This window comes from Dermacentor variabilis, chromosome 11 (assembly GCF_050947875.1).
Source record: "Dermacentor variabilis isolate Ectoservices chromosome 11, ASM5094787v1, whole genome shotgun sequence".
NCBI classification, from domain to species: domain Eukaryota; kingdom Metazoa; phylum Arthropoda; class Arachnida; order Ixodida; family Ixodidae; genus Dermacentor; species Dermacentor variabilis.
Window position 1 is genome coordinate 47,396,013 of NC_134578.1, and position 144,179 is coordinate 47,540,191.

A 144,179-nucleotide genomic window follows, 5' to 3' on the forward strand; every position below is an offset into this window, starting at 1 on the left:
TTAGAAGGCTTTAGCAAAGTTCATGAATATGCTATCGACGTCCAGGCTTTCATCGATATAGATAAATAAATTGTTTGGAATGCGATGATTTGGGAGTCACAATAAAATCTTGTTCTAAAGCCATGCCGGTTAGGGTGGAAAACGTGAGTGTCTTCTTGGTGCTGACAAATATTAGAGGCAATGACACGTTCAGGAATTTCGCATACAACGCTGATTGACAATATAGAGCGGTATTTCCTAGCGATACATTTATTGCCAGTTTTAAAGATGGGTATCACCTTTCCGATTTTCCATTCGCGCGGTATTGCACCGGTTGATAAAGTCTGCTTGAAAAGCTGACAGAAAATGACGCTAGAAACACAACTATTGTTTTGGAAAATTTCTCTGCTATTGCGCCGTCTATTCCCGCACATTCCGATGTCTTAAGGTTTATTGATTGGCGATTAACTTCCTACGGAACTAATGACGATTTGACTCATGTACAAATAGTTTACATCCTTTATGGATGGTTTCCTCGAAATGTGTTTTGTTGTGAAGACGTCAGAGAACTATTTCGTATTTAAAGGAGATGGGGACATTTTTAACTCTGTTAACATGCAGATAACGCGTGAATCGTATCGAGATTTGTGGTACATGCCCCCCCCCCCCCCCCGCCCGCCCGGTTCCTCGCCAGTTATTCAGCGCGAGGTGTTGCGGGTGGCGCTCATAACAGGAAAACGGCAGTGGCGGACCGGAAGTGACGCAATCTTGTGGGAAACACGGCGTTTAGAGACGCGCCCCGAACGTGACATGGCGTCTCATTCGCGAACGACAAGTCGTTGCACTTTGGGTGCTCGACAGGTAAATAATAACGACAAATCATGTCCCCGAACCGCGCCTCCGCGTTAGTTCCTATGGACCTGCGGCTGCACCGCAAATTTTTGTTTCGAAACTAACACCCCTCGTTTCCGCTGCACTTAGTATAAAATATGAGCCAGGGCTACACTGAGAACGAGACCCGACCCGACACTGTTCTTCACTGCGAAGAATCCCGAAAACTCCAGAGAAGGCCTCAGCGCTGTACTCGGACAAAGACAGTTATGAAGGTAAGAGTCAGTCAGTCAGTCAGTCAGAACCGTTTTTGTTAATGAGCGGGGCGGATGCGCATCTTAGTGTAATTAGCACCAAATATTGATCTAACAAGATTGATACATGCAACACTGGGGGCACTCGCGCATTTAAGCTTCAGTGGAGAGTTTTTATTGGCATGGATAAATAAGATGTGGGCACTAATGGATAATGCCAGTTCCTTCTTTTCCGATGAGGGGCATCGAAGTGTCTCAGAATGTCGCACAGATAAAGAAAACATTATAAAATGGCACATTATAAATGTCATAAACACTGCATGTACAATACAGTACACAAAGTGTCATAAGAGCGAAAAGTGAATGATAAAACTACGCATTATTAAGCGGCGGAAACACTTCAAGGCTAATAATACAAATACGTACAATGTCACATGAAAGAAGAGTGTGTGCAGTGCCTACATACATATATATTACGCATACATACAGTGGTGTTTTACAATGGCAACTGACCAAAATATCAGTCGCTGTTTATTATGTTCAGTTGTGTCCTGCTTCCGAAACAACTGGAAGGAAAATATTTGGACTCGTCGCAGCAGACATCCATTAGAAGTTTTTTTTAGCCGTCTATTTCGTTTATGCAACCGTTGCTTGCGATGGCTTTAGTGTCGGAAGACAGAAAATACAGATCTGAAAATTTTCGCGAAATGTGCCTACCAATCATACGTATACCTCCATCTCTCCACAAAACCGTAGTTCTTCCCCGTCACCACGGTCTTTGCCCTTGTGGCCTGCGGCGTCCTTGCTGAGGACGCCCCCAAGAAGGAGAAGGACAAGGACATCACAGGGCGTGGAGGACTGTTGGGCGGTGGTCTCGCAGTCGGCGGCTACGGTGCCGGTGTCGGCGGCTATGGCGGAGCTGGTCTCGGTGGCCCTGCACTTATTGGCACTAAACTCATCGGAGCCGGTGGCCACGGATATGGAACAGGTGTCGGCCACGCTGGTCACGGCTACGGCAGCGGCGTCGGCTACGGCGGCGGTCATGGCTACGGCGGCGGTCACGGCTACGGCGGCGGCTACCAGTCCGGCTACGGCTCTTCGGGTGGCGGTTATCAGGGAGGATACCAGGCTGGCGCTGGCGGCTACAATCAGGGATCATCGGGTTTCGCGGGCGGTTCTTCGAACAAGCAGGTCAACGCATACAACACCAACCAGGGTTACAGCCACAACTCGGGGTTCTCGTCCAGCAGCAGCAACACATTCGGCAGCGGACACAAGCAGGGCTCGTCCGGATTCGGGGTCGGTGCGGCCGGCCACAAGGGCGGCTACGGGCAGTCGTCGTTCGGTCACAACGCTGGTGCCGGCTACGGCGGAGGATACCACGGCTAAAGGTGGGCGGTGCACCAGTTTTCGCATCGCTCAAAGGAACGCTTCTGCGCTGTTAACTACAAGATGAGTACTTATTGGAATAGTAGGAGAATTTTATTATTAAATGGCACGATCAGTTTTATTCACCTCCTCTCCTTCTTTTTATATACGAGAACTACCATCTTCATGTTGGAGAGGCTGCTTGCTGTTACAGTTACAAACAAAAGCGTGCAATGAGGAGAAGTATTGAATTGCAGAAGGCTTGAAAAATTTAGCTCGTTGGTACATTTGAAACTTATAAATGGGCTTATAAATAAGTTTTAAAGGAGAATTAACACTGGAGGCTTCACTGAATATTAGCGCGCACAGTTGCATCCTGGCAGTGAACACGCTAAACCCATTAGAAATGCATAACTCCAAGTCAAATATACACAAATAATTTGAAGTGCGACACGTCTCCATTAGCCTCCTCCAGCTCCTTCTACTTGCTTCATGATTAAACACCATGTGGTGATTACTCCAAACTCAAATAAATGCGGGAAGTTCTGCATAAAACTTGCACGAAACGTTGGACTGCAAAAAAAGCCCGACAACGATGTTCAGACGCATCGTTATACATCGCATGTTTTCGCTATATGTATACATGCTATGACAGAATTTTACGCGGCCGCGTGTGTGAAAAGAAGAAAAAAAAAGAATACTTTTCGATGCTGAGCACGCAACGTGGATTTCATATTTGTTACCTGTAGTAGTGTACGCGATCGGCATACTACTGTTTGTTACAAAGTAATGCGGCTAAGCAATCGCTCACTCAAGGAAGACGAGAGTGATCTTGGGCGCAGTGTGTGTGTGCGGGGGGGGGGGGGAGGGGGGAATCTCGAATGTTCTGTCAGCCGTATTGGTTTTGTTTGTCATAGAGTGCGTAAATACGCCATATATATGCTTCCTGCGTCCCCGTTAAAATATTATATTGTACCGTTTTACCCGCTACTAGCCGAAACTGGGCTGAGCTTCTACTCTTCTTTAAACCCGCATCCCTCAATCTTATGAGGCCAACTGTACTCGTATAAACCTAAACTAAGCGTGTACGCATAAACTGGGAAAAGTATAGCGTTACTTACACACTGTTGTCTAGGTATTAACAACAGCTCACCGCCAATTTTTATCTGACACCGACATTCGTCGAGCAAGCGGACTATTCAAGTCGATTCAACTAATGAGCTATAGGGATTGAACGTCTTTACAAAAAACTACAGCAATTAAAACCAAAAAAATTGAAAAAGAAAGAAATTTAGCGGGGCCTCTGAGCTTAGGGTTAAACGAATTCTTAAAGCTCATTGTTCCTCATAAAACCAAGGAGGCTTTTGTAGACGAGCTTGCTAGTCCATGTGCACCATTTCTTATATAGACCTCGCCGTCTACCCCACGGAGAGACATGAAGAGCCTGCGACTTCAAGAAGGCCAACGCATGCCACTTCCACAAAATGCGCTTCAAAACTGATGCGGTCTGGAGGTCACATACTCATATTGAGCACTTGGGACGTTCCCTCGTTGGTCCGAGCGCGTCAGCCCAAGCTGTACGACTGCTTTGTCTTTGTCGACATCGATGGGTCACATCTGAGGTTATTGTTGTCCCCGTTGTTACTCTAGCAAGTGCCATGGAATCTCGCCGTGTAAGGTCCGGAGGAAGCAGGGCTCGACAGGATGGGATACGATATTCCTTTGCCTGCGCCTTTCTTTCTCTTCCTTTAGCTTCAACCAGTAGTTGGTGGCGCACCTCTTCCTCCGTTTCTTCTTAAACTTATAGCGTTGTGACCAGGAAATGGGGAGGGACGGGAGGAGGATGGTCTTTTTGATTTCCTGGAATGGGAGCAAAGAATCAAAGCTGCACGTGCTAATACTTCTTTTTTTTTCTTTTCAGTGTCTTCCTCATTCTTTAACCACTCCGTCATCGGCGTGACCTGCCATCATTTGATTTCTTGGAGGCACCTAAATAGCCAATAAAACCTATCTCCTTAACACACACTGGTCATATGTCCTTCAATAATAATTAAAGCACCGCAATCAAGTTATGATTGATCTGAGCACAGAGTTTACCGCTCGCAGGTAATTAAGGGTCGGAAGTAGATAGAATAACGTTAAGAAAGGACCAAAAGAAAGGCTTCCACGACAATGGCGAACGGCCTTCCTTTCACTGGAAATGAGTCTTTAAAGCATATCGTTCGTCCTGTGGCTGAAATATGTAATGCGCAGCTTATGACAGCCCCATTTTAACCCAAGTGGGACATATAATGCCCAGCGTGACGCATAAGTTTCCGAACGGACATTCTTTCGAAGGCTGAACCGATCCAACTCAGACTCAGAATTATACACATACTCAAAAGTGGTACATGAGGAACATGGTCCCTGATATTTGCATTCCTTTTTTTAAAATCATGAGATTTGCCGCGGGGCATATGATTGCGATAAATTTCATGGACTTAAGAAAAAGAATGCAAATATCAGCGACCATATTCTCGACAGACCACTTTTGAGTATACACACACACACACACACACACACACACACACAGACACAGACACACACACACACACATATATATATATATATATATATATATATATATATATATATACATACACACACATGTTGGAGTCCGTATATCAAATAAAGATTTCAGCTAGATGCATGTAGCCGGCTGTGAAGAAAGTATGGTAATAACAGTTTTACTAAGTTATTGCCATTGTCCTTCACCATCGGGTCGAATTCTTTGGCATACAAACCCTCCGATTTGTCTTCCGTGGGCATACTGCCCTTGAGAGTCCAAGTTGCAGAGCTCATTTATAGCAGGTGATCAGTATCTGCTTGCGGCTTTGGTGCCAACAATATGAGAGGTGCTAATTCGACGTTTCCTTTAACTGTGAGCTACACTGTGCCTTTAACATCGGAAAGTCTCCATAAGTTTGTTTATCTTTACATTCGCAAGGCACTCAATTATGTCCCATGTTTGTCCATTCTCGTAATGTTTTTTTTTCAGTTAAGGAGCGGATAATTATCCACCTCATCTAGGCACCTCGCCAGAAGCGCCACAGGGGTCGCCTTTTATATTTATTTTAGTGAGCGTTTGTCTATCTTTTTCTCTTTCTCGCTCTCTATTCCAAAAATTGTGCTAATCCTTGCACGGACAGTACAGACATCGGCCTCAGGTTCGCTCTCTCAGAAGGCCAAATCTCTAATGAGTGACGAGTGGACACCACACGCCTGGAAGATCACAAGTGGCTACTACACTACGGCGCCACTGACATTTGGTGAGGAACACGAATAAGTGCTTATACTCAGCCACAGCGAAGACGAAAGTTGCCTCAGCGACAAGGTAAATAGTAAACGTTGTTTATGCGCACATAGATGCTGACATAAAATGAAGTACCTCTTGGATTAATACTAACGCGCCGGCATCCGGGTCGGTATAATGCACGTATTTGTTTTGCTTGAATCTATTCCTTTCTGGTCACCCACCTTTCGCTGCCAACCTATACCGGCGATACCGTGGGCCGGGCGCCACTCGGACCACCGACGAAGAGCGAAAAGGAATAGCACGTACGAAAAGGAATAGCATCATACCAAACCTGACTTTTCTTGGTCATGAGTCTAACTTATACTGCAGAACTTCATCGTATTGGCTGACCTAGAGGGAATGAGACAAATGTCAGTCTTTTTCGGAGATCCTTTACAATCCTGATAACCATAGAGGTAGCACTATTATATACATTGGATAGATTTGCCCATCAACAAAAAGCGACGATGAAGAAACAAATATAGATTAGCCAATGGTAAATATTCAGTGCTGGAGCGCTTAGAATATCAGGAATCGTTCAAACCGGAAAATTTAGCTTATGATGGCAGGTAAGCTTGAAGAATATCTCGTAAAACGACTCCGCGCATCTCCAATTGCATGCATAGCTAATGCCAATGGCATGAAGCCATGCTCGGTTGTCGTGGGATAACTCTGGTGACGTCAGTTCCATTCTTGGGAAACATAAAAGCAATGTCACTTCCTTTAAAGAGGCGCCTCAAAGCGACAACAACTTAGTCTTGCCCAGGAAAGTACTTTTTCAAGATTCGGCGTGCACACGTTCGATGAGAAAGAGAGGTTGTTTATTAGCGGAGATACTGCAGAGCAAGTTTTTCCTTTCTGTGTTTTAGCGTAGAACCGTGGTGTGTTGGCACATTTGATGGGGTCACGGATTACAAAGTATAGTCGCATGGATGGGCTAGTTTTGGCACACGAAAAAATTGAAAAAAGAAACTCATGAGGATTAGTCTCTTGTTCTTGTACGATGCGGCATAGTCCTCTTTTATCAATAATCCATCAACTGTAATGTCTTAGTACATGAAGTTCTCTAGTTCAAATCACATGAAGGACTATAGTGCCGAAACCTTATGTTAACGTTTGGGGAATTTTTTTTTCTTGCACCTCCTCAATTGCCCTACCAAACAACGTTAGTGGTAAGGCTGACGTTTCTGGTATTGACAAAGTATAACTTATTATCCTCCTCAGTGCCCCGTTAATTTAGTTGCAACACATTCCTATGTGTGATTGGTAGTCTTAACGATAGCAAACAAAGAAAACAGGTAGAGAGAGGAGCCTTGTCTGGGGCAAACGCTTCGACTACACAGGGAAAGAGACGAAAAACAAGAAAAAACACACATTTTATCAGTAGGCTTCGTGAAAGTGAACAAATACTCCTAAATTCACCGTACCAGAACGTCTAAAGCAGTGGTCAGCCAAGTCGAGGCTTTACATCGCTTTAAAAAAAGTGCTTTCAGCCCCATTCGTTTTCTTGTTGTTGATGTTGATGACTTGTTGATGTCAACGTTCACAACGAAAACGAATGGGGCTGAAGGCACTTTTTTTTAAAGCGATGTAAAGGCTCGACCTGGCGGAACACTGCTTCAGACGTTCTGGTACGGTGAATTTACGAGTATTTGTTGACTTTCACGAAGCCTACTGATAAAATCTGTGTTTTTTCTTGTTTTTCGTCTCTTTCCCTGTGTAGTCTAGCGCTCTAAATATATTCAGGCTGACTCACCAACTGTCCCAAACTATTAACTTACTAGGTCACATTTCATAAAGCGTTCGCGTCACCAAAGTCGGGAACTGCCGCACTATAATGTGCTAGGCAAGGTCATCGTTCCTTGAGCGGGAAAGATTTATCGGACATGATGCAGCGAACGGGCTGTGAATGTTAATGCGCGGGTAGCTCAGGTCGATGCCATCCAGTTTCCTGTCTTTTCGCGAAGAAGGCGTGTCGCAGACCGCAGACACACGGGTATGCCTGGAGTTGAGCTCGCCTTTCTTCTCACGCGCAGCGTTTATTGCTAGAGAACGCCGCAAGGTCTGCTTTAACTACATCGGAATTGCAGGCGGTCTCTTCAGTTCAGTTTTTCGTGTTCAGCAGCAACACTGTGCGCGAGAGAAAGAAAGGGGAAAAATTATTTGTGATCATTTCCAAAGAAACACGGCGCAGTCGGAGTGACCAAGCCCCCAGGGTTACTGCCTTCGTTTGAACATCAGGGAAATTCCTCCTCTTGCTCGGTCACCCGTATTAAATATCAAACGACAGTCGCTGAGCAATTACGTGAAATTAAGTGCCAATAATAAGATCAAACTCAACATACATCTACTTTTAATTGCGTTGTGCCAAAAGTAAACCATCAAAATCAGAGCCTGAACCCACTGTGTGGTTTATAGGTCTAAAGAAACATTGAGAAGTTGTTAAAAACATAACAAATGATGCTGAAATTATAAGCCCCTTAAGTGGTTAGGAAATACTAAAGAGCAGAACACTCATTATTGTTCTATAAACCACCCAAGTTGCTCCTGTTGACGGTCAGTACTCTGTTTAAAGTAGCAGTTCTCTACGCATAACATCACATCCTCTATGCATCAAACACCCAGTGATCTCTCGTAGAACCATTGTCTCCAAAACGTTGCTTAACGAAACAGCAGACTTGTAAAACTTTGTGGAATCCCAGATAAATTCCTAGCAAAGCCCTTCTTTTCTAACAGTGGCATAGAGAATTTGAGTTGCCTGTAATTAAACCACACAATTTAAAACATCACTTGCGTGACTCACCATTTTTAAATGTTTCTGCCATATAAAACTTTCGACCGCTTGTTTTAGCAAAGGCCATACTTCACCCACATTTAACTTTTCACCCATATCATCCATATCTAAGTTTCACCCATTTGCATCACATTTGAGTTTAGTCGCTCTTACACTTCCACTGCAGCTATAGCTAAATTCTACGTCGCTCTCGAAACACGCTGATATTGATCTGATTAGCGATCGAATAAGTGATTTACTGCGAAGGCCGTAGTGAATCCACATGTTTAAGTGCACAGGCACACTAGCCATTATGTTTCCCCAATTTTCGCTAATATTACTCTTGGTAGAAGATGAGGTTCAAACACTGCAAGCTCAGTTCTGCACCCTTCGTAAAATACGGCTATAACTCTCCGGCTATGACTTTGCTTACACATAATACAAAACATTTCCTATACTTTCGCCCAATGTAACCAAAATGCCTCGCCTAGTTCACTGAAGACACTGTGTAAACCTACTGCGGACTTCGTACACTCTATTAAAATACGCAGAAAATGAATAATAATTTTGTCTTCATTCATTCCTTCATTTTCATGAATATATTGCCTAAAATGTATCCTTTGATTCTAATTTACCTATCCTCAAACTTCGTTTGAATCCCTTTCTATTTCTTGTTTTATTTTGAACTGCACCGTTCTTGACCTATGCGCCAGATTGGGCAGTGTCACTATCTACTATCTACTGCGATTGATGTCCCGTGAGTGTACTTTGCCCCTGTGGGACTCAAATGTTTTCACGATGTGTCGGTTGCGTTCATTGTCTCCGGACATACGGATGCACCTCCCACCTGGATTACTACGACGTGAACAGACCATGCTCTACCATCTGTGGCTAGGCGTTGCCTTTACAAACACCTATGCTTTCCTCATAGGAATGGCCAACAGCCCCACGTGCGACACATGTAACACCGACGAGACGCTCGCACACATTATCTGTGCCTGCCCGCGATACAATGATGAGAGACAAGTGATGTGCAGAGTACTGGACCAGTTGGACAATCGTCCACTTTCAGACCTTAAAGCTTTAGGCCAATGCTCCGAAAGAACATCCGCGTTGAAGGCCTTACTCGCGCTAGTAAGGTTCTTGCGGTCTACGGGGCTTCACGGCAGACTCTAAGAATGCCGCCCCCTACCGCTCTGTAGTGTACGCGCTTTGTTCGTGCTTGTCTCCCTTTCTTTCTATCTCCCCCTTCTACTCTGTTTCTCTTTTTATCCCTCTTAACCCTTCCCCCTGCGCAGGGTAGCCAACCGGAACTACCTCTGGTTAACCTCGCTGCCTTTCTTTGCATTATTTTCTCTCTCTCTCTACTATGTTGTGCATCTACATCAAAAGCTTGTCACACTCAATTTGATGTACGCCAACCTAAAGGTTCAATTTTGATTCGCTGACAAGAGGCGAAAATTAATATAGGTTAATTGTTCCTGGTGTATCATTTCAAATTCTTATACTACGTCAAAATACTCAAGGAGGCGAATATTCAAGCCGCTATTAGATACAAAGTCATATAAAGAAATACGACAAGACTCAGAAACCTGCGCCACTAAGAGCGAATGGAGAAAACGAAAAGCGTAATATCTGCTGCGGTGTGTGTTGTGTTGTTGGTCGTATTTGACAAATATTTAGTGCACAAACGGGAACTTTGAGCTCACTGTGAATTCGCTCACTTGAACATCATAGCTGTCACACATCAACAATCTGTGCTAGACCCTCCCCCTCTCAGAAGAAATAAATAAATAAATAGGCAGTCCAAAAAACTACTAAGTATAGCAAGGCAACACTTCTATCTTGTATCAGCTTATATTTACTCTTATGAACTCACTTCCGTCAAACTGCCATATGTTTGACCTATTGTCCGTAACCTTGCTCTTGAAAAGTAAAGAAGCGCTATCTCAATCACTGACAGTCATAGTAGAAACGTCAATTATTTTCAAAATATAAATTTTCTACAACGTAAGAATGATTTCCATTCTCAACGAGTCTGATTGAATAAGCAAGTAAGCGTATCATACTTCAAAATAGCGGCTGTCATAATAAGTTATCTGCTCTTCCTCTCATTTTGCTTGAAAAACAAACGTGGTTTCCAACCGTTTTAAGATTTCGAAAAAAAAAAGATTCCGGACCCATGCCGATATATAGGTGTAGCACTCTAACGTTCATGCATATCCGATGAAAGCGACAAACCCCGCGCCCTCTATCACGAGTGCAACGGTGACTGAAAAAAAACAATGAAAAGTTAGTGAAAGAAAGGGCGACAACCTGGGAACGGGGATGCGCGGAAGTGGCGCAAACCTCTGGGAAAGCCACTCCTGGTTCAAACTTTAAAGCGAGCTTCGCGGCCTACTCTCGTTCCTGCTTAAGAGTGCAACAGGTAAGTAACCGCGATGACGGACTCTCAGAACCGTTGCCACGTGACTTCCTTTAAGTCTGCGAAGTCGAGTGGCATTTTTATTTTGAGTTGAAGGCTCGACGCTTCCCCCGAGTCCGGTATAAAAGGATACCCACTCTGGAACGAGGAATCACATCTTCAAAAGATCTTGTCAGAAGACACCAACCTCCGCCAACATGAAGGTGAGTTTGCGTTCGGTCAGTTGTTTACAGTATCATTGTCGGTTCTCTTTCACCCGATGCATAAAACCGTGAACAGCTTGATATTTAAGATCCTTAAACTCTGCAGTTTTGTTACGGTGCATTCTTATTTGCAATGTTATAACAGTAGATCCATTATTATTGCCTTAATATAGTTCTCAGTCACGGTATAATATTTCTATATATCTTTCTATCTAATGATTTATGTTAGCGACAACTAATGACAATACACAAGTTATTACTGGAGCTTTACCCTGCAACTAGGCTTTTCAACTCCCGAGTGGCATAATAGGAAAGAGGGGGTCGGCTGGAGACGACCGTCTTTATCAGGGCCAGGAGCCGCTAGTATGTGCGTGCCTAAAGTTACATAACTTTTTTAGTCCTACCATGTCGCGATTCACAACAAGAATGGTCCACTAGTTGCCCAGCTAACTCGGCTACCATTAGAAATAGAACATAAGGCCAAGGTCCTGAACAAAACTGAAGCATCAACCTACCCAAATGCCTGGTATTACATTAGAGAAAGCGTACATGCACAACTTGCTGCAAAACCAGAACATGAAATTTAATTTTAATTTCAATATCATAGTTCGTCTAAATGTAGTATACAAAAAATAGTATATAATAAGGGTAGTGTGGTTAGGGTGTCTATATTCTAGCCATCCTTAGTGCGGCGTTATGACATATACTTCATATGGGCCAAAATAGTTGTAGCGGCACGACTATCGCCTCCAGAGCCGGTGAAGACCAAGATGGCTCACGAGCAAGAAGCGCGAAAAAGGAGGGGCAGTGGTATCGGCTGCTCCCGAGATGCCGCAGCACCATGGCTGGCCGGTGTCAGTAAATCGCGCCGTTGTCAGGGGCAAAACACTGTCAAAATGGTGCGAAGTCCAAATGACCACCCAAGTGACAATGCCGTGGGCAGCAACGATGAGGCTTATGGTAGAAGTTGCTCCACAAGAACGCTTACTGTCTAAGATTGTAGGAGTCGCGAGCGTTGCCATCCTTTAAGGAAAGTGTGCTGCACAGCGTAATCTCATCGTGCAATCGTGAATACAGGCTAAAAATATTTAAAAAACCTCGCGGTGCCGTGGCGAACAGTGATTAAATTTTTTGTTTGTGGGATTGCTTTTTCGCTACTCTAAAGTGTATCTTACGTCAAACTAATTGTTAGTTAAACGCTTCAGTAGGCAATTTGAATCCGAATAATGTTAACGGCGGATTCGTCTTTCAAAACGCAGACCTTCGCCGCCACTCTCTGCGCCCTCCTAGTCGGCAGCGTTTACGCTGAGGAAGCTACAAAGACGGAAAAGGTAGAGGCGCGCGGTGGCTTTCTGGGCGCTGGTCTCGGAGTCGGCGGCTACGGTGCCGGTATAGGACACGGTCTTGGCGGCGTTGGTCTCGGAGGCGTTGGTTTGGGACATGTTGGTCTCGGAGGATACGGCGGAGGCTTCCAGTCCGGCTACGGCTCTCAGGCCGGCGGCCACCAGGCTGGATTCCAGAAAGGCGCTGCTGGACACAACCAGGGTTCCGCGGGTTTCGCCGGCGGTGCTTCCAACAGGAACGTGAACGCCTACAATGACAACAAGGGCTACAGCCACAGCTCGGGCTTTTCGGCCTCGGACAGCAAGAACTTCGGTACCGGACACAACCAGGGATCGTCCGGGTTCCAGGGTGGCGCTGCCGGACACCAGGGCGGCTACGGACAATCTTCTCACGGACATCAGGCTGGTGGCGGCTACGGTGGTGGATACCTCGGCTAAATGTGGGTACCTTGCAGAAAAGACGTTGCCATATCCGACGAGCCCCACAGTCCATAACTGTTACTAAAGATGGGTACGTGTAGGTTAAAGGGCTATGTTGTGTGTGTGAGATAGAGAGAAAGAGAGATAATGTTTAATGACAAAAAGGTGGAGAGGTCTGTCTGAGTGAAGTGTCTCTAGCCTGCTACTCCACGCTGGGGAAAGGGTTTGGGTAATATCAGAGGCGGGATGGGTATAGGAAGGACGGTGGTGGTATGGCAAATACGATGAGGGCTGCACATCATACTGTTTCTGTGCATTGTGTACGTGTGCACTTCACACCACAGCACAGTCATCTTAGCGAGCAGACGTAGAAGTTACTGCAATGTAGCCAGGAGACTCTCAATGGCGTTCATAATTTTTGCCGCTGTTAGCGCCACTGGCGTATTTAAACCGGACAGTAGCAGCTGCAGGGCATCGATTATTTGTCGCACGATTATTTGTCGCAGCGTGGTTTTGATGACAGAGTCCAATGGTGCCGCTGCGTGTGTGAGAACGCGTTGGCGGGTGCTACCTGGTTCTCTGTGTCAACAGTCCTATTTGCTCAGGGAGAATGCTCTCCCGAACGTGTACTGCATACCCATTGTGGTTTCCCATTAGGTTGGGTATATATATATATATATATATATATATATATATACAACTTTGTTTATGTGATGACGTCACTATAACACATACGCTAGCGAAGCATAAAATGCACAGCATTTAATGAACCCCGTTTAATGCTACTGAACCAGCAGAATGCCAATTAAAGGTCAAAGCGCAGACGAAACTAGGTATTTGATGTTGGAAGACGGTTGAGGATAAGGATAAGCTAATATACCGTTTGTAAAGATTCGAGGCCAAATGAGATATACTAACAAAAATATCGGCAGAGATTGATATGGCGGTGTTTAGGAACGCCTATACTGCAACATATGAAAAAGAATACGTACAATTCTATTGTTGTTAATGGGGGCCATATTGCATAATGGTGCTCTAACAATCAATCTTTCATTTGAGAAAGCAGTGAAAGTAAGCAGGAAATATTTGTTGTCTCTGATTTTATTCACAACGCGCAACAATATTTTTGTTTTATTGCAGAGTCTGTGCATTATTGCCAGAAGAACATCAATGCTCAGCCTTGCTGCAATTGCACCTGTGGAGAGAATAAACTGTGGTCTTCCTTATTGAAGCAAAAACGGCTTTTGTGTTTGACGGTTCCTTCGCCAGAAGCAAGATTAGCTTGCAATGGCTTGCTTCCATCACGCTGAGGACACCGTGTGATGACAAATTTGGAGGACGCTTAAGCTTCGCCTTTAAGAGTGGAACTCGATAGCCTTCAAAGATCCCCGACTGCTTCTCACACTTCCCGGAAACTGCAGCTTATGTAACGGTAATGTTTACCGGGAAACGCTGACGGCGAACGCTATGCACGAAGGCGAGCTCTGTGGTAGAAACGCGGCCTCTTGAGTTGGCAGATGCCGGAGATAGTGTACAGGGGTGCCAAAAAATTACTTCACTTTCAGGTTTCAGTCATTTTTTTGGCACTTTTATTATTTCAATATGAGAGGATTTAACATGAAAGGCGTGTGCTGTCGCTGTTTTTTTTCATGATATTTGTTTCTGGGCTATCATTCTCGAAATCGTGAGGAATACCTTTGTCAAGAATGTAAGACATGGCATGAGTAACTTTAATGAAAAGGTGGCGTAAAACATGACCCGTATATACAGCGTGTCATGTAGCAAGGCGTGGCACATACACATGCCTAAATGTAAACGGTAATTTTCGCTCAAGGAGAGCTCCGTCAATGCCGACACCGACGCCGTATTTTCTGGGACACGGTGTGCCTAACGCTGTCACTTTAACAGTTGTTGAATGGCGTTAACACTGAGAATACTACTGGCTATGGAGTCGCGAAGGAAATATATATTTCTAGCCCACTATTGCTGAGAATGGGCCTGTCCACCCAGAGGGGGCAAACAGTGATACATCTGAGCATTTTTACCAATGATCAGTGGCGTCACTTCGCTTACCGGCACCCGGTAACGTTGCTCGGCATGCCATTCCCCCTCTGCCAGCCCTCTGCTCTTTCATTTTTGAACTTCATCGTATTTCTTAACGCACGTATTGTATAGCGAATGTGAAATAATTTAACAATGCCACGTTCCTATTCAGCCATGTACTGGGCTTTTATTCCTGTAACAAAGGAGACAATATGATGGTAGTGTTGACATATCACGTTTTGTAAACGTTATAGAAATTGCGCCGCTAGGCGCTCCCAACTCTCAGCCCACAGAAAGCAGCTGGAATATTGTACATTAATATGACAAAAAGTAAACACTAGCATTGCACGATACAAGCAATCCTTACAGCAAAATGCTTTTCTCTGCACCCGGAAACCGTTACTTAGTGGCAACCACAGCACAGCCGCCCCTCAGGGCTTGAGCGGGCTGCTCGTGAAGTGGTGAGCCCCGCCAACAAATTAGGCCCTACGACAACGACAGCCGCGCCAGAAAACACAGCATTGGGAGTGGTACAAGTAAACTGGGAACGTTGTGATAATGATTCGCCCTCAAACATTAGATATGTTATCACAGGTCAAGGAGAGTTCACTCGTTAAAACCCTTTGCGACGTATCTTGTCCGCAAACAACAATAATCTATATTGCTTGCGTTTCCTTTCTTAAAAAAACTTTGCGCTCACTATACACTCTCCTGTCAAGAATGCTGTGTCATGCTGACAATGCGTATCGCGTTCGTGACCTGTATGCACCGGCTTCGCAGTGTTAGGAAGGGGGGGAAAACTCGCAAGATACGTGCCGATTAATGTTGAGGGACAAGATAAGGTCCAGAGGGTGCAAAGCTTTCTTTAGTACGTGTTGGACAAGTGAAAACGTCGGAGTGGGCATGCTCTGCGTGCGAATGGACAAGTTTGCTATCAAGATCAGAAGCGTTAAGATTGGCGAGCAAAGCTCGACAGACGTCAATGCGCAAAGCCCAGCAACGAAGCTCAGAGGCTACGGAGTAATGCTACTGCGTCAAGCCCGTGCGTTTGACCCTGGTCCCGGAGGCCACATTTCAATGGACCGTTTATTTGTCGATTTAGGTGCACACTGTAAATAACCTCAGCTAGTCAAAGTTAACTTGGAGTACCACACTGCGGTGGAGGAGTGGGAGGGGGGGGGGGGGAAGGGTGCTCATAATGAGATCGTGATTCTGGCACGTTATACCCCAAATTTTTTATTTCAGCGTTGAAGCGTCAATCATGGTTGTTTGGAGTATCGCATATAGTCTCCCTATATACGCTACAGTCCCCGCATTCGTTAAAAACCCTAGCGTCACTGACAGCGGCCGCTAGGGATGCAAATACCAAGAGACTGGTAGCCTGTGCAAGTTTATGACTAGACTGGATTCACACGAAAGACGTACGATATCAAAGATTTCGACCGAGGAACACGTTTGCCACGTGACACACTTCTGATGTCGCTGATGGATACTGCGATACTCGCTGGGCCGGCAGTACGGATAGAAACGAAAATCGGGCATACTCTATCAAGGAGGCAACCGTCTCGTGCGTAGAGGGCGTATCGGCATCAAATGCACAAGTTACATTTATTCAAGCGTTACAAAAGGCTTGTACACTTAACTTATGATATACAGCTAGCAGGGGTCTTACGACGTAATTTGGCAATCGTGCTCACTCCCTATTCGTAGTGAGTAATTTTGTGCGACGTTTTTTTTTTCTTTTGGTAGAAAGTATTTGGGCACTAAGGCATAGAGCCAAGACATGAAACACTAATTACCACTACGCATGTTAAGTAAACGTAACTTCAGGAATATGGTGTGTCGATACATTGTTCGATTGCTATTCGCATTACCCTCGACAGCCATCCTGAGATGAAATATCTGGCAGTAATTTTTTTTAGTTAACATTTCTTCCCAAGTCACTCGTACAATTATCCAACTGGAGAGCTCTACGAGTGACTTAGGAAAGCGAAAGGTGTTAAATCTCTGTATACTAAGCTAATTTGTACTTCGTACGACGATTTTTGCCGCATTGATAAATCCTTACTGCGGGAACTGGGACGTTGAGTTCCCTGTGAAGGCGTCTTAGTGCAAACCCGCCATATCTGTTCAAAAGACAGCTAGGATTTATAATAAGGCAACACGTTTATTACTTATCAACTCCTACTACTACTTATATATCAACCAGTCTGGCCAAACCGCCTTATGTTTGACTTCTTGCCTGTAAGTTTTATCATTAATATTAAGATACTCAAAGCGAAAACACCAATTCTTTTGAAAGTATACCTTTTCTACAACGTAGCGACGACCCTACCGTTCTCAATAACCTGACTGAATATATTAATGTACGCGGATCATACTTGCTGATGTGCGTAATACGTTGCCTGCTCTTTCCCATTTTATGTTTGCGAAAGAGAAGATTTGGTGACAGTTTAGGCTTTCGAACAAGATCTGAACGCACGGCAACACATAGGTGCGGCCCTCGAATCCTCTCGGATATCCGATGAAAACGACAAACCACCCGTCCCATATCACCAGTTCGACAGAGACAAAAAAAAAGAAATAAACAATGACGGAAAGTTACAGATATAAAGGGCGACAACCGGGGAACAAGGATGGCGGAAGTGACGCAAGCCTCTGAACAAGCCACTCCTGGGGTGCTATGCAGGAAAACCCGAGTTCTGGCAAAGTTCGGGATCTGCGCGAGCTCTGGCAAGCGCCTCGAATTAATGAGCTAATGGTATCGAGACATACAACGAACCCTCGGTGTACCTCTAGCTACATTGGCTCTTGAGTTAAACCTCGTCCCTCAACTAGCCTTTGGCAATGGGGCCACGCAGTGTGTGGACACAATTGCACTCATTTCATCAGTTTTGTGAAATAAACTTCAACTTCGACCGCAGTTTGGCGAGACTCCACAAGTGGCCAAAAAAGAATGAGCCGCGTGGTCAAACCATTGGTGCCTTCTTTCATACGTTTATAGTTCCAATCAGTGCATTACCTGTACGAGTGACTGATAGGAAAAGATGTTATCTTTTAACGTATTGAAAACAAAGGAAAGGGTTTGCGTGAGAATGCGCTTGTCTGCACTCTTCGCATTCGACGGTGCATTTAAAAACAGACAAGGTCCAAAAGACACGCCCGTAGCGCGCCCTATCTTTTGTGCCCTTATACTGCTGTCGAGAAAACTCAGGTGAGTGAGAAGCTCGGGCCATCCTGCATAGCACCCCTGGTTCAAACTTTAGAGCGAGCTGATAACGACGCCTTCGTCTTGGGGCCTGCATCCGTTCATTCTTTTGAGTGCACAGGGCAAGTAACTGCTACAGAGCCCCCTCCCCCTCACTTCCTCTACGCCGGCAGATTCAAGTTGGTTTTTTTTTTAGAATCGAAGGCTCGACGCTTCCCTCCAGCACAGTATAAAAGGAGAGCCACTTTGGAACGGGGAATTATCTCTTCCAAAGATCCCTGCAGAAGACGCCAACCTCCGCCAAGATGAAGGTGAGTACGAATTCGGCCGCTTGTTTGCCATTGCATTGTCTGTTCTGTCCACACGATGCGTGTAACCGTTGACAGCCTAGTATTTAGAGCGCTTTAAGTTCTGCAGTGTAGTGGGGTGCATTCTCATTTGCGTTGTCATTACGGCAGAATCATTGTTTCAGTCTTTAGTTATAAGTTAGCGTATGGTATTTCTTTATTTCTAATGATTTATGTCAGCGCCAGGTAACGTAGCAGAAATTATACAAGTTTATACGGGAGCCTTACACTTTAGCTGATGTTCAGAAACAATGTCTTAAGCGAAGAAGAAGCTGAAACACCTGGTAAAATTACGCAGATTCCATGCACTGTAGGGAATCAATGATATGCGAAGCATTTGCCAAGTACCTGAATATCCAGCATCAGCATCAGGGGTGTATTATTTTTTTTGAAGAATGCTCAGGGCGATACGTAACGTGTTACATTAGCCAAACTAAAAATTCATTTATAATTTTAATACCTTCATTTTCCTAAATGCAGCATAACACAGTGCCCGATTATGGGTAGTGCGGGAGGTGTGGTTATTCTAGCCACCCTGGCCGAGGTGATGGCTTATGCATAATAAAATTTATTTACGCTGAAGTAGCCTTAATGCAAAGCACTGCCCAATTGGCGCTGAATTTGACTGAGCATAATAACGCCGGTCAAATCTACTGGGTTTGCAATAGAAATTGCCCTGCATGATCACCTGTATCAATCATGAGCATTGTCATCCTATACAAAGGATACACTGCACAGCATAATCACGTCCTGCAATCGTGTATACAAGCGAAACAGTCTTCAATAAGTCGCGATTCCATGGCGAGCACTCACTCAGCTTTCTAGCGTATGGGTTCTTTCTTTCCCTATATATAAAATGCGTTTTTTGTATACTTAACATTTATTTGCTATTTCGTCACGTGACGTGGCACCGAATAATGTTAACGGTGGATTTACCTCTGGAAGCGCAGATCTTCCTCGCCGCTGTCTGCGCCCTCCTAGTCTGCAGCGTTTACGCTGCGAAGGAAAAGGTCGAGGCGCGTGGTGGCCTTGTGGGCGCTGGTCTCGGGGGCTACGGCGCCGGTGTAGGACCCGGTCTCGGAGGCGTTGGTCTCGGAGGCGTCGGTCTGGGACATGGTGGTCTCGGAGGAGGCTTCCAGTCCGGCTACGGCTCTCAAGCCGGTGGCCACCAGTCTGGATTCCGGGGTGGCGCTGCTGGACACAACCAGGGGTCAGGCAGTTTCGCCGGCGGTGCCTCCAACAGGAACGTGAACGCCTACAAAGACAACAAGGGCTACAGCCACAGCTCGGGCTTCTCGTCCTCGGACAGCAATGCCTTCGGTTCCGGACACAAGCAGGGCTCGTCCGGTTTCCAGGGTGGAGCTGCCGGACAGCAGGGAGGCTACGGACAATCTTCTCACGGACACCAGGCTGGTGGCGGCTACGGCGGTGGATACCTCGGCTAAATGTGGGTACTTTGCATGAGAAAGCTTTTCAGTGTCAGACGACCACCACAATATATACCAGTGGTCGACACACAACAGACAACGTATTGCTCAAAGTGCTGCGCACGTGTGTGACTTTGCAACACTACTGTGGCAGGTACTCCAAGGCTTTGCTTCTTAACAGAGAGCCTTATTGAGTGAGGGAAAACGAACTTTCGAGCATTCTTTGAATTCCTATTGCGAACGCGTCCCATTGTCGCATAAATACATAAATTATATATATATATATATATATATATATATATATATATATATATATATATATATTATCCGATAACATCAGCATATGAATCAGGTGCCTAGAATTTGTAACTAATTCACCAACATAAAATCAAAGAACCAGTGAAACTAAGTGTTTGATGCAAGTATAGTGTTATGTATATAAAAAAGATTTTATTAAACCGTTTGTAAGGTACAGGATCAAATAAGCATTTTAATATTATGACCAGCACAAATCGACTAAGCGGCGTTTAAGAATCACAAGCGCAAGATATGAACAAAGGAATACCAGCGATTTTTTTTGTGTTTGCGCACGGCACATTGCATAACTACACTGTATTAATTAGTATTTTATATCAGAACCCAGTGAAAGTAAATGTTAAATATTAGTTGTCTCACATTTTTCATCGCAGCACGTAACGATATTTTCGTTTTCTTGCAGATTCTGTGCTTCATCACCGGAGCAACATCGGTGGTCTGCTTCGCTGCAATAAACATGTGAATAAACATATGGGAATAAACATGTGGTCTTCCTTATTTGAGCAAAACAGTATCATTTTGTTTTTGAAGGTTCATATGGCGTCAAGAAAGAATATAGCTTAGAGAACAACACGCCTCTATCACGCCGTGGAAAACCTAACATGGAATAGTTGAACAATTACGCCCCCATCGAAGGGCTGTGGTATTGCCAGATTCGGTCATGAAGGCAGTTCGTCGTGCTTCTTCCCCACTATCACTGAGAACAGGCCTGCCCCTCCAGAGGTGACAAGCAGTAGTACACCTGAACATTTTTGACCAGTTATAAGGTATACTTCCTTGCGTTAGGGGCCCGACTAGAATGCCACGTAAGTAAAGCCTAGCGAGCGGTGAAAGTAAAATGTAAAAGCTGTGATACCGATTCGCAGTGAAACCCCAGATTGGCTGTGACCAAGTGAAGAGTATACACTCTAAAAACAACCTAGCGCCCATTGCGGCGTAGTCTCCCCTCCACACTATACACAGATGCCGCGCAGTACCCCCAAAGAGCAGCCATGATGGCCAGCGTTGTCGTCTATAACCTTCAAGAGGTGGTCTCGATGACGGTCCGCACAGCCATCGGCTTGGCCATCACCACTAGTCTGATCAACGAATACGTCACAATTATTTCTGACTCCCAGGCAGCTTGCCGTAGCTACGCGAGAGGCAGAATATCTTCAATCGCTCACCGACTCCTCAAACAAGCCTCCCAATTCCCGGACGTTGAAATATTGTGGACTCCAGGACACGAGTCCCTCCGTGGAAATCAGCATTCGCACGCTGTAGCCCGAGCTCATGCCTCCCGGGCGCCACAAGAGAGGGATACGGCTGCGTCTACGGAGCCCGTACCTCTACAATACAACGCCGTACTACAACACCACAGATTGAGCAGAGGACAATACCCACCACCATACACCACCCTCTCACGTGAAGACGTCGTAACATGGTGACAACTACAAACCAATACATACCCCCTTTTAAGCAGACTACACGCAATACACCCTACACCCTACACTATATTCATACAAATGTCCCCTGTGTAACGACTACGCCTCCCTATATCACCCCACATGGGCGTGCCCCAACGTCAAGGCAGCCCCGCAAATACCCAACCCCACATCCGAGCAGTGGGAGGCCGTGCTGACTAGTTCGAACCTTCGTAACCAGCAACAACTGGTGCGGCGGGCCCGGGAGACAGCTGTCTTCCTTGAAAACTTTGGGCTCGCTACTTTCCTGTCAAGACTGCTATGTCATGCTAATTACGCACATGGCACTCACCACTTGGAAGTACCGTGCGCGCCGCGTTAAAGAGAAGAAAGGTACCCTATGCAGATAACGGATATTTTTTGGGTGCACGTTACGCTCCAAAGGGTGCAAACCGTTTCAGAGCGTGTCCGAGATATGAAAATGTCGAAAAGCTCAAGCTATCCATGCGAGTGCACAGTGCAGTCCACTGTTAAAGGGAACACATGAACGTCAATCTCGCGCGAATTTTTTTTTGTCTGACAAATGTAGAATTATCCCGCTTTGCAGCAGATGACTACTGGTGTGCGCCGCTGGTACCTTTCTACACATTGGTGCAGGGCATTGACGTAGCTTCAGCATGTACAGTCACCCGCAAAAATTTACGGGGCACGGGTTTCACGACAAATGCGGATTTCTGCTCTGTTAAAGCGTAGCAGTTCTAATTTAATTGATTACAGTGCAGTTCCCAAGAACTGCTACTGATCAACACCTTTAATTAGAGGCTACGTGCACAGGCTTCACGGGAATTTGGCTCTTTCGCAAATCCCGCGTCTCGTAAGCTTTTGTGGCTGTCTGTACATGAAGCTGCAGCTCCAACAGAGTGAGAGCCGCGCATTGGAGTGCTCCCTTTAACAGTGGATCGCACTGTACATGTTTGCGATCGAGATTAGAAGCGCGAATATTGGTGAGCAGGAGCTCGGCAGACCAGTGCTCAACTAACGAAGCTTAGTTGCTATGAAGTTGCGCCACTGAGTTCTTGGTCGAGGGTTCGATCCCGGCCGCACCAAACGCATTTTCGTGGGGACCTAGTGCAGAAACGGTCGTTAAAGCACTCTCGGGTGGAAACTCGTCCCTCAACTAGCCTTTGGCTATCGGTCCACATAATGTGCGCATACAATTGCATTCATTTCACCAGTTTTGTGAAATAAACTTCAACTTCGACCTCACTTGTGCTAGACTTCACAAGTGGCCGAAAAATAAAGAGCCACGTGGTCAAACCGTTGGTACCGTCTTTCATACGTTTATAGTTCCACTCAGTGCATCAAGTAACTGATAGAAGACAAAAACGTTATCCTTTAACGTATTAAAAACAAAGGAAAGGGCTTGCGTGACTATGCGCCACGTCTGCACTCTTCGCATTGGACGGTGCATATACCGACAAGGTCCGAACGAAGAGACACGCCCACAACGTGCCCTATCTTTTGTGCATTTCTACTGCGCTCGATCAAACTCCGGTGAGTGAGAAGCTCGGGCCATCCTGCACAGCGCCCCCGGTTCAAACTCTCGAGCGAGCTGATAACGACGCCTTCGTCTTGGGGCTTACGTCCGTTCATACTTTTGAGCGCACAGAGTAACTGCGCAAGGAAATCGCCGGAGTGCTCTCCCCCTCACTTCCTCTACGCCGGCGGATTCAAGTTGGGTTTTTGTTTGGAATCGAAGGCTTGACGCTTCCCTCCAGCACGGTATAAAAGGAGAGCCACTCTGGAACGGGGAATAATCTCCTCCAAAGATCCCTGAAGAAGACACCAACCTCCGCCAAAATGAAGGTGAGTTCGAGTTCGGCCGCTTTTTTGCCGTTGCATTGTCGGTTCTGTTCACACGGCGCGTGTAACCGTTGACAGCTTAGTATTTAAAGCGCTTTAAGTTCTGCAGTGTAGTGCGGTGCCTTCTCATTTGCGTTGTTATTACCGCAGAATCAAAGTTTTATTCTTTAGTTATAAGTTAACGAATAGTATTTCTTTATTTCTAATTATTTTTGTCAGCACCAGCTAATGTGGTAGAAATTATACATGTTTCTACGGGAGCCGCACACATAAGTGATGTTCAGAAACAACGTATTAAGCGAAGAAGCTGAAACACCTGGTAAAAGAATTACGCAGATTCCACGCACTGTACAGGAATCAATGATATGCGAAGCATTTGCCATGTACCTGAATTTCCAGCATCAGCATCAGGGATGTATTTTTTTATTGAAGAATTCCCGGGGCGATACGTAACGTGTTACGTCAACCAAACTAAAGATTCATTTATAATTTTAATACCCCCATTTTTATAAATGTAGCATAAGACAATGTCAAATTTAGGGTAGTGCGTATAGTGTGGTTATTCTAGCCACCCGCGCCGGGGTGATGGCTTGTACATAACAAACTTCATTTACGCCGAAGAAGCCTTAATGCAAAGCGCTATCCAAATGGCGCTAAATTTGAGCCAGCATAATGACGCCTGCAACATCGACAGGGTTTGCAATAGAAATTGCCCTGCAAGATCACCTGTATCACAATCATGAGCATTGTTATCCTATAGAAATGATACGCTGCACAGCATAATCACGCCCTGGAATTGTGAATACAAGTGCAGAAGTTTTAAATAAGTCGTACCTCCATAGCGAACACTCACTGAACTTTCTTGCGTATGGCTTCTTTCTTTCGCTATACACTAAAATGTATTTGGTGTATACTTAACCTTTACTTTACTCTTTCATTACGTGACGTGGCACCGAATAATGTTAACGGTGGATCCATCTTTGGAAGCGCAGACCTTCGCCGCCGCTGTCTGCGCCCTCCTAATCTGCAGCGTTTACGCTGAGGAGGAGAAGGTCGAGGCGCGCGGTGGCCTTGTGGGCGCTGGTCTCGGGGGCTACGGCGCCGGTGTAGGACCGGGTCTTGGCGGCGTTGGTCTCGGAGGCGTCGGTCTGGGACATGGTGGTCTCGGAGGATACGGAGGAGGCTTCCAGTCCGGATACGGCTCTCAGGCCGGTGGCCACCAGGCTGGATTCCAGGGCGGCGCTGCCGGACACAGCCAGGGGTCAGGCGGTTTCGCCGGCGGATCTTCTAACAGGAACGTGAACGCCTACAATGACAACAAGGGCTACAGCCACAGCTCGGGTTTCTCTTCCTCGGACAGCAATGCCTTCGGTTCCGGACAAAAGCAGGGCTCGTCCGGATTCCAGGGTGGCGCTGCCGGACAGCAGGGAGGCTACGGACAATCTTCTTACGGACACCAGGCTGGTGGATACCTCGGCTAAATGTGGGTACTTTGCATGAGAAAACTTTCCAGTGTCAGACGACTACCACAATACATACCAGTGGTCGAAACACAACAGACAACGTATTGCTCAAAGTGCTGCGCACGTGTTTGACTTTGCAACACTACTGTGGCAGGTACTCCAAGGCTTTGCTTCTTAAAAGAGAGCCTTATTGAGTGAGGGAAAACGAACTTTCGAGCATGCTTTGAAGTCTTATTGCGGGTTACCATTAAAGTTACTGGAAACGCGTCCCATTGTCGCATAGATATATATATATTATCCGATAACATCAGCATATGAATGAGGGGCCTAGAATTTGTAACTAATTCACCAATAAAAAAATCAAAGAACCAGTGCAACTAAGTGTTTGATGCAAGAATAGTGTTATGTATATAAAAAAGATTTTATTAAACAGTTTGTAAGGATACAGGATCAAATGAGCATTTTAATATTATGACCAGCACAAATCGACTAAGCGGCGTTTAAGAATCACAAGCGCAAGATAAGAACAAAAAAATACCAATGATTTTTTTGTGTTTGCGCACGGCACATTGCATAACTACACTGTATTAATTAGTATTTCATATCAGAATCCAGTGAACGTAAATGTTAATATTAGTTGTCTCGCATTTTTCATCGCAGCACGTAACGATATTTTTGTTTTCTTGCAGATTCTGTGCTCGATAACCAGAGGAACATCGGTGGTGTGCCTCGCTGCAGTAAACATGTGAACAGACATATTGGAATAAACATGTTGTCTTCCTTATTTGGAGCACAAATGTATCACTTTGTTTTTGTCGGTTCATATGGCGTCAAGAAAGAATATAGCTTAGAACAGCACGCCTCTATCACGCCGTAGAAAACCTAAGATAGAATACTCGAATAATTGCGCCCGCATGGAAGGGCTGTGGTATTGCCAGATTCGGTCATGAAGGTAGTACGTCGTGTTTCTTCCCCACTATCACTGAGAACGGGCCTGCCCATCCAGAGGCGACAGAGAGTGGTACATCTGAACCCTTTTGACCAGTTGTAAAGCATGCTTCCTTGCTCCAGGGGTCCGAATAGAATACCATGTAAGCAAAGCCTACAGCGAGCGGTGAAAGTTACATGCGAAAACGGTGATACCGATTCGCAGGGAAACCCCAGATTGGCTGTGACCAAGTGAAGAGCAAATGAAGAGTATACACTCTAAACACAACCTAACGCCCATTGGGATGTATGTTGTCCCAAACTAGCCATCATCTTCCTCGCATGAGCTGTCTCCCTTGAAAACTTTGGGCCCGCTACTTTCCTGTCAAGACAGCTGTAGGTGACGCTAATTACGCACATGGCACTCACCACTTGGAAGTACCATGCGCACCGCGTTAAAGAGAAGAAAGGTACCCAATACAGGTAACGGATATTATTTGGGTGCAATTAGCTACGCTCCAAAGGGTGCAAACCGTTTTTAGAGCGTGTCCGAGATTTGAAAATGTCGAAGAGCTCAAGCTATGCATGCGACTGTACAGTGCGATCCGCGGTTAAAAGGAACATATGAATCTCAATCTCGTGCAATTTTTTTCCTCTGACAAATGTAGAATTACCCCGCTTCGCAGCAGATAGCTTCTGGTTGGTGCCGCTGGCACCTTTCTGCACATTGGCGCAGGGCACTGACGTAGCTTCAGCATGTACATGCAGCTGCGGCACCAACAGAGTGAGAGCCACACATTAGGGTGTTCCTTTTAGCAGTGGACAGCACTGTACATGTTTGCGATCGAGATAAGAAGCGCGAAGATTAGTGAGCAGGATCTCGGAAGACCAGTGCGTAACTAACGAAGCTTATACCCCTGTCACACTGGATGTATTGACGTAATTCCAATCAAATGGCGTTAGCATTGAATGACATTATTCGGTTGCTACACAGCGATATTTAATGCCATCAGAATCGAATGACTTTCGCAATCAAAGCGAACGCATGCTCTCCACCCCAAAGAGAAGGCAAAATATGACACTGAGGGTTGGTAGTTTCAGAATCATTCATGTAAAGAGGTAATCAATTTTGCGCAGTTTAAGGAATCTGGGATTTTACCTAAAGAAAAACTGTACGGCAGGCTGTCACAAAATATTCTTACTCTGCCCCTCAATGGCGTCTGCCAGCCGTTGCTCTACTAGTCGGCCATACTGCACACAATCGGGTGTTTCTATGCAAATGTTTTCAGCGCCTCGAATGGTATCTGCATCTACGTGACAATCGGGCCTCTTCCTCTAATTAGGATGCATTGCCCGCAATGCAAAGCACGCATCAACTAACCGCTTCACCTACTGCAACTGAGCATTGTTCAGCGCTGCCCTCGCAGTCATATTCTTTGTCTGCAATGTATCGGCTATGGCTACTGAGCTGCTTGAGCCATGTTTTGGATTATAGAGGCCTGCCATTCCGTAATTAAAAGTTTTGCATGTGTGTTAGTTCAGTGGAGCGACTCCCCATATTTGTATTAAAATAAATGGATTGATTTTTCAGACATTCTACACAGTGCTTGTTCCACTTTTATCACCGTTTTTTTGCAGTGATCGCCATTGATACCATGACCGAATGACATTGAATTCATGACATTGATATCATGACCGAATGAATTTTTCCTGTGTAGCACCTCCACGAATCGCATGGAATTCCCTGCATCGAATGCCATTCGAATCTAATGACATTAGAATGTCTAGTGTGACAGGGGTATTAGTGGCTATGAAGTTGCGCCACTGAGTTTTCGGACGAGGATTCCATCCCAGCAGCAGCAAACGCATTCTCTTGCGGGCCTAATGCAGGAACAGTCGTGTAACTATATATATAGGTACACGTTAAAGAACCCGAGATGGCCAAAATTAATTCGGAGTCCCCCACTACGGCGTGCCTCATAATCAGATCGTGCTTTTGGCACTTTATGATCTGCAATTTTAATATCAGTAATGAAGCGTAGGTCCGGGTTGTTTAGTGGTTTTTACCGTGTACCTCTATGCACTCAAGATACCGTATTCATTTATCACACCAGCGTCGCCGATACCTACTGCTACGGATGCAAATAGCTCGAAAGGCCCCTGGCTTGTGCAAGCATACAGCTACAGAGTAGGGTAGCTGCGGCTTGTAGGAAACTATTACTCGAAATTGACCGTATACCAAGTATGCCTTGCCGCAAGCAGTTACCCGTCGGGGGATTCACACGAAAGACATACAGAATCAACTATTTGGACCGAGGAACATGTGTCACGTTGCACGCGCTTCTGATGTCGCCCATGTACTGGCGTCCGCGCTGGTCAGCCATTATTGACAAAAAATAATAATTGGGTAGGCTGCATTAGAGATGCAGGTGCAGTGGAGTATGTGAAACGTCTTGAGCGTACTGTCCTACCAAATACACAAGTTACACTTACGCGTTAGAAAGCTTGCATGCATAACTTATGATGCAGCTAGTGGTATCTTGTGGTCTAATTTTGCAATCGTGCTCGCCCCGTATTGTAGTGAACCCGGATTTCGTTTTCGTTTTTTTTTTCTTTTTGAGAGTAGTTAGGTATTAAGGGCCCGGAAATGACCCCTTTCCCTCTACTAGTGGCGCCAAAACTTTCCTGCGCTAAGATGCTTCACTGCTTTCCCTCTCCCCCCGCTTCGTGCTGGGTGGAGAAAAGCATGTCATCCGCTACAGTACCCCCCATTTTCATAATCCGTCGGCGGCGACCCACGCCAAGCGTATGGCTTTGAAATGAGTTTTTCCCCCCGAAATAGATGCATTTAGAAGCATTCTACCCACCATCAGGGTAGACGGGAAAGCAGAGCACGCAATATACAGAAGAAATTCGGTAGCAGCAAGGACTCCACATTTGTAGACGCAGCTAGATACAGACACAAGCGCGCCTACACAGCAGTGGTGATAAATTACGAGGGAAAATGCATGACCAGCACTACAGTCAACACGCTACATGCAGAAACCGCAGAGGAAATAGCTATTGCGCTAGCCATAGCACAAACACAAGCGGCCATAACCATCAGTGATTCCCAGACGGCCATACGAAAGTTCGCCAACGGTCGAATCTCCCTAGAGGCACTACGACTACTAAACTCCTAAAATTAGCTAATAACCGCGTCAAAAGTGTCGATCTCATCTGGACACCCGCTCACACACTACCAGACGGTATAGCAATGAGGCGGCGCACCGCATGACTCGAGAGCTTACGGATCGAACCTCGGTTTAAATCAGGTGATCGCTCTGTCCCACTTAACTATCGTCCTATCTCATTAACTAGCAACATATGTAAACTTCTCGAGCACGTCATACACACACAAGTCATCAACTACCTAAAAGACCATGATATCATCTTCAAGTACCAGCACGGTTTTCGCAGGGGTTATTCATGCGACACTCAGCTCGCCGGATTTACTAACGATATATTTTCCGCATTTAACGAAGGATTCCAAGTTGACGCAGTGTTTCTTGACTTCTCTAAAGCTTTTGATCGCGTTCCTCATCACAGGCTTCTAATCAAATTAACACACTTAAATATTCACCCAAACGTTCTTGCATGGATTAAAGATTTTCTCTCCAACAGACAACAGTTTACCTGTGCTAATGGCTGTAACTCTTCTTCTGTTCCTTTAACATCTGGAGTCCCCCAGGGCAGCGTCCTTGGTCCCCTACTTTTCTTAATTTTCATTAATGATCTACCCAAATGTGTCTCATCTCGAATTCGATTATTCGCAGATGATTGTGTTATATATCGTAATATTAGTAATGACGCTGACCGACTTTCCTTACAAACTGATCTTGATGCTGTCACCGCTTGGTGCTCTTCGTGGTTAATGTCTTTAAATACATTTAAAACCAAGCTCATGTCATTTACCAACCATTCCACTCGACTTCCTACCACCTACTTTCTCAATAATGCTAGAGTAGAACTTGCGCCAACTTACAAGTATCTTGGCCTTCATCTTCAGTCTGACTTAACTTGGCATTACCATATTAACACCGTCTTAGCATCAGCTAACCGAGCACTCGGTCTTCTTAAACGTAACCTCAAGCACGCACCTTCTCACTTAAAAAAACTTGCTTATATCACGCTGATCCGCCGAAAAATTGAATATGCTTCTGCCATATGGGATCCCGATCAAGCATACATAATCAACAACATTGAATCTTTGCAAAACCGTGCTGTTCGCTTCATCTTTTCCGATTATTCACGCTTCACCAGCGTCACATCGTTAAAACAACGTGCCGAGTTGGAATCACTATCACGTCGACGCCAGTTTGCTCGCCTAACCTTATTTCATAAACTTTATCACCATTCCACGCTTCACGAAGACTTCTTTTCACCACCCCCTGCAGTTTTCCCGCGCCGTGACCACGCTAACAAAGTAAAACGCATAATGTGTCGCTCGTCGCTCTACGCAAAATCATTTATTCCTCGCACAATAATAGAATGGAATAACCTACCATCACGCATAGCTACTGAAGTTAGCCTACCATCTTTCCAAACTTTGTTGCAAGAAAACGGTTAGTGGTAGCAGATTAGATATTACTTATGCCTATATGCACATATTAACATATTATGTAAAATGTTCTTGTGTTTTGATGACTAAGTGCATTTACCCCTTGTTCATATCTATATATTTTATGTTCCTTGTGTGTATGTTTATTTTATGTAGTTTTATTTCTTGTGTATATTTCATGTTTGTACCCCCCCCCCCTATGTAATACCCTCATGTGAGGGCCCTTAGGGGTAATGTAAATAAATAATAAATAAAAATAAATGACTCGAGAGCTTACGGATCGAACCTCGGTTAGCGCCTCACCGACTACCGATGAGTGGGAGTGGGAAGACCGAATGTCCAGATTTCCCGACATTACACAACACCATAGATTGAAGAGGCGTACTTACCCGCCGCCGCACCCAAAATTAAGCAAAAGCCAGTCTGTCGAAAGGCGGCAGTTAAAGACCCAGATACACCCAGATTTATACACGACGGACAAGTGCCAACATTGCGACTCTATTGCCGCCCTGGAGCATATCCTATGGGAACGTACGGATGTAATACAGGATAACGGTGATGCAGCCTCAAACAGCGACAGCCTCCGCGGGCGCGGGGAGTCTGCGTTGCTCAGCTCGGACCTGCAGCACCAACTCTGGGCCATCCAGCGAGCCCAGGAAGCCGCGAAGGGCCAATAACTCTTGGCTGAAACCTAGGCGGGGTCCAGGCCCACCCCACCAAATCACAGGGCACTGAATAAAGTTATTTGAATGAATGAATGAATGAATGAATGAATGAATGAATGAATGAATGAATGAATGAATGAATGAATGAGTACGCTACTTGTGTGGGTAGCAGTGGCATGAAAGCGTGAGTGCTCGACATGATTCTAATGCACGTTTTTGCAAGATGGTCTTTTCTGCGAAGCACTCGAATTGTCTAACTATAGAATTCTGCGAGTGACTTGGGGAAAGCGATAGGCGCGAAATCTCCTTATCGTAAGCTAATTTGTGGTTGGAGCGACGGATGTTGCCGTATTTGATAGATTCCTAGTGCGCAGACTTGGACTTTGAGTTCTCTGAGAAGGCGCTCTCGTGCGAACCTGCCACAGCAACTCAAATGACGAAGAAAAAAACAAGCCGCTAGGAAGTATAGTAAGGCAACACTTCTGTTACATATCTGCACCTAGTGTGAGTTATATCCTACATAAGTCGGGCGAAACTTCCTTATGTTTCACCTGTTATCTGTAACTTTGCTCTTTAAAAGTAAAGCACCGCTGTCTGAACCTTTGAAAGTCAAAACGAGAATGCCAATTTCTTTTTTTCAAAATGTACCTTTTCTACAAAGTAGGAATGGCTATAGCGTTCTTAATAGCCAGACTGAATATGCAAGCACTCAGGTGATACTTCTAAACCGGCCTTGCGCATAATACGGGATCTGCTCTTTCCCACTTCCTGCTCATTAAAGAGATGGTTTGCTAACGAATTAGGCTTTAGAAGAGAATACAACCAGACGCTTGACCTTATGGGTGCAGCCCTCGAACACTTTCGGATATCCGAAAAGAGCGACAAACCGCGCCGTTCTATATCACTAGTTCAACGAGAAAAGAAAAGCACAAGGAAAGTTAGAGATAGAGAGTGCAGCAACCGGAGAACAGGGATGGGCGGAAGTGGTGCAAGCCACTGGAAAAGCCACTCCCGGTTCAAACTTTAGAGCCAGCTGATAACGACGCCCCCGTCTTGCTGCCTACTTTCGCTTATACGTTAGAGTGCGACAGGTAAATAACCGCGACCAGGGACTCGCAGAACTGTTTCCACGTCACTTCCTCCTGCGGCGGCGGATTCAAGTTGTCTTTTTTGTTTTGAGTTGAAGGCACCACGCTTCCTTCGAATCCGGTATAAAAGAGCAGCCACTCTCGAACGGGGAATCACCATTTCCAAAGATCTCGCCAGAAGACACCCATCTCCGTCGACATGAAGGTGAGTTTGCTTTCGGCCGGTTGTTTGCAGCAGCGCTGTCGGTTCTATTCGCACGATGCTTATAACCGTCGAAACCATGATATATACAGAGAGCACTGAATTCTGTAGATTTATTAAGGTCTATTCGCATTTGCAGTATTATTTACGCAGTTTATATGCCGTAATTTTACTACAGATCTCCGTTGCCCTATAGTATTTCAATAGTTTCAAAATATTTGTGCTATAGGCCAGCTAATTCAGTAGAAAAGTTCTCATGATGTATTTCCTCTACAACAGGTCTGCAGAACCAATGTCTTAGAAGAAGCACGTTCTGATATTGCGTGAAATAATAAGAAACGTGCAGATCACATGCACTGTGGAGAATTAATACTGTGCGAAGCGTTTTGAAAGTATACTAACATGTCTATCGTGTATACGACGTCTGGCTTTTGTGCCGGGTGAACCTGGTTGGATACTACTATCGGACATGTAATTATTTTTCTTTGACGCGCTACAGAAACCTACCTACGTGCGTGGCATCGCTTATCGAATTAGAAAAACAGTAATGTTAAGCATAACATATTGTATTAGCTAAATATAACATTTCCTTTACAATTTCAGCATCTTCAGTTGTCTAAATGCAATATAAAGCAATTGTAAAGTATGGTTAGTGCGGATAGTGTCGTTATCCTAGACATACTAGTGAGGAGCTTACACTTCACATGCGCCTAAGTAGCCATACGTCAGAGTACTGTTCAAATGGCGTTATAAATTTGAACGATCACTAAATTGACGCCGGTAACATCGACGGGGTAATACCATAGAGGTTGCTCTGCGAGAGCGTGTACTGTGTCACCATCATGAGCATCGTTATCCTGTAAAGAAGAAACGCTGCAGATCGAAACCACGCCGTGCAATCGTGAATACAGACGAAGAAATTTTGCAGAAGTCGGGGCGCCATGATCAACAGTCATTGAGCTTTTCGGCGTACGTCTTCGTCATTTCGCTATACCTAACACTGCACTGTGTGTATGCACTAAAATGTACTTTATGTATACGTAGCATCTACTTTACTCTTTCGTTGCACTACATGACACGGAATAATGCTAACGATGGATCCATCTTTCCAAGTGCAGACCTTCACGGCCGTTGTCTGCGCCCTCCTAGTCTGCAGCGTTTACGCTGAGGAGGAGAAGGTCGAAGCGCGCGGTGGCCTTGTGGGCGCTGGTCTCGGTGGCTACGGCGCCGGTGTTGGACCTGGTCTTGGTGGCGTTGGTCTCGGAGGCGTTGGTCTGGGACATGGTGGCCTCGGTGGATACGGAGGAGGCTTCCAGTCCGGATACGGCGCTCAGGCCGGCGGCCACCAGGGTGGATTCCAGAGAGGCGCTGCTGGACACAACCAGGGTTCCACGGGTTTCGCCGGCGGTGCTTCCAACAGGAACGTGAACGCCTACAATGACAACAAGGGTTACAGCCACAGCTCGGGCTTTTCGGCCTCGGACAGCAAGAACTTCGGTACCGGACACAACCAGGGATCGTCCGGGTTCCAGGGTGGCGCTGCCGGACAGCAGGGAGGCTACGGACAATCTTCTCAGGGACACCAGGCCGGCTACGGCGGTGGATACCTCGGCTAAATGTGGGTACCTTTCAGGAGAAAACTTTCCAGTGTCAGACGACCACCACAATACGTAACTGTCGTCGAAGAAAGGCGAAGTATTGATTTAAGTGCTGCGTGTGTGGCTTGCGACTACACACTGGCAGGCACTACAAGGCTTTCCGTGCTAACAAGAAATCTCATTTGGCGAGAAAAAAAAAGACAGCCGCCGCAACGTGGAACGTGCACTGTATACTCCATTTCGTACTCCTATTCAGGGCGCAGGAAACTGGCAACACTGTCAGTTCAATGTATAAGACTTCGTTTCTCCAAGGACGTCGGGTCAGGAGGCCCTGTCCTTCTTATGGTCACTGTCCAACTCTAGGAGAGACTTATTCTTCACATCACCCCGGAAGCAAAGAACCATACAAACAGTAAAGTGTCTGCTGGTGCAAGAAAAAAATCAAAGGTCAAAGAAAAGCTGGAACTACGCATTTGCCTCTGGACTTAAGTTGCGTTAAACAAATCTAGCTTGTTAAACCATTTATAATGAGGATGAAATAATACATAGGAAAACGAACAGCACAGATGAGTAATATTTCGATATGTTTAGAAATACCCACCAGAATATATAGAAGGAAAGATTCGCATACTTCGCATACCACATTGCACAGTTGCGCTGAATAATCAGTTTTATTGCTTATAACAAAGTGAAAGTTAGGAAAAAATGTAATTACATTAATTGCAGCCCGTAACCGTGTTTTATTTTTTGTATGCAGAGACGGTGCTTTACCCGCAGACTCGAGGGTCTACTTCGCTACAAGGTCATCTCAGGAGAAAATAAACGGCGCCCAATATTATTTATGAGTACAAATGTCTGATGTTTTCCTCGTTTCACGTGTCACAGGCGAGTCTACAGCTTGCATCTATCACATCATAGACAAATTGAGCTATAACAGGGTAGTTGACAATTAAATGGCGCCCTCAACCACCGAGTCCCAAATTGAACAGGAGGCAGGCCATCGCCTGGCGACAACTCCAGACGAACACCTTCCCTAATCCATTCCGTCTGAAACGTATCTTCCCAGATAAGCATCCGGACGACACGTGCAAATTGTGCCAGGGAGGACCAGCAACACTCAAACACATGCTGTGGGAGCGCAATGTAGATATAGGAGGGATGGCAGTTACTCCGGAGACCCTGTCGTCGAGGTGGGCTGCCGCTCTGCGCAGCTCAGACCTCGGAATCCAGACGTGGGCAGTCCAGCAAGCCCGTGAGGCGGCGTTGTGGCAGGGCCTTGACGTTCCCCCGTGGGAGACCTGAGCCCGGGTCGCGTTAAACCTTGCCCGACGTACAAGAAAGTTGTATCCATCCATCCATCCATCCATCCATCCATACATACATACATACATCCATCCATCCATCCATCCATCCATCAGTTAACGACTGTCGTATTGCCAGATGGGACCAGGAAAACAATACATCCTTCTGCTTTCGCAATATTAGAGAGTTTTACGTGTCCGGTATTCCGGTGTATGCAATGGCGTTTGCGTAATACCGGCTTACCGGGCGTTGGTAGCGACATCTTGTGATGCTTTGTCTAACCACAATGACTATTAGGCACGTTTTCGTGTTCTATGAGTGTTCTTGCCTAAAAAAAAACAGGTGGGATCGCCATTCCGGCCGCTCTCGTTGGCGCCTGCGCTAAGCCGCTAATACGCAAACGCCATTGCTAATGCGGGAATACCGGACACGCTAAAACTCCCTATTGCTGAGAACGGGCCCATGCATACCGAGGTTGGAAACAGAGGTACGTTCCGTGACCCACGAAAAAATACACTCACTCGTGCCAGGGATTCGATAAGCATGTGCAACACGCGAACTTAAAGCATAACTACGGCCGATTGCAGGTGCAGTTTGCAGTGCACATATGGCCGGCAGTTAAATACCACAAGTACGCCATGACATAAGCGGTCCGCCCTCCGGGGATTTCACAAAACAGACCGAATAACCGGTTTCTATTGGCAAACACGTGTCGCATGACCGGTTGTCGCAGACGCGCTTGAATTTGCCTGGGCAGCCAATACGGACAGCGGGTGGCCCGAAGTGACAAATGGCGTGGCATTACAAAATGAATTCTTGATTATTCACTCACCGCGCCCTGCGGTTTCAGACCCAATGAAGCTTGTGGATCTCGGCGCGGAAAGGTGGACGAGCAGTTAATGACTTAGCAGAGTAGACAGAAGGAAGAGGAATTAATGTGCATGGTTTCATGAACACAGCCAGACACGCTGGCATGTAATTCTCGCTGGCCGGACAAGGTGAAGTAGAGTCGAATGCCTCTACAACGAACGCCTCTACCGCGATATGACCTTTATAACGAATGATTGAAGATGTCCCTGCCCGAATCCTTTCATATGTATCGTGAATGCAGAACAACGAAGATTATACTCTAATAAATTTTTCTGTACAACGAAGAAATTTAGGCATCCAGCACGGTTGGCTTTTTGCTTTAGAAAGAACGCCGCGTAGTGGTACCGGCACTGCCCTCCGCAGACGTCACCGCTAGCGACGTCACCACGCTAGCGATATGTACTTGACGAACGTGTCGACGCAGTAGTAGCGCTGCCGCATGCTCCTGAAATCGTTCACGTCGTCGCAACCGCTGATGCGTGGTGAAGACTTGCGAATACGTCACAGTTGATGACGACGGGATGACACATATATATATATATATATATATATATATATATATATTCATAACTTACGATGATATGACGTCTTCAATATCATCTAAGGCGGAAATGACGCAGATGTTAACGAAGGCAACAGTGATAAAGGTGCGGCAAATGAACCAAGAATGTTAACTGACAGCTGACAGGAGATAGCGGCATTCAACGATTTGCCACTTTGTGTATCTCCTGTATGTCACCACGGATCATGCTGGGAAGTGAACCTTGATTAAATAAGGTTGGCTGCAGTCGCACATTCTCTCAAATGGACACAAGAAAATTAGCTACTGATTTCACTAAGTATCAATCAAATTCATATCAGAGGCTTTCTTCTGTTGAGCATGCTTATAGCCTGCTCTATTGTGAGCGGTATGCTGCACGGCCTTTACAACGAGGTGGCCTGCATAACGAAAGCTTTTTGAAGGTGCCGAGCACTTCGCTATAAAGGCGTTCGATTGTAATCACCTTTTCGCTGTGCATACCGCCAGTGGCCCCATTAGGCTTAGTCACGCTGACTTGATCAGAAGTTTTTAAACTAGTACGAATGCTCATACATCGAAAATTCCGATTCTAATCGAATAGGAATATTTGAGAAAATTACATCCAAATATCGAAACGAATATTTATATGTCTAAACAAACAGAAACACAATAAAGTGTTCGGGGTGTTGGTATGACAGCAACAACAATAAGGACAACACATGCAAAAAAGAATACAGGATTATTTACAATGTTTGGCACAGCATGTAATGGATGTCGTTCCCGGTAAGCTGAGGAACTTGCAAATGAGAAACAGCTGCTTGCACTCATTTGGTACAGTACGATAACGCAAATAATGAAACAAGCAAACATCACGTCACCAGATGCACGTGGAGTGTTGTCTTCGCTGAAGGAAGGAATGCGATATACTACGGCACAGTGCAATGACTCTTTTAAAGAGATGCAAACATGATAACACTATCCGAATAATAAACTGACTTGGCTAAATCGTGACAAGCAGAATATCATACATAGGCTGACTAAAGGAAGCCATTCTCATTGAATGATGGAAAATAATGAGCAGGAGAGCAACCTTTCATTGAAACATCGCCCAACTGTTTGCCCGATGCAGTCGCTGAGGAACTGGTGCCTCTCCGCAATAACCATGCACGGCTTTCCAGTTGCAGAATCAGTTGGAACAGTCCTCACTCTTTCTCTTGAGACTAATCTTCCTCTTTATTCGCCCTAATGGAATCTAATAAGTGTTAATTGTTATTGCTTATATTCGAAAAGAAGCAAATATTTGATCATTTTAAATAATGAATTCACAAGTCGAAAAGCGCAGAATATTTCATTATTGTATTCGAAATTTTGTATATTCGCAAAACACCAATGGTTGGCGGATGGCTGAGTTAACGTTGTACAAAAGGTACGGCATAGTAGGCTATGGACAGAATAAGACGATGAGAACTTAGAATGGCCGTTGTGAAAACAAACAAGAACAAAAAACAAGCTTGCAGTTTCGCCCCCATTGTGGTGCAGTGGCGCGATAACTGGAGCAATATTACAAACAGTAAGTCTGATTCACTCAGTAGTGTTAGAGCAAGCATTCACACATTCGGGTGAGCAAGCTCCTTTTCAAGATGAAGAAGAGTGAAATATGGCAGAACAGAATGAGCGTTAAATATCTTCTCAGTATTCACGCCATTGGTAACTTAAAGGGGCACCAAAGCGAAACAATAAATCAGTTTAGACTAATGAAGCATTGTTTGAGAACCCTGCAGGCAGTCATTTAAAAAAATAGTTTATTAAATAAGAAAATGAAAGTCCAAGTATCACTATTTGAATTTGGCGCCGAACCCCAGCGCCGGTATATCAGCGTGACGTCAGGGATTCCAAAGTATGTTTTCGCATTTGGGCCGCGTTGGCTGAATAAGGGTTCCCGAAACTTGCCATGTTGAATATTTGATTCCTTTAGAACACAATGCAATCAATCTGTACCGCTATATATAGTTAGTGAACCCTAGAAGATGCCCTCAAAATCCAAGACGTCACAGCCTCCAGGTGCGGGAACTTAAGTAGGCGTCGCCACCCGTATTTCATTCATGCGCTTTTTCTGGCTTACCAAACGTCTTATCGTTGTAAGAGTGGTGTTTTTGCTGTTGTATAACGGTAATTTTCTGATGCAGAAGCAATCATTTTTAACTTTAGTGTCCCTTTAAAGCTTGGTTTAGTTCCAGAAGCCAATTTGAATGTTAAGTTACTCTGTGTAAACACGACTCGTCTTTAACTTAATGCTCGCAATGAGTTGATTGGAGGGAGGTGTGTTCATCACGCCAAATACAATTGCAACCATGGAAGAACGAAAGCTCTCAGAGGGAGCGTTACGTAACAAATTTGGAGGCAGGGCAATCAGCCCTAAACGAGGCCCCGTAAATTAAAGGTAAGTATAGTATCTTCTGCTTCCGTGTTCGACGGAAACTCTAGCGCTCATTGAATCAAAATCGCAAGAATTCGAGGATCACGAGCTTCGATTTCCATTAGAAGCCCGCATGTCTTGGAGGAGGAGGGGATAAACTTTATTAAAGAAGAGGTCTTAGGCGGGGTTGGGGTGACGTTCCCCTCCCCGCGGTGGGCTCCTCTTCTAGGCCGGACGCCAGGTGGCCAACCGACGATGTCGTTCGGCGACCTCTTCGGCCCGCTCCGTGACTCGGAGTTGAACCTCCGGGTCCGAGCTGAGCAGCGCGGCCTCCCACTGCGATTGGGTAGAGAGCTGCAGACTGTTCGACGGCTTGTCGTGATTACATGAGTATAGGATGTGTGGTGTGTCTGCCTTATGGTGCCCACAGAGATAACAGACGGGGCTGAACTGCTCTGGGAACCATATGGAGCATATGTACGGATTAAAGAAAGTGTCTGTTTGGAGCTGCCGCCAACTGACTTGTTGTGTTTTACTTGGAGATCTATGTGGTTCTGGGAAGATTTGTCTTTCTTTCTTGAAGTGGGTAGTAATTTCTTTGTAGGTCGTCATTCGCTCCTTGGCCGACCTGAGCTCGGGGTAACGCACCTCCCGGTTAACTACGAATCCTCGGGCAAATTGGTGCGCCGCCTCATTTCCAAGATGGCCTGAATGGGCGGGAACCCAGTTCAATGTGATCTGGCGGGTATAGGAGATTTTTCGTAATATTTTGATGGCTGCAGAGTGGGCCCCTCCTTTGCAAAAATTTCGAATTGCGCTTTTAGAGTCGCTGATGATGTATTTGGCAGTGGTGGAGGTAATGGCTAAAGCTATGGCAGCTTCTGAAAGATTTGCATTTTAGCTTTTCAAAATTTCGCGCTCTCCGCCTGGAATTCAGTGAATTGGCCTTGTCTGCAGTGTGTTCGAGCAACACTGAAAAGTGCAAAACGGCGAACAAGCCAACTTCGCTCCATTCCAATCCAGTCCGTTGTCAGCTGTCATGGCACCTCTCGCCGAGCTGTTGAGGTTGCTCAGGGGGTTCAGCTGTGTTTACACTGCGTGATTCTCGGCACTCGCGCTGGCCGTCGTGTTTGGTGCAAAGCCGGTGAAAGCGTCGACGCTTCGACGATGCCCGAACAACAGAATGTCACCGGCTGGCGCGTCACGCACGTCGTCGCGTACTTGTTAGCGATGGCGACTTCCATCGCTGCGCTCGTCTGTTATCGCAACATGAACGCCCGGCTTCATACCACGGTGGACAAGTGCCTACTCTTCACGAAGCCCTGGATCGACGTTGACGCGACGGGCAAGTGCCAGATCGACTACACTCGCATCGAGTGGAGTAGTGACAAGCTGTGCAACTACGTGACCTTCGCGCTGCTCGCTTCGTTCGTGTACAGCATCGTCGCCGTGTGGTTTTTCGTCATGTGTGCTCCAAGCCGCGGGTCACAGCTGAATGACAGGTGAGTTACGCACGAGGCGGTAAGCGCGTGCGTGGACCCGACGCGAGTGAAACAAGCAACGCACAAACATGGTCAAGGACGTAGCAAGAAAACTCGGGCGCTGGGTCGCACTGAGGGGCAGAATAAGTAGGTTACCGATTACATAAAAAAATAAAAAACACACATCGAAGAAAGAACACGGGATGCAACGGTACAAAGAGCAAATGTACCTTAGTTGCGATTATGGACTGGGTTGGGCTTGCCGAGGTATAAGCTTTGACCAAACTTCCGGCGTTGTCGCAATCTGCCGTCGTTGTATCTACGTTTTGTTCCGACAGGGCGTTTTTGGTGCAGTGTTAGAATGCTTGATTGCTCACTCGGTTTACGAGAACGCTGTACTGAATTCTCTTGTAGCGCGTTACAGAAACAAATAATAATTCCCTCACTACGGTACATTTGTCATGTATTGCACGACGCACAGCATAGACGTGTTACAATATTACGGAATAGTTTGGCCTCCGTGTGCCGTTGTAGAACCGCGGGTATACGCGTACAACCGCATAAATATGGCGCATCTGTCATTGCAACGGATGTGTCGTTTAGTGGAAAGTGCGACTCGAGTGGTGAACATGTGTTACAGCTGTAGTAGGCACATCAAAGGTCCCGTCTTTCTTCATACCTCTCGGCTGTGGGAGTTGACTTCACTTCGGTGCCTTCGTCGTTTCTTATGTTAGACCGGAGAAAAAGTGTTTGCATTCTGTCACGCTGTTTCCAAACCGTCCAATGCGATCGCAATATAAATGTCGCTTTAAATATCACAAAATTCAAAAGACCAGTTCTCATTTAACTTATGACGGTACTGAATTAGGGGGGCCACTGTTCTCTTCTTTTTGGTCATGATTTACACGCACCGTGTTTTACATTGTTTTGTGTAATGCTTTGCTAGAGGACCCTGGTCAGCTTTGCAGATAGATGCGACCAAGTTAGCCTTCTCTAGCTGTCAGCAGCTTCCTTTTGATAAATGCTACATTGAATCAGAGCTGATTCAGATGGTCTACCGAGTTCTCCTCTAGTGTCACATCAAAGTTTGGTGACAACAACAAAAATAATGTATTGGAAGCAACTGGCACTATGTATGTTATTACATGGATGTGAGACTAGAAACAGAAAATTGTGATATAGTAATATTTTTTCAAATAATAAATGTGCCATGCATTATTGATGGGGCATAACATATTGTTTGGAAACACAAAGTGCTGCTTAATAGTAAATGCCATATCCCTGTGTGAAGCAGGATAGCCACACTGTACTCTGATCTGCATTTTTAGTCTAACCATTTCACAAGGCTATTTTGCAGTGAGGTTATTTCTGTTGGCACTTCTTGCTGGGAAACAGCGTGGCCGGTACTGAATTCTTTTAAATATTTTGTAGATATCTTGGAAAAGGTTCCTAAAGTTACTTACACCTGAATGCAATGTAATCAATTATAAGTGACAAGCAATTAATCAGCCCTGAGCCGACACTGTGAAAGCCATAATGACATCTGTGGAAAGTGGTTCAGGAGTTTTAGGGTGATGTCCTCGGTCGTTTTTGTGTCCTTTATTCTCACTGAACTCCAAGTCTCGGTGAGACTACTTGGAATGCAAGAAGCGTTATCTGACAATCTAGCTCAACTTTATATTTCTTGTGTCCCTTTAATGCTATGGTCACAGAGCAAGGAGTACTTGGAAGGAACAACTGCATATGAGAGGCTCACCTGATGTACAAAGAAAAACATTAATTAAAGTCAAGGTATGGGGTTTAAAGTCCCAAAACTATACAGCGGGCTATAACTTACGTGGGATGCGAGTGGAGGGCACCAGATTGGTTATTTCAACCAGCTGGGTTTCTTTAACGTGCACTCAAAGCATCGTACATGAGTGCTTTTCCATTTTGCATCCACATAATGTGGCTGCTGCAGTTGGGATTCGAACCCACAACTTCTGGCTCAGCAGGAGAACACCATAGCCACCAGGCCAAAGCAGCCGGTATGAAGAACAAAGAAAAAACATGCAGAAGGACATGGTAGGCTGAGACACTGATTTTGGTGAGGCAGCACACTTGGGGGAAAAAAGACATTCATGCAAACACGAATGATAAGGACATGCACATCTATGTGGAGTACACATACCTTTGTATGTGTGTATTCGTATACACAGGTATGTGTGTGTCCTCATTATTCATGTTCGCATGAACGTCTTTCTTTCCAAGTGCACTGCTTCACCTAAGTATGAGTCATCAACTAGCCTGTCAATACGTATTTACTGAGACACTCTTGGGATGGCACAGAATGTGCATTTGCTTAGTAGTGTAGCAAGCCACGTGAATTGGATGTGGCAGTCACTCGCTCCAGTAGTTCATGACAGTTAAAGGGGCTACAAAAGGGTAATCTCGACTATTTTGAGTGTATCATTGTAACTGAGAGTTGAGGGCCCGATATGGTCATCCATACACCAAAAGAGCTAGGCCCTGCATGCACATTTTAACTTGAAATTTAACTCTGAAATCACTGCCTCTATGTCCCTTCCACTGACAGCACCCATCATTTTGGCTCGGGCCGTGGGATGTCGGAAGATGTCTGGCCACTGCTGTGTCATCTGCTCTGAAACAGTTTCGAGATCACACACGTCATTTTTCTCCTTACACACTGGCACCCAATGGCTAAGCAAGGGTGTTGCTGTTGAATTTTGCTCTCAGTTCTTTTACTCATGGGATAAAAAGAAGCGACAGACCACTGAGATGCCCATGCAAAAACAAAACAATGCATGGCGGCTATGAAGGATTTCCAGCTCCTGCAATCGCTTACAGTGCTTGCAGAACGCAAAAGACCTTCGAGATTGGGTTCCCTTACTCTGAAGAAGTCGTTTCTGTGGGGCAGGTTCATTTTGTCGCCACTCTTCATTGCCAGACTGTTGTACAGTTCTGGTGCGAGATAAAAAATTAAATACAAATTTTCTACTGCACTGAATGCATTCAAATTTGGCAAGCTTGCTGTGGCACTTTTGCATGGTTTAACATGCAGTGTACAAGTCAAGCTCGAAAATTTGGTGTCATGGCCCCTTTAATGTGACAGCTGCTGATGGGCAGTATTTGCTGCTGCTTTCACAGCCACCAGAGCACGTGCATTTGATTACTTACATTCATCTGCACTTTTAGTTTTTTCGTGACGTAATGTGAGTCGCTATGCCTCGTTGACATGATACATGATAAGCATTCCATCAGTGCGCTTGAGAACAGCGAGAAGTGGCAGTAATGCTGTAGGAAGCTGTGCCTCAACTTTTGTCACATCTTCTGCTAGTTGATCAGCATGCAGTGATAGGTACCTCCACAGTGTGGATCGACGTAGGGTATCACTACAAATGATGTTACATAAAGCCTGTACCGAGCTCTTATAAATGTTTGCAGCTGTGAAAGAGATCCGAGTTTTACTCATATGTGTTTGCTTGTATTGTAGGGGTTTAACATTCTAAAGCAAAGGCAATATTTTCATTCGAAGACTTTGACAGATGCTGATTGGATGAGCCAGCGGGAAAAATGCTCATCGCTCCAGCGAGGTGTTGTGCCAGACACCACGTTGCACAAACAGAATATCCCCAAATGTGATTGGACTGAAGATACGGTCTCAGCTAGTGGGCTGCTAGAGACACCACAGCGGGAGGTTGCAGTTCATTTTTGACAGTCCAGGTTTTCGTAACGCGCATTCATGAGCATTTTTGCCTTCTGCCCTCACTGATTTGTAGCTTGCCTTTGGGAATCAAACCCCTGACCTCAGGGTCACCAGCAGAATGCCTTAGCCACTCAACTACTGGCGCGTTGTTTCCTTTCAAGTGTTCCTTGCTCCGTAGCCACTGTGAAGTCATTAATGCTGCTGCCATTTGGTGAAACAAAATCAGATCTTTAAATGTCCCCCTTCCCTTTCAGTGACACTTACGCAGTAAATGGCCACAAGATGATGAGGTAAACCGGAAACCGGAATGTTCACTTATTGCCTGCTTTCTTTGAAGTCACATGGGGAAAAGCTTGCTGCATCGAGCCTCCCTCACTTGTGCCATCCCTAATTTTTCTTTTGTTGCCTGTTTTGCTTCATCTAACTTTCTCCGCACTTCTCTCTCTTTCTTTTTATTAAACAGTTCACGTTTTTTGTCCTCTGTTCCTGCTTTTTGTCGGTCTACTGACATTATTGTTTTAAGAAGCAGCACACCTTTATTTACTGCAAACGTGCAACTTGCATCCGTTTTGATTTGTGTCCATCTGTCTTTATCCTTGTTTTGCACACCCAAGCACAACCACCCTTATTTATTGTAGCTCACTTCATAGGAGTCAGGATATCACATATTTATTTTGTGAGGTCCTCCTGCTTTTTTGTTCCCGTGACCCATAGCAATGCCCAGCCACTCAGTTTTGCAGTCTTTTTCTTTTTTTATAGAGGCACCTAAAAACACAATGCAGCTGTATTGTGACAAATGAGCAGACAATTGTGATCATTGCAGTTTCTTGCAGGCCTGGATTTATTTCTACAGCTTGGGATTAGTACCAGATACCAGATAAAGTTCCAGCTGGATCTTGGTTGCTCGGTGTGATGCAGTCATGTTTCATTGTTAGTGCCGATTTCTAAAATCTTATGGCCTTGAGCAACTTGGCCAACATTGCACTCTTTATCGCTAGGATAAGTCTTAAATGAAGAAGTCGTTATTGGATTTTCTCAACATGCATTATTAAGTGCAAAGAGGAGCAGGGGGATATCACTGAAGCATGGTTTATTCGGGCTTCGGTCGAGAACTTTTGCTCCTGTGCTTATCTATTGATCAGCCATTAGATAGAAATATATCCTACTAGCACCAATCACAGGTTAATGTATGTTATAGTAATTCTATTTATGTTCATAATGAGTGTTATATGCTATTCTTCCTCCCACCAATAGTTTGTAAACCTTTGTGGCCACTGTACCTAAAAAAGTGTGAAGCTCAGTTCACCTTGCTTCTGCGCATGTGGCTTTATTTTGCAGTGCTGTGTGAGCACACATCTGAAATAATCAAGATAGGCCTGTATGTAGAAATTGCCGCACTTCGGCACTGTTTATAAACTCAGCTGCTTAATGCTCAGAATATTGGGTGAGATAAATACACCATTTAGTAAACCTGTGCCTTCTTTAGGGCACACCTAAAGAACCGACTACAAAGTTCGTGTGGCAGAAACAGACACAGTGACACAATGCTGATTGTTCGCCAGCTTGGTCTACACAGAGCGAAGAAGGGGTGGCCGCTGCTGCGTGCTCGCTGCGTGGCTGCCCGTGTTGCTGGGCTCGATGAAAGTGCTCTTATAAAACAAAAAGATTATGAAAAGGGTTTTCATTCTACTATTTATTGTGAATTGCTAAGCAATTGGAAAAACAGAAAAGGTATTTTGCGTGCATTTACAAACAACTTACATTCTGTTTATGCACTCTGCCGGAAGTCACAGGGAGATCGCCCTTTGTGATGCCTGGCGAGCACGCCTCACGCATTTGCCGCTTCCAGCGGTGAAGTTCGCTGGGCAAACTTTTTATGGCCGAGCGAGGGCGGCGGCAAGCATCAAATTTGCTATTGCTGGGTTTTGGACGTTCACGGCTAGGTGATGTTTGTCTTCTTATGCCAGTATTTCCCTCCATGTAGCTCAGCCTTAAACCAGCATTACACAAAGTACATTTTTACTTTTTACTTCCTTCCTGATGGGCCTTTATTAGCTGTCTCGAAATGTCTCCGTGCCAATGATTTAAGACGAATTCCACTGATTGTTCTAGAGCATCTCTGTTGTTCGACAGCGAAGAACTTATCTGTTGCTTTATTCAAAGCTGGTTCCTATTTTCCACCAGCCCTTTTGGATCAGCTCAGTCTTTAGCAGATTATTGTCTCCTGTAATACTACTGGGGTACAGATTCAGCTGGGAAGTTTGAACTTTATTCACATCAGGTAGCACTCTGCATGATGCTGGAGGCCCAACGGAAAAAACTACCAGAAATGACAGCTTGACAGAGCTTCAAACCCTCCTTTGCTGGTAGAGAGGCAGCACACAAATAAGTGGGAATATAGATACTTAACATCAGAATGTGTGTAATAAAGAATGAGTAACAATCAAAATTGTGTTCATGCCAAAAGCGAATAGCATAATTTAGCATAATAATGTAGTAATTAAGTTTGAGTGTGCATTGCACCATTCACTCCTCCGGCAGTTGAAAACTCTCGCTGAGATCTCGTGCGGAACAGTCTTTTTTTCCTGCATATTTGGAATTGTGCGAATGCGATCGGATTGCTTGCTTGAGGATTCAAGTAGCTGCACCCTAGCAATGAGTGGAATTCACCTTTTGATTCAAATGCAGTGATGGGCCAAAGACAGGAAGGAATCAGCTCATAATACAGCCTCCTTGGTTTTGTCTTCTGTGGTTTTGTCTTTTGTCTATGCATTGCATGATGGGCTATGCTTGTCTTAGGAATGTTGCCACTGTGAACACTGTCTATTTTGTCTTGAGTTTCTGTTGTGAAAGTCACTGTGAACACTGTTTAATTTGTGCCGGGACCTTGTTGGGCTGGTGGAATTTGCTGCAAAAGCTTCCACGTTGCTAATATTAAGCAGGCCACGAGAGTGTTTTCGAACAAGTGAATTCTTTTTTAATGCGATGTGGCTAAACATTACGTGCACATGGCTTAACCTAAGTGAAGAAAACCTTATTTTTGTGTAAGTTTTGCAACCATGGCACAATAGTGAGAGTGTGAGAGGTCAGCAGCCTACATTTAATTAATTCTGCTTATAAATAGGATATCAGGCATTTCTTTGCAGAGTGAGGCAGAGTAAAATTTGTCACTATGCATGCATTTATATCTTTCAAAGAACAACTGCTTCGCACTGCTTCTCATTTTAAGCCACCTAAAGCAAAATGACCGCTAAAGATAAGTACATTAGGTTTAACAGTGGTGTTTAATTATGTTGCTACTTATCACTTCATTGCTGGTTAAGCACAGATCTATAGTACAAGGTGCATTCAGTTTCAAAGGTGCCCAATTGCTGCTTAATGAAGTAAAGTACTCGCCGTAAAGACTTGCAACTTCTATTGCTTTTCACATGAATCAGGTCGTAGAAAAATAGAAGATCGTGTTTCTTGCTACCACCCGAAAATGGATCGCTACTGCAAGTGCCTCTTTGAAGTTTATTTTTGCCACTATTACTGTTCCCGAAATTGGAATAAGTACTTGGAGCCATAGGATTACTGAGAGTGTTCTTAAGTGCTACGAAAAGCCAAAATGGATAGATGCCAGCTCAAACGAATGTGGGGAATGACCAACTTCTGTTTTGGTCATAAACTGTTGTGCACCACCTACAAAAAGAATGATCGCTTCATTTGTGTCAAAGCACGGATTCAGCCGTTAGCTTCTATTCTTAGTGTACTGTTTTATGAATTTCCACGTCAATGCACCTTGCAATATAGAGTTCAGATCATAACAGTAATATTTAAATGTTAAATTTTCTAGTGCTAAGTTAAGCCAGACTTCTTAAACCAGCTATTGCTTATTTTTTAATCCAAGTATTGGCACCAGAGTACACTTCTGCATGTCAGAGTAGTGGGTTTTCCTTATCATAAGCAAGTAAAGCTTTGAGTTCTCTTGTGCCATTAGTGGAGTACACTTTCGTAAAAAATGTGCAATTACCTAGGTTCAGGATTTCTGAAAAACAGCTACAATAAAAACTTGGTGAATTGACCATCTTTATCAACTTCACAACAAGAAGCTTTGCAGCAGTCAGAAAACAGATGAATTTACTGAGCCTGGCGCTCTTCTCTGAACTAATGTTTTTATAGAATGAGATATTTCCAGGAAATGGCTGTATTATACTTATTTTATTTTGACTCAGTGAAAAGAAAAATTTCTGTTCTTGTTTTGGGCAATCCTTTAAAGGAACACCTTTTATCAGAGGCAATCCCTGCCAGACTACCCAGAGTTCAGTCACATTTCATTGGCAGGACCGATTAACAAAGACAGACCACAAAAAACAGAGCATCACAGGACAACACAGGGGCTCACAACTCACTGTCTTGTTACCTTCTTCTCTTTGTGGTCCATCTATGTTGAATGATACTACCATTATAGTATTGCGTACAGATGTTTCCGACTTGGCAGCATTGTTTCACTGCATTTTGTTTCTTTCAATCACTCCCTTGTCACCAACACATGCCTCTCTCAGCATCGTGCATGTGTGGAAGATAGTGGCACCAGCATCAATGCTGAGTGGGGTGATGGCCCTCATCACCCTCGTCATGGCCTGGAAGGTAACCAACGGCATGAACATCTTCTTCGACGACCTCAACATGGGGGCCCAGAGAAAGTGAGGAGCCACTGGCTTGTATAACTGCCTGCACCTTCATTTATTCTCTGCTTTTCCAACTGTAAAAGCTTACCGCTTTGTGCAGAATTTTGCTGCAACATCAGCGTATAGTCTAGCTCATCTAATAGCAAACACATGTTCATGGCATGAGCAAGGTTACCATCATTTTTCTGTTGGGCATGCAACATTGTATGTCTATTCTTCTGCAATCCATTTGCCAATGCAACAGGGGGCTCTCTCATTGTCCGGCATCTGCTACAGATGATCACGTTGCATGTGATAGATGACATAATCAGAACACTTATGTAGAGCGAAAATTTGTCTCAGTAAGCATATTCGCTCTTCATTGGAGAGAGGTAGCATTCCTCATGAGGTTTCTTTCTGTTGAAGAGATCACATTGTCAAAACAATGGAAGGCTGCTGCTGACTTTACTGTAATGCTCAGTTGTTTCTTACCTGACGTGAAACTGATGAAAAAAGAAAATGGAGATGAACTGAAAAGATATTCAGGGAAATATATAAAGAAGATTCGCCTCCAACAGGGGAGCCTTGTTCGCATTCTTGGTTAGTATTCAGTTTTTTTTTTTGTCATGGCTCTTCCCAAACCCTGGATTTCATCTATGCAGTTAGGTGTGCACGCTATGCTGCCACTGTAATGCAGACAATTCAGTGCATTACTCAGCCAGCAAGCGATAGCTGTGCACAGCACCGAGCATCTGTAAGGAAATCCAGGAGTGCAGAAGTGTCGTGCCGCATGAGTGATGCAAGCGACAGCTTCGATGACAATGCAAAGAGCGTGTAGATGAGCGACATGCTGTTTACAAGTGATGTGTTTAGTATACACCAATGCAATCATAGCGTACACATGCAAAAAACTGTACTCCAATTCATATTTATCAGGCAACGCTGCGGAAGTATGCAGGCACTGCAGTGATAGAAGTCTCACTCAGTTTTCTTTGCAGTGTGGTTGTTTTTCTTTTGTCTGTGACACCCTTTAGAGACTAGCTATTATTCCATGCACTATAACTACGTCTTGTGGACATAAAGTTACATGAAATCACCTATTAGTATGTGACATACATTTGAGTGTTATTATAATGCGGCTGCATCTGACTCTAAAATGCTTTTGTTATCATGTCTAAGGTATTCGCTATAAGCATGTGCTTATTACTATTTGCCAAGACAAATTTTACGTATTTACATTTGCATTATGTACATACTACATTTTATACATATAAGCTTATTTATCTGTAGCAAGGAACATTTTAGCTTTGCTTCGTTGTTTCCAATAATTTATTATATCTGTGTTAGTTATATTTAGGTTCTATTGTACTATTCCTGGCCACAAGCTTAAGCAGTTCACTGTGGCCACAAGTCACAGAAACATCTCACTTCACTTGGGCACTGGCACATATGTCAAGATCTGCAATGCTCTTTATGTAATATAATTTTGTTGTATTTTTTACATAAATGTACGAGACCTAACATTAGTAGATTGAATTACATGGCGCATATCTTCATGTTTTTTTCTCATGTGGTGCACTATGTTTTCGTCACAGAAGCGAGCACTGTAGGAAGCCCTGCTGTCTATAAAATGGAACATAAATGTACGCGTGCAGGTGCATAATTGGAGTTAGCATCACGACTAGCACATGCCAGCAAGCAGGATGAGTAGCAGCGTGACCATTGTTGTATAACATCAAATGCAGTTAGCTGCTTTAAAGGGCGAATCAAGCACCCGGCCGACAAGCCTACAGAAATTTGTAAATTGTAAGCAAAAATGGGGTAAGCAGTTCTTGGTCATTTATTCACATAGTCGAAGTATATAGTATATTACATACATAACAGTATATTATAATACATTATATTATATATGCTACAGTGTTATGTAGAGTGGATACTTGCAAGGCCTGAGAGTTGGTGCGATCAATCAGTCAATCAATGTACACCGAAACTTATATAGTCACTGTACCATGTTTCGAATGTAAGATGAGCTTTTTTCCCCCATAATTCTTAGCCTCAAAGTTCTTAGCCCCGCCTTATTTGCGAGGCTGATAGCTTCAGTGTACTATTTCAATATGGTGACTGCGGTGCCACATCTGTGGCAATCCAGGCTTTAGATGGCAGTGTAAGTTTTAGCAACTAATAAACCTTGGCAGGTGAGGCGGAACCATATACTTCTGCGTATAACCTTCACCGAGAATTTGAAAAATTTAACAGTAAAGACTGGGTGCAGGTTATATGCAAATTTCGCATTGTGTTGTGACTTCATGCCAATGCGAATTTCGTCTTATTATGTGGTTTCACGGTAGCGGGAGAAGGGCTGCCTTAAAGCCACAGCATAAGGTACAAGTCGCTCTGCCGTGAAATTGCATCTCAAGGCAAAATTGGTAAATAACTTGTACCAATTACTCTGGCAATTCTGATTATTTGGTATTTCAGGTGATCCCCACCAAGTCTGAATACTCTGTCGGCTACTCTATATTACTTTATGTTATAGTGTGCGTACTTTTCTCTTTATTGCTTTATGTTAATATGCATACTTAAGTTCTTTTCCCGGTCCCCAAGCGTCACCCTGGCCTCATAATCCTGACTGCCTAATGAAGAGATAAATATGCTATACTGCCAGTACTAACCCATCTAGCCAAAACCTGAAGGATAGCAGGCTTGTCAGGTAGCTAAGTCTTGTGAAAGAAGCACTGCAATGGAAAATGCTAAATGTAACATTAGGAGATGAAAACAGGATTATGGATTAAGAAGCAAGTGTACGTAGATAACTTTGCACTCTTAGTTGAGATTAGCATGAGAACTGAAATTTGTGGAGCTCATGTGGTATGTGGAACTGGTAGTCTATCAATGCAACAAATGTAAAGGAATGGGTGCCATGTAAAGTGCAATAGAAAGCAGCATAGAATTGCATGGACTGTGAAATTGGAATATTTCAATGTATCAGATGTGTGTGCAGGGCACAATTAATGAAAGACGTCTTGGAGAGTTCTTCGCCTTGAAGTAGACCTAATTGTGGCCGTTAATGCTGATGATGCATTTATCTTCTTTTTCTGGCTCTGTGTTAATTTTAGCAGCTGTCAGCCTAAGAGATATAGAACAGCTAGACTTCTCAAAATTTTTGTCAGTGTTTATTTCACTAGACTGAGGTTTCTTTTCCTTTTCAGTTGCAGCACCAGCAATTTGATAAGCTGGAAAGACAACACAGTGGCTTTGCTCCTTGGCGACCGTGTACCCACAAAGGTCAGTGAAATGAGGCCTGAAGCTTCCATTAGTTGATGTCTATATTGCCTATCTTGCACACTAAGCTTTTTAACTCTTAAACAGCCACTTCCGAGAAAGCTCGACTGTCCACCTTCCCACAAACCTGGCCAATACCGGGTGTATGCCCATTTTGTGGTTTCATCATGCACTCTGCTTCTCGAGATGCAACTCGTGTAAAAATAACACTGTGTACCTGTCGGGCCATCTATGGATAGGTCATTCAAACATCCACAACTTGTGAGTTTTTGAGAGCTCTTAAAGCAAATGTCTCAGTGCTCTGTCACTCTGTCTCACTAGGGCAGCAATGCAAAACCGTTGTGACAGGTTCATCCACTCTTTGACAGATGAAGGTGTTTATGAACTCTTTGTGCATTCTAAATCATAATAAAGTGATGATGAAGAACCAGCGTCTATGCAGCATGAAATTCCTGCTGAGTCAACACGCGAAAAAAAATAACAGCAGGAGCTGCAAATTGGAACGGCAGCCATGGCAATGGCGAGTGTGGCAGGCATGTCCATTTGGACTGTGATGGCTGAAAGAGTTTGTAACCTGTTTAGAGATACTAAAATGGAGAAAATGATGACAAAGAGCCAGCTTTGTAGCAAAAGATCACTGAATTAATCATGTAACAAAAACAAAAGCCCTTGCATGGGTTGCAGAGCAGTTCGAAAAAAAACTGGCAGTCAGAGTTAAAGAGCCCCGTGCTAGGCATTGTCAGAAATTTTGATTACAAACTAGAAGTTGTGAAGTGCCATTCACAGAGCATTGTACTGCAAGAATCTTTAGAAAGAGATTAACAGAAACTAAAATTGAAGACATTGAATTGTCACAAAGCAAAGGTCAGAAGTTGTGAGGTATCCTCTCCGCAGCAAAGACCTTTTCTCATTGATTGCCTTAACCAGTAGGTGACATTCCTGTCCTGGCTTTTACTATATTGGCACTGAGTGTCCATATGATATATACGTTGTATTTAATCGCACACAGTTCGTTAATATAAACGATTACTGCTCATCCAAACTTCCAGTTACATCAGGTGTTCCTCTGGGAAGCGTTTTAGAACATTTGCTTTTTGAAATATATAATAATGACATTGTTAATGTTATCCCTGAACCTGTAGAAATAAGGCTATTCGTTGTCAACTGCGTTATGTTTAAGGAAATTGATAACGCAGACGATCAGGTGCTTCTAAATGCATGAATAATGTTTATCAGTGGTGCAACCAATGGGTTACGAAGCTAAACACTGAAAAAAACAGTGTACATGAATGTCACTAGAAAGAAAAATTGCTTCTCATTTCCATACACGCTATCATCTCACCTACTCAAAGAACTCAGCGAATATAAGTATACTTTGGCGTAACAATACCAAAAAATTTCAGTTAGAATAACCACATATCTAACATATGCGCATCTGCCTTCCATAAGTTATGCTTCCTCAAATATAAACTTCGACAAGCCCCGCTATCCGTCAAGCTGTTGGCCTATAATTCAATCATATTTGACCTGCCCTCGAATATGCACGTATTATTTGGGACCCACACACTAAGGAAAACATTCATGCTCTAGAAATTATTCAACGTAAATCCATTCGGCTTATCTTTTCTCGATACTGCATGACAGACCCCCCAACCTTTACGATGCAACAAAATAATATCCAGGAACTTAAGCTATGTCGCAAAATTCTGAAATTAAAGTTTCTTTTTCACTTGAAAAACAACCATCTCGCATTAGATCCTGCTCCGTACATCCAACCTCTGATGTCACGGCTGACTCCAAATCGTCATGCTGAATCGATAACACCATTTAGAACGTATACTAGCACATTCAAGTTTTCATTTTTTCCACGAACGATTACAGACTAGAACGCTTTGCTGCTATGTATGCTTCAGAACAGTGACTCATTCAACACATTAACATTATAATGTGAAGCGCTTTACTTGTTTTTTCTTGCAAAGTACTGTTGTTCCTAAAGTTGCAATGTTTATAATTGTTTCCATGGCCATAAGGTGCTCATTATGCCATCTTTGTGTATATATTATTTTTTTCTCTCTCTCTTCATGATCTATGATAATTTCTGTTTGATGTTTTTACCAGTGCTCGTGTAGCCCTTTTTGATACCCCTCCTGCATGGGCCCTAGCATGGGCCTGCAGTATTTTGTAAATAAATAAATAAATAACACATCCCTATATATAAAGCAAAGCTTTCTTGGCAAACCCTTCCAAACTTTTCTGACTGGTTGCTGCATCCCTGCTTGAATAACTCAAAACATAACAGCGTAGGTATATATCATGAGCCTCCTAATTACCATAGCCATCTTGCTACCCTTACAGACCTGCCAGTGGTGGGCTCTCTCGTCTGCATAGTTACACAATAAAAGAAACATGAAAATCCTCTCTCACTACAGCAAATATGCCTTCATGTGCGTCATTCCTTTGTTAAAGGTAATGACTCTTATTGGCTCTTTTTTTCAGTTCTGATGGTCGAAGGATTGTGTTGCCTCCGTCACATGCCTACTTCTTTTCAGCCAACGCACACTAGTTTTTTTTAGCTGCCCATAGTTTCGTTTTTACATACTGCAGTCCTATTTAGGGCTATGGCAGGAGTCAGGCTTTTTACAATTGTACAGCATACAAACGGTACAAGTATACACAGTGCTGCAGAGAAAGACCTCAGCAAAAAAGCTCACTAATACTCAACTTAGCAAAAAATTGTCCAGTGGAAGAGAACGAATGCCTCCAGGCAGCAAGGTCCTGTATTCAATATCTTTAGTGGGAAAAAGCTATAAACACATGACTTTAGCACAGCTTTAAACACATGACTTCGTGACCAATAGGGTAGAATATTAAGACGGTGATACCATCTGTGAAGGATGTTCCGAAAGTAAGTTTCATCATTTATTTTCACATGGAAACTTTATTGCCAAAAACAAAAAAAAGACACCATGGCATCATGATCTACACACCTTGCACTATTTTTCCATAGTTGCCACCGACATTGAGACATTTGTCGTAGAATGAAATCAGTTTGAAGAAACCATTCTGGTAAAACTTGGTGCCCTGCTATGCAAGGAATTGTTGCACAGCCTGCTCCACCTCAGCATTCTTTTGGAAATGATATCCCAAGAGTGTAGCTTTCAATACAGGGAACAGGTGCCCATTCATGCTGTATAACAGCGCGCACTTCCATTGGTGACCAGATTGTTAGTATGTGTCTGTCTGCCATCGTGATTTGTACCCTAACTTCGGGCGCACAGGTCTGCTGCTGTTCTCTTTTCTTCGGCGCTCTGTGCATGCGTCATTTTTCCTCCGCTGATGCTCCTTCCATTACTGAACCAGCAGTGGGGAGGGATTCTTGTGGCAATTGTTTGTTTCACCTGGTGTACCATTTTCTCTTTAAAAAAATGACAAAACTTACTTTAGAAAATCCCTCATAGAATGAGGAAGGCTCCGTGAATTTTATGTGTGCTAATTTGTGTAGGCTTTTTAATGCTAAGAGAAGAAAAGTTCGGTGAAATAATTAAGGTGAGCAGAAGTTTTAGGGATTCTATGTGTGAGAGCTTCATGCTATTCAAAGGCTGCTGTGGTTTAGATTCTGTGAATAATAAGTTGGTGTAGATGATTCCTTCCTTAATGAAAAAAGACTAAGTAGTTGTTAGAAGCAGATATGCCACTTCTGAATTAAGGGGCCAGCCTTAATTAAAATTGGTAAGATAAAATATTGTGAAATAAATTGAATCTTTAGAGCTGCTATTTTTGAAGCTTATAACTCTACTGTTGCTCTAATCTGTAAAGTATTTCGCTTCACGGATCAATAGTCTGGTCAAGAAATATCAAAATTACCACCAAGAGCTCGTTTCCCTCGTATCTTGAGTTCTGCTATTTCCTTACAATTTTTTATCACTCCTGTAGATCTCCCAGCATTGATATCCTGGCAACCAGAGCAGATAGAATCAACATTTTTTTTGGAGTAGAAAGCTTCATTATGATAAGTGGTATAATGCACGCATACTTTAAAGTTCTGGCTTCAAAGCTTCATTATTTTGCTCTATTTCTTGCAAGATTGTTCTGACATTGCAGAAAACGAAGTTTAATGTATTTTAATGGCACTCATATTGACCGTTTTTTAACAGTGGTTGCATTATTGCATTCTTCGTCTTTCAGGCTAATGACCCATGCATTAGAATAAAAATTTTATGTTGCCATTTTCTCACAAAGAGGCTTGAAACAATAGCCTGTTTATTTAATAAGTCGTCATGTAGTTGACATGTACAATAAACGAAATAATATTTGAAATTGGCATGAAAAACTAGACAAGTATGCATAATTTCATTAAGATTAGCTGAAAAAAAGAATGTCGCTTTCAGAACCAGGTGGCCTTCGCAAAAATGTTCTGATACGAGAACGAATGCTTGTTAGCTGTGCTGATGCTTAGCAACCCATTGAACTTTGCAGCAAATCTCGGTAATGTCGCTCATTAAAGTAAAAGTTCCACATGCTGTGGTGGTTCTGTGTGCTATTCTCTGCAATAAAGTGACATGTAATACAATCTAACCTCTTTACAAAAAGTCATATTTGGCATGAAAATGTTTTCATTGTATCCAAGATTCGTTCATAAGCCTATATTTATTGAACTCTGATAGCTTTATAAACATTTTAAATTTACTTTAAGTTCGATAATTTGTTATAGCATTGAGGTACAACTGTGTTTCTTTTCGTCACCAGAGGATGGCAAAGGTAGTTGCAGTTGCACATAGTGCCCTGCAACTACTTTTCTTAACAATAAAAAAGGAGTTGCGTTGCCATACGTAAACATGTTGACTGAAAACAATATATAATCAACGTCCCTGGGGCGGAGAAAACATCCAAAAAATCTGGCAGTCGGAAAAAATGAATGCGTGCCTTTTAGTGCCTGCGAGGGCTAAAGTCGCCACAGGTACATCCAAAATAGCTCTGAACACATTACAGCACACTTATTAGGCATATCGGTGCTCGTACTGTGATAGGAGACGGCGGGTGCACGCGTGTATAATGATATGATTAATGTTGATACGATTGCCCTTTCCCACTCATGTTGTGCTTCGCCGTAATACTGTGCATATGCTTCACCGCGTAACACTTCTGCATTGAGGCGAAGCTGACTTTCGGGAACCTGCATTATGCAACGCGTCGTGCTTTCCGAGTTTCGAAGCCATCGGCGAAAATTACAGAGGTGCAGTCGGTGCCATTACTAACAGCGGCGAATCGTTCAAGTGAAAAATTTGGTAAACGCATAAGCTTCACCTTTAAGAGTGGAACGCGATAGCATTCAAAGATGCCTGACTGCTTGTCACGCTTCCCGGCAACTGCTGCTTATGTAGCCGTAATATTACCGGGACACGCTGGCGTCGAGTGCTATGCATGAAGGCGAGCTTTCTGGTAGAAACGCGGCCTCTTGCGTAGGCCGTGATACGACGGAGGCGAGCGCCATCTGGCGGTCTTGCAAAGAACCGGGTGCGCCGCTCCGTGGCTTGCAATATTTGTGCATGCCAGCGCGTCCAAATTGTGGATGCCATGGCCAGCCTGTGAATGGTATAAATGCTGAAAAAGGGGTTTGTGTGAGTTTCCGCGCAACAGAATTATGTTTTCTCGTATACATATTCAAATTACAATCCGATGCTGTTATGTCTATAGGTTGTGTGTAAGTCGTACTTTACGATTTTTCTGATGTATTTTACTTTAAGAAATTCAATTAGTTCAGTAACTTCCTTGTGCTACACGGAGGGTCTGTGTGGTTGAGTATGCATGGTTGGGTTTGCATGGTGATCGGTATGATTTTTGGCAAAACGATATTCGTCACGGGATGCTGAGGCCAGATTTTCTCCGACACGGGGCCTTTAACGCTATTGCGTTAAAAACATGGCACTGAACAGCAAGAAGTGGGTTAGTGAACGCCGAAGTAGCTAGGCCTAGCATTGCCGTGTTGGTGGCTACGGCTGCCAGCGGATCTGCATGCGAGAGCACCGGTTCAAAGTGGCGAGATTAAATGGCTTTGGTGGCGGCTTCAATTAATGCCGTTTCAGACCTGCGGTCGTAGCAAAAGTGTGGAAAATCGATTGGCAAATGATTTTTGCGTCCGGAATTTCAGACGTCCTTATACATTGATTCTAGGGATACGCGACGATGCCACAAAGACATCGGAATTATCGGCCATAATTCGGGCGTCCAAAAAATTGGTCGTTTATTGCACTGCATTTTCTAAACTGCAGTGTACAGACTATACAGATTTCAAAGTTAGAATTTTGCTATGTGCGGATTATCTGGGCATGCAGGCTGCACATGATGTTATTTGTTAACTTCGGAGCTGCAAAAGCACGTGGAGAGACTGCAGCTGCAAATTTCCCTTCCACTAAACTGCATAACAAAATCTGCTCTGCAAAGGTTTTCGCTGTGCACAATCAATGTTTTTCAAGCTCATACTGGCAGCTCGGGATGTGCAAGTGAATGCTGATTGGGATATGGCTGCTCTTCAGGGCTTCGACTAAGGAGCACACGGGCAAAACCAAAACCTAGTTGAAGAACATGCTATGCATTCATACATAATTTTATAGTACTATATGCACAAAACAGAAGAACAGTTAGCACTGAGCACATTATACTGGCATCGAATACTGTGTACACTATATGCTAGTTGCAGACAAGCTAAAGAATGTACTTGCAGCTGAAGTTCGTTCTTGTGGACTATAAAGCGTGACCTGACTATAGTGTGAAAAATATGGTAGCACTTTGCAAGCACATTGTCGACAATTTCAGTTTTTTTTCTTTCCAAAGCACTTACAGGATTAGCGAGTGGCATAAGTTGGTTTATAAAGGGTTGGTTTGAAAAGACAGTGAATGAAGTGGTAGCTTTTCTCCTGCTGGTAACTGACAGTTTGGTAAGTGCAATTAGTGTGTCATTAGATTACAAAACTTCAGTCGGGCTACTGACCACTAGTAAAATATAGTAAGCAGCTACCATATAGACAGCTCATTTTTACAAAATAAAAAAAAGAAACGGCTGCTCATAACTTATATTTACCGTTTTTTTCTGTTAGCTGCTGCCACCTGTTCTTTGAAATCTTATGTCAGATGCGATGTCAAGCTGAATTTCAGTCACCGTACCATCATTTTTTATTTTCATTGCAGTTGTCAGTGTGGCTTGTGTTTTTCTGTTGGACGTTTGCGACCTTGGTGCTCATCATACGATGTGCCACAGCCGCTGACTTCAACGAGAACAAGCAGGAGGTGAGTGCAAGCCATTCAACGCATTGTCAGCACTGCGTACACTGTTCCTCATTTCATTGTCTTCACTTCTGATTTCACCGATCACTATCTCATTTTCTTCTCTCATGGTTGTGGTGCTTATTGTAGCTGCTGAGCCCTTTTGCGCATTGCACTAACATTTGCACCGTGCTGGGGTAAAGAAGCACTAAAGGGAAGCGCTGAATCAAATTAGGCAGATGTATTTTCGTTAATTTCCCGGTAATGTTCTGACTATTGAAAGTGAAAACGAAGGTCAAAACTTAATTTGCTTAATTCGTGCCGAAACCCCAGAACTGGGAGGTCATTGCGATATCAAGGATTTCAAAATATTTTTCATATTTAACCCACTGGGGCTCAGTGACAGTTCTGAGAAACTGCTATGTCTTCAACTTGTTTCCAATTCATTGTAGTCCATTTTTTAGTGAAAAAAATGTATAACTAGGCCTTAGTAGACGCCATCAATATTTATGTCAAAGTGAGCAGCTGCCTGCGGGAACTTCAAGGTGGCATTGCCACCCGTATTTTGTTATTGCATCGTTTCCTGCTTGCCAAGCCTGCTCTCACCACAACAGTGGTATTTTTAATGTTCTTGAAGAGAAATTTAGTACTAAAGCTCAAATATCTTTTCTCATTTGTGTCGCTTTAACTTTTTACTATGAGAACCACTAATGTAAATGGTGACATTTAAAACATTTTACTAACCTAAAGGCACTTCTTCTTTAATTTGTATTTATAATGTTGGTTAGTATGTGTAAATGACACCACAACGACGGGACAAAAAGCAGATGTCTCGGTAGCTGCTGGAGGTGCGAGTGTACAGCTTTGTATGTAGAGTGTTCTCATTCGCTATTTTTCGCAGTGAACATTCGTATCAAGCAGTCTATTAAATAGCTGAGGGATTGTAAATACATGGCACTTTAAAGGAGTCAATTTTGCCCCTACATCTGAAATGGTTTATAGAATTTCTCCCGTGGAGTGCAGGTTTGCGAACACAGTAACACATGCTGAGAAAATGGCTTTACAGCCAGTTCTAATGCTGTCTTGTTTTTAGCGATGTTGAGGCTATGAAAGATATAATGAAACTAAATTTCTAGCAGATCGAAATCATTTGTTTGAAGATCAAGAAGGATATCTGATGGGGCTCTAGTGCTGACCAAACCCGAGACAATTTTTAGAAATTTACTTTAAGTTACATTAAGTGTGGGGGGGGGGGGGGGGGATAGCACATTTGGTCTTTGACTACCTTTAAGGTGGACACTATAGGGTGAAATATCTGCTTTGCAAACCTTCCACACTTTTTCAAACCCCGTGACTGCACTTTCGCACTTGGCTATCACTGCTATATATTGTATACATAATGTTTGCAACTTACACTCTTACTACATTTTTTTAGCTGCTCCTTTTTCCGATCTGTAACAACTCTTCTCAGGAGTTCACAATGACGTTTCATATTAGTCATAAATATTGATGTTTCTGTCAATAACCAAATCACCTGCATGCAGAAAAGAAATAAAAATGACTGTTCTCCCTCACAATTTTAATCAGTCTTGATGTGTCAGACCTAAGCATGCTACCTCAGAGCTATGGCAGCCTTTCTATGAAATCACAGAGAACAGCTGCATTCTGTGAGCTTGTGCTGCGTGCGTATGGATGAAGATTATGTATGTAGGTAGATACAGTAGAACCTCATTGCTATGTTCCCGTTATGTACGTTTTCCTGGCACCAACGTTTACAATCGAGAACACACGAAATTACCGGATAGAGTTATGCTAATTTTTTACCAGTTCATATGTTCCTGGAAAACACGACTTTTTGGCACCAACATTCAGCACATCGCCAAACTGTGATCGTATCGTACGCTTTCTGGCCGCTAGATCCCATGTAAACAAGAAAATGCGTGAGGCTTGCGTGATCGAGAACAGTATATAGCTGCCTGCCACGGCAGCTTCACCGCAATACTCGCCCACCTGCCTAGCGTAAAAACGCTGGCGCGCACTTGATTTCACATTTCGGTACCAGCAAATCTTCTCCGGGGTCGTCGCACGCGGCATTTACAGCTATCGCCGCCAATCCTATTGCGATAAGCATCTTCGCCTATGTGTTTCACAGCACGTGGTGCTGTCGGAAGCGTAGCACACACTTTTAATAGGCAATAACCAAAACACATTGCCCTTCCGTGCAGACTGCGACCGTATTGGTGATGAGGAATTAAGGAGTCGCCATCTGTCAGAAGCGTCTTGCTTGCGTAGTATGAGGGATAATGTGGCATGCTCGTCATAGGTTTAGCTGTCGGCGCTCAATAAAAACACCACGTGGGAACCCTCCTGGCCATTTCTGTAAGTGTTCTCGAAATGGCAGAAGTTTTTTGCTGTCAAAATAATTACCTTGAGCAAACAGAAAGCACAGAATGGTTTACAGACGCTATCTCTTTACTGAATACGCACACTGAATGCCCACCGCGCGCAGCCGCCGCAATGGAGTCCTCCAAATTGGTTTCTTCTGTGAAAGGTAAGCAGTCGCTGAGAGCAAACTATGTGAAATATGTTCTTATAATGGGCTGTCTATATAAATAAATGGAGCATAACAGAATGAAGCGTCAGTTGAACGATTGCACGAGTTCGCAGCGAACAAGTTCTGCATGCGTGTCTGCGCACAGTGTTTCACTTTCGCTGCGAGCGGGTTTTCACACCGTGCCGTGAGCTTTAGGCCACAGCATACGAGCATTCAAGCACCATTCCCTATCCGTTTCAGTTAACTTTCCAGTATCTAGCACCAATAAGCTCATAGATCAAAGCTTCACGACATTATCAGGGTGTGGGAGGGCATCTCAGGTGCGGGTGGCCATCTCAGTGTGCGCTTTCTGCTACTCACCAAACATTGCAGTTCCGACGCCGTACAGAAATCTTCCTCGAGGAAGTGCTTATGCACATCCAAGTTGTAGCCGATGGCTGCTTGCTGGTATTAAGTGTCGCGATCCAAGCTTCACGCAGCTTCTTGTCCTGCGGGTATATGTGAAGGCTGACACCGGGCTCCGTTGCGTACGCCGGGCACTGGGGCTCTGAGCAGTAGCCTACCAAGTGGGACTTCTTCAAAGGCGGCCACTACCTATTATGGTGGTTTCAAGTACTGTCAAGCAGTCACTCGAAACAGGAAAACCTCCCCAATTAATCAGAACCGCAGCGCAGGTGAAACTTAAAACTTTAGTTTTCAGCTTCCTTCGGCGCTTCAGAAGCAGCCAACGCACCTGCTGTGTGCACGTGATTCCTTAATACCACGTCACGCCGATGGCAGCGCCAGCTTTTCCAGTGGTGGAGCTCGCCCCCTATACGTTTTCTCGCCGCTAGATCCCATGTGAACAAGGAAAGGCCCAAGGCGCGTTCAATCAAGAACAGTATATAGCCGCCCGTCTCACGTGAAAATGACGGCGTGCACCTCATCATTCCAGTACCAGCTGTCACCGCCAAACCTATTGCAATGAGCATCTTCACTTATCTGTTGTGCAGCGCATGGTGCGTAGTGCCATTTGTAGCTTACTGCATGCTTTTAGTAGGCGATAATGCAAATGCGTCACCGTTCCTTGCTGCAGGCAGCGCGATGTGGGCATCACGTTTCGTTTCAGCGCGATGTGAGCATCACATTTCGTTTCGGCAGCATCCGGTGTCGCCCACCAGCTTGATTTCGTTTCGGTTTCCCGTTGACTTGTTCATACAACAGGAAAACAACAGAATGCGTCACATGCGTGTCGGCATCTCATGCCACAACATTCTGCACGGTGCTTCGAATTACGTAGATGTCAACAATAGCTGGAGTCTGTCAAATTTTTTTAGTTTCTTTGGATCATACATTTTTCTGGTTAGTATGTTTTTTCTCGCATTCTTTTTCAAAACGTACGAACAAGGTCCTACTGTATACCACCTGTTCCTTTTTTTTAGTTTGAACAGATATATTAAGATCGCCTGTAACAGCACTAATCCACCTTTGCAGGTGTGCTTATGGAAGAAGTGGACATTACTTGCAAAACAAATTGCAGTGTTCAGTGACCTAATTAAAACGTTCACAAACTAACTTCCCAATTGAGCATGTTAGGGCGTGTATTACAACTGCAAAATTGAAAGTAAGCAGTAGTGAAGTCATGTTTGCTTAGCAGAAATACGAAAAATATCACCGCTTTTGAGATACCTATTCTGCTTTAATGTGGACTACGAAATACATGAGCATTAAGGATAACAGTTTCTCAAATACATGTGTCATCAGTTTGGGATGACTTTAACTGTAACGCCAATGCATTCTTTAGCAGATTCTGTAGATGGATTTCTTGAAAGTGGGGCTAGATTTTAAGATTTCTGGTAATCGGGTATGACTTCACTACCGCTAGGTTTCAGTTTTACAATTGTAACACGTATCCTGAAGTAAATCATTTCAAGAGGTATTAGAGAAACTTTTCACTTAGCCACCTAAATATTGCCATTTGTCACATACATAATGCCAAGTTCTACGGATAACCCAGCTCAAGAGGCTAAATTGAGCGACGTTCTCCATGCGATCAAAAATTGCTTTCTGAACTGAAAATATTTAGAAGTTATTTCTTGCGTATCGCATAGAAGGAAATGCTTCTGACATACAGTTCTTTCCCGCAATTAACGCATCTACTCTGTCATCCTTTTCAGCCAGTCTTTCCTCCTCGTTTTATATCTGCAGCTCGCACATTCACCTCCCCTTGACTGCTTTCTTATCTCAGTGCTTCCTGGACTTTTGTACTTGTATATTTGGGGCTGTAGTGTATTATGCTAGGAGTGTGCGAGTATTCAAAATGCTTGAATAATTAATGAAATATTGTGAAATTTGATTCGGTATTTGAATAGAATAATCACTATTCTTAATTGAGAATATATTTACTGGTAGTCTTTTAAGGTATTAAGTTGTGAAGTGTGGGCAATCAAGCATAATATTGAAGCAGAAGCACGATGAATGTGATTGTGGGAACCATAGTAGACGAAGAACACAAGTTACATAGCGAAGCACGCTATATATCGCTTGGGAAGCCTGACCTTTGCGGCTAAACCGCCATCATTTGCACTCACCGAAGAGATCTGAGTATTTAAACGAACTGCTTATTTGTTCCTAATGCTCCATTTGTACATTTAATAAACATCGCTTCATGAAAACTGCTTCTTGACCTAGTTGGCATTGGCTGAAAGACATATTTGTTGCAAATAGGACGCATCCAAAAAAGCAGACACATTCACAGCGACGCAGGCGGCACTTCCAAGTGATTTATTTGGGTACAGACTCACGAAAATGTCTAGACAAAAACACGTATGTGCAGGCTAATCACAATAATTGAGAGAACTAGCTGTCGAACAATCTTGCCTTCGATAAAAAAAATAGGGGTGATGGATCAATTTCACCTTCCTGAAGTGTAAATTTATTTGGATTTATAGTCCGTTGTTACTGTGAGACAGCCTTTTTGCTCACTGTCTATGGACTGCAGGTTCATACCTACCAACTCTCCCGAATTTTTCGTAAGGTTGACTAATTTGGGCTCGTTTTAGGATTTTAGGAATGTTGCGTCAATTTTTATGAAACATATCTGTTACAAAACAGTTTGACTCATCAGACTCCAACCCTTCCATTAGAAATTGGCTGATGTTGAAAGGATTGTACTTGCTTTTAGGGAGTTCATATACAGACAAGTTCTGGAAGCAGGCGACATTAGAATTGCTATAGTTGCTGAAAGTTGGTAATCTAAAAACACCTGTGCTGCTTGTCACTATCTACTGTGCCTGTTATGTTTGTGTGCTGCTTCTAGCGATAAATCATCTCTAATAAGACGTGTGTATGTATCCATGAAAAAGCGCAAGTTCAGGGCAAAATATTTTTTCAATGCGCGCTATGCTCCCATTCAGTGTCGTGTATGCGGGTATTTAAGAATTTTAAATATGGCAGGTTGGCAGGTCTGTATGTTGCAAATTAAGTTCTTTTAAATGAGCTTTCATGATGGCGATGGCATGCCACCATTGTAAGCCTGCATAAAAATTTTTTATGTTGCCATCTTGTGCTGATAGTGGCAATGACGCTGGCACTGACTGGTGGTAACAAAAGCCGTGAACGAAGCTTTAGTTTTGTGTATGATTATAGTGTGCAGGCATTTTTCAGGCCCATCCTTCTTTTTAAACATGGTGCACGTTGGAATAGGATAATTACAGTAAAAGGTAGATGAGCAACGAGCAGGCCACAAAGGCTGAACCTGTAGCTTGAAATGTGCTTTGGGCTTCACAGGAATACTAGATTTCCACTGTTGCTACTACTGCTGTTGACCACTTTATGGATATTTGTTTATTTTATTTTATTTGCAATACTGCCAGTCTCAGTGAGACCAAAGCAGGGGGGCACAGTTTTACAAAAAGAAACAAACATGATAAACTGATAATAGAGTGGGATTATCTTCTGTGATAAAAGCTTTAAAGAATCATATCGATGGAAACAGCACTTCTCTGTCATCATAAAGTCACATCATCATCATCATCATCATCATCATCATCATCATCATCATCATCATCATCATCAATTATTATTATTATTATTATTATTATTATTATTATTATTATTATTATTATTATTATTATTATTATTATTATTATTATTATTATTATTATTTTAGGTCTCAGGCTAGATGAAAGTCTATCCCAGTTTCCAGCTGCCTCTGTCTTGTGTCAACCCACAAATGTTTCCAAGGTGTCTACTGTCAGGAAAAATCTAGAAAACTTGTAGTTTTCATGGAATTTTCTAGTTCTGTAAAATTAAGGAAAATACAAGAAACTGAATTTTCACCCTGGTTGCTTTAGATTGGGGACATTCTTGGCTTCAGTGGTTATGGCAAGCCTAGTGGTATGCCTAAAGGAAGCATAGTTTCAAGTGAACTTTGCTGTTTTGTGAGTATGAGCCTGGCCAGTTAATCATGAAGGACATGCTTCAATCAAATATTATAGTGCAACCCACCTGATTTTTATAGCTTACTGACAGCAGGTGAAAATTATGGGTTGGCCTAGTACCTTGGCAAGCAATAAACCATAATTGTTTTCTCATGCCTGAACCTTCAAGGTTATAGACTGCGAGAGAATTTTCTTAAAAATGCTCGGGGAAAGCCTGGATAAACGAGGAAATTTGGAAATGATAATGTAGGAGACATCCTGTTTTCTAGTGTCTCTTTGAGAGGGCCCTCTAACATTGAGTAGTGAGGGATCTTGACTCTGGCAGCTTTAATGTGAACAAGTGTTTATTGGCCAGCTGCCTTTTCCTAAGTTTACATGCCGCATGAAACTTGCCGTAGAAAGGTTGCTCCACATCTGCCGCCATGGCAATTAGTGTCACCGACTAACACTTCCAGGGCTTGCACACATACGCATGCTGAAATACCTAAGAAAGTCATCGATATAATTGCCACCAATACATACCAAGTGATAGAGCATTACATGTGTTAAGGCAATAAGCTGCCTTTTCTGCCGTGTTAATTAATTTTTTTCTAAGTATTTTTACATTTCAGTTTAAGATAATGTAGTGTTTCTTATGCTTTTCCTTGACTTCATTATCAGTTGGCTTCACAGTAGTGTTACATGAGGAAGGACACATCACTCTGAAACTGCCATATTCAAGGACTTGAAAACCTTTAAGTTTCACAGGGTTCCTCGAAATCCTTGAACTTTAGTTTTGGCTAAGCTTAGTTGCGAGTTCCTCCACTGTGAATCAATGTTTTTCCTGTACAGATACCTCAACACTCTCCCAGCCCATTTACTTTCTTCCACATTCCTCAGTCGGGAGTTAAGAAGTTAACTTTACGAGGTAGGAAGACACCAATATGGATTAAAGAGCAAGCGGGCGTCACTGATACTTTATGAGTGACATTAAGAGGGAAGAAATGGAGCTGGACAGGCCATGCATGCAGCACCCAAGGCAGATAACCGGTGTTCTATTAGGGTTACAGAATGGGTGCCAAGAGAAGGGGAGTGCAGTCGAGGAGGCCATATGCTTAGCTGGTATGGTAAAATGAGAAAATTAGCAGGCATAGGATGAAATCAGCTGATGCAAGACGGGGGTAATTGGAGATTTCTGGGAGAAGACTTCCTCTTAGTGTTGACGTAAATTAGGATCATGATTGTAATTATCATATTGTGCCATTTGCAAATAAGCAATATACTAGACGGATACAGGGAAGAGGGCTAAGGGACAGTGGAAACACATGAAAATATGTCTCAGTGAGAAAAAGCCTTGATAGCACTGTACAAGGGCTGCTAGTGCAATGTTTTCTTGTTTTTGCAAACAGTAAGATGGTGCTTTAATTTTTTGAAAAAAATTATGACGCTTATTTAATACCGTGTTTTTAATCTCTAAGGGAAGGTGAGTGTTAGTTTCTTTTAAGCATGTGGTTTTCTTAATTTTATAACTTACTAAGGAAAGTTTTCTTCATTAACCATTGGGTTTGTTTGTTGAAGTGAGGTGCATGAATGGAATAAGGGTGGGTGGTCTGTCTTTTGGCTGCCTGCTTTGCCTAAAGGAGTGCTTACTGGCACAAAAATCATGTTTTTGCTTTCTTTTTTCAGTTAAAATGTAGTTACTGACTTACTAATCACTGCACGGGGCTTCACTTCCTGAGAAATGCAATAACTAATTAATTACCTTGATTATTTTGCACTAGAAGTAAAAGAATGCTAAATAAAAAAACTTAGGTAGCACTAGAGTGAGAGATTAAGCTCTTATAATAAATCCACCACTTGTAGCCAGGACACAGCTTTTGTCAGTGAGAAAATGGCGAAAATTGGAGTGGCACCAAGATTATTAGAGCTATGGAAGTACCTATCATGTGACATGAGCAATGATTGGTTCACAGAGAGCACTAAAAGCTGAAGTTATATGGGGACTACGTCAACTCATCTGTTTTGGTGCAGGTGTTTCAAATTGAGCAACAGCGAGATTTTGCTGTCACCTTCTTATGCAAGAAAGTCATACATTAGGACACAGAGAATGATGGTAGACTCCTCGCAAATAATCTATGAATCTCACTCTGAATATTATTTTCTTTCTGTGTGCAGTCGAGAACACAAGGACAGGTTCATAAACACGAAACACGACTGTACAAGGGTTTCACTTGTGCAGCCTTGTATCATCAGAGTTTGTATGAATATCCTTGTGTCCCTATGCTAAATTGTGAGAACTTTGCCAACTAGTGCAGTTTCGAGCATTGTTAATTGCATTGTCTTTCAATGTGGCCAACTGAAATCGCACTTCAGTCGCAGCGTGACTTCGGGCTTGATGCGGGCCTGCTCGACCGCAGAAATCTATGGCGGGGGTGGTGGTCACACAGTATCACTAACCAACCACGCTCTGATCAGTCGGTCATCGCAGGCCTTAGTGAAACAGTGTCACCATAAGCTGAGTGTACCATACGCCTGTCTTAACAGTTTCCTACCAGCACAGTGAAGGCTCGGTGTCAGGGCTTGCCCATTAAAAAAAAGAAAGAATTCTTCTGTGAAGCTTTTGTTGGGTTGGCTTCGTGTGAAGGGTTAATCAGAGGAATGCAATGGAGCAGTGCTTTTTCTGGAACTCTGTTCCGGTTGTTTGATGGGGCCCATGGCTTTCGCTGGATCGTGTGGAGCTGGAAAGAATAGAGCACAGGCACTCAACGGGGTAATAGGGAAGAGAAAGTGAAAGGTACGCTCCCAGAGAAACGGAGACAAGGGACCAGACTTGTCGTGAGGGAGAAAGAGAGAGAGAGAGGGATCTTTAATGAAACCTGGATTAGTTTGCCTGGTGACCCATCTAGCACGCTACTATAGATGAGAATGATGAAGCGATGAAAATGATATGCCCAGTGCACATCACAGATACACAGCACACAGAAAACGCACCTCAACACTTGAAATGTGACAGACTAGTGCTCAGTACTGAGGAAGGTTAAAGGTGCTTTCATTGCGAGAGACGCACAGGCAGAGTTAGTCCGTTGGCAAAGCATGTGTGTCAAGCTCAAAAGATGAGAGTCTTTGACGAAAGTTCAGCATTGACGTTTGAGCTGTTCTTTCTAATGTGGAGGCCCTGCAACCGCTGATTAAGTGAGCTGTGTTTTGCCATATATTTCACTAAGGGCACAGTGGTAGTCTTATCTATTTAATTTTAAATAACAGGTGTTTAGTATTGGCTACATATATCTGAATGCAGTGTAAACATGCCCGGTGCCCACTTGTTGATGGGATTGATGGGTTATTGACGGTGCACAATGAAAAAAGAAATAATTTATTGTGTGCGCTAGCAAAAAAAAATTTTATTCTGAGATTAACTTGGATCAGAGTTGTGGAACAATAATATTCCATGCTGAAATTATATTTTAATTTGTTTTAAGAATATGCAAAAATAGCTACAGAACTGATTACCTTAGTGTACAACGCACACTTTATATTTTTTACAAAACTGAAGAGAATTGGATTACTATTGATGATTGAAGATATTAAACCTTAGAAATGTACAGGCCATCATAAATGTGGGGAGGAAAGGGGACATTGTAAAAAATACAAATAGATGTATCACACCCAGCTACATCAACAGTGCAAGTTTATTCAAAATTATGTTTACAAATAAAAATATACTTGAAGAGCAGGGTTATTTTGAAAAATTTATAAGTAATTGTTATAAAAGCTAAAGCAGCATAAGGTACATAATTTCGTTTTTGAAGAAAGACAAATTCTGAAATAATACTGCTGAACAGTATGCAACATACTGTTGGCGAAAACTTTAGTGTTTTTAATTTTTCACGGAGTTATGGTGCAGATTCTGTAAACAACCCCATGCATGTAGTACATGTTATGCGACTTCTGTCAAGTTTCCTCATCGATGCATAACCTTTACATGCGTCGATGCATGTAACATGCAGCATGCACCTGGGCAAATGAAATGCACGCAAGTTAAAGCTAACTAGAACACATTCTTCCTCTTCTGCTTTTGCTGCTTCATATAATTGTGGCATGATCTGGCGCACTTAGTTTTGAGCCTGCACAATCTTTGGTGATTGAATAGTATGTGTTAATTGCGAAAGTGCGCTACTGAGTTATTTCTCTTAAGAAGTGTGCTCCTTTATACATTGCCGTTAACGTTTCATTCTAGAAAACTGCATCATTAAACTGCACAGCATTTACATTTGTTTCACACCTTCTCTGTCTTTTTTGCTTGTATGCTAGAAGTTCATTAATGAAGTAGAAAATAGCCCAGTCTTAGACGTTGTTATGTGCTGTTAAATTAGGGTAATGTGAGTGACGACAGAAAACACATAAGTGCAGACTTGCAGCTGATATTTATTAAGGTGATATGTCACAAAATATCTTTCACTGCTAGCCCTTCCTACTTCGTCTAAGTTCTAATGGAAACAAATGTTCAGAGCAAAATGGCTAGTTTCATGATAGTTCGCAGTTGTGTGACATGTGAAGCAAGAGTTCTTTTTATGATATTACCATATTTACTCGCATAATTATTGCACTTTTTTTCAAAACATTATTGATGCAAATTTTGGGGTGGGATTATCACGCGGGGTAAATTTACTGCGAAAAAAAAACTTGAGCACCGAAGACGCAAAAGGGCAAGTTTCAGGTCAGATTTCTTACGATAGCTATCATGAATATAGCCAAACATAAAAGTTGAGTAAGGCTTACCTTTGTAACAAATGCACACGTTACATAGGCACTGCAAGAACTGCACATTGCCCTCTTATTTTATTTTTCTAATTGACTAAATGACGCCTCACTTTATTCCGAGTCTGAATCTTCACAGTCATCGCTGCAAGCTTCATTGTCAGAACTGGCAGTGTCATCGCTGGAGGCATCTTCACAGTCCCACAGAAAGTCGTCTTTTGTCCCGTCCAGCCTTCCGGACTTCTTAAAACCCTTCGCCACTACCTCGTCGGGGATACCAGTCCACGCTTTGACGATCCAGGAGCAAAGAACCTCCATGCACAGTCTTCTGATTTTGCCGCTCGGCGTCAAATCATGTTTGCCTGCCGCCATCCACTCTGCATGCAGTCTTCGAACATTGTCCTTGAACGGTTTGTTCAGTGACACATCAAGAAGCTGTAGCAGTGATGTCAGACCCCCAGGGATGACTGCAATGTCTGTGCATAGTTCCTTAAGCTCAGCTCGAACGCTGTCGGCAAGATGGCCTCGGAAGCTGTCGAAAACCAGAAGCGAGGGAAGCAGAAGCGCTCCTGGGCTTCGTCCCCAAACAGTCTTGATGCAATCGACCATGAGTTCTGCCATCATCCACCCTTTTACTTGAGCGCGGATGTGGATGCCACGGAGAAAGTTGCCCTTCGGAATAGTCTTCCGTTTCAGTATGACGTATGGTGCAAGCTTCCGTGCATCTGTTGTTACTGCAAGCATTACGGCACATTGCAGCTTCTTTGCACCAGATGTCTTCGCGAGGACACTCCAAGCACCCTTCTTGTTCACTGTTGTGTTTCGGGGCATGTCAAAGATCAACGGAGTTTGGTCGGCATTCCCTATTTGCAACAAGAGGAAGCCATTCTTCTCGCGGATCCTTGTGACGAAGTGATGAAAGTCTATCACCTTTTCTTCACACGTGGATGGGAGCCGCTGGTACAACGACGTCCGCCGCCTCAGCGACAGTCCATTTCATCGCATGAAGCGAGGCGTCCAAGCAGAGCTATTGTGGAAGTCCTTTGCGATGATTCCCAGCTTCCTGGTAATTGCACGAGCCTGTGTCTGTATCATTTCCAACGATACTGCACGACCATCTTTGCGCAGGCCCTTGACATATTCAAGGACTGCCTCCTCAACGTTAGGGAACTTGCCCGTTTTGTCAGTAGCCGTCATCTTCTTACGCTGATTTTTCCAGTACTGTATTCGGATTTCATCAACGCCAAAATGCCTCCCAGCAGCACGGTTGCCATGCTCCAGCGTGTAGTCAAAAGCCGTAAGCTTTAACACGGCCGTAAAACTTGCACACCGTTTCGTGGTGAAATGGCACCAACACAAACAATCACAAAGCACACTGCTGCCTAGAAAAATGGCGAAAATGCAGTGTCCGTGGAAACGGTGTGGAGTGCGCGTTTGCTGTGGGATGACAGCACATCAACCAACAGGCGGCTGCTGCTGTTACAGTGCGGGACATCAAAACAAAAATGGTGGCTGACGGAGCAAGCCGAACACGTTTTTTTTTCTCATGAGTACAGTACGGGCATTGAAACAGTTTCTTTTGTATCAGTAATGAATAAGATTGTTAAATTGGCAAACATTACAAAGCGAACATATAATAAAGCCATGGCAAGCTTGGTTGTAGATTTTTTTTCTTGAAGTGCAGAAAGCGATGAAGGGAAAGAAATGGGGCATCTGCTTAAGAATCTGTATGGTGCGTGCAGTCTGCTCGATAAGTTTTGAAGAGTCGTTTGTGTAGCATTTGACAGATAGTAAGCACTCGATCATCGTCAGCTAGACTTGGCAAACGACATATCTCTGTGGCAAGTTCGGGGTGCGATCATTGCGCAGGAAAGAAAAAAATATAATTTTGATGAGAAAATTCAGGGGTGCGATCAATAAATGAGTGCGAACATTACGCAAGTAAATATGATAACATTCTTGGCCTCCTGACATATGTATCTTGAAGACTGTACACATTTCGTTGTAGATTTGGGATTTATTTATTGGCCTTCTTTTAAAACAGCTGTCATATCCTCAAAAGCAGGTCGGTTCAAAAGCAGTGTGTAGCTAAATGCTACTAGGGCGCAGTTGATAACTGCCGCTCACGTTCGCTCGACGTCTTGTTTACAGAGTGGCTGTCATGGTGGCCGTGTGCTTTTCTAGTCAGACGGGAACTGATGGAGTATGCCAACCTTGCATCGGACATAGGACATACTCATCCATACGTCCCATATCTCATGTACCACCTTATCTCTTTTTCTGGTGTTTTCACAATTTTTTTGCACCAAGATGAAAACATTTCACAGCCTATAGTGAGCAGAAGTGCTTTTGAACTCCATACTGACTGCCATTTTTCAGTTCACGAGGCAGCTTGGTGTGCATATGAGATGACTATACTCTTTATAAATTTGTTTTCTGTGAAATGCAACATTTTTTAGCCTACTCCGCTTGGTGCTTTTTTTGTGTGTGTGTAGTCATTCATTCATGCTAAACTAGACACTTCTGCAAACTCTACTTTGTGTTCTTCTTATGGTAGTGTGGCCCTTTGTTAATTGTCAATTTTACGCTTTTCCATCACTTCTGCTTGTGACCTTCTCATGTTCGTGCAGCCACTCATTCAATCTCAGCTTGGTGCTTTTCTGTGGGTTCCGCTTCGCGCGCTTTTTTGTGCCAGCACAGCCGGCCATCGGTGCTTCGCCTCGTGCCTTTGTTCAAGTCGCCACTCTTGCTCTACGCCCTTCATCCTGTCGTACGACAGTCTCACGATGCTTCTTGCTTGCTGCTCCTTCATGTGCTCTCAGTAGACACGTCGTGTGCTCCGTGACAGGTGGCTCCTCTCGCGGCCCCCTCTGGTACTTTGGAGCAAGACAGCACCGAAAAGAAGGTCTCGCAAAGTGTGCGGAGGTAGGCAAAGACTGCTTCGCATTAAAAAGTGGAACTTGTTAATCCTATAGTTTTCGCTGCTCGGCTACGTTACGAAGAGCTTCGTGCCAGATGGGCACTCATACGCTGCACTCTACCGCTGTCTGACATTTAGCCCCTAAGGAAGGAGCTAGACTTGAACATCAGGTTTAGTAAATCTCCCTTTAATGGTTGGAGACATTACCATTCATGCTCTCATGAGCTGTTTTACTTTTAAGGTGGAAATTCTTTTGTGCCTGAACTGGATTTGCACCGTCTAAATAAGAAAGAGTGGCTAGTAGTCTATATTATTTGTGATGTCTGCTTTCATAAAAACCAGTTGCATGTCTGCACTCGTCCTTGTCTGTCACCGTTCAGATGTCTCCTCTTTAAATCTGCACCTTCAAGACTGCAGCCTTACCAACTCTCCCTGCTGTTGACACTTGGCATGTTTCAGTTTTCCAAAATAGTGCAAACACATCAAGGCTGTGCTAGACCTGATTTTGAGTCCTCATAATCTTCAGCCCTTTGTAATGATGTCAGGTGTCTAGGTGTTTGAGATGCACAGTCCAGTAAATAAATGGCCCACATGTTCTCATGCATGAAGGAGAGCTCAGTAGTAGTTCTGATATGGAGGAGCATGTGAGACTGCATTGATTTAGCACATGCATCCTTCTTGAAGCAACATGGTGTGATAGTAGTTTCTGTGAGCAGTTCTTATCTGCTTTTATGGTGTCACTGTTTTTAGAAGTGTGTGGTGCCATTAACTTTGTAATGTAATCCTGTGCATTAAGTGCAATAAAAACATTCCTGTGACTTTCAATCCCTTGTATCAACAAAATTACGTATGAAAGCAGCATGCTGATGTGAGAAATGGCTTGTCAGGGCTGCAGACCCATGTTTATTGCATCTTCTGAAGAAACAAAAACAAAGAAGGAATACTTCAATGAAGAGTCACACTGGGCTTGAGAGGAACAGTGACAGTTCTTCAAGATAAACACTAAGGACATTGTGTATTGTGTGTATGTAATGAATTAAATAAATAAATAAAAAATAAGGCTGCTGCATGATTGCTCTCTCACTGTACTGTTAGCATGGGCTTACGCCATCCAGCTCTCCTGTGTTCTGCGCAGAGTGCCTTTGTAACAGGTGTGCTCTGATATCTATGAGCAAAGGCTAATTTGAGCAAGACAGTGATGCACATGTCATTTTCACACTGCTGCAAACGTTTACTGCAGGGAATATTACTAAGCAGAGTGTGCAAGTCTTGCAAACTGCTTAGTGAAGTAGCTATCACTGTCATTGCTTCACTCTTAAGGTGAAACTATGCTGAAGTACCTTTGTATTGGGTTGACGTACAACTTACTTCAGCATGACAGTGATGCTCAGACCATATTTTGGAGCAACAGCACCCCAAAAGTTCATGAATCGCCGAGCAGGGGCATGAGAGAGGGTGAAGCGCAGAGAGCATAGCTTTCAACTAATGTGAGTGCAGGAAGGTTATACAGCTGAACCTGAATATAACAAAGCCAGATAAAGTGGCTCATTCTTTATATCGAACATGTGAATCTTAGTGATTGGTACTCATGTAAGATAGCTTGCTCATAAAGGGCCAGTACATTGAACATATCAAACTCTGGGCGTCTTTCTGGTGTCAAAATCATAAAGCTGCTTGCATTCCGTGAATGAAGGGCTCATGGCAGTAATTTTCCAGCTGTTCTTTTTGTTTTAGAGCATACTTGTGAGAATGCTGGAAAGCATCCCAGAAGCATGTCAAAGTGAGATCCTATCGAGTAGCCATTCTTAGTGACAGTCAAACAGTTAAAGGATCAGCCAAGAGTTACCACACATTATGCATACTTTTTCTTGCTTTAAAAAAAAATGAATTTCTTTCTTGCCTAACTGAAGATAACAAAATCTGTATACATTTGAACCTTGTTATACTGAAAGAAGCTGTAATTAAATAATAGCTATAACAAACTAGATTCATCTCGGAAACTAAAAAATACCCAGCCATTGCTCTCCCAGTATGTCGCTTTTCGTGGAGTTTAGCACTCCTTTGATGCAGCACTTTAATATTTCTGTGTCGAATACGATGTAAAGCAACACTCGTCTTTCTCTCCACTGTGCCTAGCCATGCGCAAACAGTTGCTTACCATTGCCATCGCGATTCACTTGTGCCGCACCAGCTGGCAAGGCTAGTGGGGCTTTCTATATTGTACCAGTGCAGTCATGGAGGTCATGCTTAGCTGTGTTAGCCTGCGTGATGTGCTGCAGTGAGAGAGAGAAGTGTGACAGTGACGATGAACCACTGCTTGTGTGCAACTGCCCTGAAAGCTGGAAAAGACCAGTGCACCCACTCCTCTCTTACTGCACGGACTGGTGCAGCTCGGCACGTTCTCCAAGTTTGCATCGGCACTGGTGCAATCTTGGAGGCTACTAACTGGCAAAGCCGAGCCAGTGTGGTGAAATTCACTGGCCGCATGGAGGATGACTTTTCTGCATTTTGGGCTGTGTGCCCAACCTCCTCGCTCACACAGTGGGGGCCACATGATAGCGGCAGATCAGCTGCATAGTCGTGGGCGCATCATATCGTGTATCCTGGGCTGCTCAACCAAGATGGACTTCGTTCCCCTCCCAACACGCTACATGTCCTGTTGCCCCACATTGCCACTTCACCGGTTATATGACGGGATGTATGGCCTATGTGAAAAGTGAAAGTGAAAGACCATCACATTGGAACAGAAGCCAGATATTGTAAAGGCTGTCGCATCAGGTGCTAAAAGTTGTGTGCCAGACATGCCAAAAGTCCCCTTGCTGTTGTTTCAATAAAATTTTATTCCATATGTGGCCGCGTAGCAATTTGGCAGGCCACAAAGCTGTCTTCATTGCATGGCACTGTTGTGCCCCCCTTTTGGGCGTGTATTGCAGTAAAAGGAAATTATGTAAAGTAATAGATACAGCGAAGTAATTTTGTACCCCTCTTTGATCTTTGTTATAATGAGACTCAAGGGTATAATGAATGTGTCACGAAAGCTTGTTTCATATCATATAGACATGTCTGTGTATATCGAATTACCTGTTGTATCTAACTGTATTTAGTGCAGCAGTATGAACTGACTACTCGGTAATCTAGATTTACACATATGTGGAAGCTGCGACTTCATATTGGAGTACATGATAACTACATCCATTATACACTGCTTCATGGGCACAGTGAAGGCTTTTTCTGTGTCCTATGACCATATTTTATGATGATCTATTTCATTTTTTCATTTTTTCTTGCTTCGTCAAGTAGTGCTGGTGTTATCATAGAGCTCAAGGGCCAGGCGCAACAAATGATCAGAATGGAAAATAAAATGTGTCGTTATAAAATAAGACTTCTGCTCATGTTCTTGGTGACTGCTCGACTTATCAGCATCTTATGAACGTTCCAGCAAAGCGTTGCAAGCCTTCGATTTCGTAGAATGCTCGTCCCTGCATGCGAGCAGAGGCGGAATGCTGCAGATCTCTAATTCCATGCAGCGCCTGTCAGTAGATGCCTGCATAAAGAAACATTGTTTCCCTTTTTTTTCTTCTTCTTTTTTTTTGTTGAGAATTCACTCATCTACAGAAGTGAGCATTGTAAGAAACCGGAGGCTTTCAGCACTTCGCTAGCGGCCATCCATCAGCTCATAAGATGCTGTAAGGCCTCTTAAGTCAGTTGCTGTTTGTGCATGCTTTACAATGGCGAAAATGACATAGGACAGGTGTGCTAGAGAATGCAATCTTCTCGCTTGCAATTATGTGGCAGAAAGAAATCTAGTGCAAAAGGATAGAAAGTTGGGTGAGTTGGTACGGTAACACGATCTTGGATTGTAGCGTGAAGTGAACACAAACACAGAAAGGAGCCGACAGGACGAGCGCTAGCGCTCGTCGTGTCTGTTTTTTTTTTGTGTCCGTGTTCACTTCGCGCTATAATCCAAGAAAGAAATCTCTCACGGTCCTTCGATGGTGCACCGTGGGCTTTTGCATCGGCTCATTCATTGATCACTAAGAGCAACTCGGCCACTTTCTAGAGGCCGTCAGAAGTGAGAAGGGACCGCCATTATAACAAACTTATAGATATAATGAAAGATGTTCAGCTTTCCTAAGCTATCTTACAGCAAGGTTTTACTTATGCCTGAGAACATGGTGATGCTACACTGAACCACTGGCTTCCATACTTTTTGGAGTATCTGGGTGGGGGTTGCAAAAGTAAAGGAGGCTATTGCTCAACTGTGCGAGTTATGCAAGCTCATGTGTAGAGCACAAAACATTTTAATTTTTTAATGCCTGCGTCTGCACCTTTATTTGAGATGGGGCCACGTTTCACTTGTGCATTATGCTTATTGCATGTATAAGCAGTCCTCCTGTCACTAATTTTGCCTTGAGTTTTTAACTGGTGGGAAAGAAACAAGGGTCTCTAAATTGAGACGCCATCATTGAAGTAGACGATTCACTGTTGTTCCTTTTTGTTTGCTCCAGTTCCAGTACGAACCTATTTGTGATGAAGCCACGAGCAGCTCAACTTGCCAAACCTCCCTTGGCGGATCAACCCCACAGGACACCTAATCAGGACATGTCCTACGATGGCTTGTATCAGACATCCGAGTTTTGAGTCCCGCACCTTCACGACATCCAGCGGGACTGGTTTGGTCATCCATCTTGCTTGTGCACGGGCATTCTAGTCTACTTATTGCAGACGGCCTTGTTCCTAATTGACAGCAGAATATCGTACTTCTGTACATATATTCCTTTTTTTTGTTGTTGAGGCGACAATGACGTGATGCATTTGTTGACTATCTCATAGACTGTCCCTTAAAGCTACGTTAAAATCTATAAATACAGATATAATATAAGCAAATGCCTTCAGGGCTGTGTTTGGGGTGTTGTCTGTTCAACAGTGCGTAAAACATGCACTGCTCGCAACTGGCTAGAGGCAAGGTATTTGATTCTGTATGTTTTCCAGTGGCTCCCATACAAAAAAAGAAAGAAAGAAAGCAGCAAAGCTCTTCCTTTGACGAGCATGAAGGGACCTGGGAACCCTGCTTCATGAACACTTCAGTTTATGGAAGTTTTTTTTTCTTTAAAGGATGTCAGCTGCACTTTCACTGATCATGCTGATGTTTTGTCTCAACAACTGCTATTCCTCATGCACCCATATTATTTACTTCTTACTGGTGCTCAATCTGGCATAGAGATTATTGCGAAAGGAATTGGCAGCCTTCTATGCTAGTTGCATGTATGGTGGACTGCAGAAATTCATAGACATAAATCCTCACAAGTGATTCATCTGTGTTTGTGGGAACATCAGCTAAGTTTAAGTGCTATGTTTTACATTCACTCATGTGCTAGGTCGAAGGAAGGCTGGAAGCCTTCGAGGATGATTTATTTCAGTCACAGTTCAAGCACTAATCAATTGTTGGTTCTTGAGTTGCTCAACACACTTTTCGTAGATTAAACTAATGCATTTGATGACTATTAGCCTATCCTAGTAATTTTGACTGACTGGTTGCTCTGATTTGCAAATTTCTTGTAAGCAATGCAGCCAGTGCCTTTATATGCTCACAGACAACGTAGGTCATTCTTGCCTTCATTTTATGGGACTGGATTAGCTCAATTTTATAGCTGCATTCCTGTGTGATCATTGGTAACACAGACCGTAAATGTTGAAATATACATGTGTGAATGACCAAGCCTGTTTGCATTATAATGTCCATATAACTTAACAACAGGAGCTAGCAGGTTTCAGAAGCAAGCCTTGAGATGGGATCAGAAACTTAACTCAACGGTGAATAATGTCTGGCGACTTCAAATTTTTTTCTTTGAACTAACTTAAAATGTTCTCCATACTGAAGAGACTTCTATCATGTATTTAAGGGAAATCATCTTCAACATAAAGTTGTGTTGTATTCCGATTGATCAACATTGCTGCAAAAGTTTGTCTCTGATACTAAGAAAGCATTAAACATTCTGGTGATCATCACTCTCCTGCTTCACGGGTCAAATTGCTGGTGATTTTTTTGTCATTGAGAAAGCCCTGTAACCAGGTTCTCCAGACTTCCTCCAACTTTCATGACCTACAAGAACATTATGAAACTATCTACTTCAAACTGAAACACAACATACGCATAGGTTACTTAAGCAAGAAAGTCTTGAGTCTTTTGAACAAGCTTTTTAATGTGGCTAGATTGTAGAGCCACATGCGTGTGCGCAGCAATTTCTTTGTATGTTTTGTTTCGTTTGTTTCATGCCCATATTTACATAATTTTTCTTTTCTGTGAACATCTTGGACTGAGGTGACTGATGCAAATCGAGTTTCATTTCTTTTGTGAAGTACCCAGCCTGCATCATTCATCATGCCTGACTATGTCTAAAAATTTTATTGAAACATTGGTCATGGGGCATATTTCCAGTTGTGAAATCACATCAGCAAAGCGTTACAACACAATGGTGATTTCGGCATTGGGTGGACGTTCATCTTCAAAACAGGAACAGCGAGGATGAAGACTGGAAAAATAGAATGAAAAACACAGTTTTTTTAGCCCCTTTATTTCTGCATTCGTCCTTGCTTTAAAGTTTTTCTCCAAGATAGCATGTTAGAGCACCATTAAAACATCTAAGGTGAGTTGGTTCATTTCTATGGGGGAATGAACACGACAAGTATTGTGCAACATAGTGCGATACAAAAGCTATAAGCACTGACATACAGCAAGGGCTTTGCTTCTTCAGCAAGCAGTTAAACAATCTAGAAAAAAGGGCTAAAAAACAAAACAAGGCATATATATTTCAGCTAAATATCTACAGAACTGCCGTTTCAGTTCCTACGATGTTTAATGAGGGTGTGGGCCTTCACGAGTTTGACAGGCGCCCCAACTAATATTATTCATCAAGCCTTTTAAAAAAACAGGTTTGTACATGTACTGGTGAGAGTGAAGCAACTTGCTGTTACTGGGTCCAGGGACTTAGCAGAGTCAATTCCTGTTGTTATTTTCTTTTTGTATTCCTTGTTCCTTCATTCGCTTGCTTCTTGGGCTGATGAAACACCTGTTGTCATTCAGCATCCTGGGTTGCTGTGTGGGGCCACTTCCTGTTCTTATTAAGGCAAAGGAGTTACAGGACAATGGAAAGTAGTTGGAAATGGTTGAACAAGTGAAGCCTCAGCCAGGAACCTTTTTCACATGATGACCTTTGTCAAGACAAATACAAGCTTTGTCAAAATGTTCTTTACTTTGCGCTGAGGCTTCCCATATTCATCCATGTTCAATCAATGCATGCTGTTCTTGTGTGTTTGTGCAGTGTGATAATACTACTCGTGTGAAAGGACTTGTTTGACCGAGTCGATAATAGTAACTGGCCCAGAAAACCACCCTACTCAACTGACAAAAAAAAAATATTCACCATCTGCTTTAGGTGTGACGATGATGAGTGTGGTAGGCTTTGCTAGATACTTACTGAATGAGAATATGTCCATGTGTCCTTTTTTGTTTGATATGTAGAAGATTCTATTATAGGAGAATTAGGCAGCATTTTGTGTCATGTAATGCTTCATAACATAGGACAGTTAAATAGTGCTCACATCCGAAATAAGTGTTCGGTTTGCACATTGCACAGATTTCAATGATTCTCAATTGCTCACTTCATAGGTAAGCTTTTTCATGTGCAGCATTTTCATTCTCATAATTAAATTGTACAATGTTTTCTGTACCACAAGCTTGCTATATTTTTGTCACTTTGCAATTTTGGGAAGACTGTTAGTCACACAGTGATAGTGCCTTGTGTATCAAAAACTCCTTTGTAGTAACGCTTTGTTATATCATGCTTTTACTGTCTTGCAGTATGTGTGGAATGTGATAGATGATTTTTTTCAGTATTTCTACTTTTTTTGGTAGTGAGGAGACATTTTACAGCTGGGTCTTCTGCTTTTGCTTCTGCCACCAGCTTATGCTTGAAATTCATTCAAAATTTGAAACTTGCATAATTGCTGGAGTGCAGCCTGATAAGTGGATAAAAGTAAGAGGTTTATTCAGAATCCACTCCTTAACAACTTCCATTTTCTTTGTCATTGATGTTGTGCAGCTGAGCAAAGTCTTGCCAAATGTTCATCCCTTGCATTGCCTTGTGCCCCCATGGACTTGTATTTGCTGTTGTCGTTATGGTTACTTTTGTGCTGTGTCGGTGGCAAGACACTGTTGATAAAGCAAAGAATCACTTGTTGGTTGAACCTTGTGCTACCTACCTCTCTAGATCTTTAGCAAAGTTCATCCCTCTGCTAACACTTTTCCATTGTCGCGCTTCTACAATTCACCTGTCATTGAGGGCACATTACGTTGCCTAATCTCAGAATGCTTTCTTTTTGCCAACGTGAGTGCCTTTCTAGCACACATCTGAATCGACATGTCCCAGCTATTCGCCTGTCATTGAGAGCACCTCAAATTGCCTTGAGTTGTCCTTAGAAGGCATATCAGGCATGTATAACTGGTTCTTAAGTGTGAAATCAAATAGTTCTACAGTTTTACAGTTCAAAACTTCAGTTCTACAGTTCTACAGTGCTTGTGTGCCTAGGCTCAAGCCCATGCTAGGCTCAAGCCTGAAAAAGAGATTGTACTGTGATGTGCTGTACTATGTGGCAGAATGTCACTGAAGTTGTACTTGCATGTATTCATTGAAGCGTTAGAAGAGGTTTTACTTTTATCTTATTGCTATGAGGTGCTTTTTCATTATAGAACTTCACAGTCACCTTTCTGGTGCATAATATTTGAATGTGAATACACTGCAGTATATAAATGTAGTGCATAGCAAACTGTATGCCACGGCACGGAATTTGCTGCACTGGGGCTCACATAACTTGCGTTGTTCGCTGCAGTATCAATTGAAGTTCTGTATTAGATTTTATAATAGTTTTTTGCTAAGCCATTTGGTGTGGAGACATTGTGAAAAATGTTGCACTAAAACACAGGGCACAAGAGAAGAGAGCGACACTTTTGTTGTGTCCGGCATTGCCACAGGTGTGGTGTGGCTATAAAAAGTTGCAAAGAAAAATCTTGCTTTAGCAATTTTCGAATCTATGGTCTTAAAGCAGGACATCTGGTAAACTGAGGTACTGAGGATGCCGCCTCACATAAGTAGAGTGTTCACCACAAAGTGTGAGTTGGCACATCTCATCTTTTCAAACTGGAGCATGGAAGATATGTTGAAAGAAGGAAAATTAGATCGCCATCAGTACTTTCTGCCCCACAGTGCAATGTTTTGTGGCAGTTTAGCTCACAGCTCACTCTAGCTCACAATATGCCCCTGAAGACCTTTGGTTTTGTGTCACCAGGCTCACGTTGGATGCTCACCTTTTATTCCTTCTCCACAGAGCACAGAGCATTCCTGCTCTTGCTTAATGATCTAACTGGAAGACAAACACTAATCACAAAATGCATTTAATGGTAAACTTGTGTAGTGATGGTTGGGTTAGTGATTAGAGGTATAATTTTGAAATTTATTCAAAAATTTCAGCGCACTTTTGAGTAGAACGTTTCTTTGTCAACCAAGGCGTTTATTATTGACAAGAAGCAGTTCACCTGCAAGTGTAATATACCATGCAAATAGGAAAAGACAGTAGAGTTTTTTTGAGTAGTTCATGAATATTGATCAACTAGCCTGACAAGACACTTTAGATCACTAAGTGATGTTCCTTCTGCTCTGCTGTTTGTCTTTTTGCATCATTATTAGTAAGTGCACTTCCTTTATTGGTGAAATCTTGGTATTGACATAATGCTCAAAATGTGCTGTCATGATTGACCATGAGCCCTGTGGTAAATAATATATAGACAAACAGTAAGACTTTCAGTAGTATTCAGAAGTGAATGCTTTGCTATGCAACAGCCATCACTTACCTCTTTTTTTCAGTCCATGTTGTACCCTGGTGTGACATTGCGCAAGCATCTCGCTTTCTGAACTTTTGCTTTGCCCCCTACAGCAATAAATAGTCGGTGTTTCATCTGCACTCCTCTCTAGCGCTGCTGATGACCTCTGACAAAAGTGCGGTGCGGACAACTCGGGAAAGTGCAAGTGAGCATTTGGAAAGCGAGATGTTTGCACAATCTCGCCCCTGTGACGGTATTTTGTAGCGATGCCTTTTCCGATTCTATGCTTTTTCAGGCTTCTCGCGCTTGGCCAGTGGTCAGAGCGACGGTCTGCGCACATTATCAACGGGATCAGGCGTCCGTGTGTGGTGGATGATAAGAATAGCATAGAATAAGGCATCGCTACAAAATAGCGGCCCTGATTGCAGCAAACTACGTCTTATATGTGTTATGCCATTCCATGTATTTCAGCTCATTGCCTTTGCTGCATGCTCCCAATACTGCATCAAGCAGATCTTGCATTGTTAAAGTTCCCATGTTTTGCACATTTTGGTGCATAGCTCACAGATGGCCAGTTCAGCTGTAACAGCAGCACACACGCAAAAAGACAGGTGTCTTCAGAAAAGGTTGTCTTTGTTGCCTTACTCTGGTAAAGCTCAGAAAACAATTTTTTTTAAATCTCTACAGCAAAGAAATCTTAACCTTACTGTCTACAGCTCACAGAATATTTTTATTCGTACGGTTTAGCACAAAAGACTACACTTAGTACCAGAGAGGTAAACGCAATGAGAACTTGTACATTCTTTGTTGAAAGGTTGCAAGCCATTCAGGAAGCACTGCAGAAAATCCCACTGGTGCCATGTAGTTCTTATTTACAAAGCATTTGACTGGCTTCAAAATTTTAGTTTACCCGATCCTACTAGTATAGTCCTCCTCTAGTGACAATCGTTACCTCTTTTTAACGAAAGGTTGTACAGTTTTTTGCAACATTACACAATAACATTCTTAGTGAATTACATTGGGAAACGGGAGATAAGTGGCACAGTGCTGGGTGACACTTTATGTTGCATATTGTTTTGATGTATGCAGCAAATTAACTTTTCATATACATATTTGTTTGACTGATGCATCATTCTAATGATACCTATCGTACATTTAGCTCAATTGAGATACACTCAAGAGTGTTTTATGACATGTTGGGGAAATAAGATGAATGGGCGTGTCGGGCAACTGCAGGACTGACATTGTTAAGTCACTGTCGCCACTTAGTTGTAGGGTGGTTTATTGAACAATTATTCCTTCACTTGTCTCTATTTAGAGCTGGTCATTCGCCGCAAACGTTTTTTTTACTTGCTAAGTACACTCTGTTCACCCATGCACCTGAAAAGTGAGAACCGCTTGACAGTAACACATGGTCTGCGACGTCATGTGTTTTGACATCACCCCGCATGTTATGACATCGCCTGCACGCATTCTGGCCTTTCGAGGAAATGGCTAAATACTGTCACCTGATTTAATAGTTTCTAATAGCATTAACAAAAAAAGGCATGAGTGAATCATAATTTGGTAGGGCTGGTGTAGCTGAATATGGCCCGCAAATGCTGTTTTTGGAATGAAATGTAGTAAAGGGATTATTTACACGTTATCAACTTGTCGAGTCATATTTGACTGCTGGTGGCACTACGAATAATTGACCATAGATAATTGAATACATATAGAAAACCTATCAAGCCATGCACACTCACTTTGCCATTTTATTTCTGAGATTTAAAAAAATGCACTCATTTAGCCGTTAGCAAGCATATTTATATGTAGACTGGTTATGTCATCATTCTCCAGGGCAACGATTCCCCTCCAAAATCTAAGAATGCGAGGGGCTCTCACAGTTATGCACAGCTTGTGACATTACAGAGAACCATTCTTATTGCGTATGTCCTCATTAGTGTTCCACTCCTTAGTGCTTTGTACAGTCGGCACCAAAAGTACACAGGGTGTGGTATCTGAGAAAAACTGATTATATAGCCAGGATTTCAGATTTCCTACCTGTGGTAATGTAGACGGCCAACATAATGTACTCTTTTACTTGCTGCAAGGCAAAGCTGGTTGCAAATTAGGCTTTTTTGGGGAACAGTCTTTCTGCAAACGTTTGACGTTGAATTTTCATTGTGCCGAGTTGATTGATGGTGTATACCATTATAGCATAGCAAATGTGGTGATAGTTTCAGAATTATATGTTGTATTTACATTCTGTTGGTTTATGTAACATGGGCATCCAAACTCAGGCTGACGCCTATTTGATTGTAGACTATTCGAATTGAATCTCCGCTACTAGTATCATAGTTTAGTATAATAGTTCATTAGTATGGAAGTCTTATAACTTCCTCATTACTATAATCAATAGTTCCACAGAGTGACACTTCAAAAGCAGTGAAAGAAAATGTTAATTCAGAAAGGTCAACATTAAAATTAAAAACAATTTTTTCAAGAGAAAATTCTATAGTTTGCACCAAACACAATAATAATTTCAGCATCACAGGATGTTTAAGAATAATTGTAAGACCGTCATTACCACCCTGTTGTCCTTTGAGTTCTCCGTAAGAGAATGTAGGTTGCTTGTGTTATGGCCAGTGTATGACCTCTTTAAAGGCAGGCATATTTCAGGAATTACCAACTAGGTCAAGAAGTAGTTTCAGTTGAACCTCGATATAATGAACACGGATTTAACAAATTATTGAATATAATGAAGCACACCTAAAATGTTTGTTGCTTATATAGATGCACAACGAATATATGCTTATAACAAATATTGGATGTACAAATAGTTTTTTGTGTGGCATGCAACTTTGTTTGTTGAGATTTGATTGCATTATGAATGTAGGTAAGTTTCTTATGGAATTCTTTATATCGATCTGTGTGCCACGAGCCTACATCCTGGTTGTCTGGTGCTGTTTGCCATGGTAGTTGCAGCACCATTTGTGATACAGCTTGAAGCTGTATCACACCATTTGTAATACAGCTTGCAGTGTTGTAATATTGTTTTCATGTCTAGCACATCTATGCATAATGGTTCTTTTTGACATACAAAAAATGCATTAGAGCAAGTGTTGTAACAGCACATGCATCACATTTAGATGTTTACATTCTTTCAAGCATATCGAACAGTGTTTTTGTTGTACCTCATTTTGCCAATGAGAATAAAATGTTTTGTAGTTTTACATTTTTGTTCCTGTTTCATGATGTAGTGGTGTAGTGGAGATTACTGTGCTGGCTAAGCCACTCTCACAGCTGCTTTATCGTTTAGTTTATCCAGTTCATTCCTAAGTTCTCTGGGCCTTAAAAAGTCGTGTAAACTAGTGTTGAAGCCGTTTACATGGTTAATGGAAAATTAAAGAAAAATAAGTTGAGCTAGATTGGAAGACCAGGCTCCTGTAATAGCAAATTTGTCCTCTGTAGCGAGAACGAAGCTTAGCGAAACAAGGAGCAAAATAGAAAGTCGAAGTGGAATCGCCTACATTGGACTATGGTATCCATTGTGTGACATCAGAACTAGCTTATTCACAGAAGACACGTACATATTACTGCTATGTCCCGTCGTCCTGATTCACAGAGAATGGCAAAGAGTGACAAGGGTTTGTATACCTCCTTACGTTCCTTGAAAGCACCTTGAATTTGAAAAAAAGATATGGTAAGGCTTTAAAACTCCTTGAAAGTACATGTGCTCCTTGAATTCCCTGAAAACTGGCATTGGGGGGCAACTTTTCAATATTCAACTCTGCATAGGGGCTATGCCATGGGCACTGTCTATCGGCAATCAATCCCAGATACTTTCTTTTGAGAGTGTGACTAAACGATTGCAAGGTAGTTTGTCTGCAGCCACCAACGACAGGTTTGTTTAAATCAGCGTAGATATTGTAGAGCTAGGCAAAGCCAAACCAAGCTGTGCCACAATTTTGCTGTTTTCCTAGTTGGTTCACATCACAGCCATTATGGCTCCATTTTCAGGTGCTAGGCTCTAAAATGCCTAGCGGAAACTGTTTCAGTCATTTGGCCTTAACACGACGAATATATTTGGATCAAGTTGGACACTACTAACATTCGTTCCAAAATGCGATTTACGTCATCACAATGGAACGTCAACTTATAAAAGTGACTTGACTTGAAGAACTTGCAGCATGTTTCCAACTGAACAGCTGTCTTACTGCAAGAAATTGCAGCTAAGAAGAGGGATATTTCACTATTTTTCAGTGTGTATGAATTAGGTTTTCTTCCCCACCCTGAATTTTGGCCTTTGGCATCTCAAATCCTTGAATTGGCCTTAAATTTTCAGTCATATGTTCTATATGAACGTTGAGTGAGGTCACGCGGGGATTACGTCAATGCGTGTGTTATGGCGCGGTGATCGAAATTTAGCAGTATCAGCGCGAGACATTTAGTGGTAATTTTCTATGCAACAAAGTCACATTGGCGCACAGAAAACGGTTGTAGACTTGTAGATTGACAGCCTATCGATATAAGTGGAAGTGGGCCTAATATTTTCCTCTAGTGTCGCACTGTGTTGGTAATACTTAAGATATAATAATGCGTGACTATACATATTGCAACGAAGTCTCTTTATAAAGCTTTATTTTCTGACTTGCACGATATTCTCAGCGCTGCTGGATTGCCCTGTAATGACTTGTGGAAGACAGCGAGATGACATTCGGGTCTAAATATTACAGAAAAACGCAGTCCAAACTGATCGGTGCATGTGCCAGCCACCCCTTTCCAAAGTGCAGAACTTGTCATCCACGGCCACGCTATATCGGCGTGGTATAGAGGCTTACATATATGGTCTCTGTTTCTAGAGCGTAGATTCTGTTTGCGCTGTAATGCCCAACACATATCAGCAGATCAATAAATGGGGTGAGATGGTTCTTATTACGTTTGAGAACACGCTGACTTGAGATCACAATGTGGATCTCAGAAACAAAAATAAGGTTGCAGGAAAAAGTGCTAAAGAAATTAGAAGTGCCCGCCCTGTCCCGTAAACCTGTGTGTCTACTCTTTGTGTTGTGCTCTCGAGTCCGCGCATTCCCAGAATTATATGTTACGCCGACTTTGATGCCTCGAAATACTGATTTGAACGTGGCAAACAACACAAAGCCTATAGTTGCGGTTTTGATATGCCGGAGTTAAGTTTCAAGCTCTGAATAGTTGAAAAAGCCAACGACTAATTAGTCACTATGCTAATTAAAGGGAAGGTGAAGGGTTTTCCAGAAAAAAATGAGTGAAGAGCTATACGAAATGGGTTTCAACCTTCCGAATTCTAATATCGCATCGAAATTGAGCGAAAGAAAACGCAAACAGATTTTATTTCGACGAAAAGTGCAGCAGCAGACTCGGGGCAGCTCGCGTGCCTCGTTTCCGCCTGTGATTGGTCGGCCGTCTGATGACGTCAATAATGGCGTTCGTCCGGACCTACCGCTGCGGCTACACATGAAGCACAGCGCAAGGTGGTTCGGCACTGTTGTTTTGCTGAGACGGTAATGGTAAATTTCGAGAGCTTGCGTTTCTCTGAGGAGTTCGGCGTTGCTTCCTACATGTATAAGCCGATTGCGAGACGCCGGCCTCTCGAATAAGCAAAAGATGTTGGCAGCAAGCAGTACTTTCGACGCGAACGAAAGCAAAGTGTTAGCATCTCCTCGTGTTAGAAATGTTCTTTGGCGAGTATGTTTTTTGCAAAGCCGCATTCAGCGATCCAGTGAGTGGTACGTAAGCGGGGAAGCGATCGTCGGCATTTGTGCGCTACTCCAAAGCTGTCGGCAATCTACACAGACGGTTTACATGCGGGAATAGTTTTTAGCACGTGTAGTGACCTCCATGAGCGCGTCATCCGCACGCTACTCGTAACCGGAGCCCTAAAGGCGGCGAATTCCGTCGGCTACTTGAGACGGCCGGTTTCTCTCTGTGCGCGAAAGAAGAGGGAGCGCAGCTTCCTGGCGTGCGCCGGCTTTCAAACAGATGCAAATTTTACACTTGCACCGCGTTAGGTAGCTGTATGTAGGCTGTTTCACAACACACGTGCGAATAGAAAATTAACGGCGGTTTGCGACGAAACCTGCGTCAAGGGTGGAAGATAAACATGCACCTTCCGTTAAGCGTGCTAACACGAAGGAGCTAGCAGTAAATCAAAATCCAGGTTTGGACGAGTTCGTGTATACATAAGGTCTTCCAAGACCAGTTACCATCCGTCCCACGCACCCGTCTCGTCTTTGTGTGTACGTTGCCCCGACCTTCTTGCGCTGCGTTTAGAAAGCCTGCTAGCAGCAAGTCGTACTCTCACTCATTCACGCATTATTGATAAACTCTGGTAGTAATCGTCGTCACGGAAATGGTTAGAGCACAACACTGTTGTTCTTGAGCGCTTGAAATTCTTTCGAATCACAGCAGCCTTCCTGCTTAGCTGAAAGCTTCTTGTCTTACGGGAAGTAATGGAACATGGGAACGTCGTCGCGGTCGCTGTTCGTGCAACCATAGGCTGCACAAAACGCCGGCATGATCGGCCCACCACTTAAATTGATGCTGCGCACGTCAACTACGACTCTACATGCACACAAACAAAGGAATGAAGGGTCGAGCGAAGGAGATTATGACGGCACGCACGCAGAAACAATCACGGTCAAGCGCGGTCGCGGAGACTGCGAAGGAACGGAACACCAGTGATGACGTCACTACGCCGCGGTTTCCGGTCTCCGCTCGCATCGTCAGCGTCAGCAGCAGCTCGCGGCGCTCGACGGGTGGCGGAGCGACAGCGCAATTTTAACCGGCGATTACGTCGCTCCTAAGTGAAAAATCCCCTCCAAAATTTTACCTGCATGGTTTATAAGGTTCCTGCATTCGTATATGAGCGTCTTATGGAATTCGGCACTCTTCAGCTTCCCTTTCAGCTTTTACTCGCATGACATTTTATTGTTTCTTTTTGTACAAATATCTACATGGCCAGAAATTAATGTAGTCAATTTGTTCCAACTTTCCTTGATTTGTAAGTGTTTGGGCATCACAGAGTTAAAGGGAATACCGTCTGCCAAGCGTCATCGTCACGGAAGTTGTACCTATAAGCACAATGTGGCTGCTAGTCAGTAATGTACGGCCAGTTTTCTGCCACTCCTAATGAAATTATTGATATGCTTGCGCATGTTCTGAAACAATTTAGGCATACATGTTTTAAGCACATAGGCTGCTGGAAACGCTGAGGAATGAAAGGAACTACCTCCGTTCCTTTGTTTCCTTTCTCCATGGCTAAGTTGTTGCGACACTCTTATGCTCGTGCGCGCTTAAAATCCTCCTGAATTCCTCTTCTCGAATTTCACTCCCGCAGTCAAGCGCAGTGCCAGGCAAGCCCTCTGCGCACGGCACGCTTTTCATGCATGCGGTCGCGCCTGCTTGTTGTTTCGACAGTTTGAAGAGTTATTGTGCAATGGCCGGCTTAGTGACACCGTATTACGACGTTAGATTGCACGGAGCAGTATTTTCTTTTTCGGAATGGCTCGAAAGTAAGCGCTCTAAATAATGGGTATCGAGCAGGGGCTCAACAGCGCGCTCTTCACTGTCGCTGTGGCCACCTGTGGCCCAGCGAAGTAGGCAACCATCCAAGCGTTTGCGTTATAGGAAAAAAGAAAAAAAAATTACGAATGAAAGTCAAAACTTAACATATTATTCGGAAAGTGTATCAGACTCTTATCCATTCCACGATAAGTGCTTACGTCAATCTCACTGCGCGATACACATGCGATGCGCCTGCATGACGAGAGCGTTAGTTGAGTTAATACACGCGTTTGAACTGGTGGAAAACGAGCTCGCATGTTTAAAGTGGCACAGTAACTTGTTCAGTTACTTTCTGGAGGTTGCTTGCGCCTGCCCTCACCACCTCAAATATTGATAACTCTTTCCTGGATTCCCCGACCGTCATAGTCTAACCTCCTTGTAGCAAAACGTGGTATTACGAATTAAGTGCAACAACCCTTGAATTCACCATATATGTGCATGTACTTAAGGTCGTGCTTTGAAGAATTGAAATTGTCCTGCCAATGGGTATAGTTAACTAGAATTCGTCTCTACGAACAAACAACAAATGCACCACATATGGCGCCTTTCGCGTTGACACTCGTTAAACACGACAGTTCAAAACTCTAGCAAGGAATTCAGCGTCGAATACGCTATCGAGCAACAGTGGTAAGCAGCGGCTTATGTGCGTTCAATCTTGGTCGATTTTTATAGAAGAAGAAAACCTGATCCAGGGCCTCCTGCGTAACTGGCATTGGTGACCTGGGTTTAGCACTTACAAATCCAAACATTTTGTCTTGCTTCCTTGCTTCCTATACCATGGTGCGTACCCAGTACGGGGATTTGGCTAAGAAGCCAGTGGTTAAGCGGTAAACCTTTGTTGTTGAAAGGAGAGCAATATAGAAGGTAATAAATTTTCATCAATATTATTGCAAGTTTTTAAATTTATAAGTAATAGATCGGCAAACTTACGTAAATTGGAATTTGGAAAATGATCAGTAATAAATCAGTAAATTAAATATAAGTACTCTTCTTGTGTCAACAAGCAACTCACATACGGCCCTGCGTACCTTCCTGTAGCTAAAACCCAATTTAGTTGCCCCAAAGGAGAGAATGTTTGCAGTGTTTATAGCAATGCCTAATTTTCGGAATGCAATTTCCAAGTATTTCTTTTTTCTGGATAGCGAATCGGGCAGCAGGTTTATTTTATTGCCTGTCAATTAGCACAAGCAATTAGGCACTGGGGAGCACTTTCTTTTATTTTTTCATTTTTTCTAAGTTTGTGTACAAGCTCCGCTCAAAGTGCCTGTTATCAATTAGTTGCCAAATGTTCATTTAGAATGTCCGCCTTCACCCCTTTTGGTATGTTCTTGGGTGTACGTTTTCATCCATCCAGTGTGGGCAAGCCCCCTCGTGGGTACGAGGCACGTTTTGAGGCAAATGGCAACAACAACAAGAACAACTGTACAGGTGACTGCATAGTCAAGGAGGAGGAGGAGGAGGAGGAGGAGGAGGAGGAGGAGGAAAAACTTTATTTGCTCTAACTGGTTAGAAATTAGCGGTGGCAGATGTGGACGGCTGTCTTCAAGGTCTTCTTCCCCATCTGTGTAGGGTCGACGCCCCTATTCCAGGGGACCACTGAGTCAATCATAACAGCTGCTGACTCGATTGCGCTCTTCGAGGTCAGTGTTTTCCAGCACTGTGGCATCGGCACATTGGCTGAACTAGAATCCCGGACCGCCAATTTGTTGGTTGCGGTGCCAGTCTGTTAGCTAACAACAGTGCTGTTGTCTGCCCTTTTCTCACGTCCTGTTATTTTGCTGCTTCCGACAAGGACATAAGTTAACCAGCGGTGTTGAGCCACGTAATAAGACAAGTACTAAGATGTGACTCAGGCGTTTGTGCTTGTCTCTTTAATATTCGTCTTACTATACGTCTCAGTCGCCGCCGTCATGTACCAAGTAGCCTTCCAATACCCGATAATTTTTCGTGTGCACGACTGTGTAGTGGTTCAGTTACTGGAAGCAAGGTGCATGGCATCAGTGACTGACGTGTCACTCCCATCCGAGTGTCGTGATTGGCGAAAAATAGCATTTCAGCAGGCGTTACTAAAATTTCGTTCATTTAACGCATGTTTATGTATGTTTGCACATTTAACTATACTGCGTGACGTAACTTGCATGTCTTATGAAAGTTGCGTGCTAGTGAAAATGCGACAGGCGGGAGATGGAAATTCTCAAGACGATGAACAAAACGAGAACGAGGTGAAAGCTGGAGCCAACATGTCGACAAGTGGTCTTGTCTTTTTCAAGGTGACATATGCTTTCCTCGGCACAATATATATAGGCAGGGTTCTTCTAAGGGGGAGAGGAGGGAAGCATATGTCACCTTAAAAAAGAGAAGTCCACTTGTCGAAACGTTGGCTCCCGCGTTTACCTTGTTCTCGTTTTGCTAATCGCCATGTATATTGCTCGTATGTCCAAAGTTGACACGCTACATTGTTCATCCGAAACCGAATTTGTTATACAACGTGGCGTTTATTTATTAAATGGCGTAATGCACGTCAACAGCGTGGCCTTGATGATCAAAAACCGGTTTAATATAAATACATGCTCAATGCAGAGGCTTGCGAATCGCACAGTCTGAACGTTTCATTCCACAATCGATGTGCTGTCAACTCGACGGCACTTGACCGCTCGGAGACAAGGGTCCATAGAGATCCAGCAAGCGAACTCGCCGTTACCAGGTCCGTGGAGCCGAAGCTGTCCATCTCCAAGGAGACGAAGAAAGGCGCTTGCGCTGCCGAGCCGCCGGTCCAAACCGGGGCACCCTGCCGCCTGCCAGGCAACGATGCTCTCCAGGATGCTCTACGGCGCACTCATGAGCGTACTGATTGGCGTCGGCCTCGTCGTCGGATCGCACCTTTTTGGAACCCTCGCTGAAGAGCCGCACCGGTGCAAGTGATGAGCCACCTCTTCTACGACCAGCGGTTTTTGTTCGCCAGTCGGTCCCGTGGTCGCCTACCGTTGGGTGGAATGACACAGGGAGGCCGTCGTCTCGATCCCAGTTTCCCGAACATGCTTCCGTTTCCCGACTGACTGCGTAGACCTCGCTACGAAGCATTTTACTCGTCGGATCCCGGACTGGCTGAGGAAAGAAAATCGCAGCAGGCTGCTGGAGAAACGTTTGTTGGACCCGGGCCTCGAGCGGGGTATGCGCGTGCACTTTGTTGTGATTCTCGTCCTCAACTGCTTCTTCTTTTTGCACACTGCCAAATACTGCAGCTAACGCGTTATGCCAAAACAAAAGCGAAAACAAAGCAAACGTAGATCGTGCTTCTGTACTCTGAATTTGCACCAATAAAGAATAAAGAAAAAGAAAACTGACTCCGTCGAAGCTTGGCTTATGTCACCGTCAGTAGGTCGTTGACTTCGACACGCTTATCTCAATGCCCGTTTCCAACCATTAAATGCTCTTCTTCAGGGAGTTAACGTTGCTTTAGACGTTAAAACAGTGAAAACTTCTTTGTGACGCTTGCTAAGGCTTTGCTCAACTGCGCACGAGAACTTTTGTAAAGATACGAGGACTGCTTTGCGAAATGTGCTTATCAAGTAGCAGCATAAAGGAAGCTGGGTTCTTTTTGCATCGGACTTCCTTCCTGCGGTGGTGGCCTAATTATCGAATGCAACTGCTTCCTTGGGCGGTCTGCTGTGCTGATATGAATTCGTGAATGTAAGGAATGAACCGTTGAGAACACGCCCTGAGCCCTCAGAACACGTCTTTGTTGGTTACTTTGATGTCTAAGTGCTATTCGGCAGCTTCAGGTTGCACTTTCACGCGTTCGAAATATACATTCAAAAATCAATTTATGTGCTATAACTGACATAGCAAATGTCTTTTTTTTTCTTATGGTCAACAGCTACGGCATTATGCACCGTTCTTCAACATATGTTGCCTAACGAACTATGTAATCTTCAGTAACGGCCGGTAAATGAAAAGTAAGCAGCATCTTAATTACGTTTGCATGGTTTTGCTTGGATGAACTTCTCGAGGTGAGTGAGAATTCCAAAAACTGTAGATTTGGGTATTGCGCACGCTCTCAGTGAAGCATACACGAAAACGCATGCACGAACACACGTAGACTCACATTCGCTTACTTACATCATACGCACAAATTTGCACGTACTCGCACATACAAAAACACGTGCGCCCACGCGCATCAATACAAACGTAAAAAAAAGTCGCACAAGTAAACGCGCATACCGTGTAGAATCGTTTAATGGCCGCACTTCTTAAAGATAATTTTGTCGAGGTGCGGGCCTTACACGGGACCGAATCTTTGGCTGAGAATGGTGCCGGCCCAGCCGGAGACTAGTGCACACGCCGGATCTTGTGGATGGATGGATGGATGGATGTTATGAGCGTCCCCTTTGGAACGGGGTGGTGGGTTGCGCCACCAAGATCTTGTGCACACCCCGGATCTCGTCATCTAGTAGCAGCATGCGGAAGTAGGCAGTTCGCGAAAATTCGCCGATGCGCGCGCCCGGCATAGGGGCACCGAACGCGATCGCTTCTCTGTTGGAAATATTTTTTTTTTCAAAATTTTGGGCTGCCAAGTTGAGGTTGCATCCCATATACAGGTGTGGCTCCTACACGAGTCTATGCGTTACATGCGTGGACGAATACATACGTGCACGTACATTCATATAAACGCATGCACGTAGTACGTGCGTGCGTACACAAACAGAAATGATGCGTTTTCATGCCCCGATATTTTTTTTTGAGCTACACAGCTAGCTACAATAAACGTTATAAACCTTACATGCTAAATAGACAGCAGGCACGTGATGATGGTGATGATACTGACGACTGCAGGGTATTGTGACACATGCCGACTGCTGGGAATGCATTAAGAACTGAAAATTTTGGGGGCCTTCTATTCAACCTAGATCTGTGGAACTGGATGAAGAAAAAAAAACGAAATTAAGAGCAGTGAGGCTGGCATAAAAAGGAGTTGAGGATACAAGACAAGTAGAAAGGGATAGTAAATTGTGGCAAGCAACGTGTCACGTCACCCACCATGGTTGCTCAGTGGCTATGGTGTTGGGCTGCTGAGTACAAGGTCGCGGGATCGAATCCCGGCCACGGCGGCCGCATTTCGGTGGGGCGAAATGCGAAAACACCCGTGTACTTAGATTTAGGCGCACGTTAAAGAACACCAGGTGGTCAAAAATTTCCGGAGTCCTCCACTACGGCGTGCCTCATAATCAGAAAGTGGTTTTGGCACGTTAAACCCCATAATTTAAACGTGTCACGTCACCTGCCTTTCCAAAAAAAAAAAAAAGAAACGCGCTGGAGTTGTATATTAAGGGCAGAAACATATTACAGCAGGAGGTCCCAGAGTATAGAAAGAAAGTGACAGGCTGATCTCCCATAGATATATAAAAGTTATAGAAAGAAAGGAAACAGTTATAAAAGCGCGGACATTAAACAAGCATACGAATAACCCGATAAGTAGATAGCTACAACAAAAGTAACACCAATGCATTCAACAGCAGTAATCAAAGTACAGCTTATGAGCAACGATGCAAAGAATGAATATTATCCAAACAAATGCATATAATCCTGAATTAATTGTCTAGAAATACTTATAAGCTATAACAAATGCATAGTTAGCCACAAGAATATATATTTACTTGGCGAATTCTAATGAGTCGGTCAACTATACAACGCAATATTGCCTGCTGCGCGCGGAAGATGAATGATAATTATGGCGCAATTTCTGTACAGTATATAGCCAACAAATTTCATGTTTAGGTGCCAGAAAACAAGACTAAGTTTGTTATAATTAGTCATCATTGAAGGCATACAAATGCTTTCACGCTGGGAAAATTGAGTTCAACTGTCGTTAGTAAAGTGTTCGGAATTTCTGCATTCAGGGCTGAAATCATGCGTGATGAGTGTATATGCAACCATGGATAATGTCTGACAGAATAATTGTAGCAAAATAATGTTAGCCTTGATATAAAGATACTTACATGTCGAGTAAAACGGGCTGAAAGCCACCAATATGATGGCTGAACTCTGAAGGGGCGCTGTAGATGCTCAATGCACGTAAAATACGCGTTGACCCAAGATTACGTACATTAAGAAAGATAGCTATGATGATATAGACAAAAATACAAATATCCAGCAGCATAGGGTCGAAAGCTATTTTTTGCATTGCTCTTATTGTGAGTGCTAAATGAAAATCTATTTTTCACAAGTGGATGAACATGCGCCTGAAATTTTAGTTCACTATCTCGGATGATAGCAAAGATAGAGAGGGAAAGAGATTAAATGAATGACTTTCCCACTTGGCAATATTAATGACTATAACAATAATAAGTATAAGAATCCTGCCGCGGTAGCTGAACGGTTATGGCATTGCTGAACACAAGGACGAGGTGTGACTGAATGCAAAACAAAAAAAAAACGTTCCCGTATGGTAAAGTTCAAATTTATTACGCAGATCTCCACTGCGGCGTCCATCGCAAACTGCTGTGCAGTTTTACAACGTCAGGCCCCGCAATATAGTAATTGCACTCATGAACTGTGCTACCTTCCTGTACTGTGGGGCCTTGAGCGATGGACAACAAGACAGAAGTGAGACCTGTCACGCGCTGGCGCCAGCGACCGTTGAAGAAGAAGAAGAGGAGGTGGTCGTCCTGGCTGTTCGAGGCTCTGATGTTCAACCGCCGCCGGACTCCTCCACCGTCCTCAGACCATGGCCGAGCACCGGAACCTGAACGTGTGGCGTGCCACGCACGTGCTCATCTACGTCTGTTCCATCGGCACGTCGCTGGGTGCGCTGCTGAGCTACCGCAACATGAACTCGAGCCTGGAGACCACCATGGGCAAGTGCATGCTCTACACGCAGCCCTGGGTCGAGCTGAACGTCAAGACCGGCAACTGCCGCATCGACCTGGCGCGCACCGAGTGGGGCGGCGACGTGCTCTGCAACTTCGTGCTGTTCTCCATGCTCGCCTCGTTCGTGTACGGCATCGTCTCCGTCTGGTTCTTCATCATGTGCGCCTCCAGCCGAAACATGCCCGAGGACGACAGGTGAGTCACCTTGTTTGGCTTTGCCGCGGTCTTCTGGAATGAGTGTAATGTTAGGACTGGGTAAATAGGGAGATATGTATACTACCGTTTGCTACTTAAAGATGAGTGCAAATTGTCACACTTCGACAGAAGTGCGGACACGACGAATGGCGAGCGTTTGTGTTGTCAGTACTTCTCAACGTGTGTAAATTTTCGCCCTTATTCTGATGGTTATGTTTCACCAACTAGCCCATCAAGAAGTACTCCTACAATACTGTTGGTTGAAAACCTTCGCGAAGGTGACTTAAGTGTTCATACGTGCAGCAAGTTGTTCGATAACAGATGAGCGGCCGCTGCGACAAACGTTCCAGCACGAGAGTTTTTAGTTGGGTTAGTTCGGAGCATACTTTAAATAACGAAAGTAGATAAAAAAAACCGGTACGAGAAAGGGAGTTATTTTCGTTCCGAAACTTTTTACCCATCTGAATTTACAATCTCCTGTGCTTGAACGCTGCCTGAAAGCGAGTTGCGCTCTGATGCCGGGCCCATGTCTAAATGATTTTGAATAACGAATAGAATATTGTCCCATTCGATTCGGTCCACGAATCGATAAGTCACTATTAAATATCCAAATACATTTTGAATAGTTTTCGAATACACGGTCAAACATGAAATTGAAGCAAAAATGCCACATCTTTCATCCCATCTACAGCGGACAGAAGGTAATCGAGCATGCCGCATCGTTCAGACTTCCAAACTTTGCCGGCTACAGACGATCATTCGGAATAAAATGTTCTTTAGACGTAGATTTGTGCAGTGAGTATTGTTTATTACTACTTAGAGGTACATCACCTGTTTCCTCTCATCGGAATTATTATGAATACGTTCCGTTGCGAGATACTTGACACATACTTGACGCGACGACTGTTGAAATAAGAAACAAGAACAGTGCTTTTTTTTTCTCTGGCAGCGCGGCAGACGGCAGACGGCACAAATCGAAAACGCAGAGGAGTTTTTGATTTGATCGCGGATGTATACACATATAATTTGGCTGCCAAATCTGCCTTTCGAAACTCTATTGATAATGCATTTGCGCGTGTGCTGCTATATATAAGAGCCACGAGTTCGCGATCGATGAAGTTTCTAATGTTTCCTTTGTCCTTTTCATAAAGTATACTTTACAATCTATATTTTAATGACGGGAAATTTGTAATGTTGTGTCTGCCATAGTTTAAAAATTGTTGATGTTAATGTTGAGAAGGCGGTACATTATTCGCAAGCTATACGAAAAACATTTCACATTGGACTCGATTCCTTTTTCGCTCTATTCGATTCGTATTGGATTCGGTCTCAAAAAGTAATAGTCGCACAGCCCTACTCATTATAAATGCAGTAGAATTTCACTATAGTGAAGTTCATGGGGCCAGGAAAAATTCTTACCGTTCGAGTGTCCTCGCCACCGCAGTAGTTCATCGTTTTTAATTTCTGTAACTATGATATGGTTTTCCTAAGCACTGCTGGTTGATTTTCCCCGAAAGGAGGGACATATTTAACTTTGTTGAAACGTAGATTACACATACTTGGTTATGTCCTTGCGTTTTATCGTCTGAGCGTCGACTTCGTAAGCCAGCTTCTGCATGTCGATAAGAGACAAAACCTTCCGCTTTTATATGAAAGACAGTCGGTTTGTACAATCCAACGTTGAGACATGTACTTAAGCACTGAAAGCTGCACAAATACGGTTTCTATTGCCCAAGGGTATGATACCGCGCAAGATGCAGGCCAAAACAGAGGGATGGACAGCCATCATTACACGTGTGGACTGCAAAGTATGTTGACCACCCTGATCAAAATTCAAGGCAGCCAGTCTACACGCTAATTCTTGTAGTTGCTGAAACTATACTGTGAAACCACGGCGAGTGAGATTATTGTTTAATACGTCATCGTTAGGATGGAATGGTTTTCCGTGCTTCCTTTCCTCCTTTTGTTTTTTATTCATTGGTAGGGCTATTCACGTTACTGACTACTATACCCGCCTTCACTCTCTAAGTGCAAGAGCACATGGAAGCCTAAGGAGGGTATTTGGGACAGGCGTTTATCTTCACTATACCCCTTAGTTTGCCAAACGCGGGTTCGCAATGAAGACGATCTATCGCAAAACTGCTGATGCACCATACGGCAGTCATATAGCGCATCACACGTTCATAATTTTTGCCTAAAACTTCGGTTCATTGCGTTATATCAAAGAACGCGCAAGCGCTATCATTATTTTGTCTTTTGCGACCATCTATGGAGAGGCCTCGCCCACGTGACCGAACTGCGGCACCCGACCGCCTCCGCGAGTAAAGAAACAGTCCCGCCCAAAAGTCTGCCCCAGTTCGAGGCGCGGGTGGTCATGTTCTCAGTCGGTGGGGTCACCGGCCGTCCGGCTAATGACGTCAGTCTAGAGTGCGCACCCATCGGTGGAGGCTCGTGTGCCTCCGCCTTTGGGGGCAAATTTCCCTGCCTTCTAAAGTGGCACCGGAATATAGTTACCGAATACTCGTTCTTGCTTTTCGGGGTTCTGCCACAAATGGTACATTAACGACATTATTACCGTCAACACCATCGTCACATTCAACATCATTAGTATAATTTTTGTGCACTCTAGGTCGAAGGTCTCTCCCAGCGAGCTTCAGTTGCTTCTGTTGACTGCAGTTCACTGGAACCCCATGCTGTGTTGACTCCATTATGTGCTTGCGAAATTTCCAATTTCATGACACCTCTCCCTCTCCCGTCGTCGACTACATTTCCCTTCTGTCACTATTTTTCTAAGTGGCAGATAGCTTTTTGGCAATCTGTGAAACAGTGGTGTTTCTTTCTCGGATTCATTGCATTGAAGTAGCATCGTGGGAAACACCTACAATTCAGTGCCTCTACAACAAACACCTCTACAACGAAATAACCTGTATAACGAAGGACTAATTCTGTCCCAGTCCTTTTGTGAGCTGTGCGGTGCGTGGGCCTTTGGAACAAAGTGACCTTTATAACGAATAACTTCGGAGGCCCTAAGCACTTCGTTATAAAGAGGTTTAACTATGTTTACGTTACAACAGCTTGGTCGATTTCTCGCAGTATCGTGCACGTGTGGAAGATAGTGCCACCGGCCACGGCTCTGAGCACGGTGCTCACGCTGCTCACGTTCATCATGGCCTGGCTGGTGACCAGTGGCGTGAACACCTTCTTCTACGAGCTCGAGCTGCGCGTGCTGAGGAAGTGAGCACCGATAAGGGTGGAATGTTTCTGTTTGGGAAAAAGAAAACTTTGGCCTGATAACTGTGCTTCGGGCACTCATAAGGTCGCTTGATTGAAAATAGTGTTTTACTATGCTCGCCGTGTTTAGGTAGTCGGAAGAAAACAGGCCGCGGTAATAAACGTTAGAGGGCGCGGGATCAAATCCCGGCCTCGGTGGCCGCTCTTCGATGGGGGCGAAATGTAGAAGCGCCCGCGTACTGTGTATTGAGTTGAAGAACCCCAGCACGTTGAAGAATCTCATATGGTCAAAATTATTCCGGCGTTCCCCTCTACGGCGTGCCTCAATCATATCTTGGCTTTCGCACGTGAAACCCCAGAATTGAATTTCTTTAGAGACGATTTCATGTGGCATGAGGGTTCTCGGCAAAAGTGTAGAAAAAGATCAGCACTATACAAATAATTGTTGACTTTGAACCAACACATAGGTAGAACAAGAGCTTTGCAGTTAGAGTAGTGTGCGCTCTAGTTTTCGTCTCAGTGCCTCGCAAGAAGACAGCGCCAGCAATGCAGCGCACGTCTGCATTCTCTAAGTTCTGTTATTCTGTAAACTGTGGTAAGTTCGCGATTCTCCTTCGAGCCGGCAGTTTCCGATGTTCTTGCGCTGAAATCATCAAGAAGAAGGTCTCATCGAGACGACTCTTAACACGAGGAAAAACGCAGAAATTTGGGAGTAAAACTATGCAATGGGACAGGAATCGCTTTTTAACACCGATTCTGTTTTGTTTCCTATTGACGCAGTGCGTACACAGTCACAATTCTCTCCTATATAATGAAATTTGTTTTTGTTTACTAATTGCAATTACCAGTTGCACCACCCGTGCCGGCGGACCTGCAGCGTGGGAAAACGACAGCGTGGCTACTCTCTACAACGAGAGGCTCACCACGCAGGTGCGTAACGACCAGGAAGCAGCCATGACAGCACTAAGTAGCGCTTCTGAAGAGGCTCTTTGGTGACCCTTTCGTCTACGACTTCAATTGAATTTTGTAGCTGAAAATACCACGCCTATTCAAGAGGTTCTGGACTACTTCACATAAGTCATCGGCAAATATTTTCTTTTCGTAGAGAAAGTGGTTATTTCAGCTGGTTGCTATGGCGCGTTTTATGCCGCCGGCTGCGAAAACTTACAGGACATGGCGTTCGTTTAAAAAAAAATATCCGTGAAGCCTGCGCACATAGTTTCGATATTAAAGTTATCTGTACTACTTTTTGCGGCTTACGCTGGGACCTGTTAAATTACAAGCGCCGTATGTCTTAAAGGAGCGCAAATTCGCATTTACCGTTGAACCTGCGTTCCGGATACTTTATTGCTTTATTTTTCATCTACTTACAACGTCATTAAACGTGACAAAGCACCACTTTGACTGTCTGCTGCACAGCAAAGTTTCAAACTGTGTATAGCCGTTAAAATACCAACGTATTCTCTAAATTTTTCATTTCACCTTAGATCTTCGCGTGGCTCATTGTGCTGTGCTGGGTGATGGCCACTCTGTCGCTCGTCTGCCGCTGCATGACGGCTGCCGACTTCGGCACTAACGGAGAGGTGAGAACTAAACACTCTCTTTGGCGTCAGGAAATACAATTATTCTGTTATGATTTGCGGTTTGCTTCTTAGATAAGAGGTTGGCGTTTGAACAAAACTGCAATAGGGTACATGGCGTGATTTGCAGCGCGAAGCACTGCATGAAGTGCTGAAAGAAAATAACCAAACGGTTAGCGAAAGCAGCACAAACACGAGCGCTTAGACCGACTCGCCTTAATCGCTGTTCCTACCCAATGCGAGAATGTGGTTATACATTTTTCACATGTGACGAGAAGTACATCTTGAATACTCACTGAGTAATGGAGCACTTGCCACTCCTTAACGCTGGAATCATGTTTGACTCTTGAAACTTGACAGGCATGTACGAGGGCAAACTGAGTAACACATAGCAAGAGTTACGACGAAATAATGGTGCGGGTAACTTAAAGATACAAGGAAAAGGAGGTTTGTGAGTTAGCAAACGGCGGTAGCTGATATTCAGGTTGACATTAACAAGACGTCGAGTGAGGCAGGCCGTGTAATGTATTGAGCAGGTGAGCGGTGATCCGTTATGGTAATAGAATGGGTACCAAGGAAACAGAAACGCGGTGATTTACGGCGTAGGTCCCGAGTGCGTGATGAAATTAGGAAATTTACAGGGATCGGCTCATGCAAAAGCGGAGTGGATGAAGAACGGTGGAAGGGGCTTTAATAATGTAGTGGAGATACTATAGGCAGCTGCTGATGATGAGAAGTTTGACTTATATTTCAATCCGATAGTGTAGATTTATGGCTCCTCTGCAAAACGCGTCAACTTTGCGAAACACAAGAACCCCGGAGATGTCGATGGCAGCTGCAGTGCTAAAAGCGCCATCATGTGACGCTATCTTCAGCCAACACACCTTAGAAAGTGATTTGGGCGGCGACGTTGTTCTTGCAGAGAAAAAAAATTACTCGGAATGCCTTTGTAGCGGTGGACGGGTCGAACATGGCTGGTGATGTGTATTCTTTGGGCTCTATAATTGACAGCACGTGATATCGCTACAAGCGCTGCCGCGTACGTGGGTGTCTCCTGTGTCTCCTTGTTCAACGTACTGAAATACGTTAAGGGGTAGGTTCTAATGTCTCTTTTATGAGAGCTCGCGCACCGATTGATGAATTAAGCTAGCGCAGCTTGTGCTCGGAGTGAGCGCACTCAATTCTAGTATATTAAACGAGAGAATATCCCCCGCAGGGGCGTCTGCGTCAGCAGTTGTTTGGTGTGTTGCGAGACCACGTACCCGAGCATACGAGCGTTGGACCCTCCCACGTCTAATCGTGCGTTGCTTAGCCGTGTCCGGGGAAAGGTGGATCTTGGGGGTTGAGGCGAATAGAAGGGATGCCTTCATTCACAAACAGTTTTTGTCTCCGTATTTCTTCACTTAGAGAAAGCGTATGACACCACATGGCGCTTCGCTATTATTGGAGACCTTTCCGCTAGTGGTGTCCGTGACAATATATTGACTACTATGAAAGTTACCTTTCAAGCCTTAACATTCATGTAAGGGTGGACCATGTCTTGTCGAGGTCTTTCACCCAGGAAACCAGTGTTCCGCAAGGCGGTGTGCCAAGCTGTAGACTGTTTATCATAAAAAAATTATTCGCGCATGCCTGTCCCACAAGCAATGTCCTATTCTGTATATGTAGATGATGGTGCACGTTGGATTTAAATTGTGAAACCTTGCTATCTGCGAACGATATCTCCAGCATGCCTTAAATAAAGTGGCAAAATGGGCTGATGAAAACAGTCTTAGGTTGAGCCCACAGAAAAGTACTTGCGTCTGTTTCATTAGTAATAGAGGAGTGGTGCCGGATCCTACTATTGAGCTCTCTTGTAGCACATTACCTGTAAACGCCGAGCACAAGTTTCTCGGCATCATATTGGGTTCCAAATTCACATGCATTCCATATGTGAAATACTTGAAGGCTCAGTACCCTGAAACAATAACCTTATTAAAGTTTCTATCGCGTATAACATCGGGCAGTGACACAGAAAATGCTTTTTGAACTTTTATAGGTGCCTTGTCGGCTCAGGTCTTGACTCCGCCTCGAGGCCGAGGCCTTCAGGACAAGCCCCGTGTAAAGACTTTATGTTTAAGCAAACGTGTGGGCACTCCAGCTTCAGAAATCATAGAAGTTTTACTTATTTCCTGAATATAGATTCAAACCGTGAACATCCTTCCTATTTCGCCAGAAATGATACCACATATGCCACACTTTTTCATAACAGATGCATCGCAAAGCAGCCCTTTTGAGTACTCCCAAAAATGGGTACTCCACTACTTGAACATCGCCTAATGGCTAATGGCTTAATGACACCGTGGTAGTGCCAGCTGGTAGCGTGTGACACAGCCTTTATCAGTCACAAAACATAGGCCAGATGCAAACATTAAAATGCACTTCTTAGAATTAGAGTCAAAGTACTCGTGCTCTTAATTTTACACGGACGCATCAAAGTCACATGCTGGCGTGTCTTATGCGGCACTCGGTCTGTCCTTCTTGAAATCCTATGTACTGCACTACGAAACAAGCATGCATCTTTGCGGTAGATGACTATGCAACAATCGGCGGGGAAACACATTCCTAGACGGAAACTTCAAAAGGCTGTAATATCACCGATTCTTTAAGCTTTGTTAAAGCTTTAGTGTTGTGGCAAAAACATAAAATCCCTTTGCTTACCAACCTCTATTCACTGGTTTTCAATGTTATGAATCTAAACAACAAGTCATAATAAGCTGGGTATCTGGCTGTAGAGACATCGCGAGTAATATGCTGGTAGACCAATTGGCCACATAAATTGCATTGCAAGCTAATCATTCTGCCGCTGCGGTCCTAACCACAGATCCGAAACCTTCTTTTCCAAAAAAGAAAACTGCGAAGCCACTGTCAACGCTTATGGGACGCTGAAACAAATAATATACTTCACTTGATTAAGCCATAGTTAAGTTTATGGCCCTGCACAACGAAAAGACGACAAATTGATGTCATACCCTCACAATAGGACCTACATTGATGTTCGTCTCACAATAAGACACACATATGGCACACACAGTTTTTTACGGAGTAGTGGCAAGCCACCAACCTGCGGTAGATGTGCTGAGAGGCTGACCGTGCTCCACGTCCTCTTGGAGCGCCGGGAAGCCGAAACAGAGAAAGAAACATTTTCCTATAGCATACCGCTATCATGTCTCTATTAATCTTATTATGTTTCTTGGTGAAGAACCGCTTTTTAGCACCAATGCATTCTTAGGTTTCTTGAACGATGCCGTCCTACAAGGTATTAGCCCAATAAATTCATAGCGCATCCTGTTTCCAGAGGATGCCGCTCTGACAGTAGTTCTGTCAGGCCCTTGTGCAAGGGCTTGCACAAAATGCAGGCCCTTGTGTTTCAAGGGATATGTTTAGGCAGTAGTGCTTCTCGTCAATTTTTGCATCTGACATATTTTGGATGTGCTATAATTTTTTGGCAATGCATTTTTCATGTTCATCGCACACGTCAATGGTCATTGCCATATTCTCATTACAGGTAAATTTTAGGCATTTTACAGCGATTATTTTTGAGACGCTTTACAGCCACAATTTTTCAGAATTCATCGCTCCACTGCGAACTCACTAACACTGCATGGCATTGCGCTCTTTGGCCGTACCTGGCTATTATGCCGTTGAAGAACCCATTGAACTAGAGGAAATGAATTTAAAGATGGGTCTTCTGCTAAAGGTGTCGCCAGGCATTCCTCTTCTTCTTTGATTTCAGTCTTTTTGCTGGTCGTATTACAGTTATTTTAGAAAAGGTGCGCTGATGGGACAGCTTTGCGGCATTGGTTGACTCTACTGGCTTTATTGCGACGTCAATAGTCTTGTTTTCAGTTTCTTAAAGGCTTGCTTCTGCATATGCGGGACAACACTGGACCGAACGCCAATGTAGTATTTCCTGGCGCATAACTCGAATATGGCTCTGGTAACAGGATTTCGGCTAAACGACTGTGGCCTCATTAGATTACCGCTTGAGTTGCATATTTAACGCTTGTGCCTTCAAGTGAATAAAGAAATAGGTATTTAACTAATTGAACATAAAATTTTTTCGTTAAAATATTGTGAACACTTTCAGCAAATCTACCTGTACAGGCAGCATTGTGCTAGTTGCCACAATAAAAAATTATCGTAAATAAAAGAAATTAAAAAGACCAGGTGGTATACAAGCTACCACTCACGAGGAAAAAACTTATGTGTCCTGCGTTCAAAACCAAAAATTTCGACCGATTTCAAGGCGAGAATCAAGACTCCAACACTGTCGCAAAATAAAGACAATAGTACAAGTTCTCAGCGGACTGGAGAGTTACAATATGGTTACATTATGGTTACAGTTAAATATGTAAATACAGGTAGCTGTATTTACATATTTCACTTGCCCTCCTGTTTTGTTTTCGGGAGTAACTGGTCTATTCCTGAAGAATACTCAATTGACAGAAGACTTAGGATGAATATTCTATAACAGTGAAAGTTGTGCAACACGCAATCCCGTAACAAGACAAACAAAAAAAAAAAATTCGCCCGATTTGATAGAATGCAAACTGCAGTTGTTCTCCGCATTCTATTCGCCACCTTTAACGTTAAAACGGCACAAATAGATCGACAATCTCCGCAGCAATTCTTGCTGTGGAGATTATCCACCAAGTGAGTCTGCAATAGGTTTGATGTGCGTCACACCGATACGCGAAATGCTTCTTTATCAATGCAAATACATTATTTTTTATTGCGATATAAATTATATGGACACGTCATGCGCATTTTATCCGTCGGCGTTGCCGTGAGCTTCCGTACGATGTCCAAAGCGATAAAATCCTCGCTGCGTGCTGTATGCTGCATGTGCGAGTGAAAGCGTGCGAGGGTGAGCCAGCGCTCACGGCTCAATCTCGCGCACGCAAGGGAGGAAAGTGGGGAGGAAGCGCGTCGTCTTTCGTCGCGCGAGGCTTCGGGTGGAGGGTAGGGAGGGGACGTGCGTTCTACTCCAGGCCGCCCGGGCGGCCGCGCGCGCCCGTTCAGGCCGCGGCTTAGATCGCCTTGATGCAAGACGCCGCGCGTAGGTGAATTCGCGCGCTGCTGCTGCCGCGGTTCCTCGCTTCTACGTTTTGACAGCGAGTTTTCACGGTCATAGAGTGAGATGCGTTCATGTTTGCTTGTCCGCGCGTGGCACCATGCTTTTTTATTTAGTTAGTATGCTTATTTTGAGAAATTTTACGGCCTATAAAACTACGATCCTTACTTTGTATAGCTGTCACTAATTTGCAGCGCAGTCGATGTTTCGCTTTTCGGGCGAAACGGTGACTTCGTTTTGTGCATCGCTCTGTGCAGTACTGTTTATTTTAGTTTGAAAGTAAGTTATACGCTATTTATTGTACTTGAAATTTTTTTGCTCGGTTCATTTTTGTTTTGTGTAATCGTATTACACTATTATCATATAATCTGCTGCAGAAAGGGCTTTTGCTAATGTACATTCCGGCTGTTGTGCGCGTATGTCCATAACGATGCTCGTTGTTGTATACCGTCAGTCAACATATACGTGAAATTAGATTCAAACTACAAACACAAAAAGTTTGTGCGGATTAACAAATACGGCAGCGAAAAATCGGGAGAGGAAACTGGAGAGGAAACACAAAGGGCAGTGCACAGCTATTTGAGGCCCAGGCACCTTACCTGAGAAAGAAACGCAAGATCAGGTATTCGCAGTAGTCTGAAGCATGTCTGCCTTAGCAATAGGCTAGACGCAACTTATCTCATCGTGATGGAATGTGAAGACATTCACTAACGGGAACAGTTTGGAACATCCGCCTTCCAGACGCTCAGGGATTCGAAGTGGTTGGAAGCGCCCATTGCTCAGGGGTCGAGATAAGCAAGTCACACTTTAGAGTATTGGTGGGAAAAAAGCAGGGAAGAGATCGATAGAATCGAATTTTCACATGCACAGGCAATTGTACAGTTTAGAAATATGGCTTTAATGAAGAGAGAAAAAGTAAAGTAGAGATAGGCAATATAGCAGACTGCAATAGATATAGTGAAACGTGGTTGGATCAAGTATGCTAGGCGAGTATTTTTCGCCGCCCTGTACTAAAGGGTACGTCATTTCCAAAATGCATACCTTCTAATCTGTGAAATATAAAATTCATAAATATTCCTTGGAAACAACACCGAAAGGTGGAGTAAGACACACTCACTTTTAAGTTAGCCTTTTATAGTATACATCCGCACTTTATTAACATCTAGATGGACTACGCAAGAAAACTTGGAAACGGACAAACTGAGAAGCTAATGAATGTTTTCAGATTAGAATGATTATTTGAGGAGAGGTCTTGTGGTTGATTTTGCCTTCTTTATGACCTTGTTCGGAAGGACTTGCTCGAAGAAGGTATCCCCTTTAGCACCCGTTACAATCAATCAATCAATCAATCAATCAATCAATCAATCAATCAATCAATCAATCAATCAATCAATCAATCAATCAATCAATCAATCAATCAATCAATCAATCAATCAATCAATCTTTTTTCAAGCTCAATAAATGGATACATACTAGCTGAACCGATAGTCTACATTGGCTAGTGACCGGTCCAGTGGAAAATTATATCAAACAGATCAGCAGTGCGAAAAAAAAACAAAAGAATAAAACTTTAAATAATAATAGACTTCCGAGTGTATGAGACTGATTAACGAAACTTTTTCGCGAAACAAATTTTTTTCCCGTAAGACTTCACGATACGTTCGCAAAATTGTAGGACGAGCTGGAAACCCTCAAAAGGACTGCCAACCAATTTTTATGGCAACCACTTTTTTAGTGCAGCGTGGACTTTACCGGTCAAAGTGTCTAACATTAAATGGTATTGCGAAAACGCCACAGAACGTTTCTTTTTCCAAATTTTTTTTTATCTGCAGTGGGGATGTAAACGTTCACTGGAAGCATGCTGTGAACAGTGACAGGAGAGCGCAATAGCGATTATACACCGGCATAGGTTGTAGTCAGACGACACGTGCCGGCTTAGCTGTGAGAAGGTAATATATTCATTATCAAGCCGGTGTTCCAGCGATTCATGTTTTCCAAAGAGTTAAATTATTTCTACAAATAATAGCTACGTGTTTTTGCGGTTTCCTCTCCAAGTGTTTTGGTCATTAACTAGTAAAGAGCGTTTTTCAGCCAAGCTGAGTTGAGTTCTCGAAAGCGAAACTACCTTTTTACACGTCGTACGCAGTTCGGCGTGTTGCCGTAGCGGCGCGTCTACTAATATTGTAGTGCCGGTGTTTATTTGCGGCACAAATAGTCGACAGCATCTTGTATCTCACAGGAAGACCACACAACTCTGGATACTTACCTGAAAACTCACGCGCGTACAACAGCATGTGCGCCGTCACGGATTGTGGGTCACGTGGGCTGCTCGTTAGCGCTGACTTTGTTGGTAATACGCATGGAATATTAAAGTGCAAGTGTCTTATAATATACGAACTGCAATTTTGAGCAATAAGTATGCTGTACTTAATAGCAGCCGACTTGCGTATAGTAATATCATATACTACATCCGTAGCACCAATGTTTCACCGCCAGGCTGGTATATTTACTGTTTTTTGAGACATTCATTGGCAATTTAATATTGTAATTCCTCCTTAATTCCTACAACAGTTTTTCACTGTAACTCATGCTCATTTAATTTCCATCGACGTCTCACAACACATTCTGGCCGGTTGTTTGTCCCTTTAAACGTTACGAAAAAAATCGGGAGAGTTGGCAGGTATGAAGATGTCTGTCTGAAAATAAAAAAAGCAAAAAGGACCCAATTACTGCTGACGTCATGGTGGCAGCAGGTCATGTGCTCGGCGAGATCGGTGCATTCACTGCACCGCGCAACAGTTACTAAAGAGCAGTTACTCGCAAATTGTCTGCACTGACGAAGCGCCTCCTGCGTAATATCTGGCCCTCTCAACCGTGCTAGCAGCAGACCACCGTGCACACCGGCGGCGAAGTGGTCACCTACCTGGGCGGGCTCGTGTCCTCGCTCTACCGGGCCGGCAGGCAGCCCGCGATCACAGCGGCTCATTTGGCCGCCAGGCCGCACCCCACGCAGGAGCGGCGAAACGCGGTGTGAGTGAAGGCCATGCTCGCCGAAGGGATAGCATTCTTCAAAGCGCACCGGAGACGTTTTGCCTGGTCAAACACCCAGTGTGCTACTGCAGATGACGAGGGTGATGCACGACATGATGCGCTCCCAGTACACGCGAGAACTAACCATACACAAGTGGCGACAGAAGCAACAATTAATTGCAAGGGCACCGAATAATAGGCACATTGAGCAATTTGGGTCAATGTTCTGGATGAAGATCAAGAGCGCCTTTGTTGCACGCGAAGCAGCGGCAATGGTACGATGTCCAAGAACATGGTGCAGCTCGGAAAGTAAACTACTACGTAACGTTAAAGCTGATAGACAACAGCCGTTTTCGCTGTAAAGTGTGTGTAGACGCACAAAGCATGGCGTATGTCGTCGCATACTTTGCACACAGGAGCTGTCCTGCTCTCAGTGCTACGCATGCCTGTAGGTTTGCTGTTACACGTGGCCTTTATCTCACGAGCGCTGATTTACTCCGGTTGTCGGACCTGCAAGTTACATATAAATCGTCGAACCCGTTGTACGTAGGAGTTGCCCTGATCATATTGTACGCATGGCTGGACCAGCTGGTGTACCTAGCATAAAACTCTTAATGGCAGCATGAGCTCCGGTTTCTCTTTGATAGTCGGTAAGGCTTCATATTGTAATCAAAGCATTAAGAAAAAGATCAAGAGCGCCGTTTTTTGCAACGTTTTTGTGGTTAAGGAGAGGGGTGATTGACACTTTTCTTGGGCAATGTGTCATCCTTTCCTAACAGACCCGTTGAAAACTGGCTGTCAAACGGAAGCGGCTTGTCTGCGCTGGTATTCACTGTTAGAATTTTGTAGTGCTTAGCTATATTTATGAGTTTACGTGTTCGAACAGCAGATCTCATTATACCCTGTTTTGTGGGAAGATACGCCCGCACTTTGGTCAGCGTTGAATGAATGTTTAGATCCATTTTCGCTTTTGTCAACCTTGCCTCTAAATCAGCGACAGCTCCCCTACCTGTCACCACTATATACCTAAACACCACGTACCCCCCCCTCATCCTTGCCCCCTCCTTTTCCTCCCCCTTTTTGAGTAATTTGTCTTATTTCGCACACAGGCTAATTTTCCACCTCCTTCCCCACTGATAGTTGGGGAGAGTGAGCTTTGCGAAACATAGAAACGCTGTTAGCAGAGACGTTGCTGCCCTGATAAGACAAATCGCCGTGTCGAAGCGTCGGTTTCAGCGACATTCCTTGACCTAACACTGTTATTTAATAAACAAAAATGCGATACATAAAGTACCGGCGAGCTTCTTTTTTAATAGTATTCTTTAAATTTCGCTTTTCCAGGTGACAACAGAGGAAGTGGCAGCGGACTCGTTCTTCACTTGTCCCAGCGCGTAGAAGAAGCTGCCAACTTTTCCCATCTTGTAGCAATATCGACATATTTTCGATTGTACATTGTGATTCCTGCTTTTTCCTGAACTAGGCGTATTCGGTTTTCGTCGCGAATGTATTATACAACGATGCATCAACTTAATTACAAGAATGCTTGCTCACCCGCCACTCAGATGGTGCCATTGTGTATTGCTGTGTGAAGTTTCTGAGCTAAAAAAATCGTTTTATTGTCGCTGCCCCAGAATAAAAACGGGATATTTGCCAGGTTAAAATGAAAAGCTGCGGCCGTGTACAGTAGCGCGCAGTAGGAACAGCAACGCGCTGCCCGCGGTTGAAGGGGCTCCAAGACTGCATGGTGCCGCAGAAATACGAACAATTGGAGAACAGAAAATTTCGGCGAAACCTGACTGACGATGACTGTCGCCGGTAATGCGTTTAGCATTGAATCAATATAGAGACACAACGTACTGCCACCTTCGAAACCAACTATTCATGAGGCATGTACTACAGCGGGGCTCCTTTCGTGCTTCCTTAAGAACACTCTGCTACAACTATAGCGCCGCCGCCACGACATCTGCACGTGGCCTCCGAAATGCATGGCGCCTGTGATAGATAGATGGATATTCTTTATTAAAAGAATAATCAGAGTAATCGCTAATCGTCCGGGCCCCTAGTCCAGGGCTCCACTGGCTCTTGCCATCTTCTCAGCTCTCTGGATAAGCCTGAGCTGTTCGTCGAGGGCCGAGCTGGACAGCAGTGCCTCACATTTGCTCCCTCGTGGTGTTCGCGTTGTGGTGTTCTATGTTGTGTAGCGTGCACTCCCGCTTAATGCGGTATAGGGTTCATACGAACACTGAGAAACGCGTCGTGTGGCAACCGGTCTCCACTCTCGCTATTTTTTCTGAAAGTTTGCGCGTGTGCTCCGAGCCACCCGCCGTGGTTGCTCAGTGGCTACGGTGTTAGGCTGCTAAGCACGAGGTCGCGGGATTGAATCCCGGCCACGGCGGCCGCATTTAGGTGGGGGCAAATGTGAAAACACCCGTGTACTTAGATTTAGGTGCACGTTAAAGAACCCCAGGTGGTCGAAATTTCCGGAGTCCTCCACTACGGCGTGCCTCATAATCAGAAAGTGGTTTTGGCACGTTAAACCCCATAATTTTTTCTTCTTCGAACCGAGAAGCGGGGCGCACTGGTGCCTGCAAACGCTGAGAATTGTTCCCTCGCTTGCTGCACGCTCAGTGGAACATATCCTGTGACTCAAGTTGGCGAGAGGTTCATTGAAGAGAGAGACTGCATTCTTGGCGCAGCTCGTTAAAGTGTTGGCGGGGAAGGCGTTCATTAAAAAACGACACATAACCAGTGCATTTGTGGCTCAGCCTGCTAATGCGTCGGGTCGCTGTCCTTGAGGAACCCCTGTGACGTAAGTTCGATTCTGCTAAGCATCGTAGTATAAATTAAAAGGCATTGTATTGCGGCACATGCCCAGTGACACTTAACCTTGTTACCCAATCTGGCAATCGTTCATTGAAGAGCGGCACACATCTACTGCAACATACCCAGCGATCCAAGTTGGCATCGAAGAGGTTTATTGATGACCAGCACCAACGTAGGGGCACATGCCTAGTGCTCCAAGCGGGCGTTAAAGAGTTTCTTTGAGCATTGGTGCCCGCCCTGTCCTGAACCTTCACCGACCCATGTCGGCGTGAACGAGGTTCATTGAAGAGAGAGACTGCATTCTTGGCGCAGCTCGTTAAAGTGTTGGCGGGGAAGGCGTTCATTAAAAAAACGACACATAACCAGTGCATTTGTGGCTCAGCCTGCTAATGCGTCGGGTCGCTGTCCTTGAGGAACCCCTGTGACGTAAGTTCGATTCTGCTAAGCATCGTAGTATAAATTAAAGGGCATTGTATTGCGGCACATGCCCAGTGACACTTACCTTGTTACCCAATCTGGCAGTCGTTCATTGAAGAGCGGCACACATCTACTGCAACATACCCAGCGATCCAAGTTGGCATCGAAGAGGTTTATTGATGACCAGCACCAACGTAGGGGCACATGCCTAGTGCTCCAAGCGGGCGTTAAAGAGTTTCTTTGAGCATTGGTGCCCGCCCTGTCCTGAACTTTCACCGACCCATGTCGGCGTGAATGAGGTTTGTTGAAGAGGGGGGCACGTATGAGCACTTTGGCACGTACTCAATGACCCAAGTTAGTCCGATGGTTTAGAACTCTGTTACCTTAAGCGCGGATAACGTGGGCCTGTCCTATTATAAACTAGCGATTGCTGCTGCACGAGAACAAAAAAAAAGTACTAGTTGATAGAGGCTTAGTGACACCCATAAAAACTAGTGCACGGAAACCTTGAAGCAGAGTATTTGCCATTGCTAGCTTTGGTACATTTAGAATTAAGCAAACGAATAACAAGGCTACCGCAAGTTCCACACAAAACGCGCCAGTTCAGCTCTACTGCACGACTTCCTTGCTTACGTAGCCTGAAATTGCGGGTGCCTCCTTTCAACTCGAAGCAAGAGGCGATTAATTGGTGAGGTTGGGCTGTCCTCCGAAATGTTTGCTGTTATTTTTCAGTGCTACAGAAGACAAGAACCTCCATATTGGCACTAAGCCTTGTGTTTCTTTATCACTTGATAAATAGGCTTTACGCGAGGGAGGTCATTGTAAGATCAAGACGATGAACGGGAGACTTCGTGAAAAGTTGTCCCTCGAAGCCATCTCACCTTAAAATTAAAGGTTTCGTCAATAAACTCTATTGCCGAGGAAGGGCAGTAGCAATAAAACTTAGTCGTGGGCACACAATATATGCGGTTGTAATTAGTTTGGTTTTCGTCATTAACTTTGTGTCGCAGTTTAGCGGTTCAGCCATTGCTGAGGCGAAGTGCACGCACGAGGCCCTGTAGTGGAAGTTTTAGCAGAATGTGGGACGTATGGCTTGAAGCTTACATTTACATACGGAGGCAGTCTGTAATCTAAGGGTGGAAGTAAAGCTACTTGAAGAGGTTTATATGCCACAGTTTTTTCGCCGAAGTAGGCCACGTGCTTCAAATTGGCGCTGCCACTTGCAGACACTCGCCATGAACAAAGACATGTTTTTTTTACAGTGCGACTGGCATTTTTATAGGGTGATTGCCCTGATCCTTAGTATGTCCGCCGGTGTCCGCTGGTGCCGCCACTGGAATCAGAAAACTCTTTGCGAGAAAATTACAAAAAAGGTAAAACTCTCATTGTGCCGCGAGGATTTCAGCTGATGAACAGCAAATTTACAGACCGGGATTCTACCTCTGAGTCACTTTTGTTTTCTTTCATACATGGTATTTGTTGCAGTGGGTGTAATATCGCATGCAATCATTACACAGGTAAAACGCGATACATCCCTCTTGACCAGCTTTAGAAAGACCTAAAAACACGATTTTTGGGCTAGCAGCAGAGAGACGTAATTTATTAGAAAAGCAGAGGGGTCGGCCTGAGCTGGAATGCTCTGGCCTGTTACTCTGCACAGGAAAAAAAGGAAAGAGAACAAAAAAGTGCGACGAAAGATGATGAGGACAGGAAAAATGTATGAATGTATACACTAACGTAGTGATTTCCTTAAAGCCTTGTGTCTTGTCTGGTCATATTCAAGTAGGCCAGAGCAGCCCTTGTAGCTATTTATGCTACTGTATGGTCACACATTGCAGTTAAAATAGTATGCTCAGACAACGTTTGCCTGCCAGTGTTTACTAGTGCTGAAGCCAGCGTGTACTGCTGTGATGTGTAGAACACGCAGCCGGAAAACTGACGTTGGAGAGCCTCAGGCACTTGGCAGCATTCACAGCTCGATCGGTCCGCACGGCACATGAGATGTGCATACCGTCGAATGAAGCTGACGCCCAGGCGAATCAGATGAAGCATGCTTGCTTTGCATGGCTTGACTTTAGCTGGGAGGCAAAATTCAAGCAGAACATCGAAGTGGGCCGCCACTCTGCGCAGCTTCAATCTCAATGCACAATAGTGAGTAGTCCAGCCGGCCCGAGAGGCGGCGACGAGGCAACGCCTCTAAGTTCCCTCATGGGAGACCTGAGCCCGGGTCGTTAAACTATGCCGGATTTACAGTGCATCCATCTACGTTTCCATCCATCCATCTACGCAGGCACCTGTACCGACGGTCTTGTTGGGCCCAATATTCTGCTGTGCAGTCTCGCATGAGCGCAATCAACGAAGAGTTTGCATCGCTTTGCAAGTATGGGATCTTTACAGTTAGGAGTATCGATTCTCGCTTCCGCATCAGCTTACATTACAGATTGGCCAATTGCCAGAATAAACTGACATGGATTTTAACATTGCCAGGTTTCAGTGGTAATTTTGTGAAATGTGGTCACCGGGAAAAAGCAAAGTAGTGCAATGTAAGCGTCAATATATCATAGTTGTTAGGTTATTTCTTTGTCGCATCACAGTAATGAGTTAAAATGATTCTGACTCGCGTCTGAGCATGACAGATTGCTGCAGCATCTAGAGGCCCAGGTACGTGATTATCTAACTGAAATGTCTTGCCTTTCTCTGTAAAAATTGCCCAAAAAGCGCTTGTTGGACTCAATGCCTGCAAGAAGATAGACCAAGAAGGGAAAAATAAGATCGCCTGGTTGTCCTTGGAGATCTTTTTACGTGAGGAGCAAGCAATGAATTTAGCTGGGATGAAATGCAAATAATAAAGTTGCTGTATTTATTCGTAATTCTGATCTATCTGAAGCGTATCTTCCTATATCGCAGCTATACGTTTTTGAATATAGTCAAATGCTATGCGCAATATAGTCGATTGCTATGACTGAAACACAGTAGCAGTGATAGGCGACGTTTTGTTTAAAGCTACAAGCGCTTGTTTACCTGCTGTAAAACCGCAATAGAGAGAGAAGAAATGCTTCAAGTGTGCCTGTTTTTATGCAGCGATTATGGAATTTACACTAGCGACGACCATATATACATCTCAGGCACATCGTATGGTATTTTGAAGCTTCATATTCAAATAAACTATCTCGAGGATCATGACAGTGTTAGACGGTGTGGTTGCGCCGAGTAGGACTTGAATCGCAGTGTTCTCCCTTTCTTCACCAAGTTGTCTTAGCACTACCCATCATAGGGCAGCAGACACAGTGTAGAAAAGTCGCCACGAGCACGACACTGAGGTTAAGAACTTGCATATCCTAAGTATTTGTTGAATATTTTATGTGCGTAATATAGCGTTGCAAAAGACCGAGCGATTTGCTAATTTCATTGTCAAAGCCTATATACAACAGAAAAGCGAGAGAACAAGTTCACCGACGATTACGATACTCCATAATGCAAAATTTGAGTGCAGCTGTATACGCGTTTGCATGCCGCAATATATTGGTTGACGTAGACAATGTGTTCGCGTTACAAACCGAACGAAGTATGAGGCGGCTGCCTCGCTAATCGTGACCCGTGGGCGCGACTCATAGCAGCCAACGCAGACAGATCTCCGCTCATGCAGCGCTTCGTTTCCATACAGATGACGCTCGCTACTCTGGCGCCATCTCGTAGCCATCGTCGCCGTGAAACCCGTCGTGCGCGGCACTACGATTTCCGTCTCACGCTTTTGCCGTAACCTCCTCCTCCGCTTTGCGCCTCATGGATTCACTGACCCTCCTCCTGCGCTTTCCTCCTCGCGCTCTCTTCTCTATCCCCATCTTTCATCTCCCACTGCACTCCGCGTTCGCTTTCATCTTTCGCCATGCTCATTCGTCCCGTTACGAGGTAGGACACCGAAGCCGACGCACGCCGCAGGAACGGGCGCCTAAAAGCTGCACTCTAAAATTTTGCGATTTATGCTCGCCATTTGGAGAGAGTGACACGGTGATCTAGACCAACAAGCCTCGGAAGACTCGAAGAACTACGAGAGCTTTTTGAAGAACATGTGTGTACCGGAGTACGTGACGCAGACACACCAGTGTGAATAGCAGCAGTTGAACAATAATACTGAAAACAAAAAAAATAAATAAAATTAGTCAGTTGTCAGGATTATACAAGGTCAAAGTGACGACGCTGGAAAATGTGCTTTTAGTGATCATAATTGCCCATAAATCAGTTGAGAAAATGATACGTTGAGTTGTAGTATACACCGGCAAGAATTATTGATGAAACCAGCATAGAATATATTTTAGCCAAGAGAAGCAAATGAAGCAATTCAGGTCATGTGAGCTTACACCAGATAATATGGCGGCTATCGGAGTACATAATTGGTTCCAGAAAAGGGAAATCTAGTGCAGGGAGAATTTGAATTGAAGTTAGTTCTGGAGTTAATTCTCAGTGACAAAACCACGACTTGATTATGAGGCACGCCGTAATGGGGAACTCCGGATAATTTTGACCACCAGGATGTTCAGCGTGCCACCGATGCACCAGAAGCGGGCATTCCTGCATTTCGCCCGCATTTAAATGCGGCCACCGCGACCGGGATTTGACGCAGTGACCTCGTGCTTAGCAGCGCAAAACCACAACTGCTAAGCCACCGCACTGTACTGTAGTCGTCACCGGTCAAAACCTCGGTCCTATGGCGTTATTCATTATGCTGCGGATGGCGATTATACTTAGGATAACGAAGGCAACATGTTATCAATAAAGGTTAAAAAGAACTGGAAGATGTGGATAATAATAATATATGGGGTTTTACGTGCTAAAACCACTTTCTGATTATGAGGCACGCCGTAGTGGAGGACTCCGGAAATTTTGACCACCTGGGGTTCTTTAACGTGCACCTAAATCTAAGCACACGGGTGTTTTCGCATTTCGCCCCCATCGAAATGCGGCCGCCGTGGCCGGGATTCGATCCCGCGACCTCGTGCTCAGCAGCCCAACACCATAGCCACTGAGCAACCACGGCGGGTGGAAGATGCGGAGTCAACACATTTGGCTGGTGGATATTTTTATAGCTGCTACGAATCAAATCTGCATCTTGTACGTTGCGTGTTATAGTATGAGTCAGGAAACTAGCATTATTGAAAGGGCTTAATTTTTGGTTAGTAATAGTCATACTAAGATAGAGACGTTGTCCTTGTATAACCTCTTGTTCTGTTATAATGCGCATTCTTTGGCGAGTATCCCAGCAAAATCTGTCCGTTCCGTGACGCCTTATAACTGAAAAATTAGTGCGTGATTGGTCAAGTTGATACGTGTAAGTGCTATAATAGTGCAATTTTTGGTAGTTTCATAAAAAAGTTGCTGGGGTTTAACGTGGCTTGAACGTAGTTACACGAGTGAAAGCTCTCTCAAGCATGGTTAGACATGGTTCTTCAGTGCTTCTTCCTGGCGAGCTACATCAGCATGGTGCTCAGGCTCAGCCTGGCGCATGCAACGAAGAGTTGACGCGCGTGCACTAGCGCGTGCTTCATCCATAGCAAGACTCAGCGACCAAGCGCCGGTGAAGGAGCTGTTAAACCCTCGCCTAGTCACGTGGTACACACGGCGAGGGTTGAGCGAGCGCAGCTGCGACGCCTCTCCGCAGCGGATCACGTGACGTGACGACACACCACACTTGGGCGCCGGCGGTTGAAGGACAAACGCGCTTCGAGATTGACTTTGGGAGTTGTACCTCGAGGAGTTTGGCAGCAGTGCGTGTGGGTTCTACAACACTCACCAGACATTTTTCTGTACAGGTACAATCTTGCTCGGCGCGATCCATCGGCTTTTGCGTGGCTGAAACTGCGCAAGGAAGGCAGTTACCTGACGAGGACAGGCGCCGTTTTCGTCGGCTATCTCTGCACTGCTATCCCCCAGGATCAGCTAGTGTACGTCGACGTCCCCGCGCCTGCGCTGTGACCCACCAAGCTACTGGACGCTGCCTATATATACTGACAGCCCTGCGTATTTCCTCCAGTTTGGCAGCAGTGCGTGTGGGTTCTACAACACTCACCAGACATCTTTCTGTACAGGTGCAATCTTGCTCGGCGCGATCCATTGGCTTTTGCGTGGCTGAAACTGCGCAAGGAAGGCAGTTACCTGACGAGGACAGGCGCCGTTTTCGTCGTCTATCTCTGCACTGCTATCCCCCAGGATCAGCTAGTGTACGTCGACGTCCCCGCGCCTGCGCTGTGACCCACCAAGCTACTGGACGCTGCCTATATATACTGACTGCCCTGCGTATTTACTCCAGTTTGGCAGCAGTGCGTGTGGGTTCTACAACACTCACCAGACATTTTTCTGTACAGGTAAGATCGTATTACCTTTTCAAGTCCTGCCATTGTTGCTGCATGCACTGCTGCCAAACAGGAGTAACATTGTTTCCCTTGAATATTTTGTCATGGCAAGCGAGAGGGATCTGGGTAAAGCATTCGAGGATTTCAAACGTGAAATCCGTGCTGAACTTCGCTCCTTCAAACAAAGTGTGGAACATTGCGGTGAAAGCTGTGACAGTGTCAATTCGCTCACCTTGGAAATGAAGACTTTACGTGAAGAACTTGTCGCAATGCGAAACAGCAACGAAAGACTCGCTGCTGAAAATAAACAACTACAGACGAAAATTGAAGAATTGGAGCAATACTCACGGGCGAACAACCTTCAAATTAAAGGTGTGCCTGATGAGGGAGAGCCTTTTGACACTGTCCAAAAGATTTGTGTAGCCGTGGGTGAGCCGTTGGCACGTGATGAGGTTGACATTTGCCACAGAGTTGGAACAAATAAGACTGGCGTAAAGAACATTGTGGTACGTTTTGTGCGGCGGGACAAGCGAAATGCTGTGCTGGCCAAGGCGAGGAGGGCACGCCTGTCTACGACAGTACTTGGCTTTAGGACAACTGGCCCTATATATGTCAACGAGCACCTAAGAAGGCAGGGCAAGCAGTTACTGGGAGCCGCAAATGCAAAAAAAACGAGAAGTAGGATGGAAATTCGTTTGGACGCATGGCGGAAAAATCTTCGCAAGGAAATCAGAATCATCAGATATATTAAAGATTACCTGCCGAGAAGATCTGGATAAAATGCAACGTTAAGGTTGGCGTTGATATAACATTTCTTTTTTGGGTATAACCTAACAGTCATGGCTGCCATGGCAGAATGTAGATACTATGACATTGAAAACTTCAATACTGACGTGTCGTCTACTTACTCCAGTGCATTCCATTTAAACGCTCGTAGCATTAAAAATAAAATGAACAGCTTACGCATGTTTTTCGATAGCCTATCGATAAAATTTGATGCCATATTGTTCACAGCATCCTGGCTTTCTGCAAACGATAACCCACCAAATATACCAGGATATAATTATCACGGAATCACGCGGTCCACTAACCGTGGAGGAGGTATATCTCTGTACATCAACAATTGTATTGCTTGTGATGTTGTTGATGAACTAACTTGTATTACAGCCAATGTAGAGTGTCTAGTATTAAGACTTACGAATGTTGTTATTGCAGCAGTTTACAGGCCACCATTAGGACTTAAGTCCGAATTCTTTGAGTTCATGGAAACTTTGCTGCCTAGTCTACACTCAATGCGCACATCCTTTTTAGTAATGGGCGATGTGAACATCAGTATGCTCAGTGTTGACGCATCCAGTGAACATTTTCAAAACATCCTTCGTTACTTTCGCCCGTGCAAATCTGATTACGTTACCTACGCGTATTACTGGAACTAGCGCCACACTTCTTGATATCAGTATCGCCAGCCTTCCTTGCGACCAGTACTTAACAGGTGTTTTTTCCCTCGATATCGGTGATCATCTCCCGATTTTCACGTTTATACCAGTAGCTCCCAAAAAGCACAAAAATAGCAACCCAAGTTATCGCGGCATTAACTCCGTTTCGCTCAATAATTTTTATTCTGATACTGGAATGATAGTATGAGACAATGTTTACGCCGAAAGTGATCCCGATCAGGCCTACCGCATCTTTCTCAAGAAAATCATAGCCTGCTATGAAAAACATTTCACTTTGATGCATAACACAAAACGAAGCAAAAGAATACGCAAGGCTTGGATTACAAACTGCTTGCATAAAAGAATAAAAGCCAAAAACAAAATGTACCATAGATTCGTTCAATCACGTGATGCTGCCTTGCTCGCAGAATTCAAATCATATCGTAATAAATTAAACGCTTATTTAAAAAAGGCTAAGATCTCCTTCTATCAGTCCCTGTTTGCTAAAATATACAACAGTCCAAGAAAATTATGGCAGGAAATCCATAATTTGTCTAATAACTCTAAGGTTCAGTGCTCAATTAATATTGCAGCTTTTGCTCAAGGCGAGACGGATGAAGGCGCCCTAACAGAAATGAACGAATTTTTTTCCAACGTTGGCGACTACGCGTCTCCGAATAGCCATAGTGATTGTACTAAAACGCCACAGTTTGCACGTCCAATACTGGCTAATTCAATTATTCTTTCACCGGTTACTGCACAAGAAGTCACAAATTTCATTTGCAGAATTAAAAACAACGTTGCCGCCGGGTTGGATGGCCTGAGTGCTGTCCCTATTAAGCATGTGGCGTCTGTTATAGCCTTACCGCTGACATTCATAATTAATCAAATGTTAGAGACTGGTATATTTCCCTCTGACCTTAAACTGGTACATATAACCCCTGTTCACAAAGGTGGAGCCGTCAGTGATATAGCAAACTACCGACCAATATCTGTTCTGCCCATCTTGTCCAAAGTTCTTGCGAATGTGATTCATACACGGCTCGAAAACTTTCTCACTAAATACCGCGTTGTGAATGATTCACAATACGGCTTCCAGAAAGGGAAATCTACCGAAATGGCGCTATTACTAATCAAGAATGAAATTCTTAGCAACATAGAAAACAGACTTTTTACTGTGGGATTGTTCATTGATTTAAAAAGAGCATTTGATTGTGTAAATAATAATATTCTGCTGTCAAAACTGCATGACTACGGCATACGTGGTGTCGCCTATGATCTCGTAAAGAACTATCTTTACAATAGAAAGCAGTGTGTGAAATTCGATGGCTTGTCATCTCCGACTACTGTGGTAAAACATGGAGTGCCTCAGGGGTCGATTCTAGGGCCCTTATTGTTTATACTTTATATCAATGACTTGTGTGACGTGCGTAATTCTCCCAAACTGGTCATGTATGCTGATGATACTAATATTTTCTTTTCCGCATCAACTTTAGCCCACCTAAACACAAGAATAAACAATTACCCAATTAACCTTGAACAGTGGTTGAACTCTAACAGATTAACCTTAAATATTGAAAAAACTAAATATATTATTTTTAAACCTCTCAACAAACAAAGCGATTTCGAACTCACCCTAAACTTTCAAGGAATGGCGGCCCTACAACGCGTTGCATCTGAAAAGTTTTTGGGGGTTTGGTTCGAAGAAACGATGTCTTGGAACATGCACGTTACTAAGCTCACGATTGAATTAGGCAAAACAGTTGGTTGCCTCTACAGACTGAGGGAACTAATTCCAATCAGACTAAAGAATGCAATATATTATGCTAATTTTTACTCACGTCTTTCATATTGCACTTTAGTTTGGGGCACTACAACAACTACCAACTATAACAAACTAGAGCGGCTCCAAAATAAGGTATTAAGAATCTTTGAGAACTTTAATGAACACCCCAGCCTATTACCCACTGGTCCCCTATTCATTAAACATAATATGCTTAAAGTGTCTAAGTTATATGCCTATAAACTATCTCTCTATATGTATAAAAATAAACTCCCACACTATACAGAACATTCCCCGTATGACTATAGCATACGTAACAGGCTAATACCAGTGCCGCGTACACGTACAAATTACGGTAGATCTAGGCTGGATTACTGCATACCAACACTATACAACCTCTTAAAAATCACATTAATTTCAGTGCCCCATTCGGCACGTTTAAATCGGAGGTGCGTGATTACCTGATGAAGCAATAAACTTTTTCTCTTTTCTCCTGGCTGCTACATTTCCTGCACTGTTTATGCATTCTGTGATAGTGTCCACCTTGTATGCTGCATCTGTATGAAACAAGTTCATTTCTTCTTCATAATGTCTGTATCTGTATGCTGCATCTGTATGCTGCAATGTCATAATCTGTATGCTGCATCTGTATGAAACAAGTTTATTTCTTCTTCATAATGCCTGTATGTATTAACAATTGTTCAAATCTGTGAAATCCACTGCCTGCTGCTCTCTGTAGGCCCCCAGGTTCCGTCAAGCTGTCTGCGACAGCTTTTTGCCTGGGGGCCCCCAACTAGTGTGTTGGAAATAAAGTGGATTCTGGATTCTGGAGTAGAGCTTTCGCTCTAAAATGTACTTCTTACCGGGATTCGAACCACGGACCACAGCGTGCGTAAGCATATTTTGGCGAGTACCGCAGCAAATTTGCCCGTTCCGTGATGCCTTATATCTGCAATAAACGCGTAATTGATCACGAAGGCTTTCCTGCGGTCACAAGGCTCTGCAATTTATGAGCCACCCAAGCACGGCACAATCCACCAAACCCTCACGCGAGGACCACTGTTCTGTGAGCCTCTGGCAATTTTTAAGCTGGCGTCCAATCACATGCTCCATTATTCGTCCTTCATTCAGCACTTGTGCTGATCCCTACTCCATCTGGTGCCCAGTAAAAACCAGCTGACTGGCGTCAATGCGGCGACTACCGGGAGATCAACGCTCACACGGTCCATTATAGCTATCCCTTTCTACACATCCAAGATTTCATAGGTCACTTGGAAGGAAGCAAGATCTTTAGGAAAGCGGGCCTTGTCAAGGCGTATCACCAAATCCCCATTGAGTCTGCCGATATACCAAAGACGCCCTTCGCCCTGCTTCAGTATCTGTGCATGCCCTTTGGTCTAAACAATGCAGCTCAAAGGTTTCAAAGATTCATTGCCGAGGTAACGCGCGGCCTCCCTGCGGTATTTGCCTGCATCTACGGCACCTTTGTAACGAGTCGTGTGCGTCACCTTCGGGAACTCTTTCAACGCCTTCAACAATATGGCTTGGTTGTGAATCCCCAGAAATGCGTCTTCGGGTCTTCGGAACTCGAGTTCCTGGCACATGAGATTTCGTCGTTGAAAATGCATCCTTCGCCCTCTGACCTACAGGCTGTCCAGGACTTCCCAACACCCTCTACCCTACTCCAGCGACCCCTCGGTGCCCAAGTTAATCCAAATGTAAACAGATCAATAGACATACAGATATTGATAGCCCCCCGAAAAGCTGTGATGTACCATACGAATTCTAACGCATTATAAAAAACAGCGTTAACCATCTTTCGATGAACGTCAAAATTATTTTGAATAGCTCTGAAGCAGCGTAGCGGCATACCGTAGTGTCACCATACAAACGCGTCATGTGTGAAGCGTGTATGCATCCGGACCGCTCTCGGTCTTCTGTCTGGCCACGCTGGGTTATTCAGCGGCTTCCTCGCGAAGTCCTTGCAAGGTGCTTGTGAGATTATACATACAAAGACATTTGTCTGAATTTATAAGGCGCGATTTTGATTCCAGCTAAGTACCCCAGAAATCTCCAATAATTTTTTTTGTAATTTGTTCATTTAGTTACTATATATACTTTCGAGCCCCTAAGGCACTTGAAAGTGAGGCCATTATCTGCATATTACAAAGCAATGTAATATGCAGACAATGGTATGCAGACAACGTTAAGCGACAGCATGGTAGACTGCTGTTTTGAATTCAGATATATCTGTGATCTGAACGATGGAAACAGGAAGGTGGCTCCAGTCGACAAATGTGTGGGATAAAACAGAATCAGGATACTTGTTCGTTCGGCAGGATGGGACGGCAACTTTATATCGGTGGGGAGAACGGGATGAAGCGCGGAAAGGTGGGGTGATAAATTGATTCTTGAGCACGTGGTTAGTGATAAACCTTGTGGAATAGGGAAAGACTAGCATATTTGCGGCGTAATGAAAGATCTGGCAGATTCAGGGTTTTTTCATATATGTAACACTGGAGTGGCTGGGGTGGTTAGATAAAATAAAGCGAGCTGCTCGATTTTGAATTGCTTCAAGGTTTACGGTTAGTGATGCTTGATTGTTATCCCAAATAGCAGATGCGTATTCTAGTTTTGAGTGAACTAGGTTTTTGTAGATCGAGTGTCAATTTTACCGAACTAGGAACGGTAGAAAAGTTACGACGGAGATATCCTAACATGCGATTAGCATTGGCAGTAATATAATTAGTATGCCTATTTCATGAGAGATCGTTAGTTATGTGAAGGCCAATATATTTGTGAGCGTTAACGAACGCTAATGAAGTGTCATTCAGCTGCTCAGCTCGAACCTGGAAGACAAACTGTGGGCAGTCCAGCGGGCCAAGGAAGCCGCCGAGAGGCAAGAACTCTTGGCCGCAACCTCGGCGGGTGCCCCTGCCCACTAACTCGCCGGACGCGAATCGTTCCGATTCGAAATAAAGTTTTCTCACTCACTCACTCACTCAGTACATATCGGCACTCATTGCTATTGCTGGCAGAACGTGATATGCGCATAGATTTACATTTGCTAGCGTTCAGTTTCATGAGCCATTTCTTAGACCAGAGTGGTACATTGTGAAGATCTCCTTGCAATATCTGAATCATCAGGGTCAGTGATTTTTCGGTATATTACGCAATCATCTGCGAACAGATTAATTGATGGTGACGTTATTTAGTAGGGAGATGATTAATATAAATCAAGAAGAGTAAAGGCCCTAAGACGGAGCCTGGTGGCAAACCGGATGTAACTGTTGACAAAGCAGATGAACAGTTATTGGTTGTGACATATAAAATTCGATTAGAAAGAAACTCCTTAATTCAAGACAACACGTCTGGGTGAATATTAAGCAGATTAAGTTTATTGATAAGTAGGTTATGACGTACGGTGTCGAAAGCGTTGCCAAAATCTAAAAAAATACAGTCAAAGTCGAATCCTTTATCTAAGGCGGCAAACAAATTGTTAGTGAAACAAAGAAGTTGAGTGTTGCATGAAAGTTTTTCTAAAACCATGTTGAGATGGATGGATGAACTAGTTGCTTTCCAGGAAATCGATGAGGTGAGATTATATTACGGGTTCTAAGAGTTCGCATGGCATGTTAGTTAATGAGATGGGTCGCTAGTTCTCGGGGCATACTGGGTTACCTGATTTATGGACTGGAACAGCCCTCGACATTTTCCAGTCTTGAAGAGCAGCACATACTCAGAGGCATACAGTTAGTCAAGTTGACACCAAATCGGTACATTGGAGTGTGGCACATATAATTGGCACATACCAAGGGAGCAAAGTCGGTGTCAGAGACGTTCACCGAAGAGTGGCACATACCCAGTGAACCAAGTTGGCGTCAAGGAGGTTCAATGTAGAGCGGGATAAGTAGCGGTACGTGCCCGATAACACAAGTTGGCGTGAAATGGTTTAATTGATGAGCAGCACATACCCATTGCCACATACACAGTGGCTGAAGACGGTGCGGTGTTAGTTTTCGAACCTGGTTCTATGAGAACAACAGTGAAACGTTTTGCCCATCTGACCACAGACTTCTCAACGGCTCAAGTTGGCGGGAAAACGCTTAGAGGCACTTAGATAGATAGATAGATAGATAGATAGATAGATAGATAGATAGATAGATAGATAGATAGATAGATAGATAGATAGATAGATAGCCCTAGAAAAGTGGAGAAGTACCTCAAAAATGCTACTCGCAATAAAGTGAGAGCGAGTTGGGTTTCACTAGAATACATTTCATGAGCCCATGTTTGTCAGATCAAAAAAGGCAAGAACATTTAGGAACTTTACCGTACTGGTGCAGATGGCATGTTCCTCTATTTTCTAGCAGCCTCTAGTTTGGTAAGTTGAGTGCTAGGTAGGGGAGCCTTTCTTGGCAAATGGAACAATGCTACCCAACTTTTAATTGTGACTCAGAGGATCGCAGGACGAATACCATTAAACAAATGTAAGTTTAAGTGCTATTTGTTATGCATTCAGCATTTTCAAACACTTCTGAGTTGGTCCTCACAAGACTTGTGAGTGATTGGTCGATTTATTGATTGACACATTAGTTAATCATTTTGTTCTTTTATGAAGAGAACTTTTATGGGCAAATCATCTTGGCATAGCATTTAGGTTGAAGTATGAAGCCCGACATCGTGACTGAGAAGTGGAAAGGACAAAAAGAGAATGACAAAGAGTTTAGCAAGAGGAACTGTCTGTTTCACCCCTCTCGTCTGGAGAAATGGTGGAAAGGATGCTAAGAAAAAGCGAATAGACAATAATATGGTATCTGCACAAATGAACGAAGCACTTGGCAAGGATAATATTGTTTCATTCAGTCCGTATGCTTAAATAACTCACTAGCGCTTTCTCAGATGCTCGAGCTGACATCGGCTGGGACAAGAGTGCTTAGCGTGTAGCTGTGAGATTATTTGGGTACCAAAAGACGGACAGTCCTGAAGCAGTAATTGAAATAATATGCGTAAGAGATGCAATGATTCGGTTTTCATTGCATCGGAAGCTGCTACCGCTGGCACCAGAATCTTAAAAATTGTTCCCGCAAAACGTTTTAGTGAGTAATTTTGACTATGAAGCACCTATACTCTTATACTGAGAAGGTATGCCTTCGTTTGACGCATGTAATGGTGCCGAGGCACGGGCTCATAAGGCAGGGATGTACTCCTGCAATAGGGAACGCTTTCACCGGAAACAAAAAAGAAATATGCTTGAAATGCTAGAATAATGACGTCAAGTACAGAACCGACACGAGTTGCACTTTAAGTCCTTGGCATTTTTAGTATTTCATGGCCACAAAAGTCAATAGAAAACGCTGCGACTTCGCCAACAGATTTATTTTGCCTTGCAAATATCAAAATGCGCGAGCTTCTTGGCGTCAAAGCCGACGCTAGAGACAGCATAGTATTCTCCGAAGAGACAATGATTTCATAGATTGCTATTTTGGAAGCATGTGCATGCTTCATGTGCGACTCTCGTCATTCATTTGGCGTGTTTTATCGTCCAGGAGCGCACGTTAAGCTGTGCTGATGAATGTGATTAGAGAAGAAGCGCAGCATCAAGGCGAGCCAAGTTGAAATAATGTCCATTAAAATAAGTTTGGAACAGCACAAGACACTCTTACTATTCTTTCATCGCGTCTGACTTCGTGTACTTTGTCTACGTGTGTTTACCATAAATCGGCCGAAAAAATCACAGAAGTTGAAAAAATCCTATACTGCCAAGCGTACTTATTTATCTTACCCGGTGACCGTCTTTTCCGTGGCAAACGACCGTTAAACGTTATCGCATAGGGCAAGGCACGAGTTGAATGTAATCGCTGATTCAATCCGATGTTTCAGTTGTCGAGGAGCCTTGTGAAACGACATTGCGTGAATGAAGAGAATAGTGGTCTGCAGTCTAGAAATTGCACGAGCGCGAGCAATTACGGTGAAAGGTTCAACGTGCGGTGTATCAATAGCCGACGCGTCTGATCCGCAAATTTTCGATGATCGCCAACCTGGCTCGCTGCTATAGTTGGGCTCTGAGTGTAACTCTTTTTTTTCGGGCACAAGTTTGCCCAGAAAAGCTTTGCATATTGCTCATAGTGCTGTTAGTGCCAGGATCTTTACTCTCCCTACGACGTGACATCTGCTGCGGGTGCTTGTTTATTCATGTACCTGACGCCTCCGTTAAGCCGGGGGTCAAGTCCAAAGCGTGAAAACCATGCCAATGTCGTCGCGCATCATCGCGCTAGCAGCAGGCTGCAAAACTTGCCGCCCTGAGCACGGACGTCTACTGGAGACGACCAGAACGACCAAGACCAACGTCAGCAGCCACGATCACGGATGCACCACTGCGTACAGCCATCCTACTTCACGTGAACCTTTATTGAGAGGTTCGGAGGTGCAGCAAGAATTGCCGCAGCCAAAGCCGGAAACAATGACCGACGCCGCTGTCGCCCGCAGTCACGTTCCCTCGCAGCGACAACAAAATACTCCCGCTAATCCGCCGTCAGCAGTCGCTGTCTACTCTTCTGGGAATGTGCGTAACGCCTTCCAAAAAGACAGACGTTTGGCGTGCCACCCACCAACGCGCGCTGTGCTATCAGTGCGGAGAAGCGGGCTACGTCTAGAGCCGGTGCCCATACCGCTAGGTCGGGCTACGAAGGTTCAGCGTTAACGCGCCGGGTACACACCTCGACAAAACGACCTCGTGAGTTTTCAAACTGTTCACTGGAGGCCCCGGTGACTTTTCCGTTTATGGTGGTCTGCTGGCCTATGAAAAAAAATCTTTATTTTAGCTTATCTATCTTATTACGTGTAGGCCCATCACGGTAGCCCAGTGGCTAGGACACTGTAATGCTCAGCACGTGGACAGGAGTTTATTCCAGAACTTGTTGCCCGAAATAAAATCAGGACGAATTGGGAGAAAAAACAAAAAGAAGTTCGCTCGTGTACGTAGATTTAGACGGAGGTGATCGAGCACCAGCAGGTCATCAAAATTGTTCCGGAGTCCGCCACTAGGGCGTGCCTTATAATTAGATTATGGTTGTCGCATGTAATATTCAATAATTTATATAAAATTTTTCTTTTGTGTCACTGTACCAAGCAACAATTTCACACTCTATTCGAAACTGATCTCTCTAAAATACATGCCTTGTTCGACATTCTGACTAGGTGGCCTATAATACTGCTTCCAAAGTGTAAAACCAAATGTTCTGTTGGCTCTCGCTTCCTAGAATTTATCCTAGAAGCTTCCCTCAGTAGGCTCTGATCAATTCCTGAAGTCGGCGTGCACTTAATATATGACAGCACTCGTTCATAACGCTCTTAAAATCTACCCTTATCAAGCACATCACTATCCTGCAGCTGGGACGTCTATGTAGGTGCATGTGATGGAATTACAGGAGTTGTATATATTCTTCTCTAACTTATTAAAGTATTGATGAAGACTAATTCTTCGTAGTACATACAAGTCCAGTATATTTAAATCAAGTATATTACTAGAAATCATGGGCCAAAATGACGAAGCTTTTCGTTCGTAAATGATCTTTTACGCTGTTCAACCACCTTTGCTAATACAATATGCGAAATCAGCAGTGGTCGAAAGTGTCTCTTATGAACAATTCTGGTATAAAGGTTTTCGGAATACGGGCCCTTATGGGCAGGTCAAATTCAGGTCAAATTCTGATTTGACCTGCCCCTAATGTCTTGTAGGCATCCCAATGAAGCATTGCGCAGTATGCTCTTTAACACTTGGAATTACTGCAAGAATTAAAAAGCGTTCTAGATATAATGTCGAAGTATTTAAGGCGAAAAAACATTTTTAAAGTTGTTTTCGGTGTTATCCTGGTTAGCTATCATGCTTATTACGTCAGATTTTACGTCAATATAACGTTTATAGCTAATCTTATCGTTGTTATTTTTGTATTGGAGAATTTTATGAAAAGAAGCAATCTTAGTGGTTGAGACAGCGTTCAGTGCTGGACCCCGCAGGGGCGTCTGCGTCAGCAGGCGTTTGGTGTGTTGCGACACCACGTACTCGAGCACACGAGGGTTGGACCCTCCCGCGTGTAGCCGTGCGCGGCTTAACCGTGTCTGGGGAAAGGCGGATCCTGGGGGTTGAGCTGATGCTGGGTGTTTGGACCTTTAAGGCCCCCCAGTGGAGGCGACACACCCCTTTGGCCTCTGCTTCATATAGACGGCACCCGCGGACTGACTCACCCGGAGGAAATCGATAGTCGCCTTTTCCGGTCTCTTTCTCCCTCCAGCCTTCATCTTTCTCTGACTTTTCATTTTTCCTGTCTTCTGTTAGCTTCCGCTTACTTCTAATTTTTCCAGGCAGCAAGGGTAAACCTTGTGTGAATAGCCAACCTAGGTTACTTTATATTTGGTTATAGTAATTACGTACAGCTGGCGTTTGCAGGATCTGTTTTTACAGTTCCTGTAGCGTCCCCTTGTAGGGCTCCACGGTGGGTGGCTGGCGTTATTGCCGAAAACTACACATTCCTCTATGGATAATTCCTTCCCTCAACTGCCTGATCGCCCTCAGAAAAGAGGGCGCACCGATGAAGTTTTCCAGTTTCTTGGCCGGCAAAAAGAATCCTTCCCGCGTTTGCATGTCATTCATTCTGCAAAACCAGAGAAGCCAGTACGAACAATCTCACCCTTCCTTGTTTCCAAGTCATTGACTTTCTTTCTTTCTTTATTGATCTATTTAAGACAATGAACAGATTGTCTTAGGGAACACGTCTAAAGGCAAACATTTGCCTGACAAGGCCGTGCCATCCGTACATTGGCAGCAACATGGCAGTGGCAGGCTTTCAGGAGGTCACACATGAAATTATAGTACACATTTTCAACACTTGAGTACACAATTCGCGTAAGAAAAAAGAAAACATTTTAAAGTTTATACAGTTTTCTAAAAAATTGAAGCACAACAACAACAGGAAAAAAGAAGTATGTACGAAATTTTTCATACCTGTAGCTGAAAGGTTAAAGTTTACACAGTTTTCTAAAAACAACAACAAGAAACATGTACAAAATTTTCTATACCTGAAGTTGAACATTTCTATTAGTCTTCGGATAGTAACAATTCTTTTACCGTTTTCTTAAAGTTTTGCTTTGAAATTCCAGAATTTAGCAGGTCCAATACCAAGGGGTAGTCGTTTAGAAGGCTAGGAAGTTGAACTGCTAGTTTTGATCTCCGTATTTTGTTCTGCAGCGTGGTTTTCCTCTCAGAGTTCTTCTGAGGTTATAGCTTGTCGTTTTGCCATGGTATTTACTTTGGAAGGAACATTTGTCTTCCCAGAATTGCCGTGAAATTTCGAGGAATAATTTGTAAGTGTGAAGTTTTGATACTGTTAATACTTTATATTTGTTATTGTATGGTTTAGTGGTATCAGTACGTTCTAAGTACTGAAGTCTTTGCTCCTGGTTATAAGGCATCGTGGATGGCAAGCGGTGATCTCCTCTTGGAGCTCCGCGATCACAAACAATATGAAAAATTGTCAAAACTAGTGTCATTTGGGGAAACCCAAATAATTATAACCCCGCACTGCTCGATGAACACCACCCGTGGTGTTGTCTCCGACGATGACTTGATGGAGCTCACTGAGGCTGAACTCTTGGAGGGCTTTAGTGACCAGAATGTTATCAGTGTTAAACGAATTAAGATGAGGCGAGATGCTAAAGAGATCAAGACAAAACCCCTGATACTCACCTTCGGCTCAAGTGTCCTTCCCGAGTCCATCGAGGCTGGTTATATGAAACTTCGGTTTCGGCCATACGTGCCCAATCCTCTCAGATACTTTAAGTGCCAACGTTTCGGCCACAGTTCATAGAACTGTCGAGGCCGGCTGACTTGTGCCAAGTGCAGTGACAATTAACATTCCTCCGAAACGTGCCAGAACACTCCACATTGTGTCAACTGTGATGGCGAGTATGCCGCATACTCGCGGTCGTGCCCATCTTGGAAAAGAGAAAAAGAAATAGTGACGATCAAAGTCAAGGAAAACATAAGTTTCAAGGAGGCACGCAGGCGGGTTTCTTACCTGCCCAAGAAAAGTTTTGCCAATGTGACGCGTCAGGGGGCAGCGACACAACGACCTCCGGTGGCTGTCCGACCCACAAGCAGTTAGTCGGCAGCTACGCCATCTGCCCCCGCGGCGGCTGCAGCTAGCGCTGCTCCGTCAACCCAGAATGAGGGACCATCAACCCCGAAGGTGGGCGCAGCCAAGGCTGCCTCAACCTCCCCGGCCCCTTCCAGCGCTGGCAACAGCCGGCGCAGCCAAATACCTCAGGGAGCCCCATCGACCTCCGGGCTCTTGAAGCAGTGGTGGTTCGAGCTGTCCTCCTAAACAAACTCATCACTATTAGCTCACTTTACATACAAATTACAAATTAAACATTACGAATTACATTACACATTACATTACGCATTACAATTACATTACACATTACACACATTACAATTACATATTACATATTACACATTACAAATTAAACAAAAATGATTTTCAGTCCTATATAGATAAATTGCCAGAACCTTAGGTTGTTCTTGGCCATTTCAATGCGTACGGCTCCCTGTGGGGCGACTCTCGTATAGATGCGCGAGATCGTATTGTTGAACAGTAACTTTTTTCTTCTGGTGCGTGCCTTCTGAATAAGAAGAAACGCACATATTACTGTCTTGCAAACAAAACCTTTTCTTCAATTGATCTCAGCATAGTTTCCCCGTCTGTACTGCCTGAACTCGTATGGGAAGTTACGAATAATCCTTACGGAAGCGACCACTTCCCCATACTATTAAGAACACTTAAAGAAAACGAATATCCACCACAGGCTCCTAGGCGGAAGATTGACACAGCTGACTGGGAGAAATTCCGAACCCAAACTAGTCTATCATGGGATGACATGTCCTCGTTAGGAATTGATGCTGCTGTGGAGTATTTTACAGCCTTCATAATAGATGCCGCATCTAAATGCATACGTGAAGTAAGTGGCTCGGCATGCAAACGGCTATTCCTGTGGTGGAAGGATGAATGCAGAATCGCACGTAGGAATCAGAACAAAGCGCGGGGGTTGCTACGCGCTTCGCCCACTGCAGAGAATCTTGGCAACATTAGAAACGTCCCAAGGCAGGAGAACCCGCCGACAGGCCAGAAGAGAAAGTTGGCAGAAGTTTTTATCGAGTATTAACTCGCTTACAGATGAGGCGAAAGTCTGGAACAGGGTAAATAGAATTAGAGGGCGACAAACATATTCACTCCCTCTGGTAAATACACAGGGCGATACGCTGCTAGACCAGGCAGACTCACTTGGGGAGCACTTTGAGAGCGTGTCAAGTCCCAACCATTACTCGCAATCCTTTCTGAAATATAAACAAATAGAAGAATGTATGCCACTCATGAGATGTCGACAGAATGAACCATACCAACTGTGCTTTTAGTATTGCCGAGCTGAGAGCTGCCTTGAGCGCATGCAAGTGCTCTGCACCGGGATCTGACAGAATCATGTATGAAATGATCAAAAACTTACACAATGACACCCAAGTTACACTACTCACAATTTCCCACACCAGTTGGGCTGCAGGATACCTTCCAACTGCATGGAAAGAAGCCATTGTGGTCCCTGTTTTGAAACAAGGCAAAGATCCTTGCTGAGCAGCAAGTTACCGCCCGATAACCCTGACAAGTTGCCTTTGTAAGGTATTTGAAAAAATGATTAATTGGCGACTGATTCATTTTCTAGAACTGAGCAAAATGCTTGATCCCTATCAGTGCGGCTTCAGAGAAGGACGCTCCACAACTGACCACCTTGTACGTATAGGAGCAACTATCCGGGACGCATTTGTACGCAAACAGTTCTTTTTATCCATATTCCTCGATATGGAGAAGGCGTACGATACATCGCTGCGTTACGGAATCTTAAGAGACTTGTCGGAAATGGGCATCCATGGCAATATGCTAAACCTAATGGGAAGCTATCTGTCCAATCGTACCTTCCGGGTAAAAGTCGGCAATGTACTTTCACGTCCTTTTACGCAAGAAACGGGTGTACTCCAAGGTGGCGTGCTCAGCTGCACACTCTTCATCGTGAAGATGAACACGCTTCGCGCTTCATTACCACAGGCAATCTTTTATTCTGTCTACGTGGACGACATACAAATAGCTTTCAAATCCTGTAACCTGGCAGTGTGCGAGAGACAGGTACAGCATGGCCTGAACAAAGTGTCAAAGTGGGCAGACAAGAATGTATTTAAGATCAATCCTAACAAACGCTCTTGTGTTCTTTTTACAAGAAAGAGAGGCCTGATCCCAGATCTTTGCTTAGAACTGTGTGGACAACAGATACCTGTAAACAAAGAGCACAAATTTCTAGGTGTTATACTTGACTATAGACTCACTTTCGTCCCCCACATTAAACATCTTAAAGAAAAATGTCTAGAAAAAATGAACATAATGAAACTTCTATTCCAGACTACATGGGGTAGCAACAGGAAGTGTTTAATGAACTCTACAAGAGCCTAATTCGGCAAAGATTAGATTATGGTGCCGTAGTGTGTAACTCTGCCGCCGCGAGCGCGCTAAGAATGCTGGATCCTGCCCACCATCTAGGTATCCGGTTAGCCACTGGCGCTTTCAGAACAAGCCCTATTGAAAGCTTATATGCCGAATCGAATGAGTGGTCGCTCCTCCTGCAGAGATCATACATCTGCTTTACCTATTTTCTTAAAGTGCACTCTAACCCTGAACATCCATGTTTTAATACCATAACCTATATGACGTGTGCTACACATTTACGCAATCGTCCCTCTATAAAACTGCCTTTCTCGCTGCGTGTGAAGGTGTTTAGCGATGAAATGCATGTCCCACTCCTGGAGCCTCGCTTAATGCGCCTACCAAGCTATTACCTGCTTGGGACTGGCAGGTGACAGAATGTGACGTATCCTTTCTAAAAGTTTCAAAGCACGCTCCAGAGGTCGAAATTCGAATGCATTTCCTAGAACTTCAGTACAAGCACTCATGCACAGAGTTCTACACAGACGCTTCCAAGTCACATGCTGGAGTGTCCTATGCAGCCGTCGGGCCATCTTTTTCGCAATCCGATGTACTACATCCAGAAACAAGTATCTTTTCGGCAGAGGCATACGCTATATTATCGGCTGTAAAGCATATAATGAAATCAAAACTTCAAAAATCCGTTATATATACAGACTCCCTAAGTGTGGCGAAGGCCTTAATGTCCCCCTACAAACATAGAAATCCTGTACTTATTGAGGTCTATGCCGACCTATGCAAAACTTATCTAACTAGCATATCATCAGATGCTGGGTACCTGGCCACAGGGGAATCGAAGGTAACGTTCTGGCAGACCAGATGGCTACGTCAATTGCACCCCCTGCTGTTAATAATACTATTTTGGTGCCTCTCACAGATCTGAAACCTTACATACGAAAGAAACTGCGAAACCACTGGCAACGCATTTGGGACCCAGAAATAAATAATAATAAACTGCACGTTATAAAGCCACAGTTAGGTTTTTGGCCCTGCGCAAGAAAATCTCGGCGAACAGATGTGCTATTCTGTCGCCTCAGAATAGGACACACATTTGGGACCCATCACTTTCTACTTACTGGAAGTGAACCTGCAACCTGTGGTAGATGTGGTTCTTTTTAAATGCATCCTAATGTTCCTAGCACACGTCATACGTCATCGCCATAATCCTGTTACACTGGTTTTCCACACTTTAGCGCGACTATTCTTCCACACTAATTTCATAGAACACATAATTACACTGCGAACTCATCACCAAGGACATGGCGCTCTTTGGCCATACTTGGCCCTTGCGCCATTAAACATCAAACAGTCATTCATTCATTCAGCGTTCAATGCTAGGGCCTCTAGCGTATGTCAGTTGAAGGATCAAAGCATTTTGCCCCACTTCTCGTTTACCGTACTCAGAGACAGACATACCTACCGGAAATCACCTGCTGATTTTACCTATCGTATTCTTTTAGGTTTTCATTCATGTTGTTCTGTCAGCTTGTGTACTTTTTATCTTTTTTTTAGTGGGCTTCTTTAACCTTGTACATCATATCTAGCTTTTGATACACTATATTATGGTACAACGGAGATGTATACCTGTGCCACAGTTTTGTGGCATCCACTGGTTCGATTCGGTGTTTTATGGCTATAAGCGCGGCTGCATAACAATACAATATGCTGTGGGCACCCCTTTCCTCCTCTTCCTCATCGCCCTCTCAGGATGGGTTGCACTCATGTTAACTTTGATATTCTAACCAAAAACAGAGATTTCTCATTAATAGTGTATATGACAAGGTAGAGCGCGAAAATGTATTTCCTATCGAACAATCGGATAGTCAGCAATGAGAGAAAGCGGCAAAAGTAATCGTGCCCTTTCTCGTGGGGAAGAGCTTAACAGAAAAGCGTAGACCAAAATATAAACTTACTGAAACAGCAAATCGCGACTTCCTTTTCTGCCACAAACGTCTGTCACAAAAATTTGCATAATAACCTCATGAAGCCTCAGACACTTACATTTCGATCACGATAATTGACCAAGCATCCCCTGAGCGTTGGATATGGGGTTATTTGTGATGAGAATTTTGTAAGCCTCATTGAAAGAGAACCCTTAAAATAGTGGATCGAGCAAAATGGCACAGATTTATGAATGACTGTGTTACGGCGTATTGATGAGGGGATACCTGCACGTCCGGGATTGGCAGACAGCCGGAGTGAATCCTAATGTTTGGGATTGGCAGACAGGCGTAGTGAATTGAAACAGCATACATTTAAATCCCGTGTCAGTCCTTACATACCAGAACCTCGACCGTGCTTTAATGGTGGAAGCATGACCAGGTGTCTCAGAGGTGCCCAGGGGGGCTAAGCTTTTAAAGTTTGATGAAAATAACTATCCTACAGATGACTGGGACAACACACACCCACATTGGCAACTATGACGGTGAGCACCGATCATACACTCGGTCTAGCCTTGCGTGGAAAATGATCTTGTAGCACTGAAAGTCAACGAAAACGTTTCTTTCAAAAAAAGTAAAAAAAAATGCCTCTCAATCATACAATGCAATACTTTTACGGATGGGACGCATAAGAAGGCATTGTCACAAGTATCTGTGGAGGTTGCTCGGACTTCACATAGTTGACCGTCAGCTGTACTCTTAGAGCCTAAGGCGAACACATCCAGTGTCCTTACGACACGAATAAATAGCCAGCAGCCATGCCTTGTTGGTGATAAATCCGTTTTCCTCAGGGAATACCTCAGGCAAACGGTTATTCCGCGGCCAGAGTGCTCTTCCAATACCTCCCAGGAGGCGATCGAGAGAACTCGAGGCACTTTCGCATTATTGGTGTCAATCGAATGGCACAGCTCCATTGATAAATAACAGGTCCCGGAAAACAAAATATGACAGAAACTTTCGACCTCTACTTTAAAGAGTACACTTCGCCTTGATTTAATTAAGGCGATGCATACACTCCAGTGAAATGTAAGAAGTCTTCTGCGTAACCTAGGCGAGAGGGAATTGAAAACGGAATTTCATCATAAAATGCACTATATCGAGAAGAGCTGTCCAAAGTCGAATAATGGACAACTTTAATGTAACATTTTGTAAAAGCTACCCTGACAACCTAGCTTCAGAAGTTGTGGTTTCAGAAATCGCGGTGAACTCTATTGCAAGCTCGCAGGTCAAACATTAAACTCCGCTAGAGCCACTGACGATTCGCGCCATCAAGCTAAATAAGCTTGTAACTTCTCCATATACACTGCTCCTGATTATAGGCTCATCAGGCTGAATTTCGAATCTAGCTACCGTAGCCATTCGCATTACATGTGCTGTATAATGCAGAAAATTCGATCTGGTGTGACTCGTTCTATAATGCGAGGTTCCATACGACAGAGCAATTCTACTGGAGCCCTGGTGCATACCTACTGAATAAGAAAAGGAGCTTGTATTTTAAAGCACAACACATAATCCATAGTCCGCGATGAGACGATTAGTAGAACCTCATTATTATGCGAACGTTAGCTATCTACGCTGTCATGCTGTGGTGAAGCCTGGAACGGGAAATAAAGGAATGTATGGTAGTAACCATTTTCCTGCCCGTCTCAAACCGTAAAAGCCATATAATTTTCTCCAATACGTTCCCTCTTAGAAAGCAGAAAAAGAAAGAAGCTTGAGATTCGCTACGTCCGTACTAAATGACAGAATACCTTATAAAGTTTAAATAAATAAAGTTACAAGGAAGATGAACGCGACGTCTCGCAAGAAGAAGCAGCTGGCAAAAGGAAATAATGCGCCGTGCGCAAATTCTTATAAATTTGGAACACGTAAAGAATATTTTGGGTCGACAGCCTTATCTTTAATATTTACTGGATGATGGAGTCCCCAACATTGAAAGCCAAGTCAACGTTCTTGGATAATATTTTGAGCGGGTGTGTGGCTCATTTATAAATCTTGAACGATTTCCCAAGAAAGAAATGGAGAAGCAATGCACTGGACAAAACGCGGAGTGGAAACGAACCATAAAACTATCCATTTATTCTGCCCGAGTTCAGATCTTCCTTCAACTGCGAAAAATCTTCTGCAGGCGCTGATAAACTTACATACGAAAGGATAAATCATCTTCTCCCTGGCATCCAAATTCATGATCTTATCAACAAAAAAGAGATGGACAGAAAGAAGGCAAGTACATTATTGAGCCTTCGAGTAGTCCGTGGTCATCCCCGGTTGTCGTGATAACGAAGAAAGGCTGCTTTTGGCGCTTCTTCGTTGACTTCAGTCAGCTTAACAGGCTAAATAAAGAGATGTGTACCCGCTGCCTTGCATAGTGATGCCCTTGATGGTCTTCATGGTTCACGATATTTTTCGACAACTGACCTCCGTTCGGGCTATGAGCAGATTGGCGTAGATGAAATGGACTACAGCATAACCGCCTTAATAACACCAGATGGTCTTTACGAAATCAAAGTCATGCCTTTCAGTTTATGAAATGCCACAGCTACATCGAAGCGTATGATGCACTCTTCTGCGCGGCTTGAAGACCACAACATGTATTTAGCTTGACGATGTGATCTTGTTTGTACCGACCTTTAAGAATCACCTTTAGCGTCTCGTCATGATCCTCTCCGTCTTTCGCGGTGCTGGTCTTCAGCTGAACTAATCTAAGGGCCGTTTCGGTCACCGCAAAGTTACTGTGCTCTGACAGATCATAAACACGGCGGAAATACAACCTGACCCACAGAAAGTGCACGCTGTGCGATTTTTCGCTATGCAATCACCAGCAAAAGATGTCCGAAGCTTCACTGTATTGTGCTTAGGCAAAATATTTGCAAGCCAAAGCTTTGTCTACACTTATCGAGCCGCTTACAACTTCGTCGATTCTGTCTCATCTTGAGCCCTCAGCTTCTGTTAAAGCAAGCACAGAGACGAGTGTTCATGGCATCGCCGCCGATGTCGTCCAGCGTCAACGGGGTGAAGCCTGCGTCACCGCTTATGCCAGCTGGCTTATTTCTGCTCCATCGCTTAGCATTAATGTTCGCGCTCGTATTGGCCTCATGAATTTTCGACCCTACCTTTTCATCGTAGTTTCTGCGTCATTAACTAATCACCACGCCCTTTGCTGGCCTTTTTGGAAGAGACAGCAGGATTACGTCTTCAAGAACACACCTTCTCTATCGCGTACAAATCAGGACGTCTACATCAAGGCACTGACAGTCTGTCCCGCCGTCCCGTGGATCCACTGGCCGTCGCAGATGTTTACTCAAACTTCTCGATTCTGTTAGTCTTCCACTTGCTCCATACCAAGAAGAAATAACTCCACGATCGTATCCTTTGCACCCTAATGTATGGCCTAAGCTCCGCGCCCAGTGAACCCTTCTCTCTGGATGTTCATACTTGGCGATCGAAGTTTATATCGCCGTAGCAGCCAGCCTTACAGTCCCGAACCCCTCTTAAGCTGTCCCAAGTCGCCTCCGACTCACAGTGTTAGAGTCGCAGCACGACATTCCTAACGCTGGCCCTCTGAGCGCAACTTCTACATGTCATTACGTGAGAAGCTGCTTCTTCAGGCCCTTTTTGCTTGAGCACAGAACTTAATTTTGTTCAATAAGGAGTGATAAATTATGTAATAATATGCTCACCAAAGGCGTTTCTGAACCCCCGCCGAGCCCTTGGGCGTCGCCCGTACTGCTTGTTAAAGAGATTATCGCATAGATTACCGTCATCTAAACCGAACTACCGAAAAATGGAATTACTCCGCACTTCTACCAAGATGTCACGCGAACGATGCAATAGATACAAAGAAGGCAGTTTACACGTTATACTTAAACAGAAATGCTGTGCTGACACCTTCAGCTCTAAAATATAGGCACCCTGGCACAACTTTCAGGTTATGAAGACACACCTTCAAATTCTTTTAGTTTCTTTAATGCGTGAATTTACGCCAAGTCTTTCTATGCCAACTATGTGAATCTATTGTTTGTCGTTGTTATGTAACTCTTATGCCTTTGCATAAACGAGCCAGATAGCATTACGGGTGAGCAGTATTAGGGCATTTGTTTCTTCCGTTAACCACAAAAGTGCAGCAGCCGATACAGCACTTTGTTTATTCATAGGTCTTTATCAAATTTCATCCTCTATTCACTCAAATGCTTTCGCTTACGATACCATTGTGTGACAGTAGCCATGGCTTTGGTTGAATTGGTAATAATATTCAATATAACGCCAGCAAGCTGCGTTCGCTCTTCTCAAAACACCAATTTGCTTCCTCAAGCAGACATGTCAGCATAAGCTTGAGCAGCTGCATGTTACGCCTGGAATGAAGGCACATGACATCTTCTTTCGTCTAACATCAAACCTCTCAGCTCTTAAGGCTTTGATTTTATGCAGCCTATGATTTAGCAGGTTGTGTTCAGAAAACTGAAATTATTGTAGGCAGAAATTCGGCGCGTCTGCAAATGCGAGATAATCTAGAACAGCTTCATGAGCAGGCTCTCATAGGCTTATCAAATTAAAGTAACCGCGACTGTAGCTGAGGTAGCACACACACACACACACACACACACACACACACACACACACACACACACACACACACACACACACACACACACACACACACACACACACACACACACACACACACACACACACACACGCACACGCACACACACACACACACATATCTATATATATATATATATATATATATATATGTACGGTGCAGGCTTGCAGAGGTGTGTTCATTATGGAGGTTGTTACCTCAATCCCCCCTGCGACCACAGGCATAAAATACTCATTGGTCCTATGTTTTCTTCACCAAAATATTGCCTATTAAAGCTACAGTAATGAGCATATCCAGTCAGTTTGAAAATTTTGGGTGGGCGTCTTGGTGTCTCCCACACTTCTTACTTGCGCACTGCGTGCAAGTAAAATCAGCCACAAAAATTTATGGGTCAGAGGACATCACAAACGTCGTATTCAGGAGCAGCTTACTGCTGCAGTCGAAATAACCGAGCAACAGTATATTGTTCGCAAATAATACTACATGCTTGAAGTCCGAATACAAAGTGGCGTGCAAATGCTGTGGAAACATGCAGCTTTTACTACAATTCAAGGGATTTCTCTCCCATT

The 144,179-nt window shown here is 43.9% G+C and overlaps 7 protein-coding genes across 11 annotated transcripts; all 7 read left to right on the forward strand.

The window, feature by feature from the left end:
* The first annotated feature begins 968 nt into the window (after positions 1-968).
* Positions 969-4,439, forward strand: LOC142563239 (uncharacterized). The gene is made up of 3 exons (XM_075673791.1): positions 969-1,085; positions 1,821-2,455; positions 4,354-4,439. Exons 1-2 carry the CDS (start codon positions 969-971, stop codon positions 2,451-2,453), a joined length of 750 nt encoding a protein of 249 aa, XP_075529906.1. The 3' UTR covers positions 2,454-2,455; positions 4,354-4,439.
* Positions 4,440-11,103: 6,664 nt separating this feature from the next.
* On the forward strand, positions 11,104-14,172 carry LOC142563928 (uncharacterized). Its single transcript, XM_075674657.1, has 3 exons — positions 11,104-11,167; positions 12,427-12,950; positions 14,071-14,172. The coding sequence occupies exons 1-2, from the start codon at positions 11,162-11,164 to the stop codon at positions 12,946-12,948; spliced, it is 528 nt and encodes a 175-aa protein (XP_075530772.1). The 5' UTR covers positions 11,104-11,161; the 3' UTR covers positions 12,949-12,950; positions 14,071-14,172.
* A 4,222-nt stretch (positions 14,173-18,394) lies between these two features.
* LOC142563929 (uncharacterized) lies at positions 18,395-20,768 on the forward strand. The gene is made up of 3 exons (XM_075674658.1): positions 18,395-18,492; positions 19,479-19,975; positions 20,674-20,768. The coding sequence occupies exons 1-2, from the start codon at positions 18,487-18,489 to the stop codon at positions 19,971-19,973; spliced, it is 501 nt and encodes a 166-aa protein (XP_075530773.1). The 5' UTR covers positions 18,395-18,486; the 3' UTR covers positions 19,974-19,975; positions 20,674-20,768.
* A 2,664-nt stretch (positions 20,769-23,432) lies between these two features.
* LOC142563930 (uncharacterized) lies at positions 23,433-25,800 on the forward strand. The gene is made up of 3 exons (XM_075674659.1): positions 23,433-23,539; positions 24,529-25,019; positions 25,689-25,800. The coding sequence occupies exons 1-2, from the start codon at positions 23,534-23,536 to the stop codon at positions 25,015-25,017; spliced, it is 495 nt and encodes a 164-aa protein (XP_075530774.1). The 5' UTR covers positions 23,433-23,533; the 3' UTR covers positions 25,018-25,019; positions 25,689-25,800.
* A 6,575-nt stretch (positions 25,801-32,375) lies between these two features.
* On the forward strand, positions 32,376-34,911 carry LOC142563931 (uncharacterized). Its single transcript, XM_075674660.1, has 3 exons — positions 32,376-32,484; positions 33,600-34,099; positions 34,837-34,911. The coding sequence occupies exons 1-2, from the start codon at positions 32,479-32,481 to the stop codon at positions 34,095-34,097; spliced, it is 504 nt and encodes a 167-aa protein (XP_075530775.1). The 5' UTR covers positions 32,376-32,478; the 3' UTR covers positions 34,098-34,099; positions 34,837-34,911.
* A 5,301-nt stretch (positions 34,912-40,212) lies between these two features.
* Positions 40,213-87,289, forward strand: LOC142563959 (uncharacterized). 4 transcript variants are annotated; one of them, XM_075674710.1, is made up of 7 exons: positions 40,213-40,689; positions 44,629-44,664; positions 48,919-49,059; positions 52,233-52,308; positions 59,491-59,589; positions 74,126-74,202; positions 78,706-87,289. In XM_075674710.1, the coding sequence occupies exons 1-7, from the start codon at positions 40,355-40,357 to the stop codon at positions 78,836-78,838; spliced, it is 897 nt and encodes a 298-aa protein (XP_075530825.1). In that variant the 5' UTR covers positions 40,213-40,354; the 3' UTR covers positions 78,839-87,289. The 4 variants fall into 4 exon arrangements, with proteins under 4 accessions (XP_075530825.1, XP_075530827.1, XP_075530826.1 ...); XM_075674712.1 differs by lacking the exon at positions 74,126-74,202; XM_075674711.1 differs by lacking the exon at positions 44,629-44,664.
* Positions 87,290-98,262: 10,973 nt separating this feature from the next.
* LOC142563551 (uncharacterized) lies at positions 98,263-113,480 on the forward strand. 2 transcript variants are annotated; one of them, XM_075674124.1, is made up of 5 exons: positions 98,263-98,720; positions 101,814-101,954; positions 102,800-102,881; positions 103,439-103,534; positions 113,019-113,476. In XM_075674124.1, exons 1-5 carry the CDS (start codon positions 98,383-98,385, stop codon positions 113,070-113,072), a joined length of 711 nt encoding a protein of 236 aa, XP_075530239.1. In that variant the 5' UTR covers positions 98,263-98,382; the 3' UTR covers positions 113,073-113,476. The 2 variants fall into 2 exon arrangements, with proteins under 2 accessions (XP_075530239.1, XP_075530240.1); XM_075674125.1 differs by lacking the exon at positions 101,814-101,954 and having other exon boundaries at positions 113,019-113,480.
* Positions 113,481-144,179: the final 30,699 nt, after the last annotated feature.

What these genes read in the sequence shown, in the direction of transcription:
- LOC142563239 (XM_075673791.1), top strand. Translation starts at nt 969, where the DNA reads ATGAGCCAGGGCTACACTGAGAACGAGACCCGACCCGACACTGTTCTT. An exon ending in GGACAAAGACAGTTATGAAG is followed by an intron (nt 1,086 to 1,820) that starts GTAAGAGTCAGT and finishes ACAAAACCGTAG; the next exon opens with TTCTTCCCCGTCACCACGGT.
- LOC142563959 (XM_075674710.1), top strand. Translation starts at nt 40,355, where the DNA reads ATGCCCGAACAACAGAATGTCACCGGCTGGCGCGTCACGCACGTCGTC. An exon ending in GGGTCACAGCTGAATGACAG is followed by an intron (nt 40,690 to 44,628) that starts GTGAGTTACGCA and finishes CTTCCCTTTCAG; the next exon opens with TGACACTTACGCAGTAAATG. An exon ending in GCGACCGTGTACCCACAAAG is followed by an intron (nt 52,309 to 59,490) that starts GTCAGTGAAATG and finishes TTTTCATTGCAG; the next exon opens with TTGTCAGTGTGGCTTGTGTT.
- LOC142563551 (XM_075674124.1), top strand. Translation starts at nt 98,383, where the DNA reads ATGGCCGAGCACCGGAACCTGAACGTGTGGCGTGCCACGCACGTGCTC. An exon ending in AACATGCCCGAGGACGACAG is followed by an intron (nt 98,721 to 101,813) that starts GTGAGTCACCTT and finishes GATTTCTCGCAG; the next exon opens with TATCGTGCACGTGTGGAAGA. An exon ending in ACGAGAGGCTCACCACGCAG is followed by an intron (nt 102,882 to 103,438) that starts GTGCGTAACGAC and finishes ATTTCACCTTAG; the next exon opens with ATCTTCGCGTGGCTCATTGT.